The sequence below is a fragment of the Argiope bruennichi genome, chromosome 4 (assembly GCF_947563725.1).
Source record: "Argiope bruennichi chromosome 4, qqArgBrue1.1, whole genome shotgun sequence".
Classification (NCBI taxonomy): domain Eukaryota; kingdom Metazoa; phylum Arthropoda; class Arachnida; order Araneae; family Araneidae; genus Argiope; species Argiope bruennichi.
Window position 1 is genome coordinate 106,644,211 of NC_079154.1, and position 144,179 is coordinate 106,788,389.

General features: G+C 26.8%; 2 protein-coding genes across 2 annotated transcripts; one reads left to right on the forward strand and one right to left on the reverse strand.

The window, feature by feature from the left end:
• Positions 1 to 4,326: 4,326 nt before the first annotated feature.
• LOC129965828 (protein hobbit-like) lies at positions 4,327 to 80,461 on the reverse strand. The gene is made up of 50 exons (XM_056080043.1): positions 80,153 to 80,461; positions 75,891 to 76,014; positions 74,781 to 74,830; positions 73,628 to 73,766; positions 72,044 to 72,162; positions 69,745 to 69,805; positions 69,243 to 69,344; positions 66,663 to 66,708; positions 66,219 to 66,388; positions 63,633 to 63,691; positions 61,851 to 62,019; positions 61,231 to 61,373; positions 60,965 to 61,122; positions 60,826 to 60,874; positions 60,045 to 60,168; positions 59,466 to 59,831; positions 58,502 to 58,588; positions 56,391 to 56,523; positions 56,170 to 56,305; positions 55,844 to 55,955; positions 54,908 to 54,999; positions 52,341 to 52,413; positions 51,665 to 51,766; positions 50,620 to 50,679; positions 49,265 to 49,358; positions 47,074 to 47,284; positions 45,036 to 45,208; positions 44,324 to 44,422; positions 40,252 to 40,518; positions 37,729 to 37,825; positions 37,133 to 37,229; positions 34,840 to 34,980; positions 33,684 to 33,931; positions 30,961 to 31,054; positions 30,811 to 30,866; positions 28,520 to 28,568; positions 28,244 to 28,420; positions 27,317 to 27,463; positions 27,143 to 27,224; positions 21,784 to 21,950; positions 19,430 to 19,723; positions 17,253 to 17,503; positions 17,007 to 17,124; positions 13,406 to 13,638; positions 11,065 to 11,161; positions 10,713 to 10,914; positions 7,953 to 8,062; positions 6,744 to 6,956; positions 5,871 to 5,972; positions 4,327 to 5,062 (listed from the first exon to the last, which is right to left on the reverse strand). Exons 1-50 carry the CDS (start codon positions 80,215 to 80,217, stop codon positions 5,000 to 5,002), a joined length of 6,621 nt encoding a protein of 2,206 aa, XP_055936018.1. The 5' UTR covers positions 80,218 to 80,461; the 3' UTR covers positions 4,327 to 4,999.
• An 18,781-nt stretch (positions 80,462 to 99,242) lies between these two features.
• Positions 99,243 to 143,316, forward strand: LOC129966751 (mediator of RNA polymerase II transcription subunit 13-like). The gene is made up of 27 exons (XM_056081309.1): positions 99,243 to 99,519; positions 106,034 to 106,295; positions 107,190 to 107,274; positions 111,480 to 111,560; positions 111,676 to 111,821; positions 112,769 to 112,942; positions 113,260 to 113,683; positions 113,975 to 114,452; positions 115,007 to 115,266; positions 115,405 to 115,624; positions 116,515 to 116,754; positions 117,958 to 118,018; positions 118,196 to 118,356; positions 120,961 to 121,166; positions 122,682 to 123,490; positions 125,966 to 126,130; positions 128,271 to 128,368; positions 130,410 to 130,719; positions 131,823 to 131,969; positions 132,389 to 132,603; positions 133,658 to 133,870; positions 134,429 to 134,658; positions 135,403 to 135,826; positions 139,943 to 140,170; positions 140,498 to 140,659; positions 141,453 to 141,574; positions 142,028 to 143,316. The coding sequence occupies exons 1-27, from the start codon at positions 99,451 to 99,453 to the stop codon at positions 142,158 to 142,160; spliced, it is 6,123 nt and encodes a 2,040-aa protein (XP_055937284.1). The 5' UTR covers positions 99,243 to 99,450; the 3' UTR covers positions 142,161 to 143,316.
• The last annotated feature ends 863 nt before the right edge of the window (positions 143,317 to 144,179 follow it).

Below are 144,179 nucleotides of genomic sequence, written 5' to 3' on the forward strand. Positions count from 1 at the left end.
AAATGCTTTATCGCTGATTCTTGATTTCTTAATTCACAATTAAATCTTTTCCATATTGTTATGTTTCTATATTCTATCTGTACCAAAATTAGTGTACCGTAGCAACACTGAATAAGTCATCAGTTTTCACAGATTTTATGTTTGTGACCTTAATTTTGGACACGAGTGTAATTTGAGCAGTATAAAAGGCAGGCTAACTAGTTGAACTTTTTCAAAAAAATTTCTGGAGGAAAGTTCACACTAATCTCACCAAGAAAAACGAACATAATCGTTTTCTAACCAATTCAACTTAAAATCTTTTACCTGTTGACCATCGATATACTGTGAAACAATCTTCAACCAAATGTACACTCGCCAATAGTAACTTTCGAAAATAAAACTCACTCATTTAATGCACAAAAAAAATCCAATTATTTAATCAAACCACCTAATATATAACCAATTTAAATAGTAGATCAACATCCAACTATTCGAATGATTAATTCATCACCAATCTCTTCCTTCTGGTAACCTTCCACAAGTCTTTTTTATATTAATTGTTTTTGTCCATCTATATTTTTGTTTACTCTTTTAGACGTCAGAATAAATAGCATCCCTGATTATTTCAGATAAAAATGCCACTAGTACTTTCTGGTAAAAATGAGAAACTTCTTAAAAGAGGGTGCAGCAATTAATTATTTTGGGAAAGTTTAGGAATAGGCCTTTTTAATATCTCATGGATTCTAGAATGTCTGGAACACATTTTTTTCTATCATCTCTCGTAATTTCATACAATATAAAACACCTAAAGCATGCACCATTTAAAACGAAATACATGTCTTTGCTATCTTAACTACATTACAATATTCTCGGAAACGTTCGAAAATCATCATATCGGATTAAGGACCGTTTTGGAAAGCATTCATGAAGCGCCATTTGTGCTCAATCTAAAGTGCCTTTTTCAAAAGCAAGAAATAAAAATCCTTGGCCATCTTGCGTCCTCTGGTGACAACCAACCAGATCTAGAGAAAGTGAAAGCTATAATTAATTTTTCTCTGTCCAAAAAATGTGCAAGATATATAAATTATTCTTGGATTGCTTACATTTCTGATGGTTTATTAAAGGAATTGACCATCAAGCTGTTACTACAGTTAAAAATATATATTGACCTCGCAAAAAGAATCCTTACTCATACCACTCCATCCACAACAAAGAAAGAATTCATATCAATTGAAGGAACCTTATGCAAAAGAATTTTGATCCTACTGGAAAAAAGTCATTGCCAGAATATATGTATTTAGACATTTCCATGGCATCTATATAGCTGTACATCTTGATTTCGCAAAAACGTATGATAAAATTTGCAAAAGATTGTAATGACCATGAAATTACCGAAACCGTTCGATACGTTGTGTACTGCTAAGAATGTCATTGAAGAAAAGACATTACAGTAACTTATAGGAAAAAGATTTCGAGGCAGTCGATTTCCATTTCGAAATGCGATTCCACTAAACGATCCGTCTTGTAAATGGGTTAATATATGCTACACCTGACGTCATCAAATATCCTTCAGCCGATGTGGTGCAAAATTTCTGTGATGGTGGTATTAACTCAGTTGTTCTCATTATCTTACTGCAATTCAAAGTTATGAGGTCTAAAATAATCCTTGCGTTGTTTTGAAATGGCACATTAATATAATTCAAGCACAAGGAAAATGCATTCCTTAGCAGCTATCTGGATGATTAATTTCTATTCTTTTAACTTTTCATTGCACTGGGATCAAACTTGGATAGTTTTCAAAATCTACTTTGGAAACAAATGGATCATCGTCTTCACTGGTTACTTGACACTTTGTGCTATAATGGAACCTCTACAGACAGGTGAAGTTGAAGTTAAGAAGTTCTTGTTCGAGGAAATTCTACTTAGATGCAAGTAATTATCAGAATTCGCCGGGCTATCTTCGAATCCAGGCTAGTTTCAGCCCTCATACTATCGTATATATATCGATAGTATAATATCGATTATTGTATTACAAAAACCTGCCATTTTCAAATAAATGGAATGATTATTGATGAATAGATTTATAAATAAAATAACCGTCACTCTTGACGAAAATAGTATGTACCCTTAATGATGAACATGTAAACAGTTTATGGCTTGGTTTGGATGCAAGAGCCAACCTTGGCTAGACATATGGTTAAAAATAAAACGAACCCAGAAAAGAAACATAAAAGCATTTGTTCGATCAAGACACGATTTTATAAAAATAACTAGTAACACTAATATAAAATTTGAAGAAGACAAAGAATCGAAAACATAGTGTCATATACAAGTAAAAAAGCAAATAGCTTTAAAAAATTAAAAATATCTGGGTGGGGTTTTTCATCCAAGTTCTGTAAAAAAAAGAGCGGTTACAATAAGAATTAAAAGCAGAGCATTCGATTAGAATGTGTTTTACTGTAAAATCAGTATTGGTACATTTGGAGACTCTCTCCAAAGAGGAGATGCTTATGGAGGCGGTTCAATTTCGCATCCAGTTCTTGTATAGGCCATAATCCGATAAAAAGTTTATTATGAATTCCTCTCTCCATTTTTCTTGCCAAGTAGTTTAAAATGAAAAACAGAATTTCTTCACATAACATTACGGAAGGTCAGGTGAAAGGAATGATGCAGCAACTTTAGCAGCACACAGTAATGACAAACGCTGACAGTACTTGATTTTACTGAGACACAGTATAATAATTTGAATTCAGTATCTACAAGAATTTTCAAGTAGGGAATCTGGTTAATTGTAATACATAATTATGCAGAGGGTTTTAAAATTACTCAGAATTTTCGCTAAAAATGAATTTTATGACAAACCCTATTACATCATCATAATTAGCGCCTCACTGAAATGGCTGTGAACAAATGTTTCATTTTAGCTAATTAACGGGATGAAATTTTTTTTATATAAAATTTGATTGATCTTTTCAAAAATATTTTTATTTATTTATTTTCCTTGTATATTAAGTTTTAAAAAGCTGCATTCATTTTCCCCCCTAAGTATAATATTTTTTTATTAATCAACAAAGATATCCAAAACTATGCAATAGAGCCAGTGCAACAAACTCTGTGGGCAAGTTGAAACATATAACTTGCAAGATTTATCTTGATTTATGATTTGATTGATGCAATTCGATTTTGCTTTAATAGTAGCATGCATCAGATCTTCAACTAAGGATTAATTCACCTCGGAAAGACTCTTAACAAAGGTTCTTACTAAGAAAATAAAATTATATCTTCCTATATCATTTATCTACCTGTAAAAAAAAACATGGTGATATAACTAATAAGAAATGAAAACAGGGGGAGAAAAAGAAAAAAAGGATAAGGTGAAATGGAATGTTTAAGAAAAAAAGTCTAAACAAAGAAAAAAAGGTGGAAGAATAGGATTTTGAATTAACAGAGTCTGATAAAGAATAATAATTTTGCATTAGCTAGCGGAGATACATGCAGAAACTATGATGATATACTATATTATATTAACATTCTGTTTTTTTTAATATACAAATTCTGAACAGTGGTCACATGATGAAGATAGCATCTGAACTGGCACCTCTTTAAGCTTCCACACAACCACAGCAGAAATATGTTTGGTCCAGAGATAATATATAACAAACCCACTTACACAAACTTACTTTGTTGAAATCAGGTCTTCTACCAGTGACACTATGGCTCTATGGTTAATACATTAAAAAAGACAATTGCAGCGCACATGAGGAAAAATGAGTTCAAAGCTTAATTTGAAATTTTTGGGTGCAAAATGTGTTCAATAGGGAGCAGTTTATCACTTGCTTGTGTTAGCTGCAGTTCTGATACAAGTTGACTTTTATCCTGTTTGTTTGAATAATTCTGTGTTTATTTTACTGTAAATAGTTTGATTATATTTATTAGTACTACACAAGTATCAATTATCAAATTTATTGAGCATTTTAGTTAAAAAAAATAATGATATAGAGAAAATCATATAGAATATTGTTGTTTTTATTGTTAACAGGGCAAGTTGTATCTGTTCATAAGTTAAAAAAAATATTTCTGGCATTAAAATTAACAAAATTGTTAAATGTTTTAAATGCATATTATGAATGAATAGTTAGGTCATAAAAAAGTAGTTATAATCAAGGAATCACAATTATATTAAAAAATATAAAGCAATTTTGCAAAAGGTATTACAGCTAGTCTCGAGAACCCTTACAATAATCAAAATTATTGATCTAAATAAAATCCTATGTTGATTATGGTAATTTGTAAATCAATTTGTAGAACAACTTGTTTAACAAAACTTTATTGTATACATAAGCACTTCATCAAAAATAATTAGCAGTGAAAGAGAAAAGTAGTAGAATATAAATATTATACATTTATACAACCTTTTCTATCACAATTTAAATACATCATAATCTCATAACAAATAGATTAACTATTTATAATAATTATTGCAACATATAAAAGCTTTATACTTAAAATTCAAAATAATGGCAAAAATAAATAACATACATAACATAGCCTTCCCCTGAAAAAATCACAGTTCATTTGCTTGGATTTAACCAGCGATTTTAGAATTCTAGTTTTGAAAAAATGTTGATTTAAACAATCAGTATTTTGAATACAAAATTTTTCTTTTGTAAAAAAAATATAAAATTCAATTGATTATAAAATTTTCATTATTTAGACAGTTTTAATTCGCTCACAATAATCACAGATTTTTTTTTTCATAGTCATTAAAAAATTCCAAAAATTATAGAATTTTTTCATGGTATAAGTAATCAAATTTTTTTAAAAATATAACAAAATTTTCAAATAATTCGTATATATGTAAATGAATTAGATAATAAATTTACACTCTATCACTAATTAATATATGTATGTAAGCTTTAAAATAATACTTCAAAAAAATTGTAAGTATTAATAAGTGAAGTGAAATTTCATTATGTAATTCCTTCTGGGCTTGAAAAACATGTTTCGAATTATATAAAAATTAACGATGATCTTTTCTCATCTTACTTAGGAAACCTCTTTTCAATGTTTGATCTTGCCCAGCCTAGAGGGAGGGAAAAAAGATAATAATGATTTTCTATTGAAATATATTTATAAATGCAATCAATAACTGTGTATACAAGTGTATACACAGTTAATATATATATTTTTTTTAACAAACTAGTTGATTTATTACACATGAAATATCATATTGTCTATGAGTAACAAATGCTTTAAAGTTTTCATTTATTGCCCATTTCAATGTTTGAAGGGAAAAAAAAAACTTAAATGTTAGTCTAATTGTTTTGTTTTTATTTCAAGAACAAAAATGTATCACAGTGATTATTAATTCTACTTATTACCCACCCCAATAAGACTTTTGCACTTTTTATTTTACTCTTTAAAATTTGTCAAATTATAATAAATAAATTATTGTTTTATTTCATTGAATGCAAAGCCAGCTAATTTAATAAATTTGCAGTTGCATAAAATTTGTAGTTGATTTTGTATATTAAAAATATATTTTAACTGAAATGAAATATGCAATCCTTTAAAGATAATTCAAACAGTGCATTCCAAAATAGAAAATGGCAATATTGAAAGAATTTTGGTACATCTAAGACCTACTCATGCACAAATAAAACAAAAAGACTACAAATTTAAGAAATTTACTAACAACTTCTAATAACCCTTTATGGTTTAAATTGGATATTATGTAACTTGTAATATGTTAGATTAACAGTAAATTAATTACAGAATATAACTAATAATATATATATATAATTCTATATTGTTTATAGATTTTATTGGTCGGTTATGGTATTTCATAACTTTTATTGAGTAAATTACTAGTGTTATAATTTGTTACTTACTAAATGCTGAGTTCCTAAGAGTATTGCTGCCTTTTCCTCTTCTTGTGGTTGATTATCTTTCTCTGGAATGTTTCTAGACTTCAAAAGCTTCTGTTTGATTGCCTAAATGAGAAAATAATTCCATTTTATTGGAAATTGTTTATTTAATATAAAATATCTTGATCTAATTTGTATGGCAAAAAAATCTAGCAGACTCATTATCAAATAACACTTTATTCTTCAAGAAAGCACCAAAACAACACTTGCAGTAAATAATAACATGCAAGCAGCAAATCAATAATAACCCACCGAAACAGCACAAAACATGCAAAGAGGCATTCATTCAACTATTTGCTCAAATGACTGCATTTTGTCTGTCTTTCAGTGTTTCATAAAATTCATTATAAGGTAAAAAAGCTTCTAAAAAGATATTGTAACTTTGCACCAAATTAAGATATCTGCAAATATTCTAGTCATTCAGGTTCATTGCCAAAGCCTAGGATTTTTGATCCAACATCCATTACTATTTCTATAAAAGTGTTTTCCTTAGCAAGAAATTATTGTATAGAGAAGTAATATACCAAATTATTGGCAATATATCAAAATTGAGAACTTCAAAATGAAATATTGATGATCCTAAATAAAGAATGCTACAGGTTTTATTTTTCCCCATTAGGAGGAAATTTAAAGTACATATTTGTGTATTTTCAAAACAATAATTGCGTATGAAAAAAAAAAAAAATCACAGTTATTTTATCAAGACCTAATTTCCAAAATCAGAAAATGTTTTAGTATTTCAAAAGATAATTACTTTAAGTCAGCAAAACTTTGTTGGAAATTATTTACTGAAAACATGAATTAATCAATTAATCATTTAAAAAATCTTTTTCATACCTGAGATAGAAGAATTTTCTTTGCATCATTTTTCAAAGCCATCAGAAGATCAAGCCATGTCCAGGTTTTATTATGATATTCGATTGTAGATAATAGCAAACTAAGGTCGTGAACATCTTCAATATTTTTTTCTTTTCTCCCTTTATAACTTACACGAATAGGAACTTCAGGAATTTTTATTGAAAAAAATGTATGATTTTTCTCTGCTCTTTCCTAAGTAATGAAAAATTTTCATATTTATATTTTTTACCATCAAAAGCAAAATAATAATAAAACTAAAACTTGTATGAAATTGTTAGGCACAATTCATATTCATTTCATATAATTTTATAAAAATTATTGGTATAAATCTTTGTTTCTCAATAGAAAAACAACAACTGAAAAACAAAGAATGGCCATTACAATAGATTTATGGTTTTTATAGGTTGGTTTATGATTAGATATTTTGTAATCATTATCTTATTTAATATGCATTTATATTTAGTCGAATGAGAAAACAGACTTGACAATGTCGTCAGTCTTACGCTGGTGCCAGTAAATAAGATCCAACACTAGTGTAATGCTTTCTTTAGCCTGTGAAATTGCAGATTGATTGAAGCTTCTTTTTATTATTATTATTATTATTATCAGAGATGGATTATTACAAGATTATTTTATATTTATTGATATCTGCAGCCTTGGCTTATGTGAAAATTTTTGGATAAAGCCAAGCTCCACTTTACATAAGATACTGAAATTTCAAGATGGTTGCCTTTTGGTTTCAGTTGCTGGCGATTTATTGCAAGCAACTTCAGTTGACGATGTTTTTAAATTTTTTGGCAATTTAGCGTGGGCTGGTAAATATCTTTCAAAATCCCTATTTTTAATTAGCATAATATGACAGAGCAGGCAGCTTATTCACATTTTAATGATGGAAAGAATTTTGATTATGATAAAGTAATGGCGAAATGCATTTCAAATCATACAAGTTTTGTATTAATCTTACTTCTAAATTTATGTAATTATTTGCAATATAGCATTCATCCAATAAGATGAATGTACTTTCCTTAAAAAATACTATTATTATATAATTAGAAATAGAGCATAAAAAACAAAATTTTAATAAACAAATTAAGAAAAATTTATTTAATTTCATTAGTTGATTTTATTTACAAATTTCAAATGATACAGTCTCAGTCTTAATTAACTAGTTTAAACAAACTTCAATACCTTCATTTTTTCTATGTCATCTCTTTCACCATAAAATGTTGATGACTGTTTTTTGAAAGCTTTTCGATTCATAGTTCCACTGGGTTCCTCATCTTCTTCATCAACTTTATCTGAAATATTATATCACATTAATAAATATATAAAACTTAAAATGCTACATTCTTACATCAGTCTGTAATCTTTGGGTAGATATTTTATATATATATATATATAATAAGAAATGGGCATTTTTGTAGTAACTGAAAGACACAGTTTTGATGATTTTTTTAGAATTAAATAATTTCCTAAATCCATACAAATACAAATAAGCAACCTAAATTTTTTGTACAAAACAGAAATGCAAATTCTTGAAAAATCATTAAATTATGCTCAAGTATAATAAAAAGGTTTAATTTTTTATAAATTTAAACTTATGTTTCCACTGTGCAAGCAAAAGCAAATAATATGGCAGCACCCAAGGTTGTTTATTAAAGTAAATATAAATTCACCAAATCCAGAGGGAAAGAGAGATCTAAACATAATTACCTTTATTTCCTGATATTAGAAATTACCTCTTTAACTGAAAACTGTTTTGAAGAACCCTGTTACTTTGAATCATATTGAATAAAATATTTTTGAGACATTAATATTTTAAACAACTAGCTTTCCACTCTTTTTCAACTAAAACTGACTGAGTACTGAACATGTAATTTTTACTACTTTATAAAAGTGTGAGTTTTTATATCATTCTATTGGCAGCCTTCATGAAGCTATGCTAATTAATTTCTTGAGAGTTGCCAAAGTTGATTGATCTAAAATAATGAAATTGTTGATTGCTCTTAAATAATGATATTGAAATTTTCATAACTCAATTAAATTTGCTCATAGAAGATTGAAACACTTTTCGATTTAAAAGTCAGTGACACGAATATTTCACTAATTATGATTCAGATGGCTGAAGGGTTTCATAAAATTTAGACTCCAAAATTTTTTCAGAAGTGCATTTATAAAATGAAATAAAATAAAATATTATTATTTATGTCATTTAGAGCATTTTCTTAGCCGAAAGTATATACCTATCTCAAATAGTTTAGAAATTAGCTATTAGGCTATGATTATAGAGGACATTCTATGAATAAAATTTTTCGGGGAAATGGTGATTTGAAAAAATTAAAAATATTCACAGAACAAGAAGTTTATTTTAAAGACAGAAATAAATGAATTAACAAAATGAGACTAAAAGAATTGTTAAATGTTCAAAAAATCAATAAAATACATATATGGAGATTAAAATTAATATGCACTGTCAGACAATTAATTAATACAATAACAGTCCCAATTAAGCAGAGTCAAGAATTTTGTAAAGTCTATCTTTAGTTTCACAAGCTAAAAGGATGTGGAATTCACTTATATCCCCAGATGTATCTTCAAGAAAATTTATTATTCAAGATAATATTCAAACTTGAATGTCTTATTTACTACTAAACTATTTGAACATTTTCACTTCAGTTACATATCTTGGTTTATTTGTATTTCAATAAAAAAAAAATTTTCAAGACCAGCAATATTACAGAAAAAAACACTTAATCATCAATTAAAACCAAATCGCCTTTGGTTTAATGGTTGCTAAAAATTAAAATTAAATATTTTTTTGTAACTTGGTTTTAATGGCTCCCTCAACAAAATATTTTCTTAATTCCAAAGTTGATTAGCATATAACTCATACCATTTTAGAAGTCTTACATTTTTCTGCTATTTCCCCAATTTTTAATTTATATTTTTATACATTGAATTATATTAGAGAAAGAGCCAGAAAGAACAGCAATGTTTAAAAATGGGTGTACTTTAAAAATGTTTAACTATTCCTTAGATCTGAAGTTAAAACTTTAACTGCAAATAAAAAAAAAATTCAAACATTTTACTAAAAGCATCCTTTACACTGAAACCTATACAACTTGGAAAATTAGGCTGAATCTCCATATCTTGATCATTACTAACGGAAAGAAGAGGAGAATGACATATTACTAGCAACTGCTGGCACCAATAAGTCAGCAGAATGCTCCACTTACTAATTTTGTAGCGCCATCAAGTGACCAAATGATGTAACTCTTCAGTGTGTGCTCCTGTGAGTGTTGAAACACAAAGCAATGGTGATATAGTCCAAGAGTTTGTGTTTGATTTATTTGTGATTGAGTTTTCTAAAAAATGAGCTATCATGGGTCAAATCAGCAACAATAAGCATGATTTGAGCTATACTTCATCAATGAAATAAAATACGATAAAAATATAAATTAAAATTTGTTAAAAATGGAGAAAAATAATTTGGCAAAAAAAAACTCATATTGTTGAAAAGATATTTTTTGAATTTTTAAGAATTAATACCAAAATAATTTTTACATTTAAGATGTATGCAAAAATTATTTTTGAAGTGAAATATTTTCATTAGTTATAACAGAAAAATTTACATATTTTAATTAATTAAAATGTTAATTAAAATTTCAAAAGAATCCTATTGATGTGAACATTTCCACCCTCTTAAGTACATATATGTTAAATTTTGTATCATAGGTTGATTCGGCTTCAAAATCGCAAACTCACACACACACACATATTCATCTTTATTATTAGAATAGATTTCAACAATATTTTAAATAATAATTATTTTTATTTTCTACAAATCATTTAAATGCAATTAGAGCAAGAATCAACAATCACTACCTCATTAAGAGAAAAATAAACCAGCAACAGTTTAAGTTTTAAAATAGAAAATACAATTCTTACCCTCTCTTCCAGGGAAAAAGAATTTCAGCATTGCTCTATAAAATGCTTCAGTTAATCCAATGGTAATAGGAACTACATTGACTTCAAGGTGTTCTTTAATTGAAATTCCACCAACAGGAGCACGCTCTCGACAAAAGATACGTAATAAACATTGTCTATCAAGTGGTATTTTTGTCTGTAACTCTGTAGGCTGCAGCACAATCTTTGAAAAACAATACATTTCATCAACATTAGCAAAACAACATTACACAATTCAATAAAGAAACATAAATAGCATTTAATTAAAAAATTGAACAAAAATTTTAAATTCAGGATGTGAATAATGAGTAACAAATATGAATTTTTTTTATACCTTATATGTTTGATTCGGTAGAAGGTTTGTCATCTTAATGTAACCAACTTCTAATAGATGTTCTACAGAATCATCTGTTTTGGTGACTTTTGAATATCTGAAATAATAATAAATAAAAACTTTCAATGTGATGCAATAAGTTTATATTATATATATATATATATATATATATTGGAAACCTGAATAGGTCTTGTTGTTGTTGCTTATGGCACTTGTAATAGACAAGCCCGCTGACGAAGTCAGGAATTTAAGCCGAGTTTTAGCGTCTCGTGTTTCAATAGCACCATCTAGGACCAAGATAAAGTCTTAGCTACTCATGTGTCACACCTCTTTTCATGGGGTGGTCTTCATTCATATATTTCATTCACTCATCCGCAGATCTTAACCCCAGATAGATCCAGTACCCCCAGTGGTATTGTCTCGACTTGGAGGACTTTGTAGCTATGACATATTTATACGTGTACCAGCTACCATGTACACGGGGAGTCTTCTGCCAGCGGGGGTCGAATAGGTCTTTCAAGGCACAACTATGTTTTGACATAATTACTTTTAATCTTTAATTTAAAGATACAATATTAACAGATTTTTAGTTTCTTAGATATGCCTGTTTGTTAAGTAGATTGAATATATATAAGTTTTAAAGCTTTTTCTTTAAAAAAATGCATGGAAATAAAATCAAAAACAATTCTAAAAGTTTTATAAAAAATTAAATAAATGCATAAGAAAATATTAATTAGATAATTTTTAATACTAGTACCACAAACTGAAAAAGTTTTAAATTTGAAAAGCATCAAATGCATCTTATTTTAAATGAAGCAGAACCTGGTCTCAGGTATATTAGTAATAAAAAAAAATTTCTATTCCATTATGTCCATAATTTTTTTTGTCATAATATGATAAATTAAACCACAAAAACGAATTTATGATATCTATCATCTATTCGACGACTGCAATTTATGCGATGCCCATGAAGACAACGAAGGATTTCATAGTGCGGATTTTCATTGCTTTGGAAAACATCAAAATTATACCTGGTATTTTCCAGCATCTGGAAATCGGTTTAATGTCTTTGTAGAGTGTTCAATGGCATCAGTGTCCTCCACTTCCATCAACACTTTAATAATTGATTAAATAACTTTTTTATAGTTATTATTTTATTTTTTATCATTCCAACGTGACCCTGAAATCAGTGTGCGCTTTCCGTAACTTTTACCCTCTCAATGTGATTTGCAAAATCATATTCCATAGTGATTTTTGTTCCTCTTGATGTCTATAAATAGCCCTTTTAGTTTGTTGGTCCCTTAACAGAAACTCTGTGTAATAATAGTCATAAATTAAGCACATGCATACCTAATTTTATTTTTTACTGATTTTATTGAACGCACACACTGGAAAAAAGAATATGCAACCTAGTAACAGGACGATAAATTTTATTAGTGTCCCCATTTACTCCTTTTTTTTTTTTTTTTTTTTTGTTTGTTCGTTTACTGTTGTTAAGAATCATTTTTGACATGGGGAAAATTTCTGTGAAAATACATACAAAATTTTAAAATAATAATGAATTGATGGAGACATTTATACATCTTCCTTAACTCATCTAGTATATAAAAATGAATGTTTGTTTGTATTTTATATGCTACTACACTATTCAACTGATTGTGATAAAACTTTGCCAATTTATTGCTTGCAGTTGCACAAAGGTTATAGGCATAATACAATTATTACATCTAATATATAAAAATGAATGTTTGATCGTGTCTTATATGCTGCCATACTGTTCATCTGATTGTGATATAACTTTGCCAACTTGCTGCTTGCACTTGCGCGAATGTTATAGGCGTAGTACAATTATTATATCTAATATACAAAAAAGAATGTTTTTTTCGCATTTTATGCGTCGCCGTATCATTCATCCGATTGCGATAAAACTTTGCCAATTTATTGCTTGCACATGCACGAAAGTTATAAACATTATTATAAGCATAAGTATAATTAATTAAAGCATAAGTATAATTATTATAGAAAGTGATAGGCATAAGTATAATTATTATATCTAAAGTTAAAAGAAAAATAGAATAAATATTATTTATATTTCACCTTTATATATAATTTAATTTCAATGAATGTATTCATTGTCAATAAGAAAATAAACATCATTCTTTCCTATCATTCCTAATTAAACAAGATAGCTGTTTCAAATTTCAAACGATATTTCCAAAATTATTTCTTCTGCGGGAGCAACGCGCTGGGTACCAGCTAAGTCAAATCATAATATTTTAATTCATAAACAATTTTAAATAGCATTGATAGAATCTTATATGCGAAATAATCTTTCACTTACAAGAAATTACTCAGAACCAAATCTGAAATTCCTAACTGCCCATCAGCATCTGTCAGTCTCCATTGTGCATGCTTAAAACACACTTCAGATCTTCTAGCTGAAGAAACGCCTTTTTCTTGAGATGAAGCTCTCTGGCGAGAACGGCTAGCAATAATCTGCGTTTCTTTAAAGCAACTAATCATCATTGTTAACTCTTCATTCATAGAATTGAGTTTTTCTTTGTGTTCATATATCTAAAAAAAATTGAGAATAAATAGAGTATTGATAAGACGAAGAGAATATAATTGTTTGCTATAATATATAACAGATCAACATAATTTTCTAGAAGAGGAATTAAATTCATAATATTTGGCATCAAATAGAATTGGAAAAACATATTAAAAATATAAAAAAAGTGGAAATTTAGAGATAAAAATTTTTATTGCTTATTCATACCATATTTTCAGATATTAAATAATCATTATTATTATTCAATAAAGAATAAACATATAAAACATTTTAACCAACAAAATGTCTTCTTGTTATTTTTAAAAAGATCATTGAATTTCATTCTGTTTTAAATATAAATTATGAGATGCTAAACGAAACAACTAAAATGCTGTTCTAAAGCAAATTTTATGAATTTGTTAGCTGTAATATGCAATTTAAAAATAAAATTCAATTATTTAAAAAATTAGTTCCGTTTTTATACTTTCCTAGATTTTTACTTTAAAAATAACAATTGCATGGAAATTATTTTTATGCCATTTTAAAAGTACAGCAAAAAGTTTTTTCCTATTATATTAATTTAAGCCTTGAAGGATATTTAGTCCAATTTCTTTAAATTTTAAAAATCTTTGCAAACTAAAGATATATTAAATCATAATGGTCCATATTCAATAGGAGAAGGGAAAAACGTAACAATATCTTCAGAAAGTTAAATAAACAAGATGACGGAGAAGCATGAATGTAAAGTTACTAAATTATTATTAATGATTCTTCTGCAATGTTTGTTTCTATTTTATTAATTTATTGGATTATATTGAATATTTTACCCAACCAGATTCTAGAACACCCTAGATTAAGTTCAGATGTTCCAGTCACTTTAAGAGCACTAGAGACAAATTTCAATCTACACCTTCATTCAAATTTTCAAAAATTTTAATTTAATTTTTCATTAATTAAATTATGCAAAATTTTGACATTTTTTTTAAAGATTAATAACTGAAACGATTATCAAATACAACAATTTCTGCATGTTTCAAAATGAAGATACTCCTTTTTCCCAATGTTACATAATTGCCATATGCCATATTTTTTTTTGTCTATTTTTATCAAAATTTTAAAACTATTTAAAATTGAATTCTGATCTATCTGTCTACAAAATTAATTATAACGCAAGAAAGAGAGCAAAAAATATATGTTAATACAGTGGAATCTTGTTTAACGAACCTAATGAATCTCTTCTTCATACTTTGAGACACATATTAAGTGAAAAAAAAAAGAATTCCAAACGAATCCATTTAAATAAGGACAATGCATTTCATTTTGAAATAAAAATAAATACTCAAGCAAATTTATAAAAATGTAATTCATTATTTATAGTACATGCTTTCCCTACAAGAAAATTGTCTAAAGACATTCGTCTTTTCGCAAGGCAACAAAATTTGGCGAAAATAAGATGCAGTATTACCATCACATGAATTTGTAGAGTACATAACTACAACCTTATCAGGATGATGCTTCTCAATGTATGATGCAATAATTCCCCAAGCTTTGTTTTACTGGAATGTTGTTGCTATATTGAGTCTATTATGTTTTACTCCTCCACTGACCAAATTTCAAAAACTCAATTTTTGTTGCGACACAGTGAAATACCATAACTCCTTCGATAGTTATGGCTTAGTTCTTTCACTTGCTCATCAACGCTGTTGCTATGCATCTCTAACATCAGAATCTGGGTCTGAGATACAGTCTAGTTGATTAAGGCTCCCTAGACACTTAAACTCCTTGGAGTAGCGTTCGACAATACTATCCACCCAAATCTTCCATCTAGATATAAGGGTTCTCTTCAAACATAGATTCAAACATCTCTGAACATAGATTGATACAAACCAGGTCAGAAGGTGTGTTATGATTTCCCCTCTCTATTAGTTCTGGAAAATATTGCTTGTTCGATGAGACACTACTTTACACTTTGTTTTGTTTGTTATGTGAATCATTCAATATGAAAAGTGCTCATTAAGCAAGTTTTGACTGTAGTATAATTAAAAGCATATAAAGTTTTTCAATAATACAAATGTTTTTAATATAAAATAATAATAACAACTCTTAAATGTTTCCTTAAAGCAGATGTTTCTAATTATTATCTTTCTATTAAAAAAGTGCAAGGAACATGAATTATTGATTTTTTTTAAACAATATTTTGTTGTTGTTGTTTCTTAACCCCCTTGGATCGAACACCAATTCAAACCAGGTCCAAGAGATCGAATTGCATGATAAGATTGTAACAATATTTTGTCCATTACTTATGCTAATTTTACTTCAAAATGAAATTAATACAGTTTTGTAATAAGGAATGAAGCTCAGATGTAATAAGAGAATTTACAGCAGATAATTGCCTTTATTTTGTAAACATTGTAGTAAATTTAGTCAATGGCAAACTTCGAATCAATGCTAAATAAAATTAAATCCAATAAATTCTATTAATTCTAATTAAATTCTATTTTGCATTCCTTAACTCTGAATATCTCAGTTGATTCAAGTGCTTTGCAATTCTTTTTGAAAACGAACTACCAAAAGATTCAGTTTTTAATTACTTTTTACTTGGTTTATAATAATCACTGGTTTCTTCATTTGTATCTTTAAATTTCTCTTGCAAATGAATTCTTCATTTGGTTTTAAAAAAATTTTTGCAGGGTAACAATTTTTTTAAATATTAGAGATTAACTGATTTTTACTGCTAATAAGATTTCTAAATCAACTGCTAGTTAACCACAGCCAGTAAAATTTAGTAAAATAGTACTTATTTGGTGCTTGCATGTATTTTGATCATCACTTTAAGAAGGTATTTATTGAGAAAAATTGGTACAATATACATATATCAATCAAAATATTTTCCATCATTTTCGACAACTTTATTTCATTTTCGTCCAATAAGTCTTGCAATTGATTGCCTTCAAATTTTTTTGGTCCTCTAGGTCATTTTTTGTTTTTGACTTCAAAATCACTACTCTTAAATCATTGAAACCAAAATCAACAATTGGGATATGAAGCAGCAGCAGCATCATAAGTTTCTAAAAGTATCTGATGGACTTCGGCTGCAGATTTCTTCAAATCAAACAAAGAAAGCAATGAATGTCGAAAATGCAATTTGAAGTGTTCCATGAGTGGGGTCTTTATACACTGAATAACTCAATACTAAATGGAAAACTTTCAAAATGATAACAATAAAGTAATAGTAAATTGGTATACCAAAAACCATTGTCGTTTATATAGATGTTTATCAATAGATGTCATTGATTAAAAAACATGCTAACACCTAATAATATATCAAATTTCAAATACTATGTTTATTATAAGAATTTTATGTGAAGTATTTTTAATATTCAAACAAATGTACCTTATTATCAAGCATCTGTAGTTCTTCTAAATAATCAGCATTGTCAGGATTTTCTAAGACTAATTTATGAATCACATAAGCTTCTTTTTCCAGTCGCCTTAAATTAGCAACTAAGGATCTGAAATATTGGAAAATAGCAAAAAAAAGTTCTTATATGGAAATAATGGTTTAAAAAAATTAAAAACAAGATTTCAAACACAGCTATAAATATGCATTACCGGATAAGGAATAATAAATATGCATTACCTGATATTTTCTTGAAGTTGCAAAATCGGACCTCTTTGGTCTTCTACAGAACAAAGTTGTAATTGGAACCGCATGTATTGTAACTTATTTGTAGCTTCTTTTTTCCTAGGTTCAACATATAATAATAGATTATTGACTAAATCAAGAATCATGGCATATTGAAGAGAATTGGTGCACATATCCAAATCATGATGAGTCAAAGTAAAGCAATCAACTCCTACTTCTTGTTCCCACAAATCATTATCCTCAGGCTAAAAAAGTAAAAATTATTTCTTAGCTAAATAATAATAGCATGGTTCATTTATGATATTTTAGCATCAGAAGTAGAGAAAATTTTCGAACTAGAAAATATTGAAAAAGAATGCATCTTTTTATAATTTAAATCTTTTCATATTTTTTTTTTTTTCAATTTTAGATTTTAAGATTAGAAAAAGAATATAATTATTTATTCTTTTTTCTTCATTAAAATTTGATTTCAATTAAAATAAGTTAATTTGTGCACCAATCAAATACTTTAATTCGACTTTCTAACTAAAAAAAAACATATAAATTCAGCAATGTTATCAACTAATCACAAAAAAATGTGATTAATCAAACATTATTTAAAAGAACAATTTTTTCTATTTGACAAATAAATTTACATAAGATTTTTTAAAAGGCCTTTATTTATGCACTGTCGGATTTTTTTAAAAATATTTTAACGATCTACAATTATTAATCTCCTGACTTTTAAATAATATAAATGGTTTCATTATTTTTTAACAGCACAGTATTTTGGTTTATTCATCATTGTGCACCACTTCTAATTTTAAGCAAAAATTCTTTATATTTAGGCCACTCTAAAAAAATTTCTCAGTAATGATCACATTATTTCAATACCTAGTAACACCAAGTAAATTCGCAACAATTGCCCAAATACATTTCATTTATTAACTTGTGCTCAGCAACCTTGCATAGAGTATGCATATATTTTTGCATTAGAGATTTTTTCAGATTGCAAGCCAGAGTATTTGAAGCATCTTGACCTCATTTCATATGAAATATGGCTCTTCTGATAATTAAAGGAAATATAGAATGTTCAACAATTAGAATTGGTTGTGGCATAGCCATTTTATAAAATCCAATCTAAAAAAAATTTAGGAGATCAAAAAAGTGGGAAGGAGGAGTCTGTGGTAGATAAGTATTTCAAGAAAAATAACAAATGTAACTATACTGCTAGTTAATCATTGAAAATTTATTCTTAAAATAAATTACATTTGGTTACATTTCAGTATTCTTTTCTCTTTCTCTATCTAAGCTACTAATACAATTTTCTAAAATTAACTAAGGACTTAAACTATGTGTTGAATCATTGTAAATCACTAAACAGAAGAAATAAGTAGAAGACTGCTAAGAAATACAACAGTTAATAAATGTTTAGAAACAATCTAAGAATAATATTGGAAGAGTAGAATCTTTTCAAAGTTAACAGTTCAGAGTAGAACAAAAAAATATGGAAATTAACAGAATGGATTTTCATCTGATGATTAAAATTAATTATAAATCAATTGAGATTGTAATTCAAATAGACTAATCCAAATATGTGGAAATAACAACTGTCAAATAAATAAAATGTACAAATTATTACCAAAGGCTCTCCACTAAACACAGATAGAAATCACATTACTATGGATAAATAAATGTTTGTTTACAGGCATAATTTTAAAAAAAAAAATTATAACTAAACCAATAAGTTGCATCCAATTCAACAATTTATGAATATATGGCTGGTTTTATTGAACTGATGAAGCTATATAAAACTAACTCATCTCTACACTAGATATAAACACAGACATTTATTGATTGAAGAATAAACCTCCACTTGTATGATTAACACATCATAATTTTTTTAATTTCTAAAAGCTACTTGCTTTCTCTATAGTATCTGAAATTTTAGTATTTTAACTTTATCTCAAATTGTATTAAATTGGACATATTTAAAATTTTGACTTCTTTTATACACAATAAATATATTATATATTCCTGTTCTACTCAGAAATATTTTTACGCTTGTCTACTTTGTGAATATACAGCACTTCTCATATCAAACCTTATGGCAAAAAAATACAATATTAAAATTCTAACTGCCATGCTAGAATATTAATTTTGTTACAGACTTTATATAAAACAATAAATACCAGTGGGGGCACTTCTTCCAAGTTACTAGGATCCATATTTTCACCATAACTTGCATAAAAGAACTGGCATCCACAACGAGAAACAATTCTTTGTAACTGTGTTGGTGCAGATTCTGAATCGGATACAGCACCAACAGTACTACTGACCACTCCACCTACACTATGACCACTTCCAACCAAATCAGGAAGATCACTTATAACCATGGATTCTCTTTCTTCTATGTTATCAATAGAAAGCCACATTACATCATCCACTGTAGGACTTGGAACTCCTGCATCTACAGTGGCATAATACTAAAACGAAAAGAAAAAGATGAATTATCAAAATACATACACATAGGAATGCAAAATGAATTTTATGTCAATTAAATTATTAATAAAAAATTCTTTCAATTGCCATAAATTATTTAAAATACATGTCATTCTAATGTGTAAAATAAAAAAAAAAACTAAATAATTTTCAAAAATAAAAATGAAATATGCTATGGTAATAACATAGAAGCATTATTCATAGGATAAATTAGTAACTGTTTTTAAACCAGTTTTTCATATCCAATAATTTAATTTTCAAAAAAAAAAAAACTGCCCTATAAGTAATTTTCTTTAGCAATTTATCCAGAAACTGCACTGTCATCATAAGACTATATAAACATAGTGTTTAGTTGAAACCATCTATAAAGCATAACTAGAGAGGATGGAAATGTAGATGCTTCATAATAGGTTGCAAAAGTATTTAATATATATATATATATATATATATATATATATATATATATATATATATACCATTCCCATATAGTGACTGCAATGCAAAAACTCATCATAGACTTTAAATTGCTTATTCTACCAGTGTGGAGTATCTTTCAGTTCATACAATGCCTTACTTATAGACCTTTCCTTTCTTAATATTAACACCCTGTGAGGTCTTTATATAGACCCATCATGCCCCAAATCTGCATTTGGGAAAGCAGATGGAATATCTAATTACTTAATAAAACCCACATTTTGTAGTGCAAAAGATATTAACATTCTATGAGTAGATAGTCTAGCAATTGATGCATAAAGCTCAGATAATGTTTTCTCTCAAAAACCTCTAGTACTTAATCATGCATTCTACATTCCAATATTCTTGCTTCTAAATACCCATTTTTGTATCAATAACTGTTTCATTTTTTTGGGGAAGGGGGGGGATCAACTTCTTACAAAGATTTCATCTTTTTTCATGTAAAAAGCTCTTTTCTTAATGTTTCTGACCTTTCAGGAATCTGCATAGTTTCCTTAAAAGTAAGAGGATAATCAATCCTGTAATAAAACTATAAGATGTATATAATAGAAAATTATTAAATTTCTGTGAAATCTTTATTGTTTTCTTTGTTCTCTCCATCTAAGTATTAAATTCCTCATTGTTAGTGTCTCAAACTTTATCAATCAAACTCCGAGAAAGATTGAGGACCTCCTCTCCTTTATACACAATTCTGCTATTCGTATTTCAATTTTCCGTTATACACAATCTATTCATCATCAATGATAGTTTCTTAATAAATTTCTTCTTCATTACTGAAATCTTCTCCACAAATTTTCCTCAAGCACTTACATAATATGTTAGTTTTGAGTTTCGCTTTGTCACATTATGAAAACAATTAAATATATATTTGAGAGATTTAAACGCATATTTGAAAGTATACATTTGGTCTTTTGGCCAACTAGGTTTAAATCCGATATACATCTCTATTTTAGTTGACAAGATCATACACCCAAATTTTTATTATCTTATTAGTTGCATTTTTGAAATATCATGTTTAGATGCAAACTAATAGATAGTCTACTCACTGACAAAATTAAATGCATATCTATAGTTCGGATCATAAGATCATATTATAAAATTTGTCCATCTACCTTAACACATTTGTGGAACTTTTATATTAATCTATTGACATATTTACTCAAGTATTTGATAGAAACTTACAATTTTAGTAGCGAAGCCATGTGCCAAATTTCCTTCCTCTAGCTCATTGCATTATTTTTAATTACTGAATTCATCTACATAAAAACAGATAAGTTTTCAATAGATGCATTTTGCTCAAAATCCAATTGAAATGTAATGTAATCACTAACTTAATTCATTTAGGTTATTGTGCTTTGAGTTATAATATTCAGGCAGACAGATAGATAGATAAAATACAAAAAATAACTATTTTTCAAACTTAGTGATTTTTAAATATGGAAATTCATCAAAAAGTTTGACATTTTTTTATGATTATATTTATTTTCTTGATATACCATACCATTATGTAAAATATATCAATTTTGTTAAAGATATTAAAAATTATGAAATAAAAAATATTTTTCATTACCTGCATGCATTCAAAAGAGCCAACCCATGTGGTTTTTGACACAAGAGACCGGTCCTTCCAAACAGGTGAGTGTAACCTTTGCAGTATTTTTGCTTTAGCTGCACTGACAATAACATATCCAGATGTTTCACATCCTCTCAGCATTACTTGACTATTAACAAGTTCAACTGAAAAAAATTTTATAATGGCAAAAACTTCTTTGCTGTATCAAAAAAAGAAATGAAATTTAATGTAAAATTCAAGTATAATGTAAAAATTTATTAGTTTTTTTATATTCAGTTTTTTTTTAATTTCAATTATTTTATAACTGGTATTTCTCATAAAGAAAAAATGAATAGAAGGGAAATACAATGGAATAATGACAGATGAATTAAAATGAATCAATTTAATACGTGGTTTCAAAAAGAAAAGATTTAATTGTTACGTAATGTCTGATATAAAAAAATTCCAATAATTTTCATTATTCTTATTCAATTTCCTCTCATCAAAATTGCCAACAAATGTGAACAAAAATATTTTTTTTTCTTTTATGACGATTTCTAAATTGAAAGGGGAAAAAATCAAGGAGCTTAATACTGCATGTTTTAACTTTTCAATGTGTATGCATATATGAGAATTATATTCAAAAAGAATTTCATTTTACATCTCTTTACTAGAGTGTCATGAAAGCATGACTTTGAATATTTATGCAGCAATTTTTTTCGACAAACTTTATAAAAAATAATGTAGCTGCATCAACAACTACATTATTCATTTGTAGTTATATATTCTTATTTAAAACCTAATATTTATGACTATTGGGAAACACTCTTATGAAAGAATATTTTGAGTGAAGAGCATTAATCTGTTTACAGCTAAGCTTTAGCTAAGTGAGTTAAAACTAAAAATATTAAAAAGGAAATCAAAACTAGATTTTGAAGAAATAAATGATGTGTCACCAGATTTAAAAAAAATTTTTTTTTTAATGCAAACTCGTCAAAAAGAAAGACACTAGAATTTGAAGATTTAGCTGTGAAATTTTCCAGAATTTTATATGCTTGGACTATTTTAGTATATTTGCTGGGACTGTAGCAATGCAATGAAGTAAACTAATTCCTTCATTTTCTATTATTTTGTGTTTTATGTTTGCATTATTCCCACTGCTTTTTAAATAAAAACTGTTTTAAAATAATTGTATTAATTAAACTTTAACCAATTACAAGTATTTTTAGCAATTAACCTCTTAATAATTTATATTTATAATTATGTATATGAGAAATAGGTTCAATCTTTCATGCTGGTATAGACAGTGTGCTCTCTGGGAGGTTAATGATATATTGTACATAAAGAAAAAAAAAAATCTAAAGAAACGAATTCAGGAATACATGTAATAAAAATTTAAATTGTTTGATTTAATATTAAAAGCAGAATGAAATAAAATCAATATTAATAAGAGGAAAATAATAATATAAAACTGCACCAGCATAAAGAACCTATCATATTAATTTAAAAGAAAATACATTTTTTGACTAAATGATGTAAAAAATATATGTAGGAAATTATTTTTAAAATGTTAGATCAAAAAATTTAATTACTTCATTAAAATTACTGAAAAATAATTTCAACATTAAGCTGAACATTGATCCACCAAAAAAATTCTGAAAATCAATTACAAAAGAAAAAAAATTATTTTTCATTCGGAAATTACAGAAGTAAAAAGATAAATATTCAGGGTGTGTAATGAGAAATGGATATAAAAATTAAGCACCTTTAAGTACCGTAGTGAAAAAAATTAAATACATTTTCACATGCATGGGTACATAAACTCATGTATTTTCTACGCATAAGATTTTTTCATGTTACATAATAAATTATAGTTTTTATAGAAATTTTTTTAAAATTATTTTTGAAAGTTTTAAATATGTATTTTTAAAATTTTAATCTTTGACAAGAAACTATATTTTATATTTTAATCAAAATATTGTAATATAATATGACAAATTCTAAAAATGATTATAACTTTTAGAGTTTGAATTGGATCTCATCACTTATTTAGACACGCAACATTATCTTTAAGTAATAAAAGGAAATTCTGAAAATTTGAGTTATGAGCAAACTGAATAGAATCATTATTAGAGATTTAAATTTGGATTAGATTTTTAATCGATATAGACTTAAATAATCGGTAAAGTAAATACATAATGGAAAAAATGGGGAGGAAATTATTTGCACAAGTCATTGGAGAAAATTACCTCTACCAATTCCTAACAAGAACATCTATGTTAATTGATAGACTGACTGATTGTTAACAAGACTATGTTAATTACTAAATGATTAATTAACAACAGCATAACTAACATAATTAATCAGTTAGGAATTTCGAATAAGTTAAGAAAAAGTAATATCAGATAATGCTGATAGAGTTTTATAACTAAATTTAAGCTCAGAACGAAAAAAAAAAATACAATAAAATAATTTTTATGTCTTTATGTGTACAGTTTTTTAAAAAAAGAAGTGACTTATAAAAGTAACTGACTATTTTTTCCTAATCTTAAAATACTCAACTCAAAATTTAAAATTAAAATGATAAAAATCTGACAGAATTATGTGATATTGATAAATTTAATTGAATGAACTAATACATACAGCTTTTATTTTGCATTTATTTTTATAAAAAACTAGATTATATAAATATTTATAAAATCAGAAATAATAAGAAGAAAAACAGAAAAAGCAGTACAGAAATACTATTATCTCAGTTGACTTTAAATTTAGTTTTTTTTAAATTTCTCCTTGGCATTTTTAGATTCTATACCTTGTAAAAGTTTGTTTCTCTCAATTATTACTTTCTCGTATATGTAGTATAGAGAAAGTATAGTAATTGTCAAAAAAGAAATTCAAACTCGAGATGTTGATAAATCTCTGCATTTAGACTTCCCTGAGTTCCCAAAACATATTTTTGGAAAATGTCTATCTGTCGATTACAAAAATAATTTTCAAAAACGATTTGAGCTAGACGGCTGAAACTTGGTATACGATCTTTACACCAAATTTGCGGATTGCTATCAAATATTGAGTAAAATCCGTTCTAAGGCGGTCCGTCTGTTCGAATATTAGTTAATACGATAACTATAAATTGGAGAGAGCTAGTTAGATAAGATTCAGTACACAGGTTTAACATCTATAATGTAGGCATATGTCAAAGTTTGAGAAAAAAGCAACAATGGCTTGACTGCCTGTCGGTCTATACTTTCAGAAACATGTTAACGTGATAATTTAAAAACACGTCTTAAATATATCAACTTAAGTATGGTATTTTGTAATACAATTGCAATTTTGTGTCAAATTTTTGTTTCAATTGGTTGAGAAAAATGTATCTAAAGCATAAATTCCATTTTCTGATGCTATTAACCACATGCCAGAGGTAAATCGCTAAGGATGACACGATAGATTTGGTACAAATGCTAAATTCCCGCCAAACTTTAATATTTCCTAACTGTTTATTGTACGCCTACATCATCTAAGGCATTCTCTGCCATGTCAAATTTATTAGAGAGCATGCGAGAAAGTTTTGGGTTTTACTTTTAATTTTATTGCACTTTGCTAAGAGTGAAAAATCCTTTGTTTCATTAGCTTTTGGTATTTGTTTGGTATTTTTCTTTGTTTCATTAGCTTTTATTTCTCCTTCCATGTCAAAAATTTCTTTTACAAAGTACCTTTTTTTTTTTTTTTTTTAATATTCCAAAGAGCAAGTACATAGTAAAGTACATTTTATTCATAAAGAGTAAAATAAAAACATTTCACATGAAAAAAGTAATTTTTCAAAAGTGCAGATGTATTTGTAAGAAATATCTTATGCCTGACTTTATTTTGAGTTGAATTGTTGAAATAAATATTATACATATTTTACAAATCCACAGCTTATGCAAAACAAAGTTGTCAATTTTTTTATTCTTTTCCTTTTGAGTCAAACGCACTTCATTTTCTCAGAAATGTCCATGTATATTTTTCAATTTATCTTTCCTGCAACTTTTGAAAAGTTAATTCGCATTTCCTATGACATACTCTGCTGTGTATAGTATACGTGGATTGAAGAATATATTCAAGGGAAAGTCTGCAATATCAATTTTCTACAGAAGATAATTTGGAATATTTTAAGTGACATTTAAAAAGTATATCACAAAATAAATCGCTGTTATTAAAATGCTATGGCTTTAAATAAAATTTTCAATGCACTGAATTTTATGCAACGAATTACGCGCCGCAATAAACAAGAATTAAATATCACACAATAAAATCCTTTTCATCGGTCGTTCAAAAGATCGCCCCCAAACAGCATATAATTGCGAACAATGATCTAATTTAGCACGACTTCATGGTAATGAACAAAAGAGTCTAAATAATAAATATATATATATATATATATATATATATATATTGTGTGTGTGTGTGTTTAGAGTAGTTTCTCTCGTTTTCGATGCGTTTTGCGCATCAAATACATCTTATTTTATTCTTATTTTTCGTCAATGGGAACTATCTTGCTTTTTCTTTAAAAAACTATAAGGTTAAACATGAAGTTACCAGATAGGATTACAATAAATTCTTCGCTATCTAGAATACTAAAGAAGTTCGGGTTGCAACATGTTTAATACATTTCGTCTCTTTGGAATAAACATTTCAATAAACGCCGATCCCATTGTTGAAGAAAGAAGTGAGAAAAAGCTCATAAAGTGTTATCTTAACACTAGTTGCAACTTCTGGATCCATACCCAGAATTCTCCCCTTTCAAGGGTTTTTGTTCTTGCTACATCCGATAAACAAAGATTTTTGACTATATTTTCGATTTATTGTATTGAGTGTCTGGGGGAGGGGGGCACGTTTGCGGAATAAATATTTTCTGCAGACTTTCGCCAAAAGTTCTTTTAAGGACACTTTTTTCGATAGTAAGCACGTTTAAGGCGCTTAAAAATGATTTTCAAATTTAAGCACTTTTCATGACGCTACGCACCCTGATATTTTAATATATCATGCCCACATTTATAAAATAACCCTAAATTAATACATTAATGAAAATTTCAAAAACCAGTATTATTTAGTTTCCGTTTCCTTGCCTTAATTTGGAAATAGATGCTTTATGGGATATTGCTTTAATAACTTATTTTTTAATAAACTTTCTTCATCAAAGATATTCTGATTGTTTATTCTTTATAACAGTATTAAATTAAAAAAGCAAACTTTAAAATAATGTAAAATCATTAAATAGCAAGAACAATTAAATACTCATATAAAACATTGTAAATCTATGAATATTTATAAAAAAATTAAGCATTCCAAGTTTAAAAATTAAAATTAAAATGTCTGGAATAAAAAATTAAATTACTAAGCCATTTTTTCTGAAGAACATCATCAGTTTGACAAGCTGATATGCCATGTAACTGTTGTTCTCTAGTAGTGCCTTCAATCTAAGAAGAAAATTATCATGAGTATCTAGAATAAATTTAAATTATTTTTCAAATATACAGCAATATTTGTAATTAGATATTCAGATATTTACTTCTTCTGTAAAAACCATAGGATTAGCTTCAGATTCAGCAACTAGCTTCTGAAGCATGGAAGCAGCATGACTTGACTGGAGATTACTAATAGGACTGGGAGCAGCTGAAGCAGAATTTATTGATGTGTTTGTTTGTGAACGTACTTTCTATTGAAAATGAAATATAAAGACTTAATCAGTATAAATGAAAGAATTTTTTAGATCTAAAATAGGACTAACCTATAAAGTAAGTTTTTATTTAAGTGAAAAATGTTGAATGGAAATATGAATATACATTACTACTAAAAGCAGATAAGCAACTTCTTGGGGGATACAATTTTTCCTACAGAAATTCTATTCTTCAGCTACACAGCCTTTTTTTAGTTTCTGAAGTTTTAAAGAATTGAAACTACTTTTACATCATCTGTTCACTTCAACCCACCACAGATTATATATAAGTTTCAAACAGTTTTATGTTTGTTAATATGTTAAAGATTTTGTATAATTCATTATGGGTGTCTGTGCCTGTAATTTAATCCTATATATTAAATGATAAAACAAAATTATGAAGGAAACACTGTAACTAAAAATATTTAGAAAAACAAATCATTATAATTAAAATAACACAACTCATTAATTTTGCAAAAAAAGCAATTATGAAAATAATTACATCAAAAATGAAATGCAAAATTAATAAGATTTCAAAAAAACAGGTAAGTAAACAAAAATTACTATCAAAATTTCAGTATTCTGAAATGAATAATTAATAATAAAATTCTTACATGGCAAATAAAAGAGAAAACAAGAATTGTTGACTATAACCCTCAGAAATAGAAAAGCATTCAATATAAATGATTTTACACAGATTTTCTACGAAAATGAGCTTTTATTTTTTAAAGATGCAGGAAAAATTATTGAGAATAATGAATTAACAGTGACAGTCCATACCTGAGGAGTATTTTGAGATTCAACTTTAAAACAACGAAGAGCTTCAGTAGATAGATTTTTCTTTAAAAGAATAGTTTTCTGGTAACTGTCAAATAAACTGAAAATAACTAATCTATTATGTCTTGTCCATGCTCCTCTTAAACCATGAACCACTAAGCGATGGGTCGGTGTATCTTCCTATTAATAATTAAAAAAAAGTATAAAATCAAAAATTGAGTATTGACAGTTAAGTGAAAATACACAGCAGTTTTAATAAAATTTAATTCAAATCCATACCTCATCTGAAATCACATCTTTTGAAATTTCTTCTCTTCCATAGGAAACTCTAAAAATGCATTACTTTAAGTTTCATTCAAATATATACATAACATAAAAATATATCTTTATAAAATCAGAACAAAAAGTGGAAAATATTAAGGTGTAAGAAAGGGGAATAAAAAAATGGAGTAAATTAGTTTACTTTCTTTTGAAGATATACCTTTATTGATATTTCAGGGGGAAAAAATGAAAAAATATTTTTCTAATACAATATTAAGATTAATCTAACACTCTTTTCTCTAATTTGTGAAAAATTTCAAAATATCAATTCATTATATTAATTCCAAAAACTTTCATTATTTTCTCTTTTAAACTTAAAAAGAATATTTAGAAAAGAAAAAAAATAATTATAAAAAATAATTTCTGTTATAGAAATTATGGAACAAAATACACTCGTATCGAAAAGTAAGGTCACAAAAATGTTTTTCAAAGTAATTCTAAATGGCTACCAGTAAAATTTAAACAAATTATATTTTATAGATTGTTAAGGACCGGTAACACGATATTAACCTTTGCTGTTAAAAAAAATGTTGTTTAGCATTAGTTTTTGAGGAACTACTGAAATTATACCGTTTAGGCATCTGGAATTTTTGCCTGCAATTTTGTGAATATTGCATTAAAACAAAAAATTTAACCTGTTTCCGGTGAGAATGAGTTCTCATAATTGTTTAGACTATTCCTTGAGATGGGAAGCCGTTAGCAGGCTTGAAGTTCAGCAGTCTCAAGCAGAGGTGGGTCGATGGTTACAAGTGGCACCAAAAGCGGTATCCAAGTTGTGGAATCAATTCCAAACAAGTGGTACTGTAACCAGGAAGGCTGGCCAAGGCCATCACAGAGCAACAACGCCTGCACAGGATCGCTATTTGGCATTAAGTGCACGACAGCATAGGCTGACAACGGCTCCTCAACTTGCTCATGACTTTGCTGCTGCATCTGGAATAAGAATTTCCAGACAAACAATATACAGACGTCTAGCAGAGAGGGCCCTTTATGGCCGGTGACCAGTTGAGTGTGTTCCTTTCACTGCATCCAACAGAAAAGCCCAGTTGTTGTGGTGTCGAACACATCAGTCTTTGGCACAGAAAGAATGGGGACATGTTCTTTTAAGTGACGAGTCGAGATTTACCACACAGAGTGACATTCATCGAATCTTCACCTGGAGAGAGCGAGGAGCTCGCTATCATCCCTCCTATGTAAAAGAAATCGACAGATTTGGTGGCAGAGGAATCCTTGTCTGGAGGCATAATGTTGGGCAGTCGTACACCACTGCACGTCTTCTATGCGGGTACTGTCAAGGCACATCGCTACAGGGATGAGATACTTGAAGCCTATGTGAGGTTGTTCCGGTGTGCTTTTGGTCCAGACTTCATGTTTAAGGACGATAACGTGCGTCCACATAGAGCCCAGATCGTTGATGATTTTCTTGAGGAAGAGGATATTCGATGTGTGGACTGGCCCTCGAGGTCTCCGGATCCCAATCATATTGAACATGTTTGGGATGGTCTCGGAAGAGCCATTGCACAGCGTAACCACCCTCCTAATACCCTCCAAGAGTTAAAAGCCACACTTTTGGAAGAGTGGGCTTTGTTGCCCCAAGCATTTATTGATACCCTCATAAACAGTATGAAAGCTCGTTGTTAAGCCTGTATAGCAGTGCACGGTGGTCACACTCCATATTAGACAGGCTTTCCCCGAGATAAATACTTTATCTCTGATTCATAATGTAACACTTTTTGATAACACTGTTGTAACACATAATGTAACACTGTTTCTTAATTCCTAATTAAAACCTTCTCCATGTTTTTATGTGTCTATGTTCTTTCTTCCATTGTAGTGTACCTCTGTGCCAAATTTCGTAGCAGTACAATAAATAGTTTTTCATTTTTCGCAGATTTCATGTTTGTGACCTTAATTTTGGACATGAGTGTACATTAATTATTTTTAGTTTAATTTTTTTTGAGAAAACTCATTTTGTGATGCTATAGATATAATTTTGCACATGAAAATGCACCTGTGCAAAACTTTATTTAAGACCAAGCAAAGAACTACTGATTATTATTAAAAAAGCAGTCACATGAAGCTTAAGACATATAAGTAATAATTTCACACTCATAGGATAACTATTTATCAATAAGCATATCAATCTATATGAAACAACACACAATATAAAACATATGATACATATTATTTCTTTTTTCTTTATAAGAAATTATAAAAATGAAAAAAATTATAAATAAAAATACACTAACCTATTTACACTTAAGAAATAACTTCGCTCAACTGACTGGCTAAAAGATTTTGCAGGCTATATAGAAACAAGAATAATAATTGTATTCCTCTATTACTCAAAATGTAATAAGTGAAATGTTTAAAAATTGATACCAACTACAAAAACTTACACTTTCATTTTCTTCATCCATACAATTATACAACCATATTTCACTGTCAGATAATTCAGAATTTAAGTAACCAATATTCCAGTTGGCACGTGGTCTGTATGAAAAATAAATATATATAAATTTAATATAATCAGTTTTGTTAAATGAAATAATTAACATGAAAATACTACAAAAAATAATGACATAAATTCAAATATAGTAACTTTAAACAGGAAATCAATTAGTTCTTGAAGAAATATCATATAAAATCTTTATCTTATATATCCTCTATATAAATTAAAACATACAGCAGTATTTAAAAAGTTTATCTTGATGTGAATCAGTTCAGTAAGGAGTAACAGAAAGTGGGAAATTTTAAAATGCCAAAGATTAAATAAATATACAAGACATACAAAATATTTTGAAATACTGCCTTGCAATATACAGGGCATCCACTTGAGGCTAAATTCTTAACTGATAGAGATAGATATATTTCCAATTCAAAAAATGTTTTAAATGACAGGAAGAATTATATTTTATGCTTGAGTTAATAAATATATTTCTGTGATCTAAATTTAACTTTTTATATAGTTCCCCCAGTCATATCAATAATATTTAGTACAATATATTTGGCATTGTAATATTTTAAACAAAACAAAAAATATCTGTTCTTCTGCAACTAAAACTGATTGAATTATAAAAAAAATCTTGAAAATCTCCATTTTAGACGAATTTTGCAGCTAAATCCACAGCCTCGAGAGAGAGAGATCTTAAGGGATTGTCTACAAACTGAAATCATGCAAAGCTGTGTCACTTTTTTCAAACCATTCCTTAAAACAAATTTGTAAGCGATTCCTATTTAGGTTAAACAAGTATAATTTGGTTAATTTTAGTCATAAAAGGATGGGATTTAAAAAAATCATATGTTTTGTATTACTGTATGTTTTGGAGAATTGACAATTTTTTACTAAATATCTTTGATAAGCCTGCAATGGCATAACTAGGGTAGGGCAGGCACCTCAAGGTAACCACAAAATTATGAAACAATTTAGTTGATTTCATAAAAGATATTGTTTAATCCTTATTCCACAGAATTAAAATAAAACTTTTTAGAAACAGCTTTTTCTCATTTTAATATTTGTATTCAAATTATTTCGATTATTTTTCAAATTCAAAACACTGTTTAAGTTCTGCTTGCCAACATTGTTTCTAACATAGAAAGCAAAGCATGAACATTTGAAAATACATTTTTAATTAATAAATAAAAGGCAAATATATTTTCATAATATATGTGAATCATGTCAGTAATATTTAATAAACTAAATTCAATGTGAAATTGAATTTAATACAAATAAGTTTGGAAGGTCACATTCTTATCAATCAGTAAATAAAATTATTAAGTGTCTAGAAATTAGTTATTGGGTATGAGTGGATATCTTGTATATAATCTAATAAAAAATACAATATATATTATCTACATAAGAAAAGGCACTCATTTTAACATTTTTAACATTCTTACATTTTCCAAAATATTTTATAGGATGATATAGAGTCTCTTAACAACTTCCTTTATTCTGATTTTATATCATTTACTTTTTAATAGCACAAAAATTTTATAAACTCAACAACATGGACTATTAATTACAGATTGCATCTCACGAATTCATATTAAATACCATCCCCGGAAAATGCCCCAAACTGGAATCCTTCTTTAATCTTAAATGTGATATAAAAGATAGAAATTGAGAAACAGGACACTAAATTTCCCATTTCAGTATCCTATTCAGTGTGAGGAATATAAAAAATTGTGAGCCGAAATTTCAGCATTGATAGCAGCATCTCTTAATTATTTATAATTATAAATTTTATTCATAAAATACTGTACACTCTGAAAAGCAATAATATATGATATCAGCAATGTCAATTTAAGTATTATTAAGTAAAAAATAAACAAAGGCAAAAATTAAACAAAAAATAGAAAATTTCAAACAAACTGAAAACAATAAAATTGTTATAAAAAGATTTATATTCAGTATTATAATGTACATAACACTACAATGTGTCATAATATTTAAAAAGATTTTAATGATGGTGACAATCAAATATTCAATATTTAACATGGTAACTGAAGAAGAGAATGAGAAACAATGAAGGGGAAAATATCAAGTTTTAGATTAGTTTTAGTTATATTAACATCCATTTTAAAGCAACATTAGGACTATTTTGGGATAGACCTTGGAATTTTGAACTGAGTGCAGATGACAAAGGAGATACTTGAGTTGATACTTCCCAAAATTTCTGCACCACACAGTGGGAAAACATTTGGCCCTACTGGACTTAGAGTACATCAGGTTCACTTACTTGGGGGTTCTTCAGCTTAATCAGGTTTCCAAATTGGCACTCTCTGGTGCAGGAGTTGGGACATTAAAACCAGGTTATTGCAGCCCAGGCAAAAAGTCAAATATTCTCTTTGCAAAAGCCAGTCTTTATTATTTTAATTGGCAAATGCAAAATATGTATTAAAACAGAATTAACTTACAAACAATATTCAGTTAGAACTACCAAGAAAAATAAAAATATGCATAAGAAGAACCATGAACTTTAAAAATTATTCCTTTTCCCACAAATTGAAACATCCCAGAAAAAAAAATTATTTTTTTTACCTTTAATTCAACTTATAAAAAATGATACACAATGCATTAGATAAACATAAAACAAAAAAATGAATTTATAACGTTTCTTACCTATGTTTGAGACCATCATTCACATTTGTAAGAGTAAGAGTATGCTCAGTACTAAGAAATAACCGTCCACCAATAAGTTCTAATCCTCTTTGCTTAGCAAATGACATCCAATAAATTATTTTAAATTTATGCAAATTTAAAGAAATACAAAGTCTATTGTAGTGCCTACTAAGTTGTGGTTTACGAGGCTTAGTATTGTTAAAAATGACACCTCTTTTTGTCAAACGAGTAACTCCTGAGAGAATCATCTGCCAAAGTAAAAATAGCAATTATTTTCCACATAATAGTAAAACACATAATGCTCATCGTAATTTCTTTTAAGAATATTAAGTACAAGAATGCAATTAAATAACGTGATTGTGTTTAACTTGATAACTTGTTGGTGGATGTAAAAACTTCCCACCAACTCACAGTAAAAAATAAATGCAAAAAAAAAAAAAAAAAAAAAACAAATTTTTTAAATTATAATTAATGGCTTTTCGTTTTATAAAATAATTTTTTAAAAACTTTAAAATAATTATTGTATGATGAAAATAAAAAAGCAATATGTTGATTCACTTTTTCTATTAATTTGTTTATCTCAATTAAATTTCTATTTTCATGACACTTTTCCTTGACAGAGGGGAGATATTAATATAAACTGCTCTTTAATAAAATATTTTTTTTCAAAAATGTAATTAATATTTATGCAAATTTAAAGAAATACAAAGTCTATTGTAGTGCCTACTAAGTTGTGGTTTACGAGGCTTAATATTATTAAAAATGACACCTTATTTTATCAAATGAGTAACTCCTGAGAGAATCATCTGCCAAAGTAAAAATAGCAATTATTTTCCACTTAAAAGTAAAACACATAATGCTCATCGTAAGTTCAACAAAAATTTAAAAATTTAAATTAAAAAAATTAAAATTATATATAAATCTATTTACAGAATTAATATTTAGAACTTAAATTATATATAATTTATTCCATTTGTAGCAATATTAATTACTAAATAAATGAAAAAATAATTTGATTATCAAGAAAAATCTATAATAAAATCTCCCCAATTAAAATATTTTTAGATAAATGCTGGAAGAAGTACTTGAAATAAAGAGATAGATCAAATTTATTAATCAAACCATATTCTATATGATATATGTATAAAACACATACTTTTAAGTTTTCAATCCATCTTAATGTACTACTATACAGAAGCATTGTTGGCACATCATCTGAGGAATTAGAGTTTCTTGTTTCATATGAATAAGAAATATTTAAATTTTGAGACCGAAAAGCTCGATATGAATCATGCTCCTAAAAGAAATAATGATTTAATTGGCAATAAAATAAGATACACATAAATTATTTTTTTTTTTAATGTATGTAACATATTTATTATTTTGCTTCTTATTCAATTTCTGTATGTATGTATGTATACATATATATATAATAAGCATAATAAATCTCATAAATCATAAAATGTAAACAGATTTACATTAACCCTTAACTGGGGAGGTGCGGTCTATGAGACACATTTCATTTACACTCAAATTAAATTTCCTAATGAATGTATTAGTATGAAAAACTGCCAATATATTTTGCAGATATTTTTCTTGATATCTAGATATGTTTTAGAAATTTTTCAAAATATATTATCATTGAAAAAAGTAAATGCGTTGGAACATACATTTTCTTCTCAAATTACATGTTACAATACATAATATTCTTGAAAAAGCATATTACTTTTTACTTTTTAAATCATATTTATTTTTACAGTATATGAAGGTAGAAGACAATATAATGTAAAATTCAACAATTATATGAAAAATAAAAAAATTGACACGGGATAAAATTGGCACTTTTTTTTATTGGCTTGTGTGACTTTCATAGCACGGTTTTCTGGGGCATTTTAAACATACAGGTTAAGAACTAGCATAAAAATCAACCTATAAATTCTGTATATATATATATCTCTTGGTATATTAATATATTTTATAAATTTTTCTAAATGCATTATCACTAGAAAAATTAATTATGTTTGAACATACATATCAGAATCAGCTGAATGCAAACTTTCATCGAAAAAACTCTTCTGTACAATTATCCTTATCACTTAAATCACTTTCTGCTTCATTTATAAGTGCCTGGAGCACTGCTTCATTATAGGATCAGCAAAATGGATGATATTTCAGGGCCCACGTTTAGAGCCATCAGCTACGCCTTATTTATGACTGGGACACTAACAGGGAGGTACGGTTTTAGAGACTGCGCTTAAAGAAATAACTGAATTATTTTAAAAAGCATCCGCTGAGATCGGTTGAAAAAGTGAATGTGTATTGAAGGTCAAAAAAAAGGAAGCTAACGGGTCAGTCCATTGAAGTGAGCTAAAAATAGAATAGGCATGACCGAAAATCCATCATTAGCGATCTCGCAGACCGTTCATCCCCAGTTACGGGTTAATAAAGTACTCTTGGGGAAAGAAAGTTACTGTTAACATTTAATAACTCATTTATGTATAAAACTATTCTTAGCTTCTAAAAAAATAGTACTGTTCATTTGAGCCAATATATTTAATATTTAAGCAAAATGCAAATCAAGTACTCTCCTATCTCCAAAATATATAGGACACATGAATATTGGAATCATATAAATTTAAAAATCTAAAAATTCATCAATTGAGAAATGGTACAGAAAAATCAAATATAAGACTTGTAAATTTTAGAATTCTTTTTAAAAATTAACATAGTTTTTAAGTCACAATTACATCAAGAAAAATGAATTAAACAATAAGTTTTCGAAGCGCTGAAGAGTTTCAAATTAATTTTATACTATAAATGGCTATTTTAACAGTGAAAGAATAACAAATAGTTAAATTATTAATGATTCATAACCTTTTCAATGACCCAAATTTATACTAATACATGTGACAACAAATGCAATAATGAAAGAACATAATTTGTTTTCTAATTAGCAAGAAAATTTATTAAGAATAATAGATTTAAAAGAAAAATAATTAATCATAATTCATTCCGATTAGTTAACAAATTTTTTGTGCAGTGATAAATTCATTACAGAACAAATAAAATAAAATAAAAATATCCAAGATTGAAACAACAGAATGACACTAAAACAATTCTTTACATTTTTACATATATAAATTTATAATAGCACAAATATATTTTTGTAATAAAATTTAAACATTTTAATTCATAAAGTAATTACATTCACAATGCATAACAAAAAGAGATAATACTGCTTCTTGTATTCAGTGAAATTTCATACTTTTGATAAGAAACATGTTTCAAAATTAAGGAAAAGTAATCATTATAATAATAGAAAAAAAAATCAAAAAAAAAAATCAATATAAACACAGATACACAATGTGGTGGTGAGGGGTATTTTTCCCCTTTAGTTAAAAATTATTAAAATAAACTTAAGAAATATGAGTACAAGAAAAAAGAAGTACCTGGTTAATGGAATATTCAGGCACTTTATCTGGAGCACATGGCATAACATTATGATGGTCATATGGATTTCCCAAGCATAACCAATTAAAATTTACACTGTAGAGTATTAAACAATTAATTAGTTTTAAAAAATGGCATGTATATTAAATAAAATTTGAAATAATAAAAATTATATACGGAAAAAAATCCTCTTATTCCAAATGGAATTAATTAACATTTATTATTATTTATTTTAAGGTATTCAAAAGAACCTTTAATGAAAATGCCTTAACAAACAATAATAAATATTTTTTAAATGCTTTTAAAGAGTAAAATTACAAAAGGTATTTGAAATATTTTGACAAACATTTTCAGAAGTAAATTGGAAGAAATTATTTACTAATTCTGTAAGTTTAAGAAAATGTTTGTTTTTTTTTAATAATAACAAAGTCATATTTACAAAATTGATTATTGTTAAATTGGAAAAAAAAAATTTTTTTAATGATACATAATTAGCAAGCAAATGAATATAAAATGTTGTACAACAAATATTTTACTGAAAAATGAATGTATAATTTGCACATTGATTTACATTTAAATAAGTAATTAGTATCACCTGAGCTTTAGATGTGGAATGTGCAACACTCTTATATCATCATACTTAGAAGCTGTGTGAACATACATGTCAAGATCTCCTTTGGTAAGAACTTTTCCTAAAACAATGAAATATTGTAAAAAAGGAAACTTTCAATATTTTTATGATAGCCCAGATGGTAGTTTCTTATTCTACATAGTCATTTTAACATATTTTTTTGTATATTGTTTTGTTTTATTATTTGTCCAATAAAAGAATTAATATTTAGTTTTTTTTTCTAAGATGAAGCAGCCAAAATAAAAATTATCTGCAATTATTAAGGAGTTATCAACTAATTAACAACTTTAATATAAATATACAGTGTATTCAATTCACATTTGACAATAAAAAAAATAGCAGTATTACACAGAGCAGACTGATATTGTTACAAATCTGTAATACAGATTTCCAGCTGAGTTAGTTCTATATTGAGAGAGAAATTTTCAAAAATTCTTAATAATAATTGAATCTCCACTAAATCAATTACTTTTATACTTGGTCGCCATTTGGCAACAAAATTGAAAGCCTGGAGAAAAAAAATGCAAAAATTTTAACTCTATTTCTATTGGGAACTGAGATCTGAAAAACTCTATGTTACATCAACCTGATGGGAGATTATAAAAAGCGAGGCATTCACAATGAGCATCAATGCATTGCAAGCAGGTGAAGCCAAGAAATATTACTGTTACTAAGACAATTTGCCAGTGTGTCGTTAATTTCTACAAGTACTGTTCTTTGTGTAACCTTTGACAGTGTTTTTGTTACCTGTACCTCGCATTTTCTTGTAGAATAAAGCATTGTTTTCCATTACTTAGTGTGTTGAACTTCTTTTACTGTACATCCAGTGGATGAGTTTTGGATCACAACTTTAGGAGGAAATACTGAAAATTTTCTAGATTTAATTTACATCAGGTATAATACAGTTGACTCACTATCTGTATAGAAAATATTAAGTTCATTTCAAAATGAATACAATTCTAGATATTGTTCTTTTATTATAAATGTTAAAAAAAAAGCATAAGAGGAAAAAAGGTACTCTTCTGTGGCAATAATTCTTTCTACTTAAGAACCTAATTCCATTCATCAGTAATATTATACATTTTCTATTAAAAAAGATATTGTTGATAGTATAAATTAATCGTAAATATTCTTTCCTTAAATGTCTAATAAAATTCCATATAGGGATTTCACTTACAACCTACATTTAAGAAAATCTAAATAATATGGAACAAAATGATACTCAATAACATTAATAAAATAATTTATTTAAAGTTACCAAATGCCATCTTAACACAAAATGAGATTAACGGCCTTAATATGCTATCTTAATTAACCAAGGATTATAGTGGTTGTTTCTATATTTAATAATTTTGATGTCTCCAAATGATCAGTTAAACAATAATCTAAATAAAACTACTTTTATGTCATCTAAGCTTTTTTTTTTAATTATCTATTTAATAACATTAGTTTGGATTGCAAATCTATCTTTTTGTCATTGATTTCCTTCATATTTTTATATGAATTGATATTAAGTAAATGCACATTACAGATAAAACTTGCATTATTGAATATTGCACAAAATGAAAACCCAACAAACAAATATAGGTTGTAAGCACTTAACCTTAAAAACATAAAAGAAATGCAAATGCTATATTTTTTAATGTTATTTTTTATTTGATCACAATTTGATGCAAAGAAATAAATATTTGATAATTTCATTAGGCAAAATTGCAATACATTTATAAATAAATAAAGTTAAAAATAATTTATTCACTGGAATTAGTGGTAATGATCACATAAATAAATGGAACTTTGCTGTGCCATAGTAAGCATTTTGCCTTTTGTAACTATTTACAGTTTCAATAAATGTAAAAATTAAAATGTGTACTAAGTAAACATCTACTTTAGTCTATTTTTTAACTATACTATGTGTACTTTAGTCCATTTTTCAACAAATGTGACGAAAAAAGAGTAGGATATAGCTAAAATACCACTGCATTGGGATGAGATTTTACAAACTATCCTTTGATATAGCTCTAGTTTAGTTTCTAGAATTTAAATTTCCCTTTCATGCAAATATTCTGTTATCTCATAATTTTTGTTTTCAGGTAACTTATCCATTTTATATATTTTATAAATATATGATTTTCTTGATTGTTTTTCTTGTATAAAAGTAAAATCTTATAATAAATTAGAAATCTGATATGTTTAAATATATGAGGTTTACAATAATCAAATGCTTATAAAAATAATTATAATAAGATTAAGTAAATGACTGTTTTTCATTTATAGAAATCACCTAGACCGCAAGATAAAAACAAAATATAAAATTAAAGCTTATAGTGGTGAAATATTTCTGAATTCATAAAAGAACGAGAATTCTGAATATACGGTTTCAAAAATGGAGCAGTGCATTAGAAGAAGACAAATACATATTACATGAATGAAACAAAAGATTACTTTCAACATCAAATAAACTTATTTAACTAAAATTTAATGACTAACCATTTGTCCATTCAATAAACACTTCAGACCATGAAATTTCCATATGTTCAGTAGTATTATAAGGATCAAGAGATGCACGTAAGTATAGATTTAAATGTTGAGCAATAATAGTCAATCGTCCATGATACAAGAGACGCATTTTATCCCACCAAGGTAAGGCAGGACTAGGATCTAATGAAGGTCTACTGATCATTTCCATTGCTAAGCTTATTTGTGACATGATAGGTTCCCAACTTGGACCATAAGCCATTGACATTTCTTCCATATCTGAAAATCGAAGAGTTGTTCATATAAATGTAATGTATTATCTATTCAAATTTATAAATAAAACCAGATGTATTTGGTTCATAAGCTCAAAAATAATAGCGGAATTATTGAATATCTTCTATGATCATTCATTTTTATAGCATCTAATAAACTGACCTACTTCCAAGACAATTACTTCTCGTACAGTTTTAAAGCAGGTACTGGCAATAGTGTAATGATCTTGGCAAAGTAAAAATCTTAAATTATTATTTAACAGAAAAATTAACTTTAAAAGCCACTATTTTAACCTTTAGCCTATAATGCAAATGAAGGGATGGGAGCAATTGATAAAGTAATGAAAAAGTTCAAAATGTATTCCCAAAAAACACTTTGAAGTACAAGTTTCTAAACAGGCATATAAACACCCTAAGAACTACAAAACTTAGTTTTATGGTACGTAAATGTAACTGCTGTCAAATCTATTTGTAACCAAATATTTATAAATATGCATACAAATAATGATGGATAAATGGAAACAAGTGCATCTGCTTTGATTTATGCAATTTTATTTGTTTTGTTGTATTATTTATTACAAATGTAACAATTCTATAAATGTTAAATATCAGTTATCAAGTTGTTTAAAGTTAAAAGTCAACAAAAATTTTGAAACATAAAAATATTAATCGCCAAAACACCAATACGCTGAGTACACATTTAATATGACTGAAAAGGGAAAGTTGCTAAAAGTGCTACAGGATGATGCTTAATTTCAGAAAATTCACCATTTCAATATTTTGAAAATATTGCATTATCAATGTCACAATTGGCTTCTGCACTGGCTAAAATATTTATTGTAACCATGATTTTTTATTCAGTCTATTTTATAAAAGTCATGATAAATAAATAAAAATAATTCAAATAGTTTAAATTCCACTATTAAGCAAACAATTTAGTTTATATCTATCTACGCAACAGGATGTAAAACATGTTTTTGATAATTTTGAACTGGCATCAGATAATGAAGCTGACATTTGAGTAGGAAAGATTTAAATTCAAACATATAAATATTTTAGCTTTAATCTTATTCAGCATAGGCCAACCTTATGTATACTATTAATTTTAAAGAAGACAAACACTTTTTCCTCTACACATTTCATGAATATAATTCTAAAACTACTAAATGGTAATTAGAAAGAGTTGCATTTATTATAAAAATAATTGCATTCATACATATACTAATAAAATGATTTTCACATTGCATTAAAAATAGAACAGCCATAAATCTTCAATGATTTTCTACAAACTTCCATTTACATTAAACAAATAACTATGCTTTAAAAAGTAAAGTCATCAAATTATAATTTTTTTTTAAAACAGACTTTCAAGTATGTTTTATAAGCTTGTTCAAAGGAATTCATAATGTAGTGAAAATAGGAACTGCTATACATTAGGCATCTGTACTCAGTCTAGAAAATATATTCAATTAATAGACACTGAAGCATTTTTAAAATAATTTAAGATATTATTATAATAAAATTAATCTTTAAAAATTTAGTTCCATTTTCACCTAAGAGGGAAAAAAAACATGCAATGCTTTAAGAAGCATAATTATATTTAATAAAAAATTCTAATTTACTGAATATTAGATAATACTATTAAATTGTTATGAATGCGAAGCATTAATAACCTTATTTAAACTTAATACTTTTCAAAATAGAATCAGAGAAAAAAAATTTATGACAGGCTATGATAATTCAAAATATATTTCGCATTCAATGAATATTGTACATACAAATCAACATGATGTTTTCTACAAATATCGAATAATTAAAATATTGAAGCAAATAATTACCAAATATTTCATTCCAATTGATTAATAACTTTAAAAGTTTAAATAATTCTAGAAAATATTAAAGTTTCCAACAGAACAATAATTCAAATGCCCTCAAAAACATCACTTGTAAAAAAAACCAAGTCTCGCAACTCAGTTCTTCTTTAGTAAAAAGTTGTGAGATCCATGTAATACCAAGTCGGTCAATTTATTCAGTCCCTACTTAAGGGTCCTTCTGTCTTAAAATATTACGTAATTAGCTAACCTAATAACATCTTATAGTGACCATATCAATATTAAAAATCTTTTATGGTTTAAATAAATAGATTGACTTGGCAATCGCACTAAACAATCTAATTTAATATAATATGTTAATGTAATCTAATTTAATGTAAAGGTACATTGTGTTTTTATGCGATGGCCAAGTCAATCTATTTATTTAAACTATAAAAGATTTTTAATATTGATATGGTCACTATAAGATGCTGTTAGGTTAGCTAATTACGTAATAACTTAAGACAGAAGGACCCTTAAGTAGGGACTAAATAAATTGACCGACTTGGTATTGCATGGATCTCACAACTTTTTACTAAAGAAGAACTGAGTTACAAGACTTGGTTTTTTTTACAAGTTATGTTTTTGATGACATCTCATTTCTTTTTGTATGTAGTCTTCCTCTTTTTCTTTTCCGGTACTACTTCTTGAGCTTCAGCTACATTTTTTCTTAAAGCCCACTCCCTGTCTCTATGGGTTTTTCTGGAAAGCTTTGATGCTACAATTTTTGACAAGTCTAAACGGTAAATGCTTCTTAGTCTGTTGTGTTCACAAATTGAGGATTCCTGCACTTTAATACTTCCAAAGTCGACATTAATTAGATATAAGCCATCCAGACTTGTAACTCTCGAAAGTGCCACGTAAGCTTGACAGGATGTGAATACTGCAGAACCTATATCCATCAGTGCATTATTTAAACTTAGGCCTTGACTTTTGTGTATGGTTATAGCATAGGCTATACATATACGATGAACATAAGCTCTATTAATAATTTCACATTTAGCTTTGACCAGACTAAGCTCGTAAACATGTTCTTTATTAAATGTAATGTATATTTTCTTAATTATTTTTGTATTTTCCGAATCAACCTTTACTCTTTGCACTATACCGATAGAACCATTAACTAAATCAAGACTCACGTCAATATTTCGCCTTAAAATGACTTTTGCTCCTATTTTTATAACTATGTTCTCTTCGAGGCCTGCAGTCATAGAAGCATCGTCTTCATATTTTTTATGCATTGACGAGCTTTTTTTGTTAGGTATCTGGGGCAATCTATGCTATCTACAGCTGTAAGTTTTATTTCGGGATGTGGAAGAGATTTCAGCATTGCAGTATTTAATTGTTGACACATGTTTTTGTAGGTAATAAGCAAACGGTATCATCAGGAAGTTTCGAGAGGTGTTCAATTATTTCAATTAATCTGTTTTCATTTGAATTGGATTTGAGAGTTATTAATCGAGCTGAGAGTAAGTTGCGGTCTTTTTGTGTAGTCACACCTAATCTTATTCTATTTAGCATTTCAACAAAGTTAGAATCATTGAGCTGTTGCATGTTAATTGTAAGTTCATCGTATATGAACAGTTCAATCCACAGATTCGGTATACTGAGGGAACCTCACAATTTGTTAGTTTCAGCAGTTGATAGTTTTTCAAAAGGTGACTTTTCTCTTACCGGCAGAAGCTGTAAGAGATCTCCGAAAACTACAAGATGTTTTTTTCTAAACCACCCCTAAACTTGCCGTGCCCCCCGATATTTTCATATAATTTTCTATATGCACATAAATAAATTATTATTGTTAATTAGAAGTTAAAAGGAAGATTTTTTTTAAAAAATAAGATATATAATAAGAAGAATCATGACAATTATGCAGTATCTCTAAATTTAAATATTATTATATAATTTAATTAAAAAAAAGCTATTTTAGCAAAATGAACTAACCATAGGTCAAATCATGATAAAATTTTAGAGATGGCATGCTTCGTTCCACAGTAAAATCTGACCAGGGTTGATCTATCTGTACAACTGAAGTTCTTTTAGCTTGAAAAAGAAAAATTATTCCCATAAGATTTAAAAATAAAAAATTAGGAACAAAAAAATACTGATAAACTCAATAATAAATCCATAACACTCATCTAAAATTAAATATTCTTTCAGAAATGAAGCAAAAATGCTCATAAAAAAGTACCTTTTTATCAGATTAAATTTCTTAATAGTGTTAAAATCTTTAACTTGTTTTTACTTTGTTCTGCATTAAATATATAAATACAAGCTAACCTTTAATTGATATATACATATATGCAAGATATTTTATTCTTTGATTTTTGCTAACAATACTATTACATTCACTGATTTGGAATGCAATAAATTGATCCAGAATGGACAAAGGGCTATATCTATATCTTAAAGAAAAGTGTATCACACAAGAGGTACTGTGGTGCAAATTGAATATGCTTTCATCAGCAGGTAAAAGGGAAAAAAATATTACTGAATAATTAGTTTCTTTATTTTGTTCTCTAAAATTAAGAAAATTTTTATTTTAAAATGATAATTTGGAAAAATATTTTTCTCAATAAAAAATGTCTTTTTCATCAGATATTCTATCAAATAAAAAAACATTTAAGCACATAAAAAAAAAAGGAAATTTCCGAACCTCTTGGTGCTGCTTCTTGTTCAGCACCTATGAGAAATCCCCACAAATTTAACTCCCGAATATTCAGGGGTACTTGTGGAAAATCTCTCATTTGCCACACCCATGATGTAACAGAACATCTTACTTTTCTGGCCCATAATGTAGTAAATTCCATTCCTTCCTCTGGATATGGACTATAATACAAAAAAAATCACTTAAAAATTCAATAAATGCATAATTTTTTTTAAATAAAAATTGCTTATTTTTTACTGTTGAGAAAAATATTATTTCAGAAATTCTTAAAAACTAAAATATTCTATGAGAAGAGGTAAAGAATATTTCTAAATTCAAAGCTTCAAATTGATTAATTATATTTTGGAAAATTTTTATTTTAACAAAATTAATAGGATGCCACAAATATCATAACCATTTGCTTTATATGACATTAAAAAGAAAAAAAAATGAAAATAAAAATAAAAAATGAACTGGCAAGCATCAATATACATGACCCATGTAAAATAAATAGAATTATATCAATTACAAAAATAGTCAGAAATTAATTTTATATTAAAATGGGAATTAATATAGATCAAGAATAAAATATTCCATTAAATTACATTCTTTACTTGTCTTGTAAAGTTTAGCAGACATTTTCATTTAAGTGACAAATTAAAATATATTTTATTTATCTATGTTTTATAACCAAATCTAAATGATAACCAAACACAAAAAAAGGATAGATGACAATGCAGCCTAAGTTTTTATACATTTGAGATGAGAATCATCTCACATTTAGAAACTGAAATGACAAAATATTGCTGAATTTACAATTTTATTAGGCTTGTGATGTATTTCACATGTTATGGTAATTGTATTTTACATTATGATAATTAATTTAGGTACCCATTTAGAGAGTTATAAAAGAATCTAGATCTTATATAACTTAGAAGTTAAAGTGGTTTTATGCATGAATTTGTGCAATAAGAAAAAGATCAAATTTTAAAAATGCGAAAAAATAAGTATCGCAGCAGATTAAATTTTCCTGAGAATGATTAATAGACAGCATCATAAGCACTGCACAAATAATTTAGTTTCAGGCTTTTAGTAATGCAAACAGTTAAAAAAAAATTTGGAATTTAATCAAACAATTTTTTTTCTTTGCTTTGTTTTGTAAAGAACAATAAAATCTACAGAGATAATATATATCTTCAGATACCCAAAATGCATAACATCCAACAAATCAAATAAAAATGCTGCCAGTAAATATGCACATATACAATGATTTGCTTTTTTGATACACATACATGTTTAAACTCTATTCAAAGCAACTATATCAATCACTTCAACAAGAGACTTAGCTTATTATTATTATTACATTCTTAAACTCATGTGTTAAGAGTAAATGATGCTAGTGACTTCCTAAGTTCAAAAAAAGTTTTCGTTTGTTTTGAATATAAATATAACCAATGAATTTAACAAAAATAATAATGAGAAAAATAATTTTTGTTTAAGATTATTTTAAATAAAAATATATTTTTCATAAAATTAAAACCAATGGAAGTAATATTTATATATAAAAAAGTTTATTTTCAGTTACATTAATCTAAAATGAATATCTATTTGATTATGTCTCTGTTGTCCTTTAGAAATCGTATATTAAAAGAGAATTATCTTTAACACATAAAACAGATAAGATGTTTTAAGGATGCTATAATCAAGGACTAAAACTAGTAAGTCATTCAAAGTGTGGAACTAAAAAAAATCATACTGTAAGTATATTGTAATTCTGGATTTTATCAGATATTCAACAGCTTACTACATTTTCTGCATAAATCACCAAATCTTCAAAATACTAATAATATTTTTAAATAACCTATGAATTTAAAAATTCATCCACCTAATATAAGAGTACATAGTATACTTCAGACAGATAGTGACATTTACATAATTTGGAATGAACTCTGTACAGAAGTTATAAAAGATAATTTTATTTATTAATCAAGTAAAAATGTTTTTACATATATGAATATATATGATGAATTTTTGCAATAGTTTTTACCTTTCAGGATCTAAAAGTTTTATTCTGTTCACAACTCGTTCTGTACCATGGTAAGAAGTATCAGCAATTGCTAAAATATCCACATCTTCAAGAGTCCAGGTGCATAGAGATGTTCGCATCGAACCTTTCTGATATAGCTGTTGAGATCTTTGTATATAAATCTCTGCATTTTTCTTAGCAAGTTTTGAATAAAGTAGATTAATCTTTTCACCTAGATTAAAACAGAATAATTTAATTACTATAAATAAATACAAATAATTTTTTTTAATTTTAGAGAAATATCAATTTTTTTCAACTTAAATTTTTATCAGAAACAATAAAATGAAGCAAAAGTTCAAGAACTTTCTGGAATTATCAAAAAAATGTATGGAGAAAAAAACTGAAGTAAACTAAAATTCACTGCTCAAAAAAATTAGAGTAATAGTGAGTTTAGTATAAATCTATATAGTTGACAATTTTTTTAACTGAAATAAAATAGAAGAGGTAGAAAAAAAAAGTTATATTGTTTGCAAATTTGGAAATATGCAAATTTTATTTGTGACATAAAAAACTATGGTTTTCAGATAAGGAGTGAAAAACGATGTGTCGTCTTCCTTCTGTAAGAGAATGTGAAATGTGTTGAATGTTTTGTAATAATGAATACAATCTTTCAACAATAAGATTCAGCGAAAACGGTAGCCTACAAAGCCATCGATCATCAAATGAAACAATTGTAGAGGAAGCATTAGGAGTTTTTTAAAGTGCCATACCCTGACTATGGAATGATTTTGGGGAACTGCCGATGTTCATCGATAATCAGGACAAGGTCGTACACCTGCAACAATACAAAATGATAATCGGTATTTAACACTAACAATTACAAGAGAGTGCACATCACTCTTCATTGTAATGGCACTTTCACAGGGTTACCTATATCAGAAGTTCGAATCAAATTGTTCGAAAACAACTATATCAAGTGGGTTTGTATGCTCACAGACCTATGATTCATGTTTCATTGACAGAAGACCATCGTACAGGAGCATATCAGATGTGAATGAAATGAGTGGACCAACGTACTCTTTATAGTTCAGTCATACATCAATGTACAATTTGACAATAAACGTATTTTTATCTGGTGAGAATCTGGTAATTACAAAAATCCCTCATTTACACATTAATGTCTGATTTGGCTGTGGTGTAGAGATGGTCTGGTGTGGTATTTCTATCAATGGCTGTACAGACCTGATCTTTATCAGAAATAGAACATTAATGGTTCAGTAATATGTGGATGGAATCCTTAGAACTATCATAATCCTTTACACTGCAGACTCAGATTTATCATACTATTGCTATTGATTAATTCACTCACATGGATGATAACGCTATACCACATAATGATCAGCTAATAAGAAGTTTTCATTTCTATTAAGGAATCTTTCAATACTGCATAGTATATCCAAGCATATCCCCCAGATACAGAAACAATAGAATATGTTTTAGTCACTAATCACTTCCAGAAACAATTCAATAATTGGAAAGCACTGTTCTACAGAAGTGTGAAAAAATACCCATACTTCTCATTGATTCCATATCTTGTAAGTGTGAGGTATTGCTTTTGTTCAGGGGAAACCAAGCTTTTTATTTGAACATATTTGTATCCGAGAAATCACATTTTTGTAATTCTGTACAATAAGCATAAATTGAGCATTTTTTGTTTACCAAAAAATATCATGAATAAAATTTTCTAATAAAATGAAATCTTTGTTCATTGTTTGTTTTCTTTTCTCATATCTTACAACACCTATAGATCAAATATCAACCACCAAAGTGTTTCCTCCTCTATTATATATATCTAAAATCATAACATCCCCTAACTGTTTTGAGCAGTAATACAAATTAGTAGCAAAAATAAATCATGAGGCATTGCACCAGAAATTTGATGCAAAACGAGTTAAATACCTAAAACAATTTTTTTATCGTAATGAATTTCAATTTCAAGAGAAATATAAACAGTTTAAACTTTAAAAAATTTTAACAAATATTGATATTTAAAAAATAATGCAGTCATATTATTTTTATTATTATTATATATATGTTTTTTATTATTATATATATATATGTAAACACACACCAAAAAAGATTAAATGAAATTAAATTACTTTCAGTTCATTTAGATGTGAAAATTATAATAATTTAACAAAAAAAATATTACTTGGCAAAAGTAAATTTGTTCGTCGAAAACTCTCGATTTTTTCATCTAACATTCTTTTTCTTTTAAGGCTTTCATGATATTCATCTTCCAAAAGCTGCAACGAAATCAATCTTTCAAAATATATGCAAACTTATAAAATATATATGTAGATACATAACATTTCTTTTTATTAATTCTGAGAAAAGAAGGTTTAAACTTTACATATTGTAAAATGTAATAATTCTTAAATTTTATTCAAGACAATTTATAATATAAATTGTTTAAACATTTAAACACAATAGTTATCATAACATATAGAATCAGACAAAGAATACATATCTGACAGTAAATCTGTAAAATTATTTTTATTTTATCATCAAGATAAATAAATCCCTCTATTTCTGATATTCTTTTTATGATTAAATAAATTTCAAGAAAAAAATTATTGAATTTCAAAGCTAGTAATAAAAATTGAAATACAAATTCAAAAACCTTAAGAAGACATTAAGATGACATTAACTAACAAAATTTAATTATCAACAAAAGTAACAGATGTTGACTCACTGCATATATATATATATATATATATATATATATATATATATATATATATTGTTATTTAAAACAATAACCATCTATATAAATATTTCAGCCATTTCCTATTAATCAAATATAAAATTTTAACAATATTATTAACTCATAGCTAAATATTTCAAAATCCTTTTCTTTTTTTTTAACATTTTATAAAATAAGTGATGGAAATTATTATAATATGTAACCAGATGTTAGAAAAAAATATTTAAAAAACTTTCCTGTTGTCAAGAACTGAAAAAATGAACTTTGGAACAACTTTTGTCTATCTTGCTAACTATAGAATTTGTTTTCAGATATGAAATGTATTTTAATATTGCTGAACAATTTAAAATTGCTTTTTGTGATATTCATATATCACTAATATTTCAAATCTTCAAAATAAAAATAAAACTTAATTTGAAACCTAAATTTTTAATTAAAAATAATCATTTAAAAAATTTACCAATTTTAAATAAAAAATATTAGTAAATTATTTTATACATTATGTAAAAAACAATTCAACATATTTTTAAAAAGCAAATGTGTAAATAGTATAAAGAGTCATTATTATATAGTGTAGGATTAAATGTCTCAAGTTTATAATATGGAACCTGAGTCCAGAGTTTACTGAACTCAGAAAATGAATCCAGAAAAAAAAATTTAATGACAAATGCACATTTTTTTATACTTAATGTTTATTTTAATCTGATGAACAGAACATAAAAGACTTATCAAATTAAAATTATAAAAAATATTTTTATAACATAAAAAATATTTGTTTAATTCATCAGTACAAAACATACTTCACAATTATCTCTTAGTTTCACTTCAAAAGGATCGTCTTCTAATTCAATGGTCCAAACCTAAAAAAATTAAAACAGCAGTGAAAAAATTGAAAATATATATTTACAAGTAATCATATCCAACATCTTCTTTTAATGAAAGGTAAAATAAGCATTAAAAATGCAAATTTCGAATTCACCAATAAAATTTACTTTTATTTCAATCAGAACTAAATATACAATCTAAAATTAAAAAAAAAAAATAATGATACGACTAAGATTAAAGAAAAATTAAAACAATTTTTTAACTGTTATTTAATATACATTATTATTAACATTATTTCTCTTCACAGTTATTCACAATTTCTTTTTATCATCAAACAGCTTTTTGAAAAATTAATAAGTAATTGCATTTGTTTTAAAAAATCTGAAGAAATATTTTTTCTTCAAAAAATGGACAATTAATTATGAAAAATATTCCCATTTAAATAAAAGAATTGACTTATCCCTAAACACTACCAGAAAAAAGGTTAATTGAATTTAAAAATAGACATAAGAAATCATGAAATAATATCAAATTATTCAAATTAAAAACCTGAAATAGGACATTTAAAGCTTATTCAGATATCAGATATTTTATATAAGTAAACTGCAGTGCTTAATATTAGTTTTAATTTATAATTACTTTATTAACTTTCAGAACAAGGATTTCCATTTGAATTCGTTAGAGATATTTAAATATAATGAAATGAAATCCATTAGAAAACCTAACACCTAATTTTTGGTAGATTTTACAAATGAATACAAAAAATTATAATAAAACTTATCTGAATAAAAAAAAGAAAAGAAAGAATAATTTGAAGTAAAGAGATAAAAGAGATTGGAACTATAGGAGGAGGTCTTTAAAATATTCCATTTTCCAAAAAGATAGATTTTCTACAAATAATTATTTTTATAAAAAGTATTTAATGATAATAAAACAACAAACATTAACAATAATAAATAAACAAAATTCCATTATATTATAATGTAATTATATAATGGGGTGACTTTTTTGTATCCTTACCTTACATACAATATGTAAATCTGGAGGCAATTTGCTTTCAAGTGTGAAAGGTACTTTCTTTTTCTTATGTAGAATTTTCAACCATTTGATTAAATTAATAAACTGTAAGGTGGAAAAAACATTACAATATGAAATACTTTTACACTGATTTCAAAATTCATGACAATTGCAATTTTTATATAATAAATAGCAATTTTTTTCTCATTTTATTTTACAATTAAAACCTATTTATAAGCTTCCTAGGCTGTCAGGTATTTAAGAAAAGATATAAAAACAGTCATTCAAGTTAAAACAATAACAAAGGAATGCGATTCCAGAAATTAAACTGAATAATTAACTTACAGTACCACTGATCATCAATAACAATAATTTCCATATTTACTAATGATTTAAATTCTCAATACTGTTTTGTTAATTAATTCAATAACCTACACGCAATATCTAACATTTAAAAAAAAATAATGATTTCAATATGAATGATTTAATAACAGTGCTACAGAAAACACAGCAAAGTACTTGCTTTCGAATAGAAAATCTTCTAGACGCTTTATCTTAATTTCCTTTAAACTATTTTTAGATATTTTTATTAATATTTGAAGATTTGATATCATAAATTAAATCAAATTTTTGATAAGTGAAAAAAAATGCTATTATTTATACTGCTTAAAGAACTCACTTCTTCACTAAAGGCTTCAGCAAAATTGTATTGATAAGGGAACACAAATTTTACAGCATCAAAATGTATGCTCCTAAATATAAAAAGAGGTATAAAATATAAATGAAAAAGTTTTAAAATTTTTTTTGAAAAACATTATGAAAAGCAATCTTCTATTGAGAAAAAAAAAATTCTTTTCTACCTGTAGAAGGAATTTCGTGCACCACTGCACTACAAATTTTTTTTAATGAAAAACCAGAAATGTTTTCATAAAAAAGAAACTAAATACATTAAAGAAAATTAATCATTTATATATCAATGCATACACTCTGATAATAATAATCATTCTAAGTAATTATGAAAGGGAATGTGTGGTTATTAGTAGACTACATATCAAACTATTGGACCAAAAGCTAACAAATTTGGCAGATACTTGTAAAAATTCCCATATCCAGACAATTTCTAAAAATTTTAATTAATTAAAAATTTAAAAAAAAATGTAGGTATTTTTTGATAGCTTCAAATTGATACAAAAATGAATTTTACAAAATCTAAAAATTTAAACAGTTACTTTTCCAACTATACTATTGCATTTTTCTTCCTTAATTTTGAAAATATTTGAAACTAGACAGCTTTGACAACAACCAGACTTGGCATAACCAGAATATTGGTTATGCTTAATTTCAATCAAAAATAAACTGATGTTCATAATTCTTTCAGCAAAATACTATTAAACATCAAATAGTGATAGCCATAAAAGCTGCAATCTTTAAATAATCCTGCTCTGTTTATAATATACATGAAGTGTATAAATTGTATCATGACAGCTTATAATAATGTTATTAAACCCATGATTGTTTAAATAATCAATATTCAAATCAATGAATCTATATGTTGTCTTTTGTTGTACTGCCACTTTATTTTCTTATTACTCATGTAAATTGGCCAGGTAATAAATAGAATCTTTAGGTTTCTACAATGGGAGAAAATCAAGAGATTAAATATTCGATGGGACAATGAAAATTGTTTGAATTTTATCATAATAATAAAAAATACAGATAAAAAATATATGAAGAAATGTTTTTTTAAGTTGTCGAAATTCCGGAATAAATATGTATGGGAAATTGGTATAAATTTTTAAAAAATAAATTTTAAGACAAAGTAAAAAATAATTTTTTAGTAATTTTTCAGAAATCATCATAGAAGTCTCACTTAATTTGAAATTAATTAAATTTCAAAATGAAAAATTACTCTAAGATGCATATTCACATCTTCCAAAGTACACCAAATTTAATGGATTAATACCAAACAGTCTACTCTGAAGAGCACTAATAGGTACACACTCTCCTTTATTGATAGTAGAGATACATTTCTGTGCAATAAATTGCAACAATACTTTTGCTTGTTAAAATGAAATTCAAACTATTCTTATTGCTTCTAGAACTATCTAACCATGTTTTTCTTCCAATGTTATGAGATAAGGAATGAAAATTCTGTTAAATGTTCTAAAGAATTCTTAGACAGTATTCTAATGAATATTTATTTTATTTCACTGGAACCTTTGTGCAATTTGAAAACGAAGCCTCCTCCGTAAAATATGAAGCATATTAAAAGTAAAAGATGCTATATGGAATAATTACAAATAACATTCTTTCACCTTTAACAGCATGCTTCAAAAAATGCTGTGTGGAGCTCAAAATATATTGGTGGATGAGCTTACATAATATAAACAAAATAATCCTAAATATTGTATTGGAATCAATTACATATATTATATGATGAATAAGAAAATGAAGTTATCATGCAGATAAGATAATAAGCAATCAGAAGAAATGGATAGTTAGGTTCTCATGTGACAATGGCATCTTATGCAGAGAATATGTAAAAGACTACTAAAAAAAGCAAGATTACGTATCTATCAACATTTGAATGCCAAAAATATTTTAATGAGGCAAATATAAATATCAAACTATTCAAAAGAGAGTTAACTAAAATTAAACCAATGAATATTCCCAGGGAATATAAATATCAAACTCTTCATAAGAGAGTTAACTAAAATTAAACCAATGAATATTCCCAGGGAATAAGCTGATCAGCTGCTATAAATTTAAAATACTGATTTTTGATCAGCCATTTTAATATCTAAATTGAGAACTAGACATTTTTGCATTCTCATGAATGAAGTACACAAAGAAAGAGCATTGTAATCGTCACATAAATTCTATTTCAAATTTTTAGAAATCTCCAAATTCCAAATATCCTCAAATCATCATCACACATTTTTTTTTATAGTTATTTCTGACTGTCATGAATACAAGAATTGAACCAGCAGGATTGATTTCCTAACACTTCCTAGCATACTTTTTGATAAAGATGTTAATCCAGAGAATGCCTTATATGACAATGGTATACAATAGTTATGCAATTTTAATCTGAAGTTTTTCATGAATCTGTCATGTGACCATTGGTGAGTATTGTATACATGTACTTGGCCAAATTGTATACACATTATACATGTAAGCTTTCTCTTATAAGATGCCTGCATAACAAACAACAGAATTTCTATGAAAATATATAAAAAGTCTTACAACAGTCGATTATTGGCCAATTCAAGTTCATCAAATCCCTGCCTGCAGAGTAAATGTTGTTCATTGCCTGGCATCAAAGAAACTAGAATTTTCTGAAACAAAATAGAAAATTGGTCATAAAAAGTAAAGCATTTTTTAAGTGTGAAGGGCAAAACTAGATACATTGACAAATAAATTATCCCCTTCCTAACTTTTCTATCCTTTTCTGTTATCCAAATTTAAATTGTACAATAAAAATGAAATAATGAATTTCAATTTCATATTAATATAATAAACCCATATTTTCTATAAAAGGCTTTTGAAAATCGCATGCATATTTTGAGAAATTTGAATTTTTATATCAATTTGTAGCAATATAATTAAAATGTAATGCTTTTTGAATAAGATATTAGAAATAAAAATTGGAAGTATAAGCTTGATTTAACATTTTTACACGCAAATCCAACTTTTAATTAATTTTTTATGATCAATCTACTATACAAAAACATTTGTATATTAAAGAGAAAAAGAAAATTAAAAATTTTTGAGATAATCCATAATTTTTACAAGTTTAAAGAAAACATATTAATAGATAATAGATAAATTCATATATAGATACAGAATAAAAGATATATGTTTTTTGATGAATTTTAGATAAGTGCCTCATTTGCTTTAAACAATGATTTGAATATAAAACAATAAATAATTTATTTAAGATAAAGAAGAAGAGAAATGGAAAATTAATGACTGAATTTTATTTCAGATGTAAAAAAATTGGATAACTATAAACTAATAAAAATACACAAAAGAATGCCAAATAAAAGAAATACTTGTTTCACCCAATTAAAATAATATTTGCTTCCCTAGCATATGCATATAAATTTATATTGTACATGAAACTATATACTCACACATGCATACAAATAATAGAAAAGAAATTTCATTTTGCTTTATTACCTCAAAAGTGAAAATATCGTGATTATCGAAGGAAACAACTAGTTGTTCTGAATTAGCTGATATGAACTGTTGCTTTGAATTAAAAGCAATGTCACTAGCAGAAAAAACCATCCTAAAAATGAAAAACAATTTCTGTTACCAAAAGTATGCCATAGAAATTGTATTTTAATTTTCATCATATAATTATATGGTTAAAGAAATAATTGGAATAAAAATTACCAACACAAATAAATTACCCAGCGTCTACTACACAATTAATGATATCAAATTGAATCCAAATAAAAATATTCAGACATATTTCTAGAAAAAAAAACATTTACAATTACTTATGATTTTTTGAGAGTACAATGCCAAAATTAAGATGACCACTGGCTTGTAATGAAATTGAAACTGCTTTGGTTGTTTTCCTTTCAGATGTAATACTTGAATCATCTATTCCTGTCAGCTGTGTTTCTACACTATCTAATAATAATGAAAAGAAAACATAAAACATAAAAAAATAATTAATTGCAAAAAATTAAAACATCAAAATATTAATCAGAATTACCTTTGGTGGATGAAAAAGAATTGGTAAGGGTTTTCTTAAAACTAAGACATTCTTGAACAAATGTGAAAATTGTCATATGTAGTGTAGTATTCCAGTTTATAAACATATTTTCAGAAATTCGTATGGTGGTATCCTGCAAAACATGCAACATGGCACTCATAATAAAGAAATATATTTAAATAACAATACTAAGAAATAAATACAAATATTTAATAGATAAAAAAAAGATTAAAAAGGGAAAAGAAAAGGAAATTTTAAAATGTTTATAAATATTAAAACATCTCCATTAAATAAATTTTATTTCATAGATCTTTTGACTGTAAAACATAAATTTATAAATATTTTATTTTCAAAAAATATAATATGAACTAAAACAAAATATCACACAGAAAGGATGGAAATTTAAAAGAAATTATTTCAGTTTTAATTGGCAAAATCTCAACTAATAATATAGAAAAAAGTATGTGTATGTGCATGCTAATCATACAGGATAAATCATAGGCCCTGTAATTACCAAATTTGATAAAGATTTACTCTGGATAACATAAATGTGCGCCTCAAAGAGATATTTTTGAAATTCTAATCAATTGAAATTAAAAGAAATTTTGGCATATCTCCCTGATAACTGCTGAAAATATTGTAGCACTAATATGTTTTTCACAATATGTCAAAATTTAAAAAATTCACTTTTTAATGATATCAATTTAATAATTGTGCAAACTTCTCTTCAGGAAATAGCAATTTTTAAAGAAAATACTTTTTGTTTAATTTTCAACAATAGTTTACAATGTATGCCTGAAATTTCAATTGTTTTCATTGCTTCTACAGATATATAACAGTGTTCCATTTTGAAAGATAAAGAAGAAAAATTCTACTTAATATCTGTACAATATATATGGAAAAAAAATGTGAAGTCACAATATTGTAAGAGAAGATAGACGAATCAGAAATTATTTTTTAAAGTATATGATATACAAAACTAGTTTAGAAACGTTCATGTGCACAATCAATAGAATATATATAAAAGTGTTAAAATAACATAATTTTAGTATCTATGGCATTTTGATGCTTAAAAATTGCTTGATGAAGGAATCACAGACATGAAGTTATGTCTAAGATTTAAATGAAATTAAATACAACCCAAATTTCTGGTAAACCAGCTTGTCATCAAAGATAGTTAATACTAAATAATATAAAGAATAGAGCAGATTTTAAGAAATCGTTGTTGACTTAAGTAGTAATTACAGACAGATAATTTTTGAGAATATTTCCTCATATTTCAAGACTAACTAAGACTTGCTTAGACTAATTTACTATTTATAATAGATAAAAGTTACTGAGTAGTAAATATATTTTAAATATTTTATATATACACATAAATTCATATAACCTGATATAATGCCCTTTAGAATCAGACTATCACAATAGAATCTTTTTATTTTTTAAAAGATTTTAAATTAAAAAAAATTTCTTTGAGGCATAATGCAACAATTTAAATTTTAATATTTACTATTAGAGAAAGCTGCATGAGGTATCTTGTAGTGCAAAGAGCACCTTATATGAAATAGGCCTAAAATATATAAAATTCAAATATTGCTGTAAAATGTCTGCTTTTTTTATAATTATAACAATCTTTTAACAAAACATATGCACATCTCAATTTGAAAGTTTATTTAATTTGAAAAGATCAATCTTTTGTACATATTAAAATTATAAAATGTATTAAAAATATTTGTCAAAGATTGTACATAAAAAGACAAAGAAAAAAAAGCATCTTGACAATAAAATCTATTCTCAGTGAAAATAAAAAGTGCAAGATCAAGAATAAAATTTCCTTATAATAAAATAATGATAATTTTGAAATATGTTGGGCAAAATTCATGAAATATATTTTAAGAGAAAATTCTGAAAAGCTATATGAAGAATGTAAATATTAATTTCTAGGATACTTAGAAAAGAATATCTATTATTTTTTATAGAAATTGAAAATGGAATGATATAAAGTTTGACAAATGCTAGGCTTTCATCATAAATTATAACAGAAATATAATTTAAGTACATTAAATAACATACCAACAAAAAAGTGAATTTAAAATTAATTTTTTACTTACTTTAGCTTTAATAAAATAAATAACAGATGCATCTTCAATAAATACTTCAAAATTTCTGACTTCTGAAGAACGAACACAATAATAAACCTAAGCATTTAAAAGAAAAATTTAGTTTTACAAAGAAACAATTTTAAGAAATAATTGTAGGATATTATGTTTTAACAAAATGACAATTCTGCCGCAAGGAAAAATTTCTATAGTTTAACTTATTAAGAAAACAATATTTGTATTAATAATTTCTGAATAAAATAAATATAATAATTTAAATCTTTAAAACAAAAAAAAAACAGAATTTTAATTCAAAATAGTAATAGAAAACAAATACAAATTATTCCTTTAACTAATATTTTTCCCTCAGGGGAGGGGTCTGTAACCCCAGAGAATGCGTCCCCATGTGACGGATAGAGGAATGACTCTTCAATGGTTTATCATCGGGTGGTAGGAGGAAATACCTCCTGTGGTCGAACAGGCAGGCAGAAATCCAACCTCTCTAAAGCATTGGTAAACCTCTTTTTACGGATAGTGCAAATCCGAGACTTTCTTTCCTCAATTTTTGCATTTCCATGGACATGATAACAACAACAATTAATAATTTTTAATTATATTACTAGCTATAATTGTTATTTATTATTTCATTAACTTTAATTATGCTAATTCATATGCTAAATTTCACTAATTTAATTTTTAATAATGCAATTATCTCTCAAAAACTTAACATAAAAAAAAAGAAAATGTTAGTTAACTAAATAATAAGAATTCTGACAGAAGTAAAGAAACTGCAATTTTAAAAATAATAAATTTCCTTACATAGCAAAACAAATATTTGTAATTTTTATCCTTTATGGAGAAATGATCCAAGTAATACATATTTTTTATGAATAAGCAAACCATAAAATCTATTCCCTCTTTAAAAAAAAAAAAAAATCACCACATATTAGCCACAAATTGGAACTTCAATACTTACTTTTAAAAGTGTATTTAAGTAAGATAACTTGAAGCCTTCCAATAATATTTTTGCTTTTTCTTCTGAAGAAGTTATTTTTAATAAATCAGCTCTCATTAAAACACCTGTTTTAAATGCATTCAAGCAAAAGACATTAAGGTTCCTGAAATTAACTTCAAGTGAATACATGAGTCTAGGCTTTCCTTCATTAATTGATTCAGGTTTTTGTTTAATGTGTTTTTCAGCAGCAGATGAGTCTTTAGATGAGAAATCTTTTTTGATATAACTTAAGATATATAATAATAACTGACTAGAGTCAGGGCACCATTGGAAATGACAACCATCCAACATGCATTCTATACAACAGACTGACTGATTGTGCCGAACCTAAAATAAATACCAAGAATTACAATAGAATTTATAGCATTAATTAATCTTATTTATATTTTTTTAAATAGTGAATTTCATAAATGAGCATATACATGTCTTATAAATCATAAGTACATTCTTAATATATATTTTTACTCAACTTTAACAGGATTATAATTAAATATATTATAATTAAATGCTTTATTATATATATCAGTAAGAATGTTTTACCTTTAATAATACCATTCCAAGTGATAAGGGAATGTAACTATAATGATATCTCTTTAACATTCCATAATCGTTAAAGTTTGTTTCGCCTATCTTGATAAAAGCTGTTTCTAAAAGCAATTCTAAGCTGAAAAACAAAATTTGTACATCATATGAAAAGTCAGAGAATTTAAAAAATGATTAAAAACCATTAATGATTTTTGTAAACAAAAAAAAATTTATCACAAACTTTGAATTTATTTCAATCAAAAATTTAAAAACTCCTCAGAAATTTAAAAGAATGGAAATATTGAGAATTACGATTTATTTCTGACATCAAAAAATGTGTAATAAAATCATGCATTTTTTTATATCTTATTTCAAAAAAGAAATAAAAAGAAGCTTTCATAACTGTCGTACTAAAAGGAATTTCTAAGAGGAAGTGAATAAAATAATAGCTTCTAGAACAGTCTGGAAAGAGAAGTTAACCCTTCCTAATATTATCTTGTTTAAAAAGTATGAATATATATAATTATATCCGTCATATGATATATGGTTTTTCAATTGACAAACGTCTACAAGAGCAGTGATACATTTAAAAAATAATTCAAAATGTAAAAAAATACATGCTTAGGTTTATTTTTTGTACATGATAAAATTGTAAATATAAGACATATAAATAGATATAGAATTTTAAAATATTAGAAGCTCTAAGTACACAAGAAATTCCACAGCACTGAAAAAGATAAATAATTTCTAAACTTGTAATATGCAAACTAACAAAAGTAACAAAAAAAATTGGTACCTTGATCCAGTATTTAAAGATGAATTTGGAGAAGAAGTAATTTGTGTATCTGAAAAATAAAAATCATTTTCTAAAAAGTGTAAAGCTTGAAAACAACTTAAAGGAAAAAAGAGAAGGGAGGGACAGAATTTTTACTTACTTTTTGAACTTACAAAATGCTCCATAGAGCTTTGCCCTTTGAGTAATCCAAAACAAAATGTTTCACATTCTATCATTTCAAAAGAAATACAAATGTCATCGACATCTACTGCAGTTTTGATTTTATGTCCATTAAGTAATTCACTTAATGATCCTGCTCTGTAAGAAAATGAAATATTGACAGTATAATGCACACAGCAATATACTTAGAAGAGACTAGGAGAGAAAAAAAACAGAATGAATTTAAAAGTATGATAATTACTTTACCTTTTGATTTTAGGCTGCTGATTTAATTTCATTTTTTTATTGCTAAGTAACAGAGCATTCATAAAACACTGCATTACTTCTTTTTGATATAATACATGTAGGACAGACAAATTGAATTTTAAATCTACAAGATTATCAGCCACCTAAAAAAAGAAAACGAATTACACAATTTCTATAAATGCATTTTCAATAACCATTACACATAATCTTAAAGGAAGGAATACTATTAAGAAATATATCTTAAATTAACAAATTTTTAATGAGTAATTTAACCTAAAATATACACAGGGATATTTTATACAGTATAAAGTAGCCTTAAATTAAAAAAATTTGTATTAATGTAAAACATTTTAAGTTAGCTTTATTTCATCCCCACTTTTCTTTAAAACCCAAATTCTGTAAACATTAAAAATGAATATTTGTAAATATGAAGTTTGTTACAACTCTTGGTTCTAAAAATGCATCAAAAATACCCACATGCAAATATAATTTATTTCTCTATTTTGTTTTATCTTAATAATGTAATCCACATAAATACATTTTCAGAAAAAGATGGAAATAATTTGAATACTTCCAAAAGACACTGATACAATATTATATAAAACACTAAAAATTCTTACTTTCAACTCGAGTCCTGACTTAACTAATTTCCCAAACTGAACATGATCACTAGCTGCCGTAATATCTTTTATTTCAACAGTTGATGAAATGGAAGGAAGAATTTTATTTTCAATACTTTCATCGATCTCAAGATGTAATGATATAAAGTTGACACCAAAGTTAAAAATCCTAGAAGAAAAAACATATGAAGACTACACTGTGTATGAGAAGGAAATTTAACAATCAAGGTAGATTTTTTAATACAGTAACACAATTAACAAATACTACAATAACATGATTAATTTTGGAATCATAAATAACAATAAGTTTAGTTAAAATCACTATACTTTTTAAAAGTATGAATAAATGTCACTGATTTTTATCAGTAAGTTAAGACATAGAATTTTCAAGAAATATAAATTAAAAAGAATCAGAATATTTCTTATAAAAAACAAATATAATCCCACTTCAGTTTTATTATGCAGTTCCATCTGATATTATATTTTAATACCCTTCAAAAATTACAGTACATGTAAAATACTTTTCACATATAGTTCATCAAAACAGTACACTGGTCTTTTTTTATTGGTTATAATCTATTAAAAAGTAGACAAGCAATTCAACTTGGAAGTGTGTTTTATTTAAGAATATGCAAACTGCATGTACATAAGAAGTTTCTGCATATTTATATTTGCCTAATATTAAAATTATAACCTCAGATTTTTCATCTTGTAATGATTTTGAATAATGAAAAATCTACATATACTAAATTTTAGACAAGTTGCTTTAAAACAGGAAATATACACAATGGGGGGGGGGATGGGACTGAGGGCTGTTTTGATGCATGTAAAGAGGTTACTTTATTTATTAATATAGTAGCTTTGTTCCATGAAAAAAAATTTTTAAGTTCACCATTAGGAAAGATAAAAATAAATAAATATTTGAAATTCATACTTTAATTAGCATCTTTAATTGCAAAAAATAATTAATTAACAATAGTTAAATGGTATTCTCAAAGTATATTATTAAGCATAATCAAAAATTCTAGATAATTTCAGCAATTAATATTAATAAAACAAATTTATATAAGTTTTTGAAGCAACTGTAACATAAAAGACAGATGCTTATTTCCTTATGTTAAATTCTCAATTTCGACAGAATGATTCATCTGTGCTTTTTCATTAAATAAAAATCTCAATGATTATTTTTTAATTATGTATAAGTATATTACATCAATTTTTGTAATTCAACAAGATAATTTTAAAAGGTGACGATTGTATACTAAAAAATATTAATCAATATAGTATATAGTTAAATTTTAACAAAGAAGGGAATAAAAAGAAGAAATCTTCTGTCAAACGCAATGAAATTAATGAAAAATTTAACAAAATATTTACAAAATATAGTCGTTATCCAACAGATTTTTCAATGCCTCGTTTTCAAAAGTTAATTTTTTAAGAGTTTTACAAAAAAATAAAAAGATTTTACAGAATTTTAAAAAGTAAAAGTTACATGTAAAACAAAGAGAACATAAAATAACAAAAACACGAAGTGTTGCAAGCTTGACAGAGAAAGAAAAAAATAGTGGTGCAAGATTATGAATATAAAAAAAACTGAACAATTCAAAACAGAAATTGAAGAAAATCATTTAGATTATTCATTAGCAAATCATTTTTTAATTCATTACCAAGATAATTTTTAAAAATGGCAGTTAAATAATAGAAAAATTTAATCAATATTTATTATATTATTATTTTTTTTTTAGCAAAGAGAAAAGAAAGGATTACAAGACTGATAATTACCTATGGCCTCCTTTCATCATGACTTTAACTGAAAATGAATCAATGGAGATATCGGATACCTGTAAATAATATCAGTTTCTTAGATTTAATTCACATCTTTTTAAATGTAATATGAACTTTAAACTTTTAAAAGTAGAATGCAAGCTTTTAAAATATGTTAATAAAAAAATTTATTACACATGAAACTTGTCAACTTTTTTAACCTCAAATAGCATCAAAATTGTTAAAAGAATTTAAAAAAAAGATACATCTATACTAAAGTGAACTAGTTTTGTGGGTGTCAAACAACCCATGTATTCAAATAATCATGATATTTGAAGAGATGAAAATTTATTTCCCTTTCTAATTTTCAATATATTCCTTATAGGAAACTATTGACTGCAATGATTCTCATCACATATATTAAGAAATATTTCTATCTATTTTAGGAAAAATTTCTATCTATTTTCATCACTTACAGTCACTTGAATCCAAACTAATATCATTCAAAAGTTATATGCATATATAGCTCTGATTATATTATCTTGTAAATATAAAGAATATATGCAGATAGGAAGAAAGTCTTGGCAGAATTTGCAGAAGACTATGCACCTCATCAAGAAGATGAGGTTGAAATTTTCACTTCCCACACACAGATAATATTTTTTAAAAAACAATCATAATGAACAGCTTTTTCATTAAAATTTTTTCGATAGCTGTATTTCCTCAAAAATTAAAAAACAAAAAGAGATTTTCAGCCTCTGCTTTCTTATCAAAACCTCAATGGAAATTTCTCATCAACTGTATTCACCTTCATCTTCCTTCAATGCTATAGTTCCAACACTTATAAATTTTTTTAAAAAAATGGTTTTTTTTTCTTCTCCTCTTTATATCTTCCAACAACGTGAATTTATAATCAACTTCTGGTTTGCTAAAAAGATTTTTCTTTTCTTTTATAACTTACTTTTGAAATCATTTTTTTTTTCCCAAAACTAACCTCCCTATTTTGAACAAACATTATTATTAGCAGGATTCTATTTGGAGAATTTTTTGAATGCTCAAAGAATTTATTTCATAAACCATTGTAATAAAATGAAGTTATGAGCCATCATGCAGGAGCAGAATTCTTGTAGTTTTCTACTACTAATTATTTTTTTCATCATTAAATGTTAAGCCTTTTTTTTTTTTTTTTTTTTTTCGCTAAACTGATATTCAATCGCAAACATATTTGAGAGATAAAAAGTGATAGTTTTGTACTTTTATTAAATAGCAAAATTAAACCTGAGCTATTAGATTTCTAAGCCATGTTTTTTTATACTATTGATGTCATCCTTTGTAATATCATTCATTGATACATATATATTATATATATATATATATATATATATATATATATATATATATATATATATATATATATATATATATATTGTTTTATAATGCTGCTATAGAACCTTTCATTTGATCAATTTATATCATTTCCATTTTCGTAAATGAAATCTCTAATTATAGATTGCTCGTGCTTTTTTAAATATAATGTTAACAACATGTATACATGTATTACAAAGAATATGAAATTGGTTAAGAATTAAGCTATTAAAAATTGATTTTCATAAAAATAAATAAATTTGAAGCTAAAAAATGAGTAAGAATAAAAATATTTTAAACTAGAGCAAAATGTGTGTTAAAGTGATTATTTTTCCATATTAAAACATGACCTAACAGTCAAAAACACATTCTACAACAAAATGATAGGGATGATCAATACCTCACAAAATGTAAAAGCTAATGATGAATTAATAAATAGATCTCATCTAAATTCAGAAAGCAAACAAGCTACTCAACCCACCTCTTCTTAGATAGCTACTCTGTTATTTTCTAGAGAGGGAAAAATAATTCGTTTTTGGCAGAATCTTCTACTGAAAATTGTTTCTATGATATTTAATAACATAATGCATTTCCTCAAAAAGAAATTAAATCAATAATTCCTTTCTGACAAGAAAGATATGATATCTTTCTTTTTAAATTGGTATATTTTACGACAGTTATATGAATTTGTGATGGTACCTAATTTTAGGATATATAAATACCAGGATATTTTTAAAAAAAGATAAACAATAGAAACAGGATATTTTAAAAAGATAAACAATAGATTCAGGATATTTTAGAAAGATAAACAATAGATTCAGGATATTTTAAAAAGATAAACAATAAACAGAAATGCTAATTAACATAATTTAACTGTTTAAAAATTTCCAAAATAACCTCAGCACAGTAATAATTTATACTTTCAATTTTTTAAGATAAAAGAAATTGATATTATACATAAATATAATGACAATTTAGATAATTATTTACCTAGAAATAAAAAAAAACCCTTAAATTACTGTTAGTGAAAAGCTCTCACATTTCAACTAAAACCTTGAATTCAGGACATTTCAAACAGTACATAAATAAATATAGAAGGTGGGAAAAATTAGAATTCCTATTAATATATCAAATTAATTTTCATTCATATGCATTAATTAAATGAGATAATTTATATGCAAAATATTATATATATAACCATTTCAATTTTGTTTCAGAATTGTATGATAAAAAACTCACTTTCGGAATTTTCTCAAGTTTTTTCCTGATATCTAATAAACTTTTGTGAGCAGTTTCCTCAGGGATCAAAAGCTCTTGCTGATTTAAATCATTTCTTATTTGGTCTTCAGTCTGTTTCTTTGTTTGTAAACCATTTAGCGCATAATTTTTGAACTTCAAAATGGAAAATCCTGAACAACAAATGAAAAACATTTTATTAATAAATTAATTAATTAAATGTTTTAAGTATTTCATTAAAAGCTACATAAAAATTGAAAAATAAATAAAATAATGCAATGCAATGCTGAATAAAAGAAAAACATTATATTAGCAAATTTTATAGATAAATTAATAAAATATTAATAAGGAATTGCAAATTCGTTTTCAACCACAGAATACTTATTTCATTTATGCAACATAATAAATTTAAATGGAAAATTTCTCCACATATATACAGATATTTACCTTCATATAACATCAATTCAGGTTCAGATATTTTAACAGAAACAGACTAAAAAAAAGAGAACACAAATTTAGACCTATAATTTTTTTAAAATTTATTAAAACAACATGAAATAAAGGAAAATTTGAAATACACTTTCTTCATATATATATATATATATATGTACATAAGTAACATTATTTTACAAACAAGAAGGAAAGAACTGTCTTATAAAACATAATTTAATGTTTTTGCCTTGATTTTAAAGACCACTACAACCAGGAATATGAATCTGCAATAACTAAAAAAAAAAAAAAAAAAACATTCAATCTTTTTTATGTATTTAAGAAGAGAATCTTCTCAAAATATGCTGAGCTAATATATTTCTTTTTTAAATAATGTCATTATGATAGCATAATATTAGATAATCAGAAATTAGATCTTAAAAAATATAGGGAAAAAAATCAAAAAACCATGCAACTCAGAAATTAAAGTAACTATTTTAAAATTTGAATTTAAGTAACATTAAAAAATAATTTGAAACACGAATAACTTGAATTCAATACTTATATATAAATGTATATACAAAGCAAAAATCTTTTAGTCAATAACATCTGAAATATTTACTACACAAATATCATTCATACGCCCTCTTTAAAGGGTAAACACATTATCTTTCCAATGGCACTAATTTAATTAACATGCAATACTTTGTTTATTTAAGCAACTGTTCAACTGATCCTATTAGTATGCAACATCAATCAAGTTTGAATCTCATTCCTACCAAAGAAAAAAAAATTATGTTTTATTTTTTAAATCAGATATAGGAAAAGCAAAGAAGGGAATAGGGGTACTTCAGGTTATAGCAATAAAAATAATGATAGAAAGGAACTAACATAGTAACTATAGCAAAGATGAGCAGACAAAAATGGAATTACAAAATGTATAAATAGTTTGCATAATGTACAAATACAAACTAACAGATAGAATTTCTACAAATTTTGTCTATAAAAATTATTAATATTTAAGAAATTTTCTTTGAACAATAGCAGGTTTTCTCGTCTTAATTTTAAAATGTTTCAAACTATCAGAAGATTTTGTTTATTAAAATATTAGATATAAAAATATTTCTTATATTATAAACATTAGACAAGAAAATATTTCCATCCCAAATAATGCCAAGTATCAGGTAGTAACCAAGCCTATTTATTATATATGAAAGATAAAAATCTGGACATAACAAGAAGGCACAAAAAGTGGAACACAATACTAATTCAAAATGTTTACAGGACATTGGATAAATTGCAAACAATGTGATTATTCTTAATCAAATAAAATGAATAAAATTTAATACATTTAAATTGATATATTAAATTAAGAATATCAAAATGAATATGAATTAAATTAATGAACACTTCAACATGAAAAAAGAATTCTCTCTTTCTCTCTCTCACACACACACATACATACACATAAACACATGAAAAGGGTGTCCCTAAATTCATGGGATAAGCTTTAAAAGTAAATAAAATATAAATAAAGAAGCATCCTTTGGATAGCAATATGGAGTCGGATATGGAAAGCATAGACAGAAAAAACAAGAAATGGTGCACAAATAAAGGGGGGGGGGAACAGTTCTTTATTTACACAATATTTTTAAAATAGACGACATACAAGTTTTAGTAGCTTAGCTTAAATAAAGATGAATTTTTGGGAAGAGAAATAAGGAGAAGTTATAGAGATTAATTTTGTTTGCATTACCAAATTTGTCTGCAAAATAATTTGTTGAGTTTGAGCATATGTAATTATAAACAATAAAAATCATTTATTTTCAGAACTCTTTATCATTGTTCACAATATAAAATAAATTCATAAATCAAGCATTTTACCATCTTTACAAAATTTTACACTATGGAAGAGAGTTGTGATGTTGTTGTATACGAAATGAAATGACATTGATACCTATGACAATTAATAGCAAACAGTGAGAGAATTAATATCAGAAATTTGTGAGAAAGTCCATATGGCATATACTATTTCTATTAATTGGCAATATGGAAAGAGAAGATAATGAGTCAGCAAATTCTTTTTCATTGAGAAATCTGATGCCACATCCTTTCACTTAGTATTCATAAAATGAAGTAGAAAGAAAACAGAAATCAAATTGGGTTTAATTAAAACACTGAGAAATTGTATCGAATTTCCAAAGAGCTATCTTACATAACATGAGATAGCTAAAAGATGCTATAACACATTCTAAACAGAAAAACTGAAGAATACATCAATAAAACATATTATATATATATATATAATTCAAAAAAATAAAAAATGAAAATAAAAATAATTAAATCCTAAATGAAACAAGTAAAGAAATTTCAAAAATCTAATGTCATTAAAATAAAAATAAAACTTTTATCGTAAAAATACTTTGATTTTAAAAAAATAAACCTAAAAATAAAATCATAATTTAAAGTCACAACAAATATACTTCAATTAAACTTTTAAAAAAAAACAGTCAATCATTAAAGAAGATAATATTATTATTTTAATATATTTCAGTTTTGATTCTTTTGATCACAAAATTAGTCAAGTTTCAATTTTACCTGAATTTTGACATTTCTCTCCACTGAAGTTAAGATTGAAAAATGAAGATTTGATGCAAAATGGCAAATACATGATTCAGTAGAATGGTGTGTTTCTTGATCCTAAAAAAAGTTTAAAAAATGGTAGTAGAAATTATTAAATTCAAATTAAACCATTTAACCCTCCATTTATCTATTCCTTAAATAGAATATGTTTTTAAATCATTTTTAAATGTGATATAATATGTGACATGCTTGATGCAGTTAGAGTTATAGCTTAAAATCACTATTAAAATCTAAATTTTGCAAAAAAAAAAAAAAAAAAAAAAACGGCTAATTCATATCACATCCACAAATAAACAAACAATATATCATGGAGTTTCATAAATTGCATATAGTTTTGCTTATTTCAACTGATAATAGTTCAGAAAAAAAAACCTTTTAAAAGAAATACAGATTTTAGCAAAATAACATTTAATATCTTACAAGAAATCCTGTATTAACATGCAAAATAGATACTTACTAAAGGTTGATGTTTAAAAACCTTAAGAGAGGAAGATAATATTGCCATATTTAATTGCATTCTGTAAAGAAACAAAGAATTTCTTGAAGAAAATGGCTTTAGAAATCTGTGCCTTCAAAAACATTAGTTACTAACATACGAAAGGTATTTTAATTCTTGATCATGTATATAAGGGTCAAAGGAGTAGAAAGAATAAATAGTTACTGAGCAATAATATAATTTTTTGCTTCCAGGCATCATCAATGGTTTACCAAATAAAAATAGTATGCAAGGAAAAAATGCTACTTTTTTTTGTTTGTTTTGTTTCGTCAGTATATTTTCCTTTGAAAATTGACAAAAACAAATAATCTTTTTGTCCTTGTAATGTATCCAAAATTAGACCTGTGATCGCTGATAAGAGTATTAAGAAACTGATTTAAAATTTGTACTTGCTGATTAAATGTCTTTTACAATAAATCATAGAGGAAAAAATTTCATAAAACTCTAATCTCTTTCTTGTATTTAATTAATGCTACCACTTGACCTATAAAAAAAGATACTACTCAATAGAATGCACGTAAACAAATAAAAATGAAGGGATTAAGATAGGATTTATAAGAAAATAATTTGTTAGCTTAATTATGTGATTGGATTGTTTGAAAAATAGTCATTTTTAAAAGTCTTTCACTTGATTTTATTTACTTTTCTTTTAAATAATTTCAATCAAATATTAGAATAAAAATATTCTAGAAACAAAACCACAGTTTAGTATACTAAAATATTTCATCGTCATCAAGGCCTTTATTTTACTTCTAGTTAAACAAAAATTTTGTTTCATTTATTACTACATAAAAATCTCTATTCATCTTTAAAAAAAGTACACCATTTCTAGTTTCTGCATTAAAATATGTTTTTTTAGATTATAAAAAAAATCATATATTAAATCATTTAATCCTCAGATATCTTTTTATTTTGCTAATAAGATGCAGTACCAAAACAGATATAATTAAGAACTATAAATATATAAGATGAACCACAAATACAATTTAACATGTGAGCAACAGAATTTAAATAAATTTCCAACTCAGATCTAAAGAGATGTGATAAAAGAGAAAAAGAGAGAGAGTAGGGTTGATATTACAGTCACTAAAACTCGACGTCAATTTATAATCTCGATGTTATACATCATACAGATTATTAATTATGTAATTATGAATATAGATCTAAAATAATTCAAAACTAATAGAAAAAACTTGATATTTACACTTTTAAAGAGCTTAAATTAATTTATGAACAAGAATTGAGGAAATAAAAATATTTTTCAAAATCTTGAAATGTTTAAACAAAATAACTTAATATATAAAAAAATTAAATCTTTGCAAAAAATTTCATTTTAAAACTCCATTAAATTTTTTTGCCAAGGAGTGCTGAAATTTTTATATTTTCATAAAATATAATTTCCAATTTTATATTTTCAAGAAAAAAAGAAGAAAAACCTTGGAAAACTAAATGTTTATAATCTATCAAGTACAACTATCATTTTGTACAAATATCATTTAAGATGTAGTACTGATGACACAATTGCAACAAATCAACTTACCTTGCAAATGTTTTTATTTAAGAGGGGAGAAGAAATTGAAGAATACTTTAAGATGAATTCTGTTCTTGAAATGAAATTATTAGTTTCCTGAAAATCAGCCTCTGAATTATTTAAGGGAAACCTCTTTAGAAAAAATATTTTTGATTTAGATATTAATTCTCGGGAAATACTTTTTTTACTAATAAAATTTATTTTATTTATTTATTTTATTTTATTTATGAAATAAATTAGATATTACTGAATAATATTTACTTTGCTTAAATAAAACTACGATTTAACTTTCATATTTTTTATCAAGCTTTTCTACACAATAATAAAAATTTTCAGACATTTTAAACCTCAGAAAATATTTATGAATTTTATTTGATTTTTACATTAAGTTTTACTTTACATTTCTCTCAACAGAAGTGCTTTTAAAAATCATTTACGACAAAATAATCAAATTTTGATTTTTGAAAGTGTCTAGCCAAAACTTTGATTAACATTGTTTGAAACTTTAATGAAAAATAAATAATTCAAAAATATTTTGACTATCCATATTCAAATACATTACAAAACTGAATTAAAATTGACATCCAGTGTTATATTTGTTAATGTATTCATATATTCATAATAGTTCACATATGAAAGAATGGAGATCTTAGAAATAAAATACAATTGTTTCAAGAAAGAATTTGTAAACAGAAAAACTATGTCAAAAAATATAAAATTTTTACTTACTTTTCTGATAAACGACAACAGTATAAATTAAATTCTTGAAATGAAAGATGCAGGAGAAATTCTTCATCAGATTTTCCTAACTGCATGACACTAGCATTTGACACATGCAATGAAATGAACTGCAAATATAAAAAAAAATAATTAATTAATTAATTTCAAGCATACACAGAAGACTTTCAGAAATTTGGTACTGTGCCTATTCTGAACCTCTTACATTCTGGCATCTTCAGAAAGGCAAATGGGGAACATTAAATTGAAAACAAGTTACTGTGTGAGATATCAGTCACACTGGTCTGGCACAAACCATAGGCTGATGAGGAGGGAGAATGCCCTAGATGCTAATGCTTATTTGCCACTTTTAAAAAATAAATATGATGAGAGGACAAAAAAAAGTCCGATCACTGCATACCAATTACTTTAAGTGCACCAATAAAGTTGTTGCTCTGATATTGAATTATATTTTATAATATTTACTATATAAAGTATGATTTTGCAATATTTTAATAGATTTTGCTGTTTAAAACACATTTTCTAAATAAGTTTTCAGTATTTCTGTGAATCAAACTATTTTCTTGTCTGATATTTCTTGGCCTGTTGAAAATCTGTTTAAAATTATGAATTGCATTCATTATATCAAATTTGTGAAAGTGCTTTTTAGAATTTCATGCACTTTCCTTACTCTTTTGTACATAACAAAGTAATTTTTTTAGGAATACAAACCAATGTTTGAACTCAAATATACTGAAAAGAAATAAATTTCTAATATAGTCAATATGTCATATATGAGCATTATAGAAATTAATGCAAAAAAAAATCTTATCTATTGGCTTATCATCTTTACTTACATAAAAATGAATGTGTGCTTGTGTGTTGGCCACAGGCTTGATCATTTGACCTAGAGTTGTCAAACTTGAAATGTATATTTTTTGGAGGGAGGAAATATACACCCCAGAGCATTATTAAAAAATCTTAGTAAGAATTATAATAATTTAAAAATTAAGCAAAATTTAAGCATTTTTCCATAGAAACATCTGAAAATATCGCAGTGCAAAAATAATTTTGACATCATCTTAAAATTCAAAAATTATTCTTTAAGTAATGTCAATTTTTAACAAATAAATTAAGTTCCCATTTTTAATCATTTTTTTAAAATATTTTAAGAATACTCTGCAACAATTTATTTCATAAAAAATATAAATAAATTTAATCTGCTTGTTAAAATTTAACAGCATTACATGTGCATGGCAAAAATTAGCTTTGGTTAATGTGTTGCGATCACATTAAAAAAATAAATTACATGATTAAGTTAACTGTCACTGTCAACTCAAACTTTTAGCCAGTATTAATTCTGGTGTACCAGTAAACTAATGGCCAAGTTGACTAATAAATGTAATAAAAAAGCATTTAAATTTTTATAAAGAAAAGTATTTAAATTAATCAATTTTACTGGAAACATAAATAATAATAAAAAATCTATTTCATTAAAGATACAAAAATTTAAGTTAATGTTAAAAATATAAAATAATAAATCATGGAAAAATAATATTTAATTTTTTAAAAACTGTAGAATAAAGAAATAATTACTTTAAAAAAGGAAAAAAATTTCTCAGGTAAGGAAGATGATTTTTTGCTGTCACTTTGTTGATTTGATGCTTTACGAGAGATAATCCATTCTGTGTCACCTTGTAAACGAATGTCATTCAAACAAATAACAAGAATACTCCTAAAAATAAGCAAATAGGTATCTGAATATCCATTTTTTTATATCATTTTATAAAATGTTCAACATTTTCAAATGAATTTCAAACATAAATTTAAGATAGTACTTTTAATTACCAAATATAAAATCTATATATTTATAAATTAAAAAATAACTCAATAACTCATAAGAATTTTTCTACTAAGTTTTTTCGCTTTCATAATACTAATACATAAGACACAGATAAAAACTGAAATTAAACGTGGAAGAATTTTCTAATGATCAGTAAACAACTTTTCATACAGCTTATTCAACAGAAATACAGCAAATAAAATAACAATTAAACATTATTTTTAAATCTTTAAGCATTTTTCTATCTACTTTCAAATTAAACAGATGTTTTAACACCAAATAATACAATAAAGTTCTTTGAATTTATGCTTTTAAATTTTAATAAATCTCCCATTGATTCTAAATCTTTTTAATTCAATTTAATTAATTGTTAATGCAAACAAAATAAATCATTAATTTTTTTTATATTTTTATCATAATTCAAAGCATTCAAAATTCATTTCCCTTAACACCTCATTGCAATCTAGACTTTTAGAAATTTGGATGGTTCCACAACTGTCTGGAATGAATATAATTATCATAGCATAAAAATTCACAAAATTTTTGAACAATTCTATGCATATTCTTACATCAACTATTAGGATGAAAAAAAATTTATAAATGAATGAAATAAGCAGATCCAAATCAAATCAATCAATCAACAGATCAAATCAATGAAAGCAGCAGTTCCCACACAAACAGATGATAGAACTTTATTACCTCCTTCATATATTAATGCTACAATTCTATTTCTATTTATTCTAGAATTTCTATTTTTAAATAATATTAAAAGAACACATCTAATTTTCATTCACTCAAAGAATTTATACAGTATTTAAAATAATACAAAACAGTGAATTTATAAAGGAATACTTACTTTAAATTTGAATTGAATAAATAGCTATGTTTTTATAAAGGAATACTTACTTTAAATTTGAATTGAATAAATAGCTACTGACACCAACATATTCTATTTCCTAAAATGAAATAAAATTTTAATTTAATGAATTCAGAGCACTAGATCTAAACAATTTAAATATATCTTCAATAAAAGACTCTGTAATAATAAATAGACAGTAAAAACACTGAATCCTTAGAAAATTATTTCTGATAAACATAAGCTTAAGATACATCTGCCAAAATGGACAATTCAAAATGAATTTAAAAAAAAAATGTTTAATGAGTAAAATATTGTAGATAAATAAAGTTACAAAGTATAAATACAAATTGCATATATCTACATATACAAATGTATTTTAAAATTTAGCAATTCTTAAATCATTGGATACTTTTATCTTCTATGAATATAATAAGATAATTTATCTTCAGCATTGTTCGTCAGAAAACCAAGCAGTGTAAAATTTTTTGATAAAACAAATATTTAGTAATGTAAAAATAACTTTAATTAGTAGGAAATAAAAAATGAGGTTTATTTGCAATTGGAATTTCAATGAATATGAATGAAAACTGAAATCAATGCAATAACCTCCATAAAACCAAAAAACCAGAATAGTTTTAAATAATCTTTCATAATTCCTTAATTTAGTTCCTATATGTAGCCTATTATTTTTATTCCTATATATTCCTATTATTTTTATAACAGGTAAGGATAAACAATAAATTATAATTCATTATTTACAAATTAAATAATTTTTTTTTTTTTTTTTTTTTTTTTTTTTAATGAAATAAGAATACTTTAACTCTCATAAAGTCTTCTCTGCAAAATAAACGAAAATAAACTGAAAAAATAGATATAATTTTCGATTTTCAAGGGACTCTATATGCACATAATAAATTTACTTTATAATTTTAAAAAAGAAAAGAAAAAATTTAGAATAGCATGATAATTTCTATTAGAATATAATTAAAAGATTACTGTATTCCTAACTTTAAAAAAATACTTAAATGATTCAAAAGTTGAAAATCATGGAGGAGGGTTTCTGTTCCCAATTAAAAAATTTAATGAATGTCTGATAAAAAAAATAATCAAAACTTCCAACAGGCAAATTAGGCAATATCTAACATAAAAAAACTTACCAATTTCAATCCATTCTTTAGCTGCAAATGGATATTTCGAAAACACATGATTCCATAGCCACCAACTTTTAATTTAACACCATATTTTCTATGTAGAAACCATGATAAAGCTTTCACTCCAAAACTAAAAAAGAAAATTTCATTTTTCATATATAATTCAAACATTTCAATATATAAATCAAAACACAATTTTTGGGCATATGGACTATCTAAAAACAACTTCAGAATTTTGCTTTTAATCTCTTTCAATTACTTAAATAACATGAAATAATACAATGCCTAAAAGAAAACAAAATTTAAGATACGTGTTTTAGAATGCTAAGAGAAGCAATAACAGCAGGTTAAAAATAAATGTAAAACTTAAATTTTATCAAGGAAAATATTTTAGAGAAAGAAAAGTCTCATTCCTTTTATTCTGTAAGAAAATAATACTTCAAAATAAATTATTTTTAAATTACTACTTGAATAATTAGAAAAATGTTTAAAAATTAATAGTTTTTTTTTCAATTAATGACATGCATAATAAAAAATCAACAATTGTAATAAAGATTAGAAGCACCAAATGTACTGATTATTAAATATTACTAACAGTCAAAAATAAATTTTTAAAAAAGTGAAATTTAATAACAAATTTATTCTTAAAACTTATTTATTTGTAAAATCCAAGTAAAAGATAAACTTAATAAATACATGACTAACATTTAAATTTGTTCTATAATTTTATTTAAGGGGACAAGGGGTATTTGAGTAAAACTGGGAAAATTTCAAGCAATGGAAGTACATTTAACAGATGTATTTGGAAACTTCAAAAACAGAAATATCTCTTTTCATTGGAAACTTTGTTAAAATGTAAAAGTTATTAGACATTTGTACATTGTAATAAAATACAATTACAGATGGCAAATAGTGAAAGTTATAATGTATATTATTAGTCTCAAAAAAAATATCTTGTATATGATTTAATGAAACATCTCTACAAAGGCTATCCTCTGTGCTATCCAAAATCATTTAAAGTGACTTGCTGCTCTGCAGGGTTTTCCTCTTAGAAAAATAAAATATTTTTTAAATAAGCCTTAAAATTCACTGCATCAAAAATGATGAAAAGAATTTGTTTAAAGAAGGAAAAAAAAATGCTTTAATCCAAATTTATTTGTTTGTTTTTTCAAAAAAAAAAAAAAAAAGGCTACACTTTGTTTGCTCAGATTTTCAATTTCTTATTATCTTGCTGACATAACAATTTTAGATGCAACTCTAGAACCAGAAAAATGCCATTCTGGTAAAACTGTACATGGAGGAAAGTGGTTTCTTGCTCTATACTAAGCAACACTTACCTTAAATCTTCCCTCAGTTCACTTTTCTTTCCACATAGGGAAAGGAATGGTTAATTTTGATTTGATTTCCAAAGTTATTTTTGAAAGTATGTATATTTCTTTCCCTCCATCTTTTAATAAAAGATCAAAGGTCAGAGAAATGAAAGGAATATATTTTAATTCCATTAAACAGTAGGCCAGCCACTATTGAGTAGTCATTCCAAGTGGCTATTTGAATATTATGTCTATGAGCCGAATATTCAAAATCAAACAAAAGTGACCGAAGAAGGGTTAACTGTTTAGAAAAATTTTACTGTATTTATGTATTTAAGAATAATCTATATATTTTTAAAAATTAGCATTACTGTTTGGTTTTAAACAACAATTATCAATATTCTCTGTAATGAAATTCTGCATATAAATTGAAAGTTGTTTAATTTCACTGAACTTTTTCTACAACCCATATATGCTTATTTTACATCTTTATCAATGATTCCGTTACATACAGAATAAAGCGTAGGGAAAGAATTCCAATATCAATAAATCTGGAAAGGAAACAATTCACACCAAATATCATAGAATATATAGTTTCTTCATACAATAGAAATAATTCAAAATGGTGGGGAAAGTATATCATTGCAAAAATGGATGGCATAGGTCTAGAAATACAAATAAGAAATTTATGAAATATAAGAACTTCCAGAACTGATCAGATCAGTTTCTATATTCTTGTAAATATCTTGAATCAGAATGACTAAATTTTTTTCCCCATTAAATTCAGGTTGAAACTTTAAGATAATCATTGAAGAATTTTTACCTTATTCATCTTCTTCCACAAACTCGTAGAACATGAAATGGGCAATGGTTAATTGTCATGCTGCAATATCCAATTTCCTAAGATAAACAAGGAAGAACTAGCAAAAATTATTTGCTAGTGTACCCTGGCATAACCCCTACCATGGCAGATCTTTCCATGATTTGGGTTTAAAGAAAAGTGGGTGGGTGGGGTTTTTTAATATAAATCATTTAAATTTCGACATCCCATTTAAATTAAATTTTATTCTATCTAAAAATATCATCTCATTCTAGTTAGTGTCAGCCATGAAATATTTCTGGGTAAAATTTAAATGCAAATCAATATGTTTTGACTTATATATAAACATATTGGAGTCATGGAATATATATCAAATTGTTGGAATCATGGTTATCATATTTACACAATTAAACTAAAATTAAATATAGCCAACATTTCCGGCAAACCAGCCGGTCAATAAATGTGATTAGTATAATACAATTTAGAAATCTGGTATTGAAAAATAGGAATAAAATGAACATGAAATTATCTCTAGATATAAAAGACATTTTATAAAATTTTATGTTCTTGCACTAAAACTTACTTAAAAAGTAACAGAAAGTTTCTTAAAATTATATTTAGTATTTTCAGAAGCACAGTTACAAATATTTAAGACAAATGTACTGAAATCTTAAAATCGACATCTGGTGTTTTACTATACAACTTGACTGGAAAATTTTTCACCATCATTTTACCTACATGGTGATATTTCCGGCATAATGGCAACATGTTTAAATGTGACAGAGGCATTTTATTGATTACTTCAGTTTATATAAATGTATTAAATTTAAAATAAATTTTTAACTGAAAATATTGGTAGACTTATATTTGGAAATACATGACAGTAGATTTATGACAGTATGCTGATTAAATGAATATTATTTCAAGGAAATTCATAGAATTTTAAACATAACTTATAAAAAAAATATAACAGGAATCTTTCATACATATTGAAAATAGCTAACAAGGAAAAAGTTTGGTATAGTTCAGCAACAGATTGTAAAACCCTCCGCGCTTTTGCGCATGTGTTAGGATGGGTTTAATTCGTCAAAATAGGGGTGAAAGGAAAGATGAAAGGTGGAGATGTTTACATTTAACAATGAAGACTCACGGTTTTCTGAGGCATAAATATTACAGATAATTATACCGGAAACTCGGGTATCGTTCAGCGTCTCACCCCTTAATGAGATGGGGTCGTCGAAAAGTGGTCATCTCAGAATCCATTGACGAACTATATGAATTTTTCAGTAGAAGTCGTAAAAAGGTAAACAAGAAAAAAAAATTATATAGATTTAAGAGTAAAAAATATGCAATTCAATTCTGTGGAAACTGCTATAGACCATGAATCCTGATATATATGATTTACCTAGATCTGACAATAATACATTAAGAAAGAATTGTTTGGCAACATAAAGTAAACAATAGGTATAATTTTTAGATGCTGCATTTCTAATGAAAAAGTATTAAAAAGCAACTGCAAAAGTATCTAAATGTATTAACGTTAACTTCTGTGCCAGATTTAGACTTGAGGAAACTCCATGTTATTCAAGATATAAAGCCCTTTATAAGTCCATTAATAAGCCCTTTATAATTCCATTTAAGTAGAATATTTAATATCGATGATGCTTGTTCATTTGGAAAAATTTTTAGGGGCTCTTCAGCTATCGCTTGTATAGCTTATGCATAAATCTAACAGTGAAGAACTGATGTTATATATATAATATTTAATATGCTTAACATCATTTTAATAACAAAATCTCTAAAATTTTTAACAGATTAAATAAAATGTAATGCTGCCTATTATACTATAATAAATCAATAACACCTATCTATACAGTAAAATATATTATATAAATTTTATATTCTAAATTATTTAAATAATAAAATACATAAATCCAAATTTTAAAAACTGCAATTCCAGCAAAATTCTATCTTGTTCAGAGTTTAAGGGCATTCAAATTAATAATCACAACGAAACAGCTTTGTAAATTTTAAAAGTGAAATAATAAAGGAAAAAGTAAGACATCAATTCAGGAAACTCATGGTCTATTCAAGTATAAGGAAATACTGCAATAAATGAAAAAATACTTAAAACTTACTGTAAAACCAAAATGAATGTAACTAAAGACGCAATCGAAAATAACAGGAAATTTTGGATATCCATCGTATGTTACATTCAAAAGAAAATATAAATAAAAAAAATTGGGTTAAGCTCAAGAATTGCATACGAAAGCAGCCGAATTAGAATAATTAATCATTGATTATGATTAATGTTTCTAAATTGAGACATTCTATATTCTTCAGAAACCTCTTTGACAAGAGGTAACTCTTTCATTGACGGATGAATCACGTAAGTTTCGTTTCGAACAAACTTAGCACATCAAAACAAAAATACAGGACGTATAATCGCAACGCCCTCGCTCTTTGAACAGTAATAGAAAAATCCACCAATTAGAATCTGTAACCCTTATTTTCAGAAGATTTCTCTGTTCTGATTGGTGAGAAATATGCAACTTTGCTGTAATTGGTTTAAAACGACGCCTTAAAATCATGCCTATTGCCAAATTGGCGAAAAACTAAGTTATCTGGATCCTCAGTAGTAAAATAAGAAGTAAATTACCAAATCGGTTTTCTCAGATGTGTCACTCTGATAAATCTTTTACCACTCAAGTGTAAAATAATAATTTACTTTAATGTATAATTTACTTAATTCTTTGTATTTAATGCATGTGTCTTTCTTAGTTTTGCTTCGACAATTCATTTTTTTTTGTCTTCAAAATTAAAGCATATTCTGAACAGAATCTGCAATGATAAAAGACCAGAAGAGAATAAATATAAAATGAAATAACTGTAAAATCAAAAACTAATACTTCATAAAATATTGAAAAGTTCATAGGATTTCGTTTAATAACTCTTATTTCAAACATAAATTTTAGCAACAAAACCGACTTTAGTTCATAGCACACATTTGTTAATAGTCATCCCTCGAAGAATTACCTAAAACTTCGGCAAGTTTTAAGTATGTGTTCGAGGGATAACGAAAATTTCAAGAACTGATATTTTGAGCGCACTATCAAAACAATTTCAAGTATAAGCAATGAATACATACTGACATGCCAATATGATTTAATCATTAACATGAGCTTAAAGACAACTCTTAAACAAGGTATTTATTAGATTAAAGGATGCAGTTACCCCTGTCCGAATGCGATTATCTTCGAAAGCAGAAATGCATTGATGGTCAGGGAATATCTGTTTCAAAACAGGTTCTTTGCTGGTTCGCTTTCCAAGAAAAAACATCCGAAGCTGTTTCAATACTATTGTGGCGAATTAAATTGAGTGAGGATAGAACATTGGTGAATTGCATATAAGCCAGTAACAGCGCTTCTACCCGAACAGCTGTTTTGGTAAAATCGGATCGTTACTGGACTGCTAACCTAAAGGTCCCAGGTTTTATCTTCCCGCGTCTCATACCTCTAAAGAACCTGGGACCTTGTGGTTCGCAGTCCAGTAGCATGATCACGATACAAAAGCAATTGCTGGTGTAGCGTAACTGTTAACTGGCTTATAAGCTATTCCTCACACTATTAATGATCTGCAAAACTTTCCCTTTGAAATGATTATGATATAATAAACGCTCTTCCCCCCCCCCCGTCCAAAGCATGAACCCCCCCCCCCCGTCCAAAAAGGCGTTTGTACTTCAAAATAATAATAGCATTTTGTCGGTAGTCGCTACTTAATAGAGAGATACGGTATAGGTGGAAATAGACATTTTGTGCTATTAACAATATATCTAAACAATATGCATTATAAGGGCCCTCTTTAAAACTTTTTAAGTGATCAGTGCTGATATTTATTTATATTGGTAACTTTATCAACATGTATATATTTTTATTTAGAATGACTCATGAAAACGAGACATACATGTTTTTCCATTAAAAAAAAGGGGTGTATTATTAAATATTCTTCGAATATTTTCTAATTCTTAAAATTCGTACATTTTTTTCCAAATTGATTTATTTAACAAGTGGACTAATAACAAGCTGCTCGGTCTGTCTAGTCAGAAATTTGTCCCCGGCAAAAGGAAAAGAAATGCTCCAAAAATATAAACTTCTACAAAGGGAAATGATAAATTCGTAAATATAGTAAAAATTGAAAAGAACTATTATTCATCAATCAATCGAAATCCTGTTTCACGATGCGATTTTTATTCAAAAGAAAATGTTCGAAACTGAGAAAATACCGATAAAGCATTAATGGCAATTATTCGATTACCCTATTTGTAATTTCTGGTGATCAAAAGCTGGTTACACAATAATTGACATCTTTTGACAATATATAAAATCAAGAATGAAAACTTTAAAGAAAGTATAATAAAGAGAAATAACAACATCTGTAATTTAATTTTTCTTTCAAAACAGTGTATGAGCACTTTGCAAGACTATTTAAAAACTGAAAGTGTGGTTAAAATAACAATTATTTGAATCAGTCATTTCAAAAGGACAATAATAATATTTTTATTCAAAAAATTTGTGAATTATGCATTCCTATTTGGGATCCTATCCTTCCAGATGTTGAGTCCTTTCCTTTGTTTATGACTCGACTTCTGATAAAGGGCAAGGTGGCACAATACGATGGATTTTTTTTTTCCCTGCAGAAATCTGGCGAGTATTAGACATGACAGCTTTACAAATGTGAAATTATTTGATTATGTTACTTCCATTCAACACTCTTTCAAAAATTCGCCACTTTATTTATTTATTTATTTTTGCCTTTAACATCTTTTCAAAGAATTTCTTTTTACAAAAAATTAATTCTATTGTTCCTCAAATTTTTTGGAGATATTTTTTATTTTCCTTGAAAATTACTTGCTTGTATTCTCTTCCCTAATTTAAACAACATACAAATTAGAGAATCGAATATATAAGCAAGTGGTTTTCAAGACAAATAACAAATAACTCCAAAAAAATTTGAAGAACAATAGAATAAAATTAAACAATTTTTTTTCCATATCACTTTAATGCATTTTTTAATGAAATCATATATGCTTTCATAAACTTAACGCTAAAATGTACTAACTATAAATTAATTGACTTTATTTTAAAAATACAGCTAAGAACGCACAATGATTTGGATTACCTTCATTTGCTTAAAAATTAAAATTAATAATAAATCTAAAAATATTGTGCTATGAAAAAAATTTGGATACACGAATATTTTATATACTGGGAAATTATATCCTGAGTAATAAAATTATTAATCATCAACTGATTATTGTTTAAAATATTTTCAAATGTTTTAAATAATGCTATAATGAACTAACCCCTTTAAACAAGTATCCACACATCTGAAGTTAAAAATGTGCAGACACAAAAAAGTACAGATTAAAGTTTCTTATCAAGTATCCAGCCAAAATTTCAAATATGAATCGCGAATAAGTATACAATGACGAAAGTTAAAGTAAATGTTGCCTGATGCGTAGCATTTATTAATTTCTATAGAATATTTTTAAAAATTTTATATTCGCTTACCTTCACTTTTCTGAATACTAGTGCCCTGGGCATTTATATCCTAGAGTTACGCCACTAAACAAGTCTACATGGTATGTTGAGCTAAAATGCATAACATTGGGTGATAAGAAGTGTAGAAACAATAGCATAACAACAGTAATTGGGCCCTACTACTGGTATGATTTTTAAACTCTTTCTCATCGTTATCAGTGACTTAGCAAATGCAAATGGAGCTAGGAACATGGCGTTACATTTTCGCTTTTTTGTCATATACAATTTAAAAATAAATATAAACCGCAATAATATGTTATCTACAAACCAACCTCGGAGAAGAACATTCTGACCATCTATGTACTTTTGTCCCTTAGTCTCTTAGTCACTATAAGGAAGGATACGACTTTAGACTAAATATTGTTCTCGCAAGTAGCGACACAAAGATAAGCAGCTTCTAAGGTGTGTTTCAAATTTTTAGGGACACCATATAAAAACATAAAATCGGAATAATTTTTACCTAATATCTGTAAAAACTTCTTTGAAAAACATAAAAAATTAAATATAATAAAAAAGTCTAAAATAATTAAATAAATATCAATGCTAATAAATGAAGAAAATAGAAAAAAATGCCAAATTTGTGTTTCAAATTTTTAGGGACAGCTAGATGAGATGGTATATAAATTCAAGTTAAATCTTTATTATTGCTCATTTTCATTTACTACCAGTTGTTTTAATAACTTAAAAAGCTTATATTGAAAACGTCCACGTTCGTACTTAATTTTTTGCCGAAGAAATATGGCTAAAAGTAAATGGTTATCAGATCTTGAAAAAGGCCAAATAAAAGCTTATTACAACGAAAAAAAGTCTTTGAGAAATATTGCAGCCCTCATAAAACGTTCAAAACGTGCTGTGGAAAATTATGTGAAGCAATTAAATGGAAAATCAACTGCAATTCAAAAGCGAGGACCTAAGCCAAAGCTCGATTCACGTACCCGCATTAGAATTATTCAGAAATGTGTAAATGGAAAATCATCAGTACGAAAAGTAACAAAAGAATTGAAACTGGGATGTCCTTACACTAATGTTTGGAAGTCAATCAAGAGCAATAAAAACATGAAATATGTGAAAAAGGCTTGCAAACCACCACTTGCCAAACAACACAAATTACAACGTTTATCCTGGTCAAAGGAATACATGAATTTCAAAGATGAGTGGATATAAGTCATGTTCAGCGACGAGGAGAAGTTTAATCTAGATGGGCCAGACGGTTGGAGATATTACTGGCATGATCTAAGAAAAGAACCAGAGATTTTCTCCAAAAGGCAAATGGGTGGTGGATCTGTTATGATTTGGGGAGCTTTTAGCTTCAATGGTACATGCGAACTGGCATTTGTGAATGAAAGAATGGATTCTGATCGATACCAAGAAATGTTACAAACACATTTACTTAATGCAGAACCTAAAATATGTGGTCTAAATTGGACTTTTCAACCGGATATTGCATCTATCCACAGCTCAAAATCAACAAAAAAGTGATTTAGAGATAACAATGTGAAAGTTATGGATTGGCCAGCTAGAAGCCCCGATCTAAACCCCATTGAAAATCTATGGGATCTTTTGGCAAGAACAGTTTATGAAGGAGGGAGCCAATTTGATTCGAAAATGCAACTTCAACAAGCAATAAGGGATGCTTGGTATTCTCTGGATCCAAAACTTCTTCAGAACCTAATATATTCATGCCAAGCAGAATATATGATGTCATCAGAAAAAATGGTGCTAATATTGAACGGTAAAAAAGTTTAATTTGAAGTTTTGAAGCTTTTAATTCCACTGTCCCTAAAAATTTGAAACACAAAATTTTGCTACTCTTTTGTTTAGTTATTTCAAAATTGAAATTTATTTGTTTAATCTTTATTTGTTTAATCTAAATTATCGTACAATATTTAATTTTGTTATTTATCTAACTTGTTTCAGAAATAAATGTCAAATATTTATTATATACGCTTTTATTTTCATTTTTACTGGTGTCCCTAAAAAATTGAAACACACCTTAGGTACAATATTTTTTAAAATCTTCCTTTTATATATAATTCTATAAATTTAAATAAAAACATTCCCATCTTACGGAGAAAAACACACTTGTTTTCTGCCATGAAACCTCTTTTCCACCAATTTCCAAGCCATTGCATTTGTTGTTTCTTATGTCACTTGCCACGGACAAGCCCGCTGTTCAAAGACAGCCGATATAAGCCTAAGAGGGAGTGACTCTTGTTTTTATCGTAGAGCCCATTTGGGCCAAGAATAGGACTTGAGTACTCACGCATCACTCATTCGCTTGCACAACCCTTTTTACTGGAGGGTACATTCACACATCTCACAGAAAGAGCAACCATAACCAAACCGGGACTCGAACCCGGGACACCCAGATCGCGGGGAAGATGCGCTATCCCTATGCCAGGACGCCGTTGTATTTAATTCAACTCATTGGTATGCGCAAAATGTCTCAAAATATTGTTACAATATATACACGATATCATCTCATATTCAGAATATCAAACAACTTTGTGGAAATATTGTACGATATCTTGTATACTACATCCAAGATGGGATGATGACGCTAAGCACTTTGTTTTGTATTAGCAAGAACAAAAACTAAAATAATATTTATTATCAAATTTACATAATAAATTAACAATACTATAAAAATATTATTGTAATTATGCGTTGAATACTGATTGTAACAATCACAAACATTTGTGCTCATTCTCCTATTTTGCATTCATTACCAAAATTTTGTAGAAAGGTTTTGCGTCTTTCATAATGTAAGCTCAAAAAGAAGTGCTTTAAAAAGAAATAAAAAAGTTTGTGTTAAATACGATTCCAAATAATTTTAATATGTTTAGCATAAAATTTATTTAATAAGAATACATAAAAGTAGTTGCTTCATGATGCAAATTGTTGTTTCTTAAGAAATAAATAAAAAAATAAACCAATGGTATTAGTCTCTATGAAATTTCTTCGCACACATTCTGATAAATGTGTTATTCACTGCTTTTTTAAGCATAAAATTGCATACCCTGGACAAGAGTATGAACGTCACGCGTTTATATTTTCATTAGTCTAGGACCTGAGAGTTTTGCGCTCTATAGAGAAAAAAATCAAATATGCATTTTGAAAGACTTTTTTTTCCGAACAATTTAAACCAAAATTTTGCACAAACTACAATTTTGGTAGCAAAATCACACACCATATTTAATTTATTTAATTTACTGAGTTTTTGAGTTATCGCGTTTCCATGCATGGGGAAGTGCAAACTAACAAACAGCTAACCCTTGGCGGAATTTATTCAGACTTTAATACGGATTTACACTTAAGATATTAAAATTGCGTTTCAATTTTTATTTATCTAACTTCTTGTATTTTGTAATTATCGTGTTTATTTGCATTAGAATTGATCGATAGACAAACTTCCTGCTGATGGATTCCGCTCGAAATTTAATGGAATGTACGCACTTGGTGTAATTTAATGTTGTACATACTTGATGTAAAAGCCACGTACCACATTTCATGCATCTAGCTCAAAGCATTTTTAGGTTATCGTATTCACAGAAATACTGGCATAATTCTATAATTATGGTTACAGGCAGGATTGAAACGTGCAGAAAAAATATCAATTTATCTCCGTGAAAATCTCCATGAATTTTTTTTCGAATACTTTACTTCCTTTTTGTATACTCCATCTAAGAGAAATTATAATATGATGAAAGAATTGCACATGTATTTTAAGGTATAAAAAATCTTCATAATTCAAAAGTTCTCAGCCTTTAAATGTTAGAGCATTTCTTTTGAAATTCATAAAGAAAAATTTCAATCTCGCTTCATAATCGAATTTTGACAATTTAAATAAACGATGCCAAAACGCCTTTTGTTTTACTTTTCTCTATTTATTTACTTTTATGACTTTTTATATAATAAAAAATGCGGTATGTCTTTCTATTTGAATTTCAACTTAATTTTTTCAATCTTTAAACGCTTTACTGTCTCTCTTATTAAGCTTTTTTTTTCTTTACCACCTGGAAACGTTAATGACAGCAATTTTTTGAGTTTGCGACTCAAGAAATGACACTAGTTTTGAGTTGATACCCGGCTTCTCTGTTTCAGGTACAGGTTGATACTGATATGCTATTATACCTCATACAGCCAGTAAGGTTCGGGGGTCTAGGGGTATGATTCTCGCTTAGGGTGCGAGAGGTCCCGGGTTCAAATCTCGGCCGAACCCTTATAGTTTCTTAGGCCGGGATAGACTGGTTGGTAGAGCGTCGGATTCGCGTCACTTAGGTTGCGAGTTCGAACCCCGCCGGCCGAAGATTCCCCGCCTGCTTGGTGGCTGACGCGCGTTGAATCTGTCGTGGTCACAAAGTCCTCCATGTCGAGAGTAATACCACTGGGAGTACTGGATCAGGGGTGATCGTTCTCTGATTCAGGTCTAAATTACGATCTGTGTTTGAGCGAATGAAATGCGTGGATGAAGTCCGCCCCGTAAAAAGGGTTGTGACGTGTGTGTAGCTAAGTCGTTCTCTTGGCCCTAGATGGCACTACTATAGAAACAAGAGCCCCCCCCCCCAGGCTTAAATCCGCTGTCTTCGAACAGCGGGCTTGCCTATGGCAAGTGCCATAAGAAACAACAGAAACAACAACAGCCAGGAACCGATTCTTTTCCTATCGGTATGAAACTGGATATTCAATGAGTGTCACTGCTCGTGCTTTTAGCCAGATTATTGTTGATTTGATACTCGGTTTCACAACATCGGGAGCAGACTGATACCGACACTAAAGTGTATCTAATAATTTTGTATTTGATATATCCGACAACCAAACTCTTTTTCATCAATAAGTCTATACTACTAGTTACTCAATATAAGCTATAATGATTTATTATCCCCCAAATTGATTGTTATCGGTAACTTTGGTTATTAATTTTAATTTTGCGCTTTGTTTTATAAAACACTAGCCGCCTTTGGCGATCAGCCGGTTCGCCAATCTTAATGTTCGTTTAAATTTTAATAATTAAATAGGTTGAACCGGAGTTTAACCCCCTTCTTCGCCAAGTTGCGATAACGCTCCAAAGCTGGCAATCTTTATTATGCACTATAATTGAACATCTGCTCCTTTGCTTTTGAACATTTCGCAAGGTCGTTGTTGGCGATTTTTAAAAATTGCTCCAAGCAGGAGGTTAAACTCCGATCGTACCATTAAATATTTTACGCAATTCCAACTTTAATAGATTCTTCGGCAAAATATTTTAAAACTTCAAATTTTGATAGTCATATAATTCACTCATAATATTATAAGGACCTTCAGTCATAGCCTGATATGTATCTCTCTAATTTTCTGTTACCCCTCGTATAAATTAAAGTGTAAATGATTAATCTGCAATTAATATAATAATATTTTTTTACTGAAACAAAGCATTTTTTTAATACTATGATTACTGATAATAGAGTCATTGAGCGTTTAAACTTTATGGGCACTAAAGAATATCTTTCTTAGTTTATGTAATATCTCAAGAATTTGTCAACAAAAATTTCTCAGATTGATCATGAACAAATCGATTAATTAACAATGTTTAATTTTAAATGCATCAAACACTAAGAATATAAAATGAATCGTTTAAAATAATTGGTCGAAAACAGGTTTAAAAAAACTACTTAAAAAACGATGTACTTAAAATTATAAGCATATACAAAAAAAGTATACAACTAACATAAATACAATTTAATTACAAAAGCATGCAATTAACCTAAAAATAATTTAAATCATTGAAAACAGGTTAAAAAAACTACTTAAAAAACGATGTACTAAAACTATAAGCATATACAAAAAATATATAACTAACATAAATACAATTTACTTAAAAAAGCATGCAACTAACCTAAAAATAATTTAAATCATCCGTTGGTTGTCATGTCAACAGTCAGAACACAATGCGCATGCGTGAATTTTTTTCGCCAGCTCCGGTAACGCAAATGCGTGAATTTTTCTACGCCAGTTGGGGTAACGCTATGCAGATTATACATTTTTAATTTTCTTTATTCTGTGTTATTTTAATTCAAAAGTACTTCAGAATGAATCTGAAACATGGATTAATTAACAATGTTTAATTTTAAATGCATAAAACATTAAGAAAATAAACAGAATCGTTTGAAATAATCCGCCGAAAAATTTTAACCCTAGCCTCATTACTGTTGGGAGAAAAAAAATAACTGAAGCCTTACTCATTTGGCGGTGGGGAAAATGGAAGATTTTTTTGGCGGAAAGTTAGTTTTTAATTAATAATTAAAATTCTAATTAAAATTTCAAAAAAAGGGACCCCAGGCGCACATTCCCGACCTCTAAGGTATACATGTACCAAATTTGATAGCTGTATGTCAAATGACCTGGCCTGTAGAGCGCCAACACACACACACACACACACACACACATTGAGCTTTATTATAAGTACTAGCCGCCTTTGGCGACCAGCCGGTTCGCCAATCTTAATGTTCGTTAAAATTTTAAAAATTAAATATTTTATGTAATTTCTACTTTAATAGCTTCTTCATCAAAATATTTTAAAACTTCAAATTTTGATTGTCATAAAATTCATTCATAATATTATAAAGGCCTTCAGTCATAACGTAATATGTATCCCTCTCATTTTCTGTTAGCAACGGTAGAATTTATTCTTTAAATTAAAGTGGAAAGAATTAATCTTCAATTAATATAATAATATTTTTTACTGAAACAAAGTATTTTTTTTATAATCTGATTACTGAAAATAGAGTCACTCAGCCTTTAAACTTTATGGGCACTAAAGAATATCTTTTTTAATTTATGTAATCTCTCAAGAGTTTGTCAACAAAGTTTTCTTAGATTCATTATGACCAGATCGATTAATTCACAATGTTTAAATTTAAATGCATCAAACACTAAGAAAATAAAACGAATCGTTTAAAATAAACGGTTGAAAACAGGTTTTAAAAAAACTACTTAAAAAACGATATACTTAAAACTATAAGCATATACAAAATATATATAACTAATATAAATACAATTTACTTACAAAAGCATGCAACTAACCCAAAAATAATTTAAATCATCCATTGATAACGGTTGTCATGGCAACAATCAGAACAGAATGCGCATGCGTGAATTTTCTTCGCCAGTTACGTAACGCAAATACGTGATTTTTTCTACGCCAGTTGGGGTAACGCTATGCGGATTAGAAATTTTTAATTTCCTTTATTCTGTTTTATTTTAATTCAAAAGTACTTCAGAATGAATCTGAAAAATAGATTCATTAACAATGTTTAATTTTAAATGCATCAAACATTAAGAAAATAAACAGAATCGATAGAAATAATCGGCCGAAAAATTTTAACCCTAGCCTCATTACTGTTGGGAGAAAAAAAAAACTGAAACCTTTCTCATTTGGCTGTGGGGGAAATGGAAGATTTTTTTGGCGGGAAAGTTAGTTTTTAATTAATAATTAAAATTCTAATTAAAAATTCGAAAAAAGGAACCCCAGGTGCACATTCCCAACCTCCAAGGTATACATGTACCAAATTTGGTAGCTGTAGGTCAAACGGTCTGGCCTGTAGAGCGCCAACACACACACACACACACATTGAGCTTTATTATAAGTATAGATATATAGATTATTAAAAGTTATTAAATTTTAAACGTAAACAATATAGCAAAAGTTTTTTTTAAAAATATTATATCATAGATTTAATAAAGAATATATATTTGAAATTTTAAAATTATATGTTTGCTTTTTAAATTCGTTTTTTGTAATCGTAATATTCTGGATATTCTATGCATTTTCAACATTTAATTTTTATTTGTTTTCAATTATTTTACTATTATAGTTCCATTGTTTGAGTTGTCTATTTGTTTACAATCATTTTTTTTTCATTTCATTAATTTATTCATAGAAAGTCTCATCAATCTCGTGTACTTAATAAGCCTTGCAAGAGAAGATAAACAAATGCGTTCGAAATATTTTTATTATGCATTTTGGTAAGAAATTGTAAATATAATTAGTGCATACATATAATGATGCCGATTCGGAATGGTGAATTAGGATTAGGGAATACTATAACATTTCGATACTTCGTTTCAGGTCATTCTGATATTTTTATCATGTTGATACAAATATCATTCTAATCCTTTATATCATGTTGATACAAGTATTAATGTGCTATAAGTATACTTGTATATCATTTCTATATACATATACTTTACATCTTTATATCATACACAAGTATAGATATACTTTGATGATCGATATAATTTATATATTGATATTTCTTTTTCCCAAATATATTTGTATTAAATTTAGTTTTTCTACGTACAATGGTCTATGTTTTAAAAAGACTGATATACGCATATATATACATTCACTTTTATACTTGGAAAAAAATCTTATTTTGTGAATTAAAATTTTTAGATTAGAGTTCTGAATATTCTATACTTTCTACACTTTAATATTTGAATAATTTTAAGCGACAAATTTGGATATACCTGTCAAATTTAAAGTATATGCTTCAGTATTAAAAATTCATTTTTTATCCCTTTTTTTTTCCTCCTTTGTGTGTGTGCGTGCGTATGTTTCTGGAAGTTTGTTTTTTAAGTTCTAAAACAGTTTTTATTTTATTTTATGAAATAAAAATGAAACTCGAGTTATTTTAATGGAATATTACAAATGAAAAATTAAAAAATAATACGTAAGAACGCATTTTTGATTATTTTTTTAAACTTATCCAACATTTACTATTTATTATTACAAAATAATCAAACTTTTGTCCTATGTTGAGAAAAAAATTATAGCTGTTACATAAGTACTATAATGCAATTTTTTTTATTTTATTTAACAGTATATTAATAGGAAATGATTCATTTCATTTTTTCATTTTTTTAATTTTTAATTGCAACTGCCCCCTCCCCTTACAAATCATTTCAATTACAAATTTCTATAACGAAAATATACTGAAAATTTAATCAAGGTTTCATGTATTATAATTAAGTAAATTTTTTTCATTTGCATTTCAAGAATTGCTTTTGCAACTGCCCCCTCCCCTTACAAATCATTCCAATACTACTAACATCATTTAATTGTACTTCAAATTAAAAAAAAAAAACATATTTTTTTTTACGTGCCTGTATTTAAATAAAATATATTTCAATGTTTGAACTTATTGAACTAAACAAACGGATCAAGAAGAAATAAAGCAAAAACTGATTAAACCAAAATGCTTTCGTTTAATGAAGATCGTTATATTTATGTAAAATAATGCATTTACTATTTAAAATATAGAAGAAATAATTTTTGTTTCGAAGTGGATACAGTATTTATATGAGAAAAAATATCATTCGCCCTTGATTTTTATCATACATTTTTGAATAAATTAATTGAAAAGCAATTCATCTTTCATAAACGACAAAAGGGAAAGTATTCAGATTGCATTAAAACGCATGAAATTGTATTACAGGACATGTTAATAAGTATTCAAAATTGCGTAAACACATCCTATTAACTTTCGCCAATTCTGATACTTTTAGAAACGTTTAAAATGCTGTAACCTCTTCTAGAACAGATCCTTATCAGTAACACAAACGCCTTGTAAACAAGATCATTGATTGATAGTTTTATGATCGGTACGGGAGTGAATCCGTACGGAAAAGTCATTCAACCGACAGTTTGCACGCTCTAGAATGTTTTGGTTTCAAATTTGATTTACATATATAAAATAGAGATGTTAATTATTGCACCCAATTTTATCTCTCTTGCTCTTAACATTTTTAGTTACCATGTTACGTAGCCAGAGAGGCAAAATTCCTCAGAATGAATTTCTTTCAAAATTTGATAGAAATCTTCAAATTTGTTGTATGGACCGTACGCCATATAACAAATGCAGCACGTTTTTATCGTCTTCATTGTCTTTTTATTATGTGCTGTTGTTTATTGTAAGTGCTGTTTTTGTGTTCGTTTAGATTGTTTGTCTACTGAATGTTCGTGTTTTTGTAGAGAATAAAATATTTCTATCTGATATTGAGCTTTGTTTTGAACTCTTTACCTTGTACCCATGGGATGAATTTCTTGGAAAAATATTTATTTATTTATTTTCAAAATACATGAACATTATGTATTCTTTTGCTGCACATTAAATAAAAAGCAAATTCTTTCGAAAAGAAAAAAAAAAAATCATTTCCACGAATTTTACGAAAAACATAAAACAATGATTTCTAATTAAAAATCCTTAAACGTAAGTAGAACGTATTAAAATTATAATAAAAAATTCAATTAATTATGGTAGAGCTTTCAGAGAAATAATCGCCATCTTTTTTATATTTTTCAAATAATCCGAGCTTTAAAACAATGGGAATTATCTTTCTGAAGCTTTCACACAATCTAAATAATAAAGGAATTATGTCTCCTTCTTCTCTTTCGCATAAAAATTGGAAACCTTGTGCAAGAACATGAAGGCCACGAGCTTTCAGATTTTTATTTTCAGTTTCGTATATGAGTGTTTTATTCTTCGTAGTGCAGTGAAGAAAACCGAGCATGCATTTTCGACCGAATGGACACCAAAATTTTGAAACAAAACTACAATATTCACAGCAAGTTTAGATAATAAATTTTATTTTTTAAGTCATTACGTTTTTGAGTTACCTCATGTACAATCAATATTTCTACAGAATTTTTTAGTCATTGATACAAATCTCCACATTACATGCTAAAACGGTGCACCAAATACTATCTCTTTAATCTCTTGCGTTTTGTAGTTGTCATGTTCACCTGCACTAGAATAAATTGATCGATAAATTTCCTATGAAGGGATTCTGCTCGAAATTTGATAGAAATACACAAAATTCGTGTAAAGACGGTATACAAAATTTCTTCCGTTTAATTCAAAATTTTTTTGAGATATCGTATTCATAATCTGCAATAATTCTAATAACCGGTATGAGTGATTTCCCCGACACTTTCTCATATACTTCCCCCCCCCCCTCAAAAAATATAAACCTTTGGAAAGGCCTCAAATACTTTGCATAACATTGGCGAACAATAGCAATGAAATAAAGATTTTTGGCTTGATTTCAGTATTTCTTCGAATCTATCTTGCTAATATTTTTCTGATCGTTTCTAACCAAAATTTGACGCAAAACTATAGTTGGTAGTCACAAAATCACATATCGAATCTCATTAATTTAAGTCATTACGTTTATGAGTTAACATTAACATGAAAGTGAAAGTTGTATTTACATGAAAGATGGACAACCCTTTAGCAGATTTGATTCAAAATTTCATATGAATCTGCAATTTAGATACCAAACTCGTGCACTGAATTTATCTATCTAGCTCTTTACGTTTTAAAGTTATCGAATTCATTTGCACTTGAATAGACAGACAGACAGACTTCTTCAATAGATTTCGTTTAAAATTTGATCTAAATTCTCTACACCAAATTTCATCCGTCTAGCTCATTGCGTATTATCGTGTTCGTTGTAAGGTAGACAGATAGAATATGAAAATGTGTTTTTCGGTCTCAAGGAAGTCTAAAACTTGGAAATTCATCAAAATCTCTAGATCGAATTTTTTTGATGACAATAAAATTTTGTTTTTATATATTTGATATAAGCGAAAGCAAAAACAACATTGCATTTAAAATTCTTGGAAACAGTTTTTAAGTAGCACAGAACTGTGGAGTCAATAATCGCATTTAGGAGAAAAGCACGTTTTTTCTTTCTTTTAAGTATATGAATTACCTATGAATGACGAAGAGAAAATATTTTAATCGTCAAAAAATTCGAAATCGAGATTTTTAGTCTCTATGTTTTGAACCTCCCTAAATCCGAAACGGGCATTTTTGAAATTATTTCTGTCTGTTAACTAGGTAACTCAAATATATTTTCGACAAGACAGATGAAATTTTTAAAATATTTTGTACGCTACATTTTTTTACATTTTTATCAAATTTTGGATAAAATCTACTCAGAGAACTGTCTGGCTGTTCAATATCAAGTGATTTCGATAACCGCAAAACATAAAAAGCTAGATGGATAACATTTGGTATGCAAATGCAGCATCTAACAAATTCAGAAGAACATGTCTTGTCCTGTAACATGTGATAAAACTTGGGATCAAATCTCTTGAAGAGTTGACTGCCTGTCAGTAAATGCGATAGTTCAAAACCGCAATAATTTAAATTAAGGAAATTTGGTTCATAATTTTAGCATCTTAAATTAAAAGTTTTTTTAAATTTTGCATTAAATCCGTCTAGGAGGTTGGCCATTTATCTCTGTATATTTTCACATGCATATAAATGCAATAACTCAGAAACACGATAAATGAAACAAAAAAAAAATAGATGAAATTTGGCATGTGATCTTGCGACTACAATTGAAAATGAAAGAATTGAAATAAACTGATTATAAAATCTAACAATAAAGTGAAAATATTTGCAGCTATTAATTTATGTTATTCATTTATTTTATGCAACTAGATAAAAAAGTAATTTTTAATTACCTAATAAATGTAATAATCTTAAGAATCATTTGAAGCATGTGTGGCTTTAATGATTGAAAACTGTTATATTATGTTATATTATATCTGTTATATAATGATTATAAAATGTTATATAACTGTTATTAACTGTTATATCTGATATTTTTTTCAACGAAAATTGTACCTTTTTAGATATTTTAGTGTTTAAGAATGCTAATTTTCGCTGTGCATAGTTATCGCTATATGTTTTTTTTATTTTATTTCAGAATCATATTTAATACGTGATGTCTTAACCCAGACAAAAGGATACGCAGTTTGTTTGAATCGATGTCCTGGTATACCTAAAAAAAAAAAAGTATTTATAGACAGTTTTTCTTTAAAAACTAAATTGTAACTGCCTTTTGTTGTAAAAATATGTTCTCTACAAGTGCTGGAAATATTTTTTATGCAAAGGGTTGTGTTAAGGGTATCTATATTTACGCAAACTCAATTTTTTCAGATTTTTAACAACTAGTTTCGAATATATATTTGAATTTTCCATACTAAAAGAGTTCGAATTTGAAAAACATATTGTAATTTTAAGTAAACGATTGACGAGTTATAAAAAATTTGAAATTTTCATTATCTAATTTTAAAATAAGAGATCCGGTTTTTTCAATATATTTCACTATATAATGAATTTTAGACAACAATATTTTACATTAAAATACTCAATAAAAATGAAAAATTTTGCCTTTTTAAAAATATAAAAAGGTATTTTATGTTTTTAATTATTTTTTAACCTCATAAATTAAAATATTTTTTTTATAGAAAATCACAACATTTTTGGCATCAATTGAAGAAGCATGATTTAAAATATCTCTGTTCCAAATTTTATTCATTCTCTTCAAATAATTTTTACTTTCTAGTATACAAAATAAAAAGAAAGAATTGTAATCGTCGAAAAAAAAAAAAAAAAAAAATCCAACTCGAGATTCTGACGAATCCCCACGTTTCAAACCTCCCAGATTTTTTTATTTTTTTTTGCATATTCTGTCTGCGTGTTTGTCTGTCAAAAGGTATCTCAAAAGCATATTGAGATAGATGGAGGAAAATTGGTATATGGATTTACGAACAAATTTAAAGATTTCTATCAAATTTTGAATAAGATCCATTCACAGAAAATCTGTTTGTCTTGCTATTTGTAAGAAAGTGAACTCAATAACCACAGAATGCAAAGAGCTACGTAGATAAAATTTGGTTCACAAATTTAGCAGCTAAAATATAGGTTCTCATCAAATTTCGAACCAAATCTGTTAAAAGGTTGATCGTCTGTCAGTCTCTATTATCTCGCATGTATGCAAACACATATTAAAGTAATAACACTCATAAATAAAATGACTAAAATCTGTGAAATTTTGTATGCTAGGTCACTACAGCTATAGTTCCATGTCAAATTTTGTTTTCGTTTGGTAAATAAAAAGGCGTTCAAAATACATTATTATTTTCTTTTAATAAAACAAAAGCTTAAAATTGTTTAGGTATATTAATTGCCCTTATTTATTAATCATTTTTACAAAAATTAAATACAGAAATTAAATACAAAAAAAATTTAAAGTATGGTTTAGTGGAGATTTGAATATACAGATCAATTTGCATTGTGTTATGTATGTTTCAAATACAAAATACGTTTAGGAACAATAAGCCTCTACAAATTTACTATATTGAACGAAGAAATTGAACAATAAGTAATAAAGTAATTCCAATAAAAAGATTTAAGTGAAAGTTTTTAAACATCGTAATATTCTATGATTACGAACAAACGAAAGATTCTTTTCAATTTTGAATTAATCACAGATGTAAAAGTAATATAAAAACATGTACTGTAAACTCTATCAAAGATTTTCGTAAAGCTCTGTTATGAAGATGTAAAGAGATTATAATATATTTATTAAGAGCTAATAGCTGACTAAAAATATTGAAATAACGGACTAGGAATTGTTCAATAAATATTATAAAGTAATTGTAATGATCTTTTAAAAATGTGCTAACAATATTTAAATTATTTTTTACTTTATCAGTAACGGTAGCAAGAACGGTCCTTCAACAAATTATAATTAAAAATTCTCTCCAATCATCAGTGAAAATAGCTTACATATTCTAGAATATTGAACTAAAAATTAAATCTTTCGTAAAAATAATTTTTCTGACAAACAAACAAAAGCAAATTTAAATAAATATATTTTTTAATTTCTATTTTGCTTTTGAAAAAAATATTTTAAGCTAGCCCCCTCGAAAACACTCTTCTTTCTCCTCGGTGTCCCTTTGTAGAGATTGTGAGTTCTGGCTTTCACTATTATAATATCTTAGCACTTACAAGGAACTTAATAAAAGCTAGGCAAGCAGGTTTCTCAAAAATTCCTCTCTGTCACACTTTTTTTTTATTTTCTTTCATTCCTTCTTTTCTTTTCTTTTTCTTTCTATCTTTTCCTTTTTCTTTCTTTCTTTCTTTTTTTGCGCGAGCTTTCTACTTTGGTCGAATAGATGGGAGTTTTCTGCTACATTTGGCAAATTGACGCCTTAATTAAATGGACAGAATATCGAAAATTGATGCAATGTATTTATCCAGCATCAATGGACATCGATATTACAAATCTAGACTCAGAATATTTGTTCTTTATATTTTTCAAAGATGACTAGAGTTTCATCATTTTTCACAAACAGATGGTTGTTGAATTTACATAATTTACAAAGAATTTGAAAATATGAAAACTTGAGCAAATAAGATTCAGGGAATGAAACATCATTTCGAAGTTCTGAAATAAATATGACCATTTGTTTAAATTTCTTTCTTGTGCGATATCAACATCGCAGACAGCTTGAAGACATAAGAGAACATACCGAATCGTACTTGTTTGTTTGATAATTGGGTACTCTGCCAGATCTAGTCGCTCGTGCAGCAGATCTCATTTCAGGGAAATGTGATGGGAAAATCTGTACACTGTCAGGCAAAATTTCCCGATAGTTGCTAGAATATTCCCTTTTTGTGTATAAAATCCCTACTTGCACTCATGTACAATTTTTCTCTTTTGTTTTGATTTCATATTTTAATATTTTACGAAGAATCTGGAAAACTGCTGGATAAAAATAATTAATTCTCGTGAAACTGAAAAAAATATTGTAAAAAGAAATGCCCTTTGGCGGCTTCTAGCCTCCCTCCCTATCTCCCCCCTTCCATCCCTAATATCAGTCTCGCCATGTTGTGTGTGTGTTGTGTTACGTTATTGTAGGTTGTAAAATTTCCTGAGTTAAATATATCTATATTTAATTGCTTTTAATGTAAATTTATCAATATGGATTTAAAATGACTCATGCATATGATAATACAAATGGAGCGAGTCTTGAAGATTGTCATACTAATTTCTTTGCGCTGGTATGTTATTTCCCATATATTCTTGGCTCTGTTTTGATTTGTAACATGTTTTGAAACTTGCACATAGAGTATAGTACTGTATTATTTTAACTGATTTTCTGCATATTTTTTCAGAATGAAATAGTTGAAAAGTTGATAATTTTTATTTTATTATTCAATTTGAAGCTATATTCAAAAAGTTATACTTAACATCACAAACTTAATATGTAAAATGCTAAATATGTAAAATGTTTTATTCTTCTTCCACATATTTAATCATGTAAATAAATGTTATGTTCTGGAAATATGAGAGAAATCATAAATCTGAATCAGGCAAATGTATATTGGAGTTAATCACAACTAGATTTGAGCGTAACCTGAAATAATTTTGTTTTACGATATATTTCGAAGCACTGTGCATCGGCCTTTAAATTTTCATGTTTATTACAATTGAATCGCGAAGCGTTGTTAGAATGATTGAGTTGTTTATTTACATGCTTTAAAAAAACATTCAATTTAAAATGAATTTTTGTTATTTTTACAAAGAATTTAGCTTGTCATAATATTGGAATAATAAGTATAATTACTATCCTTTTTCTATAAAATAACTTTTAAAGGTTGTTGGCTGTTTTTTTAACATGGATAATGCTATGTTGTTGTAATAAGGATGTTATTGAAATACTTCATTTTTTTTTTAATATTTTGATAATATTTTTTCAAAATTGAAAAAATGAAAAATATATTTTTTCCCATGTCAAATATTTTTCATATCGCTCATTTAAGAGATCAAATATTAAAATTTAACTCACAAAAGGAAATAATTGCTTATGTTAAGAATAAGGCTGATTTTTTGACCGAATCAACTTGAATTGAAATTGAAGGAAAACTGAATGAATATTGAAATAATCCTTATACTTGCAATAAAATTAAATGGTAAAAAAGATGAAAGAATAAAAAGACCAATTTTATTCAAGGAATTAAAAGAAATACCCATTGTATAAATGAAGAAATTAGTTTAAACCATTATGAGAATCTTTACAATCCACAAAATAATGTATTTTCTGTCAGTAAAATAATCATTAATTATGGCACTGCACATGTCACTCTATAATAGTTTCCAAAATTTAGACTTCATGCATTTTAAATGTTTAAAAATTAATATAAAATATATAATACAATTTTGTCTAAAGATATTTAAAGTCAATATTGTAAAAAAAATCAACATATTAATAATTGTTAAATATGGAAATAAAATGTGATGTTATGAGCTAATTTTTATTCTTTACACTGAAATTTCTATTTTCTTTAATCTTTATATGTGTATATAATATTTACTTAAACATTGTGTTCATTATATAGTCATTTATAAATATATGACAATCTTCACAATTGTTTGAAATTGTGCAGTCAAATAATTTTACATATATTGAGCAAAACTTTTATATTTATTATTATTTTATTAGTGTATAAATTACAGATTTAATCTTCTGTCTGTAAACATTATAAAATATTCAAAATATAAAGAAGCTCATGAAAATGTTTGTAATTCATGAATTAGGGATTTACAAAAAAATGCTGAAACATGAAACTATTTCTGAATGATTTCTTAATTCTAGATAACTAAACTTAAATCAGTGTACTGTGTAATTAATCATTTGACAAATAGGCTACAAACTAAAAATAAATATAATTTTTAATTCTTTAATTCATTTCAAACAAATTAGGGTAACTTGAGAGAAATAATATAATATTTCAATTTCAAAAATATATACAGGGTCTCCCAAAAAGATTGAAATGTGGCTTAATTCTTTACTTATTAGAGATAAGTGGGCAATGTAAATTGCAAAATAGTTCAAAATAAGGCCACATTAATAATAATAATAAAAAAATTCTGTTAATTTTTCAAAAGTTGCACTGTTTAAATTTTTATCCAACCCATGTAAACAAATTTAGGCTATTAGTAACTTTTACATTCTCATGCAACAACATAGCAAAAAAATCGCATACTCGTATATTTAAAATTCAGCGAGTTATACTTAATTGTAAATTGAACTCCCAGCATAGGAGCTATATGCTAAATAGAAATAAAAATTTAACATATCTTAAAGAAATAAAATTATGATAATATTTACATTACAACTATTTTTGCCTATTTAGGGCATATTCATAACACTGCCACCTTATTTGGAAACATAAGTAAATGAAATTAATTTATTATCAAATTTATCATAATGTTTCAAAATGGCATTCTAACAAATTAACTCGCAATTAATTTACTTTCTTTCATTCAACTGTAATTTAGCCATTTCAAATATTTTTTAAAACTGCATATTGAAATGCTGATGATTTTTCTCAATTTAATTATTGAATCCCAGAATTATTTCTTTTCAGTACAACTTAACCAAATCTTTTTTGTAAAATCAGAATAAAAATTGAAAATTATTTATCAATATTCGGTTTCATATTGTCGAATTAAGAACACAGCAAAACTGGTTGTGTATTTTGGTATTTTTAATAAATGATGAGCTGTTTTTATTGGCAGTGATTTATTCAATCCACAATAAAAATAATGCAGAAACTTCCAAAGAATTTAAACAGCATTTTCTGTATTTGCCTGAAATTTCACTTAATGCATTGGATAATGAGAAATTTAAGAACTATCGGTTTTCTTTATCTGAGATCTGGCCGGGGAGAAATCGATTGTACACTGAAGACAAAGAAACTGATATTATTACATATTTTTCTACCAAGCTGCAGACAAGCATTTAAACAGTGAGTGAAATTACAAGACTACCTAGAACCTTAATTGATAGAATACTTGAAAAACATAATTAGCATCCATTTTGTGTTCATGGATTTCAAATACTAGATCCCTCTGATTTTGACCGGTGCTTGGAAATTAAAAATAATCACAGGATTTTTCTAAAATACATTTTATAAACTGTTTATCTGTTTGCATGCATGATTTTTTTTTTTTATGTCAACCATCTGCAAGACCACATAAAAAGATACTGAGGGCCACATGGTACTCATATACACAGTACACTGTTCATTTCTGTCAAAGCTTTAAGGATTTTTTTTGGGATATTTCTGACATCCGCAATAGCATTTCTGATCTAAAAACTACCAACAACAGTTTGTATGTGGCCCCTATTTTCATCGAAGATACAGTATTTTAAGGGATGTGAAAAATGGCATAATTCAACCTTTTTTCTGAATTATAATACATTTGTTTTTAAAATACAGTTATGTATTTTACTGTGATCACACAAAAATTTAAAATTGTAGATTTTTGAAAATTAAAAGCAAATTTTTATTATTACTGGCCTTATTTTCACCTATATTAAAATTTACATTGCCCACTTATCTCTAATAGGTAAAGAATTAAACCAGTTTCAATCTTTGGGGCACCCTGTATATAAGTAATTTTGCTGTGAATAAGTTCAACAGCAATGTCTCAAATTCATAGAGCTGGCAAATCAATATTCTGTTAAACGAAAGTTTAGTTAAAAGGAAGTAAGAAATATCCTTAGGCTTTTTTTTTTTATCAAGTTTTGTGTTAGTTTGAATTTCAAAATTTTCTTTTAATTTTGATGATTTAAACCTTAATTAATTTTTTTTTGAAAATTTGAATGTTATATATTTTGTTTTTTTTATACAAATGCCTTGATAGGTATGATAAAAACTTTTGAAACCACATGAAATTGAAAATTAATCCAGTACATTCATGAATTTTGAAGTTTGTAACATAGTTTAAAATTCTTTTGTACAAGTTTTTTTGGAACAATTCTAATTGTGCCCTAGTCATGGATTATAATAAATTTTTTTTTATATCTAATCTAACTTTACTTAACCTTTAAGCTTCGGGAACCCAAGCTCGGAAAAGTTACTTTGAAAATGGGCATTCAGTGAGGAAAGCTAGAAGATGCTTTCCCCTTCTTTTAAAGGCGATTGTTGAAAATATCCACCTCGATTTCTACCACCTGTAGTGGTAATTGGTCATCTGTCCTCACTGTCGTATGCAGGTTACTTTTTTTGCAGTTTGTCCTCTTTTGAACACTATAAAAAGCTTTTCATTGCAGTTTTATTTTATTTTTTCTGAAACATTAGTTTACTAATTCCATAGGAGGAAGTATTGAATTTAATTTTATGACATTAAATAAATTACAAATAGGTTTACTCCTGTTTAGTTATTTAGCACCTTAAACAAAATGTTGACACCTTTTCAATCATATTTGTAATTTAATAAATTTTTCAAGCATTACTGAAGCTGTAAATTTAATTCTTATGAAGCTTGAGCACATCATTGTGAATTTTATTTTGTTATTCTTCTAACTCATCAATTTTGATAAAATGTAATGATTTGTATATCATATATAAAGATCCTAATTGTTTATATTTTCTTTTTAAAAATATTCCCATTTCATTGTGCATAGCACAGATGACAATCCTCTGCTAGTAAAATATCTTTGAATGTTTGTTGCCTGTTGATTAAAATATCTTTGAATGTTTTAATATTAATATAGTGCACACACAGAAATCGAGTATAATTTTTGCTCCTAACTTAGTTCGAATGGTTTTGAATATAAATTACTGGTAATGTTTTCCTATTCCATTATCAGTTCTTACAATTTATAGTATTTTTTTTTTTTATTTTTTTTGCTGGGAATTTTAATTACTCATTGCAGTGTAGTATTTTTGAAAAATATGTTTAATTTTGTAAACAATCAATAACTGAATTGTAACAAAATTTATTTTTCTGCAGAAAAATAGATAATTGCAAGATTTAATAATTTTTTAACCAAAGTAAGATTAGAAATGGTTTATGTAGAATTTGAAACTTTAGAAACTTACGTAGAAAAGAAACTTTAAAAGAATGAAGTTGGCATTCTAAATGATCAACATTCGTTTTTAAATACAAGTATTTTTAGTAGTAGATAATTTAGATTAATCTTTCAGAAATGCTTAAAATTAAATCTAGAATTCCTGACTTTTTTATGCAGCTTCTTTATTTTATTTTAATACAAATATTTCCGGAATAATTTAAGTGTCTAGTAACTTTTGAGAGAGAAAAAATGAAGGTATAAAGATTTAATATTTATCATCTGATATTTGAATACATAGAAAAACTACTAATTATTCTTTTTGATAGATTTTAAGAACCTCCTTCAATATTTTAAAATTAGAATTATAACTTTTAAAGAATGATTGATTAATTATGAATTATTAAATCAATCATTTTCATAAATCATGAAAAATAATGAAACCGACAGTTTACTTCAAAATCAAAACTAAAATGTATTTTTAGCTGGAATATATCCAGTTCAAGTATTGTTAGACTAGTCCATTAGTGCTTGGGAAGTGTATACATATGCTTGAGGTTCCAGTCAAAGGGGGAGGGAGGATAAGCATGAAGACAAAACAGAGTGTTTTGTCACTTTATAATGCAAAATATAATGACAGGGTGAAAAAATATCCAAGGTTTCTTTTAGTATTTCTGCTTCATTTGTAACGAATGGGAGCGAAAAGATAACAATTTGTCTGGGGCTATGAATACCTTTATTACACCATTCTATCAAAAATGAAACTTTAAATAATTCTTGGTTCTAATATTTATCATTTGAATAGATAGGCCCAACTATAAACATATATTATTATAAAGTTACAAAATCTTTATAAGTTAAAGAATTACGGAACAGGATAAAAGAAGAAAGTTTTCAGTCGAGTACTACTCGCAAATGAAATTATGCTGACTCATTCTATATCTCTTAGGAATGTTATTTTTTAAAAAATGTCATCAAAGCAGGGTTCACAAAACTCAGTAGTGCCAAAAGTGGTTATAACAACTGCTGGACGAAATCTCCTGACTTAAGGGGTATGACACAAAAGGGAAGGGATTTTATGTGGGGAACGCAATCCAAACTCATTGCTGGTATAGCAGTTGTACTGACCCGTAAGGAAAGGTAAAAAAAAGCCAGTTACAACAGTTGTACTGCCAGTAAGCTAAAAGTTAATTTTGGCTTATGCAAATATCTAGAATGAAATACGGCTGTTCAAAAACATATATTGTTCTGATTTTTTTTGTTTTGTTAACTTGTATTGCAAATTTCTTGAACATGTTGGTTGGAATGAATAGGGCTGGTAAAAGAGGTCTTAGGAAGTATGTTTATACTATTTCTTTACAGCATTTACAGTAGATTTGCTTTCATATTTTGTTAAATTAAATCCATTAGATGCAATAATAATTACTTCTATTATTAAGAATGCATATTAATATATATAATAAAATATTATTATATAGAGAATTTATTTTTCTTTAACATTTTTGCTGAATGATGATACCTAATAATTTTTTTAAAAATATATTTTTCATTGTTTGTAAAAAATGTAGTTTTTAAGTCATAAAATTTAATATATGGTCTTAGTTTAAATTCTTGGTTTAAATTCAAATTATGTTAAATTGAATAAATTTAATTTCATCATTTAATTCAGATCCGAAGTTTGCATTTTATTGAATATTTCTTTGCAATTATAGGCTGATCTTAATGGTATAAAATGGCGCCGATTGTGTGTGGATTCTGTTTTTATTGACCCTCTTGAAGATCCTGTTTTAAAATCATACAGCAAATGCTTGTCAGCAGGAATACTTTCAGTTTGGCGAAAAATTCTGGTTCAGAGAGCTGGAATTCACCAAACTGTACAAGAAAGTAACAGCCTATCTTGTTTTAAAGAACTCTGGATATTTTGGTATGGCGAAGGACCTGACTTTTCTGTACTTGTTGAGCCTTCTTTGACAGGTCAGTATTATTGAAGCTTTTTCTCAAGAGGTACATCTGATATGTACTGCTTGTTTTCTTTTTAACTGTCTGAAATGAAACTGTCTTAACATTGTTTTGGATATTGTAATCTAGTATTTGCTGAAAAAATATTTAACAACTCTAGTCTTAACTATTTTTTAATTCCTACTATTAGCTCACTCTCTCTCTTTATATCTTGTTCAAATTTTCAGTCGTTAATAAAATACTTTTTATTCATCCACTCAAGTTCAAATACATTTTTTTAACTTGTAGTGGATGACACTTGATGTTAATACAGTTTTTTCAAATATTAATTAATTAATTTAATTTGTCCAGTAATTTCTATTTGGTCTCCAAATCCTTCGCCAAATGCTCGCCAAATTTGTAATTATTTAATAAAAAGTAACTAAAATAATAATAAAAAAAATTGTTGACCTAAATAGGAATTGACTTAAAAATGTAGTTTTATATATTACTTGTTAAATTAAATATTTATGTATGTTGTTTATATTATTTATGTTGTTTAAATAAATATTTATGTATATTATGTTCCTTCTATACTAAATATTATTAAATGAAAAATTTAATAATATTTAGTATAGAAGGAAGGGCTAAAAAAGCCAATGCCAATTTTTATTATTTTCACTTCTGTACATTTTAAAAACTTATATAATACACTTTTGTAAGAAGATATTGAAAAATCAACCTTTCTTTAAAAAAAAAAAAAAAAGTTGATTTTTTTTTTAATGAGAAAAAGGTAAAATTTAAGTTATTCCTTAAATGATTATTTAAAAATGACAGTTTTAAAATTCAAATAATGTAAAATGAATCCGAAATTTTCTTTATACATATTTTCTCATTTTTGCTGAATTTTTTTTCTCTTCTTTTTTCTAGAAGCTGAACAGGGATCATGGGAGAGTGGATTATCGTATGAATGCCGCACACTACTCTTTAAGGCTTTTCACAATTTGATTGAAAGGTATAGAATAAATATTTATGAATTAAAAGTTTTCTGTATATATTTACATATCACAGTTATATTTGCAGAATAGATTATTATTTGATTTTTAAATAAGGCAGTTGGTAAATATAAGGCCCATTCCATGGATTTTGAAACCAAGGGGCAAATTTTTTTTTAATCTATTATCATGGTTATAACACATAATTTTAATGAAAAATATCTGATTTTGCTTGTTGTTGACTTGATTTTTGTGTAAAAATATTAGATCTCATCAAAAATTGCATTTTTTAAAACCTTGGCTGAGAATTTGTAAATGGCCTGTTTCATTATTATATTTTTTAAAGGTTTCTATAATTATTTCACCTTTCATAAGGTGCCTATAGAATTTTAATTTTCAATTGTTAATATGTTTTTAGTAATACTATATCAAAAAATTACAAATTAATGTCTATTTTGGCTTTGTTTTAACAATCAAAGCTAATGAAGATTGTGGAGTGTCACATACATGACCATTAAAACTTTTTTTTTATTTTTTGCATCATTAAATTAATAGAAAGTTCTAAATTTTTATTTTCTAAATATAATCATACTATTTGATGAAACTGCATTTAAAAATTTAAAAAATATTATAATTAATTTATAATTTTCAATGGTCAGGTATGTGACTTCAAGCAGTTATGTATGTGACATTGAATTATAAAATCCAAAGCAGTTATTTTAAATTCATCTCACCAGATGGCAGTACATTCCTTTACTTCTCCAGCTATAACCTAATGTTTGTTTTTAAGCAAAGGTTCACAGCACACTGTGTTTGAAGTATGCTGCAAGTCAGATTTTGCTATCTTTAAGCATCTTAGTCTTATTTTGCTATTTTAAGCTTAAAATATGGATGATGAACAAAGAATAAAAAATGCTACTAAACAAAAGAGATATTATGAGAAAAAAAGAAATGATCCTGATTTTAAAGAGAAAGAAAAGCTAAGGCAGAAAAAAATAAGAGATTTAAAAGCAGCAACTATGACAAAAAAGGAGAAAAAGAAACAAAAGCAAGCAGCTAGAGAAAGGCAGAGGAAATGCAGAGCAGCCAAAAAGATAAGTAATTCTACAAAAATTTCAAGTTTGAATTCTTCTATTGCGACTACCCCAGAATGTTCTCCTTATACAGTTCCCCAGACACTTGGCAAAGCAGTTAAAAAAACTTTGAAAGCCTTACCAACCTCACCTCGAAAACGAATGGCTGTAGTCAGCAATTTAGTGGAAAAGGTAGGTTTAAAACTGCAAAAGGAAAGAGAGTCCAATATCAGTGATAATAATCAAAACAAAGAACTTGTGGCAGACTTCTTGTGCCGAGCAGACATAGTCTACACTGCTCCAGGAATGCATGATGAAATGATAATTTGGGAAAATGGCATTAAAAAACGTGTTCGTAAACATTTTCTTACAATGTATATGAAAGAAGCACATGCTTTGTTTAAGGAAGAAAATCCAAGCATTAATATTGGATATTCAAAATTTTGCAGTTTAAGACCTAAAAATGTTCTTCTTCTTAAAGACACACCTAGTGATCAGTGTAAATGCAAGAGTCATGAGAATTTCATTCTTTTGTTAAAAGGATTAAATATTGATTATAACAATGATTTTTGGAAAGAAGTGCTGTGCAATTCAGACTTGGAATCAAAGTGTTGGGAAACAAAATGTGATAAATGTAATGCTGGAAAATTGCTTTTAGATTTTATTGGCAAAAAAGGATTAAATAATGCTTCTAATGTACAATGGCACCAATGGGTTAAGTCAGAAAATAAGCGCTTCTATAAAGAAACCAATGAAGGTTGCATAGCTGAATTAACTGATAATGTTTTAGAAAATTTTCAAAGTTTTAAGCAGCATGTAAAAATTAAACGAATCCAAGCTGCTGCCTTTCAATCTGATATAAAGCAAAGCAATACTGTTGTATTGCAAGTAGATTTTGCTATGAGTTATTCATGTGAGTGGCAAAGTGAAATACAGTCTGCACTATGGAGCCGGGAAAACGTAACTTTGTTTACAGCTGCATTATTTGAAAAGAATCATAAAACACAGAGTTATCTTATTGTAAGTGATACTAAAGATAAATCTAAGCTATCTGTGTCTGCTTTCATTTTGAAGCTTTTGGAAATTATTAAATTTCAGGCAAATAAACCAAAATTAATAATTTGGAGCGATGGACCATCCAGCGAGTTTAAAAACAAATTTATTTGTTACTTCCTCTTTATTTTATTCAAAACACAAAAGCATTTTTCTAGTTTCGAATGGAAATATTCAGCAACTTCCCATGGAAAGGGAGTTGTTGATGGGATAGGAGGTACTGCAAAGTCCCGAGTCTATGCGGAAGTAAAGGCAAGAAGAGCTATAGTACAGAATGCAGTTGATTTTGCTACAGTTGCTGCAAAAGTAGTACAAAATATCACTGTCATTCCTATGCTGCAAAAGGATATAGATAAAACTCAAATTGATTGGAATTTAGCTAAGGATGTTCCAGGAATTAAAAAAGCCCACATAATTAAATGTTTGGATGAACACATTTGTTTATTTACAAGTCAGCAAAATTTGGATACAACTGTGCAAGAGCTATGCTTTTGTAAAAATACAGAACAGTGTTTGAAAAGAACTCCATTACTTGCACAAAATCACACTTCTGCATATATTTCACTTGGCAAGTTTTTACTTGTAAAAGTGTTTGGAAAAAAGTCCTGGAAGCCTTATGTAGCACAGGTGTCTGCATTAGATAACACCGAAATCAATGTTATTTTCCTAAAGCAGGTATCCGTATGCAACTTCATTTATCAAGAGAATGATATAGGAGTTATTCAGCGGGATGACATAATTAGAGTATTGCCAACACCTATAATTAACGGTCGCAATACTGTAATATTTCAAAATGCAGTTATGTGAAATTGAACGATGTCACATACATGACTACTTGTCACATACATGACCTGTAAAGTTACATTTTTTTTTTAATTGAAAAATTAAAGAAATATTTAATGCATTTATTAGTTTGTCTTCATTAAACCTTTTTCTTATGGGAAACTTTTTTTAAGCACGTTTCATGCATATAATTCACTGATTTTTTTAAAGAAAGTTGGTGTTATCAAATCACAGTTCCAATTTTTGTCACATACGTGACTATCTAAAAAAAATTTTAAAAGGTCTCTCAAAATTTAAATACAAATATATTTTTCATTACCATTTATTAAAACTCTTTTTTAATTGTCTAACAAAATTAAATTTTTGACTTTCACTACATTTGTACATAAATTTATCAGATATTTATGCATATCTTTTAGTCCGATTGTCACATACATTACCGTGGAATGGGCCATAATTGTTAAACAAGTATTGATGTTTTTAAGAAGTGATAGTTTTACCTGTAAAGTGTCTACTTTACTGAAAAGAGAAATATAGTGATTAAGTATTCAGCACTTTCAGACAGTAAAAAATGAAATAAATTCATTTTACTAATATAGATCTACATTTACATAAGACAGTGTGTTAGGATGATTTAATACTGTTTCAAAATGTAATGAATTTAAATAATTAAATCAAAAATGTTATTTATTCTTTTAAGTCAGTGAATATTTAAAATTAATAAAAAATAATTGGTGGCTATAAGGCATTTAGTTATTTCTTGTTTTGCAGACACTTAAATTTATTTTTGAGTTGGAATTTTTTTCATTTCAGTCTGATTGTATATTTTTGGAACATTTTAATTTTTTTGTGCAAAACTGTGAGTTGAGGTAAAAACAATCCCCCCCTTTTATTCCATGAAGATTTTGTTACTATTTATCTTATCTATAATTGTTTAGTGATTTTAACTGTTCATTTCAACAAAAATGGAAAAACATTCATAGTTTTGTTTCAATGTGTAATGTATTTAAGTACAATAAAGAAATAAGCTTGTTTCACTGTTTTTATTGCTTATTTTATTGTATCTGATAAATTTAGAATGATTTTTACAGAACCGCTTTATAAAATAGCTGTTTTCTCATTCGGGTTGCAGTTGTTTAACATGGCTTCATATAATTGATTAAATTAATTCTCTACTTATTGGAAAGTAGCAAATCAGTGTGACTTGTCAGAATAATTTGAAAACAATTGTAATAAAAAGACAGAATGCATTGATTATTTGATAATGTCACTACTCTAATTTTTTAAACTTATTTCTTGCAATTTTTTTTCTATAGATGTTTCCTCTCTCGAGGGTATACAAGGCTTGGCAGATTTTTTGTACAGCCCCAAGTCCTTCCTATAACTAAAAAAAATAGGTATTTTTTTTTTTTTTTTTTACTACTAGACAAGTAATGTGCACAGACAAGTACTAATATATGCTCAATTTAATTAAAATTAATGTCTTTATTAAAACATTTTATTTTATTCCAGGAAACAAATTGCATTTTCCCTTCATTTTTTTATCCATGGTGAAAGCACTGTTTGTACAAGTATAAATGCTAGACAAGTATCAGCTGTTTACGTCCTTGACAAGTGCCATATAACTGCTGCTCAAACTGGGCAGAAAAAGGTTAAAGGTATGAATTTTTATATAATTTTCGTTTAGTTTATTTCCTGTTTAGCCTAATTAGAGGATTGCATTTTTAATGTCTTTTCTGTTCTGAGGATTTTTTATTAATCTCTTTATTTCTTTTAGAATTTATTGTATTTTCATACTATCAATATATGTTTAGTACATAAGTATATTGAAATTAATAGTAAATTGATTAAATGTTAAAAATTTAAAGTCATGAAAATTTAAAGTTACTGTATACTTTAAGATTTGCACTGTGTAAGATATATATTGTGAGATTTACAAAGAACTGTAACTACGATAGTATTAATATTGAATGTATCCAGTTTCTTATGATTGTTTAAAAGAGTTTTGTTCTTGACATAGGAAAAAACATTTTGGGATCATTAAAAATGTAGGTAAAATTTAGCTGATTTTAGTTGGCAACAAATATCCATGCCCTTCTCTCTCTTATTCAAAACACATTTTCATTTTTTTTATTGCTGACCTAATATCAAATCGTAATATTTATATGTCTATTTTTTTTTTAACAAGTGGCAAGTATCAATAAATTTCTATTTTTAAAAATTTTTCATTTAAAATACATTATTTTTTTTTAAATAATGGCTTAATCTGAAACCACACTATTTCTAATTTTTTTCAATATTTAAAAAAAAAATGGATTTCTATGATATTAAACAATATTTAGGAGTAGAATAATTTATGATTATTAACTGGAGTAGCATTTCAGTCATTAGATATTAATGTACCATTTCTCTTTTCAAGTACATTATCTTTTTATCTCAAGCACATTATCAAGTACATTAAAATTTTGTTTGGCATTAAACTGACATAACTCCTTTTGTTGATATTGACTGTAACTCTTTGTATTGATGAAAGGTATATATTTTCTTGTAATGATTTGTTATTAAATATGTCATAATATTCATTATATTTTTTTCTGTTTTATAGTTATACTCAGTCCATATGGAATGGAAGGTAAATTGACTGGAGTTGCTTACAAGTACAATGATCCTTATATGGCTCGATTTCTTAACAATTGGCATATGTTTTATCTTCATCCACATGGGAGATCAAACTGGAGGTTGCATAGTGAAATGTCTAGCGTAGTTGAAGTTTTAATAGGTAATGATTATAGATTATAGTTTGATGTCCTATTATAATTTCTCTAGTATTGAAATAACTAAAATATTTTAATGCATATGGTCAAAAATTAATAGGGAATCAAATTTTGGGAAATTTTAAATATTTTTGAACCAATAATGTCTGTTTTCATAATTTTGATGAGAAATTAACATCAACAAACTTTTATATTTATTGTTTTGAATATTTTTTTTTTGTTGACATTAAGCATGTTCAGTTGCTTTTCTCAAGTCATATTGGTATTTTATAAATGTATTGATATAAAAGAGAATGTTTTAGCTCTATCATTAATTTTTTAGGAGGAGCTCGTATGAAGTATCCAGTTTCTTATGTGTTTGTTACAGAAGAAGATCACTTAGAAGTGTTTCCAAGTTCTGAAAATTCATCTTCTAAAGACAGTGTTTTGCCCACCACCCAGCCTACTTTGAAACCTTGCAGTTTACCAACCCCAGGGTTATTGACTCCCCCTATGTCTCCTGCTGAAAATAGTGCCTTGGGAGATTTTTCTAGATTTCAGAGTCCTTCGAACAATATATCATCTAAAATACAGATTGACACAGTCAATACTAAAAATGATGTAGACTATTCCAATCTAATTATCCATTCAGTTAGTCAAGAATGCTATGCTTCTATTGTTCATGAAAAATCGGAAGACAGTTCGACTTTGTGGGATTTTCAAGATCCTGCTCTTGTTTCTAATTGCAACTGCAATATTTGTAAAAGGTAATATTTGTGTTATTTTTTCATTTAAAAAATAGCTAAGATTTTGTTTTATAGTTTTTAATTAATTATATTTTAATCTTATCGTATTGGAAGTTGATGTATCTAATTACGTTTGGAAGTTTTGCCAATCTTTAAAACTTTCCTTTGGATTACATAATTATAATATTTTGATTATGCCTTCAAATTATGATTTAATGTATTCTTTATTTTTTGAAGCATTATAATTATTTTCTTTGCATTTGAATGTTCTAAAGACTAATTCTAAAACACTTAATTCTGGAATTATTCTAGAAAATACAACAAACTGAAAAGTAATCCAGGCCATATAGGAAGAGATGCAAGTAGTACAACTCCATTTAGTATCCCAAATAGCTCTTATAATAAGAGTTGTAAAGGTGGAAAAGTGTACACACCATTTCATCTTAGACAAAGTTCAATATTCGATATACTTGAAGATACTTCAAGTTCATTTAAAAAGGACTGTGGAAAATCTCTGAGTATGGATTTTAGGACTTGCTCTAATACTACCAGTTTACCACAGCTTCACAGCCCTTTCTCTCAACTGAAAAAGCAATCACTTCCAGCTAATGCATCTAGTGACACATATTATTCTCATTTGTCTTCCTCGGATCCTGTTATGCCCACATTGTCACCACAACCTCCTGTTATAAAAGAAGAACCTGATGAAGTACAAACTGAGATCAATATTTCTAGTCTGTGCAGAGACTCTTCACAAGGAGTTCCATTAAAAGGGAAAATATCTGATGAGGTATGTATGAAATATGTATATTTATCTTATATTTAAAAAGTATTAAGTGGTATTTTGTTACATGGAATTTATAAATTGATGAGATGCTACAATATAATTTGATATACCCTCTACCCCCTTGGAATTCTATATTATTTTACTCCCTAGTTATTTTCCGTATATGATTTAAAATGGAACAGAAATTAAATTCAAGTTTAAGCAACAATTATAAAATTTCATTATATATTTTTATAATATTTAGAAATAGCTATCTTGCTACTTTAATAATGGTTCCAAATATTAAATAATTGTTCCTTTGTATGCATTTTCAGTTGACTAATCAAAGTATCTGAGAAGTGGAATAGCAATTTTATTTTAAATTTTTATAAATTAACAAAAATTATCTGTTTTTATATCATTTGCAATGAAAATGAACATACAGTCAATAGAAATTAAATGAAAACATTAATCATAGGAGATATTTTTATTGTATTTAGATTCTTGTCATTGCATTATTGTAGTGATGAATGTTTGTTTGAGACTTATATAGCATTTTTCATGTGTTATTTTTACAGCTTCTGTCTCCTTTTCACACTTCATTATTGAATTCTTTTGAAAATGCCAAATTATTTAACAAGAAATCCCCTGCACCTTTGAGTATAGAAGCTGATCAGGTAGATGAAGGTTCACAAGCAGATGTGACAGGTTCTGTAAATGCTGAATGCCAAATAGAAAAACCTACATTACAGAAGCGAAGCCATGAGGAAAATGATGAAGTTGAGCTGATAATGAATAGTCTACTATATAACTATCAACATTTTGATTCACCTTTATGGTAATGTTAAGTTATTTTTGTTTTTTCTATGTTGATATGTTTTGTTAAGATGACCTTTTAATTTCATATTATCTTTTTTGCTCTATTTCTTTAATTTATGGATTTATATCTTAAGTTTAAAATCATTTAATGTTATAGGAATCCTACACCTGTAAAAAAACGTTGTTTACCTCCTCCTAACTCTCTTGGTGTACATAAGAATGAATTAAATGATTCTAACTGTGATATAATTGAAAATGACTATGAATTGGATGAATCAGTGCCTTGTGCTCCCAAAGATCCTTATGAGTTCACTGAGTTTGATGAAACAAGTCCATCTGAAAGAGGATTTCGTCAAAAAACTGATATATTTTTAAAGGTAACTTGTTTTGCCTCAAGAATTACAAAATTGAATGGCATTTATTTACATAGTGTTAATTTATTAAATGTGTATTTTTTTTTTAGATTTCAACTCATAATGTTTACAATTTTTAATGAGTTTTTAAAAATATCTTCATGTTTGGTGATTGACCTTTTTTCTTTTAAATATTACTTCATAAAATTATACAATTTACCTTTGTTTAATTGCTTAGGAGGAGATTGTTTTTTATTGTATTTTGCAACTGATATTTATGAACATATTAGTATCAATATAACTTTTTTTTCTGTTGAATTGAAAAATTGTTTTTGTTTTAATATGAAATGTTTTTTGTTATGATTGGGAATGATGACCATTTGTGATTGTGATGACGCCTAATTTGGAAACTGTACTCAGAATAATTCATAATGTTCCAGTTTTAATTAGCAGGACTTTTTTAACATTATAAACTGAATGAATGTTTCAGAATGCTTTATGTTTATTGTAAAAATATAATTTAAAATGGTGCTTCCAATTTGGTGTGATAAAATGTAGCTTCTGAAAGTTCGTTGGCATTACTAAATTAATGTTATTAAAATGATGAACAAACAGCTAGTAGCCAGAGGTGGCAAATGTATATTTATTTAAATGCTAAGATAGATTTTTAGCTAAATGTTATTATCCACTTTTGGAAAATTCCAATTGAAATTTTTATGTTGTAAATCACAACCCATGCCAAAATGTAGGCAATTTTAAATGATCTAAGTTTTTTTTTTTTTTTTTGCTTCAATATGCATTTAAATTTAAATAAAAATGTGATAAACATCTGATTAAAATTAAAATCGACTTTTTTTTTTTTTTTTTTTGAAATTTTACTTATGCAGTTATTTAAAGATGTGAATTTATTTCAGGATGAAAAAGTCCTCCCCAATGCACCACCTATGAATGTAGTATCAGCTACTGTTTCATCTACTGTGCCTGTTCAGACTCAGGATGGTATGATTTCTCATTTAAATGATGACTCAGATAAAGCCTTATCACCAACAACAAAAAACTTTTGTCCTAAATTCATCCGAGAAGAAGACTTGGCTGTATCTCTTCATGATTTGGATAACATCTTTGACACATCATCCTCTGAAGGAGAAGATAATGTGAGTATTCATTAAACTATATGATATGAATAATACTTTAATTGAATGATGAAAAGATTAATGTTGTTATGCTATCATTTTACATTTTCTTAATGTATTTTTAAAATCTTAAATCAAAAAGGCTTTATAATTTGAATTGTTTTTTTAAACTGAAGTATTATACTTATTAATGAACTATTGATAATTTACATGCTTTAAATTTATAAATTCTATTCATATTTTATTACTTTTTATATCCTATTATAAAAATTTTTAATGTAAACGTCACTTTTTATTCATTTTGCGATTGGTAGATAGACAGTCACCAGACTATGAATTTTGAAGTTTGTTTTGCCAGTATTGTTTGAAATATTTAGTGAAAATTATGTCGTAGTAAATATTTATATTGCACTTAATGATGAAAGGGTGACAAAAATGAAAAAAAGGACGCTTCAATTAACATGAAATGAGTTTAAAACAGTTTTACTGTTTACAACATGAGTAATACCGAGACATTGTTTGTGGTAACACTCATAAATAGTTTTCCAATTTGTTAGCCAATCGTCTGAATAATTAAGCAACACTCGTGTTATCCCTGCATTATTTTTTTTAATAGTAAAGGGACATTCAGCGATATCAGATGAAGGAAAAAAATGCAAAGAAAGACCGAGCAAGGATCTGCCAACTTGAAAAGAAAAGCTGATTGTAAGGTAGCTACTTTGGAAGCCAAATTTGAAAAATTGAGTCAATATTTAAATATTGAAGATATGAGCAAAGAATATTTTCATTGTGAGACTTTGAGTTTTGAATTGGAACTAGGCCAATTGGTAAAATTATGTTGTCATCATGGAAAGATTAAGTTTCCAGCATTGGATGAATGTCCAATGAATTTAAAAAAACTGGAACTGACAAACATTGGATGCAGTATTGAACATCTGCAGTATTGGGTAACATTGGGATTGGTGAGTGAAGCCCTCTCATACCAAAAAAATTATATTTTATGTGCGTTTAATAAAATATATATTTTTGTCACTTTAGGTACTCTATCATTATTATCATTTTAAAATTATATTATTTTCAGATAAAAATTACAAAAAAAAAAAAAAAATCAAAACAGTTAAGGTTATAAATTGAATTTTTTTTGTTTGATCTTTTAAATATTTTTATATGTCTAAAATTTTGGATTTGTTTATTATATGTGATCCACGTTTTAAATTTTTTTAGGTTGATGTGCCTGTTACCCCTTCAAAATTGATGCCGTATGATGAATTTGCTGGGAAAATTGGTAATGACAAATTATTATGCCAGAATTACTGGAATTTTATTTACTGATTTAAGATGAGAAAATTTAAGTGATTTTTAAGAATAATAAACCATTTTTTTCACTTCTTCTTTCTAGTTTCACTTCTTTTTGAAATTAACTTATCTGTTTTATTCATAATATATCATGCTTTTTATCCAGAGTTATCCCGGATGTATCCAACTCCTCCATCTTTAGAACAACATGCAGTGCCTTCGCCTTTCGGTCCTCTTACAGGGAATGAAATCACTACTACTGAAACTGATGCCTTTAGAGAGGATTTTGAAGTTGAGCATTCTAATATAATGAATTATGAACATGAAGTAAGTTGTGTTTCCAAGAATTTTTTTTAATATTAATTACAGGGTAGCCAGTCAACTGGAAAATGTCAGGAAAATTTATTCTAAAACTGGAATTTTTTAAATCGGTAATTCTTATCAAACTTAAAAATTTGACAGAGGCCATCCACATTTCTCTGCATATGCCGGGTGGTGGAAGATTTAAATAAAAATTTCTGAGATACTTAAATTTTGTCTCTATAAGTACCATAATTTTTGAAAAGTTCTTTTAATTTTGAAGAAAAGTTGTTCATTTTGTTTGTAATGAGTTCTTATTAAAATTGTGCTGGCTGTTTTTTTTTTTTTTTCCCAGTTAACTAATTTATTGTTTGCCTTACTTTTACATTTTATATATTTATCTAAAAAATTTACTCCACCATCCCATTCTCTTGCATTATTTATGGTATTGCAATTTTAATCTGATAGTATTATAATTCATTAATGCATTGTTTTTTATTGAGTTGTTATTGAGGTTTAGCATTAACCAAAATTGTTTAGGTGCAGTCAAGTTCGTAAAATTGGCATTTGAAAATATAATGTTAAAGGAAACAATAATCACTATATCTAATTTATTGCTTATATAATATTTTTCTCCGAAAGTTTTTGTTTAATTCTTTTTCACAACATCATCAATTTAATTAGCAAAAAAAAAAAAAAAAAAAAAAATGCTTCCTATGATGAAAGGTCACCTATCTAAAACCCATTACTATGAAGATTTAAAAATTTAATGGCTCTCTTTTAGTTAAAAGGAATATATATGTGTAAACGATTTTTGAAGCAGAGTTGTGGTTGAATAGAGAGAAGACACTTTGAATTTTTAACTTTATTTTATTTTATCCCAGAAGGCATTATTTATGGACAAGCAGCAAGAACAAGGCATGTCCGCTCTCAGTGTAGCATAAAAGAGAGGGGAAATAGTTTTACCAGAGCTTATATACTATGAGATTTTCATAGGAATTTCTCGCTCATGTTACCTACAGGCAAAGGAATCGTAGAAATCTTTTCGAGGAATTTATTTAGGTCAGCAATTTTTTATCCCTTCACTCGGAGCATGGGAATTGCTGACAAAAGCATTTTTACAAAGCTTTTTTCTATTGCATAAATTAAATAGAAATGGTGAAATGGGAGCAGGAAATAAGACAATATTTTAGAATAGAGTTAATATTGGCTAAATTAAGACACAGCTTTGGAAATTAATTAGAATTGAAATTAGATTTTGAAATATGCACACCTTTTTTTCTATTGAACTTCAAGCTGATCACACCATGTATTATGAAAGAGAAAGTATGAATTTTAAATTTTTATTATTCAAAGTTTTTTTAGATTGGATTTATATCCAATGTTGATTGATTGTTATAATTCCCAAAAAGTTTATTGTAACTAAATAAGTATTTTGTCAGAATTATTATTATTTTTCTCCTTTTTAGCTATCTTGTTGAATTATGAAGTATTGGACATTACTACTAATATTTTCTGAAAACTTTGTTGCTTATTTTAAAACGATAAGAATGTGGTTCATTTACGAAATTCTTCATATGGAAGACTTGGAATTGATGTTATTGCTAGTATTTTATTCTAGCATTTTTTTATTTTTTTTTATTTTGCACATTTTTAAAAAATTTCCTGTTTAACAAATTCTGCTATTGAGCAAAATGCTCCATAATTTTAAAATGATACTAACTGACAAACAGTCCCTGATATGAATTGATTGGTTAAAAGTCTGTCTAAAACGACTTGCATCTTCCAGTATTGGTTATTTTATTTGTAAAAAAATTAAAGTATTTACATGTTTAAAATTTAATAAAATCGATGGACCTTTTTTTTTTTTTTTTTTTGCTTTCTATGTGTGTAATTTTTTAAAAAAAAAATCGATTTTGGTTAAAAGAGTAGAACAGCTTTTCCCACATAGTTATAGTTATTATTTAATAAATAAATAAAATAAAGCAACATCATTCTGAAGATGATTAGATAGATAGATCTTGATATAAAAACCTGGAAATATCAGGGAAAATCAAACAGCAGAAATAGTGACCCTGTATTATCAATAGTTTTAAACATCAGTAAAGCTTCAGAATAAACAGAAATTGTAATTGCAGTCAGTATTTATTTTGTATCCTTGTTCTGAATTAAAAATATAGTCAAATGTTGCTTTTTGTTTTTTGTAGGTGACCATTGTCTTGAATATTTATCTAGTAATGTTTACTACTTATCTTACTAGTAGTTGTTTTGTTTAAAAATATTAATTGTTGTTGAAGCTCATAAAATTAACTTCTTCATGGTTTTTTATATGCAGGAAGATAAGTTGCTTTATTTTTTTATTTTAATCAAAGTGACATTCTGGGATGTTTTATTAAAATAAAGAGGTAGAGATGCAAGAGATTATTCGGTATTCTTATTTATCTTTTACTTCAAAATTTTTAATGATTTAAAATTTGAACATGATTTTAAAATTTCCTCTTCACATTCTATTGTGATTACATTCATAAAAGGGATATTTATTGTAAATTTAGATTAATGCATGCTGCTGATACCTTAGCATTTTTACTTTATGCATTGTAATTTTATAATATTTCTATATTTCTTTTTTAGAATATTGATGTCTGGTATCCTCCTTTAATAACTGAATTTATAGAGTCCCCAAAGTATGCTGCCTTATTAACATTGCCTTCATTTGTTGAATCAAAATTGGACCAAGAATTAGTATATAGACCTCTGTGGACTCATTCAAATTCAAGAATCAGACTTAATTCAGGAAATGAGGATAATCAGATCTTAGAAACTCAGCAAGTTTATAGGTTAGTTCAATTCATTTTTAACTATTGTCTTTATTTGAATGTACAAAATGTCATAGTGACTAAAATATTTTACTATATGCAAATTTGTATTTTTCTTGCATTTTATTGTTGTAATTTTTGTAAGTCATTTCTTTTAGGGCAGTGAGTACTATTCTAATATGTAACACCTGGTGAGAACTCCTTAGCTCTTGAAATGAGAATTGTAATTTAATATTGCTATCCCATCAAAAATCAATTAATACAAAAATTGAAAAATATAATATAACATAATATAAATATTTTTTTTAAACGACTGTTCAGCTTTTAAATTAACAATGAATTTTGTTTGAGTTTCTTGAATTATTTTTGACTGAATGTAATTATATGGATCAAACTGTGATAAATGTCTAAAATCAACAAATTAGAATTAGCTACCCACAATAAATAAAGATTTCTTTATTTTCTTTCACATGCTTTTGCTGTGATCAAATTTCTGTCGTTTTTTAAGTTAGTTTAAAATGTTTTTTTAAAGATTAATTATCCCATCTTCATTATTTTGCTTAAATTTTGTGATATTTTTAGCAAATGGTAATAAATTGAAAATCTTATTCTGTTACAAATGAGATGAAAAATTTCTGCATATCTGATTTCCAATGTATAGTAGTAGTTGATGATTTTTTTGACACTTTATTCTAATAAAAGGATGTTTTATTTTAAAATTAAAGATATAAGAGGAGAGTTAATAAATATAATAAGGTCATGAATTGTAAATTCCACTCTATTGCAAATATCAAATCTATTGAGTTTAATGATGGAATTGTTTTTTATTACTAGAGATCTTCATTCCACTCATATATTTTATTTATAGTTTTTTAATATTTCATTGAAGGGTGCTAATAGTAAGGTTATGGTAAGTGATAAGGTAGAGCTTTCTGTTTCAGTAATTTTCTTTTCTGAACAATGTTAGGATAGCCTGATGATTCAATTTTAAATTACAGAAAAATATTTTCCTATCATTTATATTTTTTTTTATTTGTTCGATCAGTCATAATATGATTCATTATTAAAGCCTTTTTCTGATTTCTTCAATACTTTTCCAGTTATTTTTTACTGAAATTGGGCAAAATTATTATGATTTTTAATATGTTATCACATGATGGGGAGGGGAGACCTTTAAATTTTAATGCTGAATTACTTTTTTACCATTTTAATAACTTCTGATGTTTGTTGGAAACAGAAATCTACTTATTTCTTCTTGTACAAACTTTATAATTTTTTTAAGAAAATGAATGTGATATTGCAGGAAAAAAAAAAGGAAAAAAAAATTATTTAAATTTTTTTTTCGTACTTATATGTGTGAATATTGTATTAACATGAATGTATGCTTCTTTTTTTTTTTTTTTTTTGTTTAAGTTTTAAAATTATTTTTCGAGTACTCTAATAAATTTTTTTAGTCTAATATAAGTAGAGCAAATATTTAAATAATGCAAATATTTGTTATTTTCTAAGTTTCATGTAATTATTTTTATTTTTTAGTCAGCAGACTGCTCTCTTTGATGAAGAACAAACATCAAGTAATTTATATTCTCAGGAAAGTATGATTGATTCATCATTTCCTATGTCTAATTGTGAAGCTGTATCTCCAGCATCAAGTGTTCCTTCATACTTGAATAGAAATCTTAATTCTATGGATGCAAGCATGTCTCATTCAGTGTTTGAAATTCATCCCTTACTTGTAAATCTTCTTCTTTCTGATTCACTGCTCAATATTTTTAAGGACCATAATTTTGATTGTTGCTGCCTATGTGTTTGTAACATGAATATCAAAGGATCAGATGCTGGTGTTATTCTTCCAAACACGCTTATTCCAACATGGAATGATGAACCACAGTACAAATGCACATGTGGATTTAGTGCTGTGGTATATCGACATAAGAGTTATAATTCTGGTCTTTTCTATGAAGATGAACTCGAAGTGACTGGATCTGTCTGTGATAATTCAAACACTTCAATTTATTCAACTATCAGCAACAAATCAGAAACAGAGATAAGTGAATCTCAAAAGCTTTCATTTCAGATAGAAAATATACCAGGTTTTCTGCTTGACATTATAAAAGTGCAATGTAAAACAATTGCTTCCCCATTTAGCTTGTTTCATAAATTCAGATTATCAGCTAAGATGGAATCCCATTCTTTTTCAAATGGCATAGAAATGTCTGATGGCCGTGAGATTTGTTATATGGCTTTGGAAGAAGCAAGAATGTCTATGGAAAATCTAGTGTCCAGTAACAAATTTGATGAAAATTTAAAGTCTTCTTGCCTTCATAAGTGGCCTTATATTTCTAGTAAGTACTTTTTATTGTGTATGCGTGTGTTAATGAAAGATTCAAATCTGGTATTTTTTGTACATTAATGATTCTAAAATGCTATTTTGGTTAAATTAATACTTTACATTAACATTTAAGTAATATTGCGCACTATTTATATTAAAAAAAGTAAAATTCTTTTATAAATGATACACTATAGTAATCTAAAGTATTGACTAGATTATTTTTTAAAAATCAGTTTTGCTTGTGAATGATTTTATGAAGCATAAGGATGTTATGTTTCATAGGAAGTAATGTCTAAATAGTAATATTTTTTATTAATTATTTATATTTATATTAGTAATATTTTTTATTAATTTCCACTTTCAATAGTTCCAATAGTGGATTTTACTTTTAGGGTCTCTTATACTGAGAAAATATATCTTTTAAGAGGTATCTAATTGTCAGTCTATAAGGGAGACTATTTGATCTAGAATTACTGTTTTGCACAAATATGCTTTGGCAGGATAAAATTTGCACTTCAAAATTTCAAAAGTACATTTTCTGAGAAATACAGATTTCATCATTTTTGGAATTCAATTTTATCATTTTGTAGATTAGTTAGTTCCCTTTATATAATAATTCTACAATATTTTTATTATTTAAATTCATTTTTGTTTAAATTTATTCATTTTATTTTTCAGTTAATCATACTTTTTTTACTTCTTGTCATTTATGTTTGGCACATTTCAGTATTTTATGAAGTTTAACTTTTTTTTTTTTTTTTTTTTTTTCTATGCCTGTGCCATGTCTGATAAAGTTTTCAGCAAGTTCAAAGTTTTTGGCATTAATTTTCAAAAATAATTTTGCTTATAATAAAATATTATAGCAAAAAATAATTTGTGTGTAAAAATGCAAGAATTGCTATTCAATAATATTTAGTTTTTTGTCTGATTTTAACAAAGTTTTTCATTTTTATGTTTAATTTGCAACAATATTTTCTTTGTTGCAGTGAAATTTAAATATAAATATTTTGCTACACACATTTCATAAAGCCAAGAAATGTAAATTCTGCTTTTTGTAAAATATTTTTTTTTTGGTAAAATCTTGATGACTTTATTTTATTTGCATTAATTTTCTTTGTGGAATCTGTAAAGAAAGTCTTCTTATGCATATTAGGAAATACTATTTTTCTATATGTTCATCAGCATGTTTTAACCCAACTTATATACTTATAGACATAATATATTTTACAGCATTTTAATGTTGAAATTAAAGGCATATTTTGTGTACGGATTTAAAAAAAATGAAAAAAATGCAACAAGATGCTAATTTATTTGGATAATTACATCATTGTATTCAATGTTGCTGTGACGTTCATGTATATATATATATATATAATTATTATAATAACATATCTAAAATATCTGTCAAAAGATTATTTGAAATTTTACTGATGAACAATCTTGTTGTTGAAGGCAATGAATTATATAAAAGTGAAACTCGTAAATATTTTGTTCTTGGTAGAAATCCTAATTACTAAATGAATGTTTTTCAAATTTTGCTTACAAATACTGTGACATATTGAAAGCCTTTAATAAAGGTTTTTGTGACAAAAAAATTTATTAAATAAAATGGCGATAGATAACCCTCATGCCTGTATTCCTATTTGATAGTCTTTCATTGAGCAAAAATTTTGTATTGGCATAAAATCACATTTGGGGGAATATAAGACTGAAGGCCTAAAGTCCTTGGCTTGATCTAGTGTCTGCAAATTAAAAAAATTTCAAGTGACCAGTATTAAAAAAAAAAAAAAATTGTTTTTAGAAATTGATGTCATTTGGGATAAACTAATTTTCATGCTGTTTAATAATTAGCTACATAATTTTTCATTGCAAAACCTTCTTTAAAAGCTTTTTTAAATTTTCACATTTCTGAGAAAAATGTACAGTTTTTCTTCTCTTTAATTTCTGTTTTATTTTCAGTGTTACCATTCTTGTAGATATTTTGAACTTTTTTTTTACATATTTGCCTTTTTATTGCCACTAGCAGTTTTAAATTTTATATTTTTCTTTAAAAAAATATTAATAGTGTATAGTGGAAATAGCTTTTGGTGGTTCACAAAAAGTTTTTAGTTTCATTATTTTTTTCATTTTTTTAAAAAAATGTTTTAGGCCATGAAGTAAATTTTTTATATTGTTATATTTTGCAAGAAAATTTTACTGTAAGTTAGTATTTGAATATGATATAATTATAGTTTTTATAAAGACAAATATTTGAAATCTTTGTATAAAAATTCATCATCGGAATTGAAGTGATTTATTTTTTTAAAGGTTTGAATACATATGTGCCATTAACTAATTTAAAATAAAGTATTTATATATAAAATGTAGAATTAAATGGATTTAAACTTTTAATTGTATCTGCTTCATATGACAAATTTAATTCATTATACATTTATTTTTTAATTAAAAGCATGAAATAATTTTGCTATGCTTTAATTAAACTTTTTAGGTCCATTACCTAGTTCAAGCATTGACTTCAGACTGTTCTTAGAATGTATTAAGCCTTTGCTCCAAGTAGCAGTACATAAAAAAACAACTCAGCGTTTGTGGGATGTAACATATGTTGTGTCTGGACCTCTTACTTGGAGAGAATTTCATAGATTAGCTGCACGAGGTATTCAAACTGATTTCTATTTTTTAAAAATTCGTCATGATTTAAAATCAGTGTCATTGTTTTAAGATAGAGCATTTTGCTTTTAAATACTGGAAGATTTATTTTTTGTTATATAACAAGTGAACTAAAGTCATTATCATCCTTTTTATTTCCTTGTGATTCCCCCCCCCCCCCCCGTACTGAAATGTGTTTAACGTTCTATTTTTGCAAACAAATGTAAGAATTTGTTTTACTAGATATTACTTGATGCAGTTTTGAAAGAATAAGAAAGTCACTCATTTTTATGCATAATAAATAAATCTAAAGTTATGATAAAACTTTTTTTCTTGCCCTTAATCACATATTTCCATCAAAAAATTCTGTAAAATTGCTATAAAAATTTTTACTGTCCTAGAAATAGTAAAACATTTTCTTCATATATTAATGACTAGCCGCCTTTGGCGACCTTATGGGAACTAAAAAATATCTTTCTTAATTTATGTAATATCTCAAGTATTTGTCGACCAACCGGTTCGCCAATCTTATTGTGCGTTTAAATTTTAATAATTAAATATTTTACGCAATTCCTACTTTAATAGATTCTTCATCAAAATATTTTAAAACTTCAAATTTTGATAGTCATATAATTCAGTCATAATATTATAAAAGCCTTCAATCATAACGTAATATGTATCTCTCTAATTTTCTGTTAGCTCCCGTAGAATTTATGCTTTAAATTAAAGTGGAAAGAATTAATCTACAATTAATATAATAATATATTTTTACTGAAACAAAGCATTTTTTTATAATATGATTACTGATAACAGAGTCACTGAGCGTTTAAACTTTCTGGGCACTATAATAAGAATATCTTTCTTAATTTATGTAATATCTCAAGAATTTGTCAACAAAATTTTCTCAGATTCATCAGGAACAGATCGATTCATTAACAATGTTTAATTTTAAATGCATCAAACACTCAAAAAATAAAATGAATCGTTTAAAATAATCGGTCGAAAACAGGTTTTAAAAAACTACTTAAAAAACGATGTACTTAAAACTATAAGCATATACAAAAAATATATAACTAACATAAATAAAATTTACTTACAAAAGCATGCAACTAACCGAAAAATAATTTAAATCGTCCGTTGATAATGGTTGTCATGGCAACAATCGGAACACAATGCGCAGGCGTGAATTTTCTTCGCCAATTACGGTAATGCAAATACGTGAATTTTTCTACGCCAGTTGGGGTAACGCTATGCAGATTAAACATTTTTAATTTCCTTTATTCTGTGTTATTTTAATTCAAAAGTACTTCAGAATGAATCTGAAAGATTGATTCATTAACAGTGTTTAATTTTAAATGCATCAAACATTAAGAAAATAAACAGAACCGATTGAAATAATCCGCCGAAAAATTTTAACCCTAGCCTCATTACTGTTGGGAGAAAAAAAACTGAAGCCTTTCTCGTTTGGCGAAAAAGTTGGCAGTGGGGAAAATGGAAGATTTTTTTGGCGGGAAAGTTAGTTTTTAATTAATAATCAAAATTCTAAATAAAAATTCGAAAAAAGAAACCCCAGGTGCACATTCCCAACCTCCAAGGTATACATGTACCTAATTTGGTAGCTGTATGTCAAACGGTCTGGCCTGTAGAGCGCCAACACACACACACACACACACACATTGAGCTTTATTATAAGTATAGATTATTGGGGGGAGGGGAGGCACTTTAATTAATAGCAAAAAAAAAAAAAAAAAAATCAAGATGAAATGTTTGAATTCTGCTCTAAGAATATGCTTGCAGCTTAAAAAAAAGTTTCTATTATTGAATTCACAATTTACTTAAGTAAATTAAAAATGTATAGAGGTAGAAATTTCAAAAGACATTATTTCAACAAAAATAAATATGTGAAATTATGTGATTTCAGGCCTTAGGTATCATAGTTTCACAGATATGCATGTCAAAATTGTTTATTTTTATAATTGTAATTTACATAAAAATGTATTTTAACATTTTGCTACATAGATTTGGAACTTTTTAAAATTTGAAATCTTAGGATTAATATTGAATGGTTTTCATAGTTTTCTGAAAAGTTTGTATATTGCAGGATTTTGTTAGTTTATATAAGTGATATTAGTTGTATTTGTTATCAGGAGCGGATGATCAATGTGAACCACAACCCATACCATCTTTATTGTTAGGACATGATAAAGACAGTGTTGCACTATCACCATTTTCTCTAAAATACTGGGTAAGTAGCATATATTTTAAAAAATTTTCATTCTTTTTAAATCCTTTAAGTTTTTTATTAAATCTTTATGAGCTATTATGTTATAAGGAAGCTTTAATAAGACTGAAGGAATTTTTCCAAAGCTTGAAAGAATATTTTGTGCTGTAAAATTAGAATGTTGAGGGGGGGGGAAATCAAGGATTAATAATTCTATTTGCAGAAACACATTATCAGATAGAGTACAAGTAATTTTTTTCCCCATCAATAATTGCAAAAATATATTACAATCATATTGTGTTTAATTTTCATCTAATTCTAGGATATCAAGCTCGAAGTTTGGGCCAGATACACAAGTTACTTTATAGAAAAAAAAAATATTTATTTTGAAAACACAACTTAAAAAAGAAAGAGAAAGACAGTAAAATTAATACTATTGTCTGCTACCATCTTAAAGAAATATTTTGTTTGCAAAGATTATTTTCAAAACTGATTTAAGAGAAATGTTGGTAATTCTGAATCTGACAGAAGACTTATTAGTTCTATTTATACTTATGAAGGAAAAAAAAAAAGTATTTCTAGATGTGAAAATAATTTCTTATAATTTTTTAATTTATTTTAACTTGGCTGACAAATCTTCATGAAAGTTGGGTATTTCTTCAATGTGAATTGAAGAACTACCCTTTATTTGCATATTTATGTTTTATTATTGCTGTCTTTGGTATAGAAAATGGTCCATATATGTAACATCATCAGTAATTTGTCACTAACAAATGCTGCATTTCACATTTTATTATTATGTGCAGTTTAAAATTAAAAAAAAAAAAAAATTACACAATCTTTAATGAAAAATTACAAAATTTTTAGTTTGATGTTTTGTTTGCTGGCTTGTAAAGGTTATTACTGTGGGTTGAAAATTTTGATACTCTTGATTTTAGAGCTACTGCTATGAAAATTATATTCAACAGAAATTTCCCTGCTGGTTTCTGCCTCTTTGCTTTATTTGTGAAATTTAAATTTTGCCATTATCATCATTTAATTTATTAATGTTATCTGATTTGTAATAATAATTTAATTTGTAAATTTGAAGTACCTTGTTTCAAATATGTTCCTTGTTATTGGAAATTTTTCCAACCTTTATTTTCTTATTTTAAAAAAATTCAAAAAGTTCATAGCACCTTATGCTGTACTGTTTCTTAAATTCAATATTAGTTATTCTAAAAATATAACCAAATATATGTTAAAATTTAAATCTTCTATAATTTAATCTTATAATGATAAAAATTTGATTATGATATAAAATAATATATAAATATTTTTAAAATTCTTTAATTATATACTTTAATTATTGTTAGAAATGTAGAGTATTGAAGTATTTACTAGAAGTTGTTAAAAAAATGAAATAGTAAAAAGATATTTTTTTAAAAAGGAAAAAAAAGAACTTCAAGAAAGTATTTTGATGCAGTAAAAATGTCAGCTGCAAATCTACTATCAGCTGCTATCTGTTTTCTGTTTGGAAAATAAACAGCTTTTTTAAAAGATGTATGAATACCACTTCATTTGTAACATATATTAAATAATATATATTATTTATTACATATATTATTAACATATATTAAATGTTAATTTTCTTTTGGAATGTGGAAGGAGAAAGGGAAAAAGCCGTCAAAACTGTAGAATTTTTTTTGTTTATTTACATCTAATCTTTTCATTAATTAGGAAATTTTCTTATTAAAGCTTCCAATGAATTGTTTACAGATATAATAGGAAATAGAACATTGTCAACAACAAGCATTTCACAGATATAATAGGAAATAGAACATTGTCAACAACAAGCATTTCGTGTTCCTCAAACACTTATTTTAAATGTTTGTGAACTTTTCATCTGAAATTATATTCGTGCAACTGTTAGTGTAAATTTATATTTCTTTAACTCTGTTTTACACATTTCATTGGGTGTATAAACCATGTGCTATGTTAATTTTTTTTATATATATGCTTGATTCATTTGGAAAGCTTGTCCCATGTTTTAGGTTCACTTTGTATAAAACTTTTTTTCTTTCAGGATAAACTGCACTTGGAACCAAGTTCATCACCTAGAGATGTGGCTTATATTGTTGTAGCTCCAGAAAATGATGCTGTCCTTTCTACATTAAAATCTTTCTTCAGGGAACTGAGTTGTACCTATGAATCACTAAACTTGGGTAAACATCGCCCTATCACCAAAGTATTAAGAGATGGGATTATGCGAGTTGGGAAGACTGCTGCATCCAAAGTTGCCGAAGAACCTGTTAGTGATTGGTTTAATACTATTGGTGATGGACCTATTTCTAATAAGTTGAAGCTTTATGCTCGTGTTTGTAAGCATAGGCTAGGTGAGTTATGTGTATTTTTACTTAAAATACACTAAAACTTCTCTAAAATGTCAATGTTCTTCTCATTGATTGTTAGTTAAAGAGTTTCATAGTGTTATATTTCATAATATTTCATTGGTAAACATTATTCCCTAAAAAGGAGATATGTTGCTTTAAAGCTGCTAGTAAAGGATGAAAGTATATTTAAAGTTACATTCAGTTAGATCTATGAGCGTCTAAATTCATTTTCTAATGGTTAATATTTCTCAAATTGTGATCTATTTTGAAATAAGTTGAAGTACTGATTTTTAGCTTCAAATTTTGTGTCAGCATTAGTGAAATATTATATACAATGCAAATTTGTATGAAATTCTTCTTACATGACTTGTACTTCCGACTTAAATTATTGTAAACTTTTCAATTCCAGAAAGAAATGAGTTGCATTTTTATTCATCTTAATATTACTATTGAAGAGAAATAAATTGGTGCAACTTCTGTGTTCTATGTGGTATATTAATGCAAAAGTATTAAAAATGATTATTTTTTAATTTTAATTTAATTTCACATATATAAACTAATTTTTAAAAATATATATCAAATCTAGATATTTAAAAGAATTACTAAGATTTCAAAAATTGTTAATATTTTTCAACCATTCTTTACAAATATAAAAATCAATATTTGAGTTAATTTTAAAGGAAGAATGCAAATTTGTTCATACTAAAAGTTTAAATTTTTTTTTTTTTTTAATTTTATGAAAACATTTAAATGTAATCGGCATTTTTACAGATTTTATCTTCAATGATTTGAACAGTTGTATTATTCTTTAAAAAAATGTCAAGTTTAATTTATCTCAATAGATATAAAATTATTTTTTCTATAAGAAAAGAAAATTATCATTTAAAGGACATGATTGTTTAGCGTGATTTGATTGTTTTTCATTTGGTTGAAATTCAAGTAACTTGTGATCATTGACTGTGTATAAGCCAGTATATCTTATTTTCTGCTAAAAAAAATACATAAAATAATTTTTGGTTTCAAAAAAGAAAGGTGTATCTTTTGCTTAGAAAAGCAATTATATTTTAAAATGAATAATGTGTTAATTTTCCTCATTTCTTTTACAGCCCCTCATTTATCTACATTATCTCTCGATAGCAGCATTTTCAGTTCACCTCCAAAGACATCTGAAACTAGTACTAGTAGTAGTGGTAGTTCATTATCTCATTTTTCTGAAAACAATGAGAAATCTACAGTACCCAAACAAGAATCTGGTAGATATCACTGCTTTTATATTATCAATTATATTCATAATGAACAGCTCAATTACTAGTCTCATTTTTAAAAGTATTAGGAATGGTTATTCTGCCATTTTTTAAAAATCAAATTTATTTTGTAAATATATGACAGATCATTATTTTTCATGCATATGTTCTTTATATGTTACATGGTAGCAAAAGATAGCAATTAAGAATCTGTTGCTTATTTTTGTAAATGGGTTTATTTTCTTCTTTTCAATGTTAGTTTCTGTTATGAAGGGAGTTTACAACTACAGCATAACTTAATAAAATTATATTTTTTCTAAAGATTTGGAATTAGATTGTTGCTTAAATAATGCTTATGGGAGTGATTATAAAAGTTGACCCTTTTTCAATTTTTCACTGTGATCTCATTGAATTTTAATATCTTTTAGAATATTCAACAGAAGCTCATCCTGTAACTACTCATGAACCACCTGAAGAAAACTGCCAAGATGTTCCTGCATTAGTCATATACATTGTCGAACCTTTCACATTTGGTCAATCAGATCCTGACATGTATCGCTTAGTATCTCTGGGAATCATGCATGCCTATGCTGATATGATTGCAAGTTTGCCTGAGGCAACAAAGAATGCCATTCATCTGCAGGTACATATTTTTGTTATTTTAGCTTATCTATATTGTATTTATTTTTGCTTTCGGTTTTGAAGCATGTAAATGTCTGTAATATGAATTCAGCATTGTCAACTACACTTTTTATGATTTATACTTGAGACAAATACTGAAAATAAATATTGGATAGTTAATTGTATAAACATTCTCTCATGCAAAAATGCTGGGAATTGCATGGCATAATTTAGCAATAAATTTAATATATTAACGTGATGCAACTTGCAACATAAGAAAACTAAGAAAGTTTCTTCAACTGAGGGGACTCAAAATTGATATGTTTAAAGAATATAATAAAATATTTATTAAGAATTTAAAAACAGATTTATATTTGGCTAAACATAAATAAACAATAAATAGCAATTTGTGCAAAAATTAGGATTATTAGATTGTTGGTATTTGAATAATTGGGTTTCTGTTCTTTGAATAATTATGTTGAATTGTTTAATGGTTCAAAATATGCTAAATACCCTTGCATGCTTTGTGAGTAGCATTAGTAGTTAGTAGTTTAATCTTCATTTTTTTTTTTTTTTTAGAATTTATATAGAACAAATGATTACATAAAATTTATAAATATATTAAATTTCATAAAAATTGTATTATGATGCTAATAAATATAGAGAATTCATATGTATTAGAATTGCAATTTTTACTAATGCATCCAAAAAGCAGTAAGAAAATGTCATTTTTTTTTAAAAACAATTCTCTATTGCAGACCATTATTATCTCAATTTATATTTGTTTTTTATGATATCACTTATCTGGTTTGAATATTTTCTAATGCAACTTATTTTAGCAATTTGTAACTGTACTTTAATTTCTTTTTATAAATTGTTAAACTTTGTACTGTTAATCAGAGTCCCCCCCCCATTTTCCCATTTACATAAATTGGTGCAGTGCTTTTATTTTTTAGATTTATGATTTTTAAAAGAAGACTTTTCAGATTAATTTAATTGAAAGTGTAAAAAACAATTATGAAATATTTGTAAATTTTTTTTAGAAGGAATTAAAAATTAATATTGAATATTTTTAGGTGTTAAGTCTGGATGCTATCATGTGTAATGGTGGTGACAAAATAAAATTCAGAAAAAACAAAGCTATAAAACATAATAAGGACAAATTGAAGGCCCTGGCTCTGTCTGTATATTCCCAATCTTACCTGTATTCTTCCCACCAACATTCAGTAAAGTCTCTGACTGGTTTTGGTCCTGCAGCAGCTCAAGAGAAGTTTATAAATAATAGAAGTGTAAGTTTTTGCATATATAAAAATTTCAATATGTTTCTAATAATGCATTGTTTTGACACTGAATTGAAAAGGTTGAATATCAATTATGTTTTTAATATTACAGTTTGCAAAATATGATTTTGTAATCTCAGAACAATGGATAGAATGGGATATTTCTTCAATCTGTTTCTTAGATTCAAAAAGAATTTTTCAAATTTGATTTTAAAACTCAATGTGGACATGCTAGTTTATTATTTTTTTTATTTTGTATAATTTTAAATGATTTATTTTTAAAAAAAATGTCTGTTCTGTCAACCATATTAAGGGATCTGTAGAATATATGTTCTAATAGGAAGGGGAAAAAGAAAATAAAAAGCATATTAGTGGTACTTGTATCAGATTCTACATTTTTAATGCATGTGGAAATTCAAGTATTTATTTTCAAATTTCTCTTTCCTTGGATGATTTGAGTGAAAAGTGTGTGCAACGGGTATATTACTTTTGTTTGCATACTTTTAAATATGCTTTTAATTGTGTACAGTAAACTGTTTAATTGAGAGTTACTATTATTTTTTTCAGAGCAAAATGTTTTATCCCACACAAATATTCAATCAGCCATATGTAATAGCTTCTGTCAAAGATAAGCAAACAGAATTGGGGGAAATGTTTGGAGACAGAAGAGAGAAATGTGGAATTTTGTATTGCTCATATTGTTTGACACAAGACAGAAAGTATATATTAGCATGCTGTACAAATGACAAAGGAGAATTCACTGAAACAACTGTTATTAACATTGGTATTCCTAATAGGTAAGGACCCAATTTCTTTCTCGCATTTTATTACTATACAAACAGATTTTTTTTTTTGAATTTTAAAAATTGGGCACAAATTAATTTTTTTCCCTTTCCATTTTATAGTAATATTTTTATAATACCATGCATTAGTGACAGTTCTTGTAGATAGTACGTCAAAACCTGTGAGTGATAGCATTGCTGATAAATTATGCAGTATGTATTTCTATACATCTAATGACTATAGAAACAGTTGAATGTGATTTAATTGCTTTAATTTCAAATAATTAAACATTCTTAATGTCAGTTATTGATCGTATAAATTCTGTTAGACTATACCAAGTACATTGAAATTAATTGGGGTCATATTCAGGTCTTTTTAACTGGGCATAATAATACACCATATAATTTTCTTCTTAATGTTAGTTTGATTAAACTTGACTGTGGTCAGATACAGTTTCAGATATCATTCATTTGCAAGAAAAATACCATAATCTGACCTTCTTCCCCTTTGTATATGAAAAATTTCAAATCTGTTGTTTCTTCAAGACACATTTGATACAATTTCAATATTTTCCTCTAAAGAGAGTAGCTGGATCAGGTTTCTAATACAGACAGCATCTTGGTTTCATAAAAGAAATAGACTTAAATAAAATTCAGAGTCGTCTGTAAAATTTTGGTTTTGTATTAGGGTAGTATTTTTTCAACTGAATTATATTTTCTCTGTAAACTATTAACTAATTTCTTTGTAAATTTTTTTAGACATCGAAGGAAGCAATGCTCTGTAAGGAAGTTTGGTCTTCGTAAGTTGCTGGAATTTATATTGGAAGTTATTTCTGTGTCTGTTCATCCTTGGAGGATTATAATTGACCGTTTTGGAAGATTGGGGCATGGAGAATTGAAGGCATGGGCTTCACTTCTGAATCGGAAATCACTGCAGTCATATTCCAAACATTTGAGAGAGATGTGTAATCAGTGTAATATTTCTGGTGTTGGTGATGGCCCATCCATACTTTCAGCTTGCTTGGTCTCTTTAGGACCAGATTCTGCATTAAGGATAATGCATGATCAGTTCACTCCTGATGATCGATTTAGTAGTGGACGATACAAAACATGTTCTCTGAGTACGCCTGAAGATGCAACATGCACACATATTTTGGTGTTTCCAACATCTGCAATAACACAGGTAAATATTTTTCAGTTTGTGTCCATGTCTTTGTTAAAATTATTTTTGAGTTTGAGTTATGCCTTCAGGAAAGAGGAACTGTGCTTTAATATTTGTTCAATATATATTTATATATATATATACAACATGTCACTAGCAAAATTTAGGCTTAAGTGCAAGACATTTATAAACATAGTCAATAGACTAAGACATCTTTAGTATTTGTTTGCAATGAATGACAAGTACCATTTTATTTTATTTAAATGTTTAATTGGATACACAAAATGATTCCTTGCTGTGTTAATGTACACATAGTTAATTAGATATTTGAATAATTTTTGCATATTTTGCATGTGAATTGGATGTTTTAATTCCATTTGTAGTGATGAACTACTCTGCTGCAGCAAGAAGAATTTATATACTATAAGATTAAATGTGGAATGGTTTGTAAAAGGAATACATTTGAAATCTTGAGGGGGGAAAAATACCCTATAAAAATTAAGTGTTGAGTAATATTATTAGCATGCATATCTTACACTGCACAGTCTTCTAACTTTCAATAATATGACTTTTCATCAATTTCGTCTCTATTATTTTCAGAATGGCAAGTAAAGAGGAAAACATGTCATTACATGTGAATTTTAGTGAAGTTTATATTGTTTAAATAATAGGATTTTGACTTATGTTTTAAAATATTTATAATTTATATCAGTATGGTATAATTTGTACATTAAACATAAATTTTGCAATTAAAATACATTTTTATGTTTTTTTTCTCTTTCTAATCCGATACTTAAAAAAAAATTTGGCAACTCTCTTTTCTGATATCTGCAAAATTTAGAAATGATTGTATTTAAATTACTCAGATGTTTAAAGTACTTTACAATTTTTCTTTTTCAAAATAATTTAATTAAAAGTTTAGGAAAAGTGTATAGATACTGATGTTACAATGATGTTTTGGAGTGTGCAATATTGACCTTAAAAGTGAAAGTTCAATACTTATTAATTCTTACTGTTTAAAAGTTTTGAAATTCATCTATAATAATGATTTATATCTAATAGTAAAAGTATGTGCTAAAATTATTCATAACTAGCCGCCTTTGGCGACCAGTCGGTTCGCCAATCTTAATGCACGTTAAAATTTTAATAATTAAATATTTTATAGAACTCCCATTTTAATTGCTTCTTCATTAAAATATTTTAAAACTTTAAATTTTAATAGTCATATAATTCACTCATAATATTATAAAGGCCTTCAGCCATAACGTAATATGTATCTCTCTAATTTTCTATTGGCTCCCGTAGAATTTATGCTTTAAATTAAAGTGGAAATGATTAAACTGCAATAAATATAATGACTTTTTTTACTGAAACGAAGCATTTTTTTTAAATACGAGTGCTGAAAACAGAGTCGCTGAGTATTTAAACCTTATGCGCACTAAAGAATATTTTCTTAATTTATATAATATCTCAAGAAGTTTTCAACAAAATTTTCTCAGATTATCATGAACAGATCGATTAATTAACAATGTTTAGTTTTCAACGCATCAAACACTAAAAAAATAAATAGAATTGTTTGAAATAATCTGTCAAAAACATACTAAGCCTTCAAAACCAAGTCCGTATCCGTTGTCAATAATCAGAACACAATGCGCATGCGTGAATTTTCAACGGCAATTATGGTAACGCAAATGCATGAATTTTCTACACCAGTTGGGGTAACGCTATGCAGATTAGAAATTTTTAATTTCCTTTATTCTGTTTTATTTTAATTCAAAAGTACTTCAGAATGAATCTGAAAGATCGATTAATTAACAGTGCTTAACTTTAAATGCATCAAACCTTAAGAAAATAAACAGAATCCTTTGAAATAATCTGCCGAAAATTTCTTAAGCCTATCCTCTTCAGCGTGGGGAAAAATAAGAAAAATAATAATAAAAAAAAAACAAGCCTTACTCATTTGGTAGTGGGGAAATGAAAAGATTTTTTTGGCGGGAAAGTTAGTTTTTAATTAATAATTAAAATTCTTATTAAAAATTCCAAAAAAAGGGACCCCAGGTGCACATTCCTGACCTCCAAAGTATGCATGTGCCAAATTTGGTAGCTGTAGGTTGAACGGTCTGGCCTGTAGAGCACCAACACACACACACACATTAAGCTTTATATAAGTATAGAAGAACAAAAGTTCATATTTTCTAGGAATTTGTTTAGAAAAGAATATAGTTAAAACTGTGTGTGTATGTGTATTTTTTACATATAATCTCATCTGAAAGAACATTTTTTAATTATAGGACTATGCTAATTGATTCTAGCAGAAATTGAACAAAACTGATTATTATCATGTGGATTAAAAAGAGACAGAGACATTTTCCTTATTTCTTTGTAATCATATCATATGATGGTGCATTATATTTGTTTGCGTGATTAATTAAATTTTCCTTGATATGTTTTTTTAGGCAGCTAATCATCTTGAGTTCCGTTTAAACATAATGCACAATTCAGTGCTTTTATGTTATACAGAGTATCCCATAAATATTGATGTAAAGGGGAGGTAGGGTACTTCAAAAAGATGGAGAATTTCATAGCAACTCATAACAGGAAAGGTCATTGTATGCTACTAAGGGGTGCAGTTTGCAAGAGTTTGTTGATGGAGAAATATCTACTTTTTCTCAATCATTCCAGCAATAGTCGCCTTGATAAGAGCATGCAATGTTAAATAGTGAATTGGCAGATATCCACTTTGTATAGATATTGCTTGATGGAATATGCAAGCAGTTCAGAAACTGTATCAAGAATGATTCCCACTGCACCATTGAATTTTTTGAGCATGCATCACAATTCAAAGGGAATATGGGTTTTTATTATATAATAGAGTGAAGGCGAGCCATGAGACTTTTACTCCCACCATGGAACAGAATATTGTACATTGCGTTTTGCCAGGTAAGGCCTTATACTCTATCAGTCTCCAAAAAGAACAGTCATTGCTCCCCACAGATTATCCTGTACATGTGCATCTTGCACATTATTATTTCCACTAATGAGCCCAAAATGCTCATTTCCCATCATATATTTTGTTTACAGATGAGACATACATCATTCGAGATGGTGTGTTCAACCAATATAATACACATTTATATACTCATGAGAGCCTCCACAGAATGAGACTGCATGATGCCCAACTTTCTCAGGGAATGCTTGGGCTGGTTTGGTTGGCAATTGCTTAGTCTGGCCTTACTTAGCTGCCATCATCTCAGACATTAACAAATTATCTCATCTTTTTCAAAGAGGTTCTGCCAGGCTTACTTCACCCTCTGTCAAAAATGTGAAACACAACATGTGGTTTTAGCATGAAACGCCTCCTTATTTTGGAAAAAGTGTGTCGTTTGGGTTATGATAATTTGGGCATGGTGGATAGATTGCCTGGCCCCCACATTCTCTTGATTTAAACTTCTTGGATGTATTTCTGTGGGGGAGCACTTAAAGCTATAGTGCCTGCAACACTTGTCAAGTCCGAAATGGGTCTGGTTGCAAGAATTGTCTGTGCTACTGCTGATATTCGTGAAAATCCAAGTGTGTTTGACCTGATCTGTTGGTGCAATGCATGCATCACCTGCGCTAGTGAAAACTTTGAACTACTCTATAACATTTTCACTTGGTATCATTTACTGCAGAATAATTTATGAGCAATAAATATTTCTGGTAATCTTTGTCTTGTGTCTCTTCATTTTTTAAACCTCTGATATCACTTTCCTATAATGTTTTCAATAATGGGGGTTACTATGCAATTCTCAATTCCTTTAATTGTTCCTCATCTCCCCTTAAAGATTGTACCATTATTTATGGGATACTCTATATAATTTCAATGCTAGTAATGTTAGTGCATATTTTACCAAAAATTATGTACAATTATTTATTCATATTAATGGGAATGATTATATTGCTGGTTTGCATAACTAAGAAGAAATACAAAGAAGCGATTTCCTATAAAATATTCCTGCACTAAACATTTAGATAATTATAACATGAAACATGTATTTAATTATTCTGAAAAATATTTGAGCTTAATGTAGATCTAATCTGTGACAGTAATAGGAAATTTTTGCAACCATTTACATATTATCATTTGTTTACTTTTAGTCTGCTCAAGCAACTTTCCATCAAGAACATATTGATCCATTACCTGGTGATCTTTTTGAAACCCTTGATGATGACGATTTACCTGGGCCAGATATGAATGACATTTTTCATTGGACAGAAAGTCCTCAGAGTCCTGGAAATTCTCCCCGTCGTGATGGTTGCTCCCAACCCTCTAGTCCTGGTTCATCATTCAGATTGTCTTCATCCAATCATGGTGAACAAAATAAAGTGGGTACATTTATGCTAATACTTTTTATTACATTTGTTTAATTTTTTTCTCTTTTTTTGCATTAAGTGTATTCAAATTACTCCCCTTTTAATATTCTAAGAGTTGTAAGGTTGTTAATGTTGAATTTTAAAAATTTAATTTTGTCATTTCAGTTCTTCTAATTTTGAAAAATTTACTATTACTATTTGCATAGTAAATTTTTATTTTATGATCCTATGTTCTGACAAAACAAAACATGTTTTTAAAATAATTTTTTCGTAGAATTACTCATGGGTAGGTTTTATGATTTATTATTATTATTACATATGCTTTTTTTCCCCCTGCAGTGTGAAAGTATTTTAACAGAAAGCCAAGATGAAGCTTTACAATTGTTGCAGCAGCCATTAGCATTGGGATATTATGTATCTACTGCAAAAGTAGGTCCTGTTCCCAAATGGTTTTGGGCATCTTGTCCTCAGATGGAAAACAAATTGCCTGTTTTTTTAAAGGTGTGTAAGGTTTTTATTATTAATTGCTGAATAGTTAATTTGCTGTTTGATTGTCTAAATCAAGCATGAAAATTCAAAGAATAAGATATCACATAAACATATGAATCATAATGAAGAGCAGAAATTTATTTTGACTAATATTGTATAATGACACATATAAAAGAAAAAGTTTATGGTTTCTTCATAAATTTAGCAAAACTCTTACATTGCTTCAAGAAATGTCTTATTTGCAGTGGTGATTTTCAAAAAGAATAAAGTGGATATGAATTTTCCTTAATTTTGTGAAAAAAAAGTAATATTTTTATATCGATTTGCATGACCAAACACTTAAAAAAAGAGTATGCATTATTTTATATGCAGGTTTTTTCAAATGTTATCAAATTTGACTAACAATTATTTGTAAATTCAATCATCTTAAATTCATTTAATTTTGCTGTAAAATTATGCTTATTCTGATCTTGATTACCTCCATTTAAGTATGATTGGTTATAATTTTTTTGTGTGTGATAATACATTGACTAGTTTTTTTTATCATAATAAACTAGTTAATAATAGTTTTCTAATAGTTATGTGTATTGACTTTTTTTTTAATAATGAGTTTAAATCATGACATTTGTATTAAGATTGTTGTTGTTTGTATACTGCTAGATTTATCTCCCTATGAGAGTATTATTTGTAGTAATTTAGCATGCCTGATTAAAATACTGGATTTTGCTTTCAATAAATTTAAATTTCATGTTTACATATATTTATCCCCCCTCCCTCTTTTTTTTTTTTTTTTTTTTTCTTTCAGTCTGCATTGCTTATTCATTTACCATTTATTCAACAAAGTTCAGATGAATGGCTGCCTAATAATAGCCAACAACAACTCCTTTGTCATCCTCTTGATTCAAACTTCACTACAGATGTCTTGAGGTATTTTATTTAAATAGTATTAATTTTTTATTCTGATTTTGTATCATTATAAATTTTATTTTTAAAATAAATAAAATAAGTAAGTAGAAGAATTTAAAAAAAAAATGAAATTCATCTATGAATTACATGAAGATCAAAGTTCTATATATTTTCTGCACTTTTGTAAGATTAAGATCCAAGTTCTTTATATTTTCTGCACTTTTATAAGATTAATTGATGAAAATTGTTGATTTTTTATGAGAAATGAAATATTATTGAAAATAATACTGAAAATTCTTTTCATATAAATATTTATCTTATTTGATTAAAAATTTATTGTTTCAAAGTTTGGTTCATACATAAATTATATAGATGAATATGTATAAAATTTTTAAGTTAAAAGAGTTTTCTGAACAATTTTTTTATTTATAATAATTTTTTTAAATCCTTAATACTTATCCATTTCAATTACAGGTATGTTTTAGAAGGATATAATGCTTTATCTTGGCTCCAACTTGATTCCAAATATTCTGACAGGCGTTCTTGTCTCCCAATTCATATGCAAATGTTGATGCAGTTATATGGTATTGTTGAAACTATTTTGTGATAGACAAGTGGTGATACTTAGTCAAAAAGTATATTATTCTCATCAATATATATATAAGAAAAATATCTATTGTAATGATATTTTAACATTTGTACAGCTGTTTTCCAGATGTTTTAAGTGAGATATATTAATTTTTAATGAAATGCTGTTTTTATATGAATAAATGGTTCCATTCTCATAGTGTTAATCTAGTTAAAGCTGAAAGTATATCTGAAGAGAGAAAAATCAAAGGTTTTATATTTTTGTTCATTTTCATATTTTTATCTCTTAAATAATTCTAAGTCATGGGACAAAATTTCTTTCTACGTTTGACTGTATTATAAGTAAAGCAGTTATAAAATAATATTTATATGAGAGAAAATTTGTGATTAAATTGTTAAAACTGATTTTAAGTATTTATTTTTACATTTTTTTTCCAGTATGTTATTTAACTTAAGATTTTTTACCAAATTAGAAATTGTTCAGTAGCTATTTATGACATGTTCTACATTGGAAATTTAAAAAAAAAATTTTATACGAAACACAGGCCTGTGCCTGTCTTTTTTATTGATGCCTTCATTGTTTTGATACAATCAAAATATTTTATAAATATATAGTGGCGTGAAGTCATTGGTGGGACATTTGATGCTGTATTGTATAAGATCAAACATTAGAAGTGCAGGTTTCTGTGCAATATAACAATATTGTAAGATATTTTTGCAATTAAAAAACTTAAAAGCTTAAAAAATAGTAATGAGCTATTTTCTTACCTTAATTTTACTAAATATTTTTAAATACTATTATTTGGTTGGTTTAACATTTTTTGATTTAAAGCTAACTAGAATATTTATGTAGAATTGTTTTAGGTCATTTTATTTTTCAAATTTTTCTAATAAGAATTATTGTAGCAACTATTCAGCATTTAGAGTTGTTAAAACCAGTTATAAATGCCATTTATGAAGAGAATGTGATAATGTATTTATGGAAAGGAATGGTGTATTTTTGTTTAATTATTCATTGTTTTTGTATATCAAAAAACTTTCAAAAGTTGCTTATTATGAAATCCTTATTTTATAAGAATGCTATTTTAATTTGTTGAAGACAAAAGTTCACTGTTTAATATTGAGTTATAAAATATTAACCAGTTTCAAATTCATACTTATTTATAGTCTTTAAATTTTCAATTATGGTATAAATCACTTGTTAATTTTTTTTATCTTGAAATTAATATGTAATTAAAATTTTATAAAATATATAATTAGTATTTTTTTATTTATTTATTTCATACAAAAATATTTCTTTGTTAGAAATCTTTGAAAATTGTATCAGATTGTACTTTTTTGATTAAGGATATGATGTATAGATTGTTATATGTATGAATTCTTTATTTGAGACATTTAAGTTAGTAAATTCTTCAGGTATTTAAATGTTGTTTTAAGCTGTTGCAGCTTATGAATTATTATTTTGGAACAAATAAGCTTGGATACAATTATACTTCAAGATTGAAAAGCTAAATATGGCTTGGTGTGTGAAGAATGTGTTCTGAAGAATATGATTTGAAATATCTTTTAAGGATTGAGAACACTTTTGTTTGTTTACTTTAGTTGTCGGAGATTTGCACTTATTGTTTTGAATTGTCGAATTGGCACTGTTTTTTTTGGTGCAAGGTATGAATGTTATCTTTTTGAAAAAACAGTAAACATAGAGTCTAGTCTGCTGCAGGAATGTTACCTCTTTTTTTCTCTTGTATTACCAGGTGCAAAATTTTGTAAATCTTAGAAATGATCTAGTCTGAATGAATTGTGAAAGTATATTCTAATTATCTGTGATGGAACTAAATAGGATGTTAAAAAAATAAACTGACTGTGCTGCATTAAATTAAAAAAATGATTTATAAGTTTTGAATTATATTTATGTTTATATATTTTACCTTCCAATATATTTATATGAGAAATATTTTTATATTCTTAGACTTCTGATGTTATTAATAAATATATTTGAAGAAATTATTTCATTTATATATAAATTTTTTTCCTTTCC

What these genes read in the sequence shown, in the direction of transcription:
- LOC129965828 (XM_056080043.1), bottom strand. Translation starts at nt 80,217, where the DNA reads ATGGATATCCAAAATTTCCTGTTATTTTCGATTGCGTCTTTAGTTACA. An exon ending in TTATTCAATTCAAATTTAAA is followed by an intron (nt 73,767 to 74,780) that starts GTAAGTATTCCT and finishes GCTTATTTTTAG; the next exon opens with GAGTATTCTTGTTATTTGTT. An exon ending in CAACTTCAAGAAAATATCAG is followed by an intron (nt 17,125 to 17,252) that starts GTAATGCATATT and finishes CCAATATTTCAG; the next exon opens with ATCCTTAGTTGCTAATTTAA.
- LOC129966751 (XM_056081309.1), top strand. Translation starts at nt 99,451, where the DNA reads ATGACTCATGCATATGATAATACAAATGGAGCGAGTCTTGAAGATTGT. An exon ending in TCATAGATTAGCTGCACGAG is followed by an intron (nt 126,131 to 128,270) that starts GTATTCAAACTG and finishes ATTTGTTATCAG; the next exon opens with GAGCGGATGATCAATGTGAA. An exon ending in ATCATGGTGAACAAAATAAA is followed by an intron (nt 140,171 to 140,497) that starts GTGGGTACATTT and finishes TTCCCCCTGCAG; the next exon opens with TGTGAAAGTATTTTAACAGA.